The following is a 121,896-nucleotide window of genomic DNA, read 5'->3' on the forward strand; positions in this document are numbered from 1 at the left end:
GAGTGTCACCACTCTATGAATTTTACTAAGTATGAAAAAATAAAGACTAAAGAGAGAGAGACTGATGAAAGAGCCAGATGCTTTGTTGCTGGAGAGGCTAGAACCCAGGGTCCAAATTGCAGCATTTTGATTTGGGCCCTTTATAGAGCATGAGTGAGTTGTGAACATCAATAGCTGTGAACTTTGAAAACACAGTGAGATGTTTTGGACTGGAAAACTGTGATAGGCAGCATATTAGTCATTTCCCTAGGAAAGCATATGAATGTTGTATTTGTTCATGATAAACTTCGAATGTCTGAGCTTGAAATCAGTCTGCACCCCAGATGTGCTAATGCCTTATCTGCAATATAGCTTTCACTCATCCCATAAAACATACAGTATTGTAAGAATTTCAGACCCATAACTGCTAAATGAACCACTTAGTCTGTGAAGCTAAAATCCTTTTCCTTTCCCTGTATTTGCCACATTACTACAGATTTCTTTTGGTAGAAAAATGGGTAAGAGAGAACATGGCAGGTTACTTTTGCAGTGTGGCCCTTCTGCTTCACTGTGTTTGCCTTTTACCTTCCCACTGTTTCTGACATACGCATTGTGATATGGAAGTGAGGACCTGTGTGTGTCACACACACACACATGTGCAGGTGGTCAAACAGTTTTATGTACGATATCCATAAGTGACCATGCATCATTAGAGTATTCACATCCTTCATTCAGTGCCTAGGCTAGCTGATAAAAATCCAACGGATAACACAGTGACCTCTGGAAATTTCTGTGCTGAGAATGTAAAAACAGAGGCTTGTCTTTCCTGCCAAGCTGGAATGCTTGAATTCTTTTCACAGCCCCTATCAGTTAAGAAACTGCAACTGTACTGGCTGGTTTACCTGGGGCTTGAAGGCACTTTGGGGAACTGGTCACTTTAAAAGTTCCTTGTTTCATATACAAAGGAATCCAAACTGCTGTAGGTTGTTGTCTTTTTATTATAATACTTGGTGGATATTGCCATTCTTATCTTCTTCATTGTCTTCATTCTCTGAAGTTACAGGGAAAGCATAACATGAATGCTTTCTAGCTGTGTCTTAAAAGAAACCTTGTTTGAGAGTGTATGTTGGTTCTGGATGAAGGGATTTACACAAAGTGCCTTCTGAGCATCACTTCTGGAACTCATAATAGCTCACTTCTGGAACTTATAATAGCTCAGGGGTACTTGAACTCCAGCTCACATAGCTGCCCACTGCTTTTCTCTGGCTTGTCTTACAGATGCGTAATACATGTGCCTTAACCCTGTTAAGGAGTGTGTACTTTCTCTGTACTTTCCTTTGTTTGAAACTGCAATTCATTTACTTAGACTTGCACAGTAATGGTTTCTAACTCATTAGCATATTTACTTTGAGGATTGCAAAGCACTTTCCAGGACAATGAGAAAAGGACCAGAGAGGTCCAGATTTTCTCTGCAGAGCTTTAACAACGAGGGCAGCTATGGCAGAACCAGAAGTGGAGTGCTGGGGACAGTGTAGGCGTCAGCAAGGTATACTGCAACTGAAGAAACATGTCACTGGGAACGTGGCAAGGAAAGCCCTAAAACATGCTGACTGAGACAATTAAAAGATACTATGCTTCTCATCCTGAAAAAAATGTTTTACACATTCTACACTGGTGATTAATGCTATTTATGTAGTTTAGAATGTTTCCATGTTTTTAAGTTAAAGATAGTATGACAGCTTGCAAACTCAGAACCTAAGAGTCAATGCTACTTGTCAGAATGATCATGTAGAATTTGCTCAGGTTTCATTCATAAAAATCATTTTTAGGTACCTAATGAAAATGGACTGATTTTCTTCTGTGCTGAGTACTTCCAAATCTGCCATTCGCCCTCCTCCTTTTTCAGTGTACGCTCTCCATTAATCCTAAAAAACATACAGTTGTATTCTCTTCATGCCTGGACAGGAGTTTGGATCCCTAACTTGGAAACTGCTCTTGAAAATTTTTGTCTTTTGCCAGTGAAGTTTCTGGAAGGGCAGTAAATTCCCCACTGAGGGGGAAAGGCAGTGCTTTCAGACCTTCTTTATGTCTCCAGGAAGTGAAGCTCATTATGTTTCCCCTGGACCACGCAAAGCAGAATAATAATCTTGTTTTGTAAAGTATGTTTTGTGTCAGGTTAACATTACTGAACTTCTGGGATGGCTGAAAACATACAAAGAATATACAAACGAAAGACTTCCAGTTCCAGAAGCTTCTCCATTCAAATCTCTGAATGCACATAACCTAATTAGGGCTATTATAAAGAAATAAAAATTAATGAGCCACTATTACATGATCCTTACTGCATTTATATCACGGTTTGTTCATAAAGGAAACAGTCTGCTGAAGACCTGAGCCTTTACAGCATCTGGCAGTCAGCAGCGGCTGCTGAGCAGATGTGTAGCTCAGCCAAGGAGACACTCTGACCTGTGGGTATAGTTTCAGTAGAGCCTGAGTCAAGACCACAGCAAGAAAGCACACCAAGACTTTCTGCTGTGTCTTTAACAATCGAGAGAAGCATCTTCCCCTCCAAGAAGTACTGATAGGCGGCCTTAGCCAGTTTTGGGTGTAGCTGCTGGATGCTGAGTTGAAGCATTTCAGAACAACAGTTCACGCAAAGGATTGCACGTTCTCCAAGCAAGGCGGTTTTCTCTGCAACAGATGTCTTTTGTGGGTGGGTACCAGGCTGCACATTTGCAGTTTAAAGGCATTCTAGAGCAGTTAGATCATCACTGGGTGGCTGACTGCAGGAAGGAAACTGGTGTCTGTAGTGGTCATGAACTCCCTCCCTCTATTGCTGGCTGATTCAAATGTCATCCATAGAGCAGACCACAGCTAATGCACTTCCAGTGCAAAAAGGAGAGAGCAGGCAGGGCTGCGTGTATCACTGGCATAAGACATGGTCTGTCCCATTCGCTGGTGAGACTGCTAATTTTAACTGATGTTTTTGTTTCTTCTGAATGGAGAAGGCTTTCCATTAACTGCTTTTACTACTCACTATGCTGCATTTCTTTATGATATGAATTGAGCTATCTATTTAGACAATTATTAGGAAACCAATTCCAGAACAATTTTTAGTGATTTGTCTTCCAGTTCCCAATCTCATGTCAGATTTCTAGCATTTCAGTCATTTTACAATTGCTAAAGCCAAGCATGGGCAAGTTTTGCCTTTCACGGTTTTGGCAGTTAGTCTTTATATTTCTGCTATAATTTTCATCAAAAAGGTTTTGGTCTGATTTTTATGACAGTAGCTTAAGATTTCTTTGAGTCTTGTGGTCATATTTTAAAAGGGGTATAGGAGGTGAGTATATTTTTCCTGTTCCATTATTGGTCTAAATTTGTAAAATCACAGCTTTCCTGTCACATTTTTTGCACTCAAATACTAAAATGATAGACACAGACACTTCCCATCCAGGCCTTCACTCCCTGGCTTCAGGGGTCTGCAGCACACCACCACAGGGTTCAGGCAGGAATACTTTACTGTCAGTTTTCTACCCACCTTCTCTGGACTCGCAGGCTCGGCTGTTAGCTCTGTTACACCTCTGTAAATCAGGAGCAACAACACTCACCTAAGCTGTTCCTGCTGGTTTAAGCATGATCAAAATACAGTCTTGTTGGTGATTTGTTCCGCACGCTTGCTGAAACCCACCAACGGCAAAGTACTCAGCTGGTATTAGATGTTCAGCTTCAAACAAGCCTAGGGAGAGGTTAATCACCAGATAATATTCTTGTTCTGGGAAATATTCCAGCCTAAGCTGTTGCAAGGGTTTGTGCTGGTCCAGTTATGCCCTACTTGAGTTTATGCTGAAGATTTTCCTTACTCTGCTCACTGTCTGTCTGGCTCTCTAACCGTTCTTGTATTCTCCTGCCCTCCTCAATCCCGCACTTCCTGGCACCTGAAGAGTCAGTGCCCAAGGGCAGCTGAAATTGTCCCAGCCATAACTGGAAGGAGCTCCAGTGCTTTGCTGGGAGGCCTAGGGACGGAGGAATACCCAATAGGAACAAGCCCATTCTCCAAGGTTTGCAAGGCTGTTTGTGGCTGTTGCTGTAGCAACACTGAATGCTAACCCGGGAGCAGTCAGCTGTGTCTCTGGCCTTAATAATATGATTTCATGTAGGACATCAAACAAGAATGCAATAACTCAGCAACTCTGCTTTAGGAGTCTAAAGGAAACCAGATGAAGCTATGCAATTTTTTTACAATACCCAGATTCTTTCTGCAAGTCACCTTGCTTTATAAGTAACCATTCTGCCTGAGTCCTCTGAGGATCAGAATCTAATAAATGTGCATATTTGCATGATTTTTAGTTTAGGCTTGGCTTGAGAGCTCTGGACGCTCTTTATTCGCAAAACAAACACTGTCTTATGAGCCGAGTGAGATTCACTTACTAAGTCTTAGCTTTTAACCCAGCTTGCCAAGATTCTTCCCAGTAGCTACAGCATGCAATAATGTTCACCCATTCAGTGGCACACACACCTCAAATACTGTACTCTTATAGATCCCCATCTCATGATTGCTGGCTTTCACTTCAGCAGATTAGTTACCAGGCCCCGAAAACCTGTTTCATACAGCCAGACAAATGCTGTAATATATTTATTTTAATAATTAAATGCTGATGACTTGCTTTTAATATAAGATGTTCTTTTTTGTTTGATTTTCTCAAAAATTGAGGAGAACGTGTATTAATATACAGTGAATTATAAGCTTGAATGGCCTAAGACTTCCACCTAAAGCATTTTTTGAGTTGATACCTATGTGAGTTTTAATCAGTGGACTGTAAAGTATAACATAACAGTCATATGCACGGTTTGAAATTTGAACTTTCTTTTGGCTTGCTATATGTGTTCCATCTAGATGAAAAATTATATGTGATCTATGTAATAGAATTTATAATTACTACAGAGGTCCAACTTCAATTTTCCATAAATATTTCATGAGTAAGCTCCAGGTCAGGATTATCTGCTGAAGACACTTGTGGAGCTACTGAATAACAAAGACAGGCAGCCACCTGTGGAAAACCCGTCCATAGGAAACACGGTGGCATTTGTCAGTTGAACTGGTATTTATAAATCATTCTGCCACCTGTAGCTAGGTGAGAGTATGGTACATCCTTCCACTGGCCAGATGGTTACTCCACGTGTTATCAGTCAGGATGAGAGCTGCATTAATGTAAGCAGTAAGATTACAATTTTGTGATTCCTCCAGATGAGAGAATATTTTACATGTAAACCACTGCTGCCATATTGCCAGGGCAGAGCTTAGAGCCCTTCTGACACCAGACCCGGTCCGGGTCCAGAGGCAGGATGACCCTTCTCCTCCCAAACCCCTGCGGTATTTAGTGTGAGAGACACGCTCTGGGCGTACCGCCACACACGAGTCGTGCCAGGCCGGTTTTAGCCCAGGGACGGGCCGGCAGCGATGGCGCGTGGGCACGGCACAGCAGCAGAGTCACCCGAGCGCGGCAGGCGGAACCCCCAGGGGTGCTGCGTGTGGCACCCAGGGCCGCACCGGACGGGAGCTGGCGGGTCCCACGTGGCAGTCAGCGTCCGTGAGCTGGGAGCGAGCGACCTCAGAGCGCGCGCACAAACGGGGTTTGGCTGCGCAGGGACCCGGGAACACGGGCTTGCTGCAGGTTGCTGGCGCGGTGGCAGGAGGCCTGGCACGTTCAGGAGCGACTGGCTTCCTAGCAGTCTAGAGCTCATACGGGCAATTAAGTCAGGCCAGTTGTTAAAGGCAGCATTTTTAACCGGAGGCACTGAAAACCTATTTGACGACTGCATCTTGCCAGATCCCGGGGTTTTGTTATTAATCTCTGCAATTGCCTTACATTTACTTCTGTGGGTAAGAGATGCCTCCAAGGCATGAGTATACTGGTGTACTGGAGTACAAAGTCAAAGAGCTTGCATTTCCTGCTCTTGCTAGGCTCTTTTGGCTCAAGCACGGGTGTTTTTCCTGTGTCTGAGGCAGTTGAGGAATTCAGGCAATGTACAGCATTAGGGTCCGGGCTACGGCTGGTGTTCAGTTCAGTGATGGCTGTGGAACTCAGTTAATTTCTGCATTTTACTAGATAGATTGGTATAGGATAAGGCCAGAAGTAAACAAATGAATTTGCATTAATTTGGGTAAAATGGGAAGCAGGGTGGGTGATCGCGTCTCGGTTAGGACTCCGGACTTGAAGCACCGCTGGTTCTAGGTAGGCCCTCCAGTTCCATCTGTGCTGAAGCTGTTTTCTCTCCCAGCCATTATCATGTAGCTAAATCTGGAAATAACAACTGTCACAGGGACAGGCTGACAGCTTGGATTAGGATTGTTCTTAGGGTTAGGGATCCGGATGGAATAAAAGAGTTGATGACCTTAGTTTATAGATGACCTGTGTTTGGCCCATGGTAATGACAACGGCATCACCTGCTTGGTTGCTGATTGCTTTAGTTCTTGTGTCCCAGGGTTCAAAGATATCAGTTAAGTGCATTGCTAGAGTAAATACCAAGGTCCAGTTTTGTGGGATCTGTAGATCTCAGTGTATGATTTGTTGTATGACTGACTGGGATAGAATCAGGCACAAAGTAGCAGGAATAATGAGTTTTCATCTGCTCCAAGGTCAGGAGTTAATAAGATAGGACCATACTGGGATTAGTATTATGGTTAATATCAAGGTTCATATTTGGAGGTGCTGAAGATCTGACTTTTTTATTGGTTCTTACGGGCTCCCCTGTTTAAGTTGAGAAACGTGCGACTGACTGACTGATGGTTGGTTTGCCCTCGAGGAAGTCCCTGTCGCTGAGGAGCCTGCTTGGGTGCCACTGTGGTCCGTGTCTCTGAGCACGCATGCCAGACTCTTCTAGACCTTTTCCAGCACTGCTATCCTCTTTTCAAGATCTGCAGCAGACCAGAACTCCATGCAGCACTCCAAGACACAAATGAGCAAAAGGTTGGTACAGTTAGATTTTCCAGTCTCTGTTCCTTCCCTAGTTATCCCTAACATGGCATTCGGTTGTTGAGCACTGATCTGCAAGATCCCTCCCTTGGCTGGTAGTGCCTCTCAGAAATGGTAAGTGTCAGTTTATAATTAGGGAGTCTGTAATCCATAGATTAGTGGCTCCATGCTCTAAAGTCTCCATCTGTTGTACACACTGAAATCATTATATCTCTAGTCTCAGTTGTGCTCCAGGCTTCTAAAATGGTTTTCACAGGATTTTCTTTGTTGTGCAAAGCAGCTTGTTCATGGCTGTCTCTTGGTGGCCAGGCAGTAGAGCAGACACAGCACAATGGCATCTTGTCAGTGCAGCACAAGTCATGGGATGCTCCTCTGTCCAAGCAGGAACAGGGCTTTGGAATGTATTTTTCTGCTGTGTTCAGGGACTCAGCTCCCCTCAACACAGAGCAGATGGCACATTGCCAGTTATTAGGGCTTTTACTATGTTTAGACAATCTCTCAAACAATGGAAAACTACTGCCATCCAAATAGGCTGCAGAGACAACACAGAAACCTTTTAATATGCAGTCATACTTCCTTTTACACAAGCCATGAGTACTGGCCATGCCTGCCTCTGACAGATGCGTAGTCTGTAACACAGCTCAGTTCTTTACTCACCAAAGCCCTGTTTAAAGACTGAACAAAATGGACATGCCTCAAAGGTAGCCCAAACAGATGCAGGCTGATTCTGGCTACCATCATACTAGGGTACTTTCTACCTGGGCGCAGGTTGAAGTGCTGTCACGTACCAGGGACAGACTTGCACAAGGCTTGCCCTCTCTTGACCATAGTATGGATAGTCTGGGACTCCCTTGCATTGTCCCATCCCTTCTATTTTCTTGTAGCTGGTGACACCTTGCAGCTGTCCCAGAGAAACACGCAGAGAGTTCTGAACCCAAAATCTGGTGTCAGAGTTCCTGTTATTGTCATAAAAATGATCTCTTGGATGGCCATGCTTCCATGCATGCACAGGAGATGGCAAAATCAGACATAACAAGTGTTGACACCTAGGCTTACCATTCTGAGTTGCATCAGTTCAGGATGCTGGTTTCATTGCACCGTACCTGCATTCCTTCAGCAAAGTACTCCTAGTTTACATCAGCAGAAGTTCAGGCTTGGAGTTTACACAGTAGCTTTCCTATACCCCTACTGATCTGGGTCCAATAAGCACCACCCTGCCTGAAATATATTTCTAATTTTATTACAAGTTTTTAAAAGAGTAAATGAATCTCCTAGTCTGATAGCTGTGTAGCTGCACAGCAATAGCCTTGTTGCACTTCATTTGGTAGAGGGGATACTTTCTACTGGCACACACTCCACTGCCTTATCTGGGAAGGATCTGCGAAGTCTTTCTGAGCCGGCCACACTGCTTCTGTCACATAACAGCAGGAGGTTGCTGACAGGCATCTAGGGGGAAATATGGTTTGCAGAATTTCTGCAGCATCCATGGCCAGCTAGCACACTGCTGGTATTTTAAATGAAAAAGTCCAGTGAAGCAAAGCAGCCCTTCTCAGGCAGGCAGGGTCCGATGCTCATGTGGAATCTGTGGAAATTCTGGGGTACAGAGCTACTTTTCTAGCCCTCCGACACCACACTTGTTCCACTAATGAGTTTCAACTGTGAGCTCAAGGGGCCAACTGAAAGTCTTACAAATGAATTCATTTTCTATATAGGTTCAACCGTTAACCTATACACAGTTGTCAGAACTGTAGATAGCGATAGTGGTAGTGATGAGGATATTTGTCATATGCATACATACATTAGGAACAGCAAAGCCCAAGTAGACCATGTGCAGGCAACTAGTTGGAACCCATCTACTCTTGTTGACATCGGAGCAGCTGCCTTCTAGTGGATGAAACAGTTGCCCTTGTGTGTGAGCAGTAGGACATCAAATATGGCCCATTCCTTCCCAAATGCATCACAGTTTGTTTCAGTAATGACATTCTGGGCACAGGAGAGTCTCCAGAAAAGCAATTGCTAGAGCAACACTTACACTGTAGACACAGTTAGCATTTCTCTGACTTCCAGTTCTATGACTTGCAGTACGCCCTCGAGGACTCTCCAGGATCTTACTTCACTAGCTAGAGTAGTGCGCAATAGAACAGTACACCCAGGAAAATGTTTCTAATTTCTAACCAACCACAGATAGTTTGTATGCATTATTTCTTCTGTCAACTTTGTCCTTTAGCTAAGAAGTCCCTCTCTCTGTCAGTGTTTATCTACCTTGATGTATTTACAATGCAGACCCATGCCCTCACCATGTTGGTTTCACTAAACCAAAAAAGCTAAGCTTATTCCACAGGTCCTGTAGCACACATCTATTTTATATGCATACCTGTTCCCTTTGATTTAATCTGAATTAGTGCATTTTAATATTAAATGCCCTTTCCATTTTTTCTAGCCAAAGGAAATGAGACTGCTTGGCTCACGTTCTTTGCTTCATTCATTAATTGAAGATTATTGTGCAAGGGTGTTGGAGATGAACACTTTTGAACTCCATAATAGTAGAGATCTAAATCTAGATCCAAATTTCTGTGTCTTGGACTCATTTAATGTGTTTCAGTCTTCTAAGAACACGTTAAAAATACGAGCTGCAGTGGATCTTGGGAAAGATAATTAATGTGGTTGGTTTTTTTTAAATAAAGAACACATTCATGTACTGGGCTATTCTGTGGCAATATAATATTCTTTAGCTTAGATTTGTTGGGGATTTGCGTGTAAAAAGATGGGCTAGGTGTAAATACCTGGCTACAACTTTGCACTTTCAAAATGTGCTTTCCATTTCCTCTCTAAGACTTTCCTTGGCAATTTCCCTGCAAAAGGACTTTTTTTTTGTAGTGCACACAGCTTCCAAGAACTGTGCTGCCTTTCACCTCTGGGATTATGGGCTTCCTGAGCAGCGCTGCATAATATTTTGTCTCTCTGACAACAAATGCAATAAAAGCACTGCTGTTCACTGCTGCCCCAATTCCAATCATGAAGATTCTTCAAAACGAAAACCTCAGCAGAGATGGGACAAGTCCAGTCTGTTCTCCTGAACAAGAGAAGGCTGTGAAAACCCACGAACATGCTGCACTCAGGATTTATCCTTAAAATTCCTCCCATGAATTCTTGTTCCTGGTGCGTGCTGGCACAGCTGTACTGTGACCAGCTGCAGGATACCTTTGCCACAGGAGTTCAGCCCCTTTATGTGGCTGGTGGGCCATCAACATCTGCAAAAAGAGACATTTCAGAGGAAGCTCACCTTTGACACCTTGGGTGGCTTATTTCAGAGAGGAGCTAGGTGGCTGTATTGATGTGTGGCAATTGGTACGCCTGCTCTAAGGCACTGCATTCTTTACAATGCACATCTCATAAAGTGGACAAGGCTCAAGCAGTGAGGTGAAGTCCCCACATGCTGAAAAGGCAAGAAGCTAGTCGTTCAGAATAGGGATACTGTAAAAGTAGGGACCTGGTAGGGGCTGGGAATGGTGGGTGTTAGAAGGGGCCCTAGTGTGGCAATGTAAACTTGGGGTTCCCAGTGCTTGTTGTACCTTGGGCTTTGACCACTTCTCTTTTTCTTCATGTTCCTGCTGGCAAAGCTGAAGTAAAATTGCCTAGGAAAGATTTTTTTTTTTCCTTGCTGAGGTGTCTGGTCTGATTGTGCAGACTAGGTTTTACAAACAGCAAATGTTTGCTCTGAAGAAGACAACAGAACTTGACCCCAGCACCCCCTGGAAATGTCAGAGGAGACATTTCTTGCTCCTCCTGGATGCTTTGTTGATGTGCAAAAATGGAAGGTAATGTTTCAGAAGCTCCTAAGAGTTCAGCAACTACAGGTCATCCATTTCCTCTGGAAGTAAGTACTCTTGAGAAAGGATAAACCTTTTTTCCCAAATCATAACCCTTAGGAGGGTTAAAATGTAATGGAAGGAAATTTAGTTTTCTACTGTTTCTTCTGTCTCCCAGAGAAGGTCACTTTTCATTAGCTTTGCAGGTACCAACAGAAAACAGCTCAGTATGCATTTTGAGTGGAAGTTTTAATCCACAAAGCAGGAGCAGAAGCCTGAATGTGAGAGTTGTTATCTTTCCTCCTGACAGACCTGGCTCCTATCTTCAGGAGTTTTGCTTACGTGGCTGGTTATCTCCGCTTCACCCAGTGCTTACAGGGGACTGTAACACCAACTTCATTCTCTTTCACATACAGGAGTCATACTGTAATTCATGACCATTTAAAGTTCATTTTAAGATGAGAAATTGAAGATTTGGGGGGAGGGGGAGGATTCCAAAGGGTCTAAAGACTGTCAAAGAGCAGGACCTAAAACGTAAACTATATTTAGTGCTCGGGAATGACAGTGGAAAATATTACCAGCACCCGAGGATGGCAAAGTCTGGCAAAAAAAGAGACACGTTTCTGTTTTTTCCATCACTGCCGTTACTGGTTTGGGTTTTTTACCCCGCTGAGCTTCTACGAAGTGTTTTTCCAAAGCGGGGTGCTTCTACTTTACGCAAGCCGCCCCCCCAGCTCTTGTCTGTGCCAGTCTGCACCGAGCAGCCCGCAGCTCCCTGCCGGTAACGACCGCGGTTCCTGCACGGCCCTCCGCCCGAGCAGCAGCCTCAGCTCCCAGGGACGGCCCCGGCTTCGGCCCGGCCCGGCCCGGCCCGGCGCGGCGCACGCAGCCGCCGGGGCGGCGAAGGGACCGACGGCCGCCAGCTCCAGCCGCCGCCGCCGGCCGGCGCGGGGGCTGCAGCCGAGAAGCCGTCGGTGCGGCACGTGACCGGCGGGCGGAGCCCGCGGCGGCGGCGGCGGCGGCAGAGGGCGACTCTGCCCCCTGGCGGCCGGCGGCCCCGCCGGGCGGAGCGCGGGGAGGCGGGCTCTGCGGGGCCGGGCCCGGCCGGGCCGCGTGCCTGCGGCCCGGAACCGTCGTCGTTCTTCCCGCGCGGAAAAGCGCGTTTGTCGCCGCGGCCTCGGTGGAACGGGCGGCTCCAGCTCTAGCTGCGGCCCCGGGGGTAAAGGCGGAGCTGCCGCCGTGAGCGCAGGCCGGCCCCGCAGCGGCCCTGGCCGTGCGGCGGGGCTCTCCTCACCAGGCCGCAGCCGCCCGTGGCCTCTGAGGGGCGCGCGGCCGGCGCTGACCTCGGCTCCTCGAGCGTCCCGGGGGGGCGGGACCTGCGGGTGAGTGACAGCTGTCGGGGCGCCCGGCGGGTCCCGCCCTCCCAATTCACACCGCAGGCGCCCCTCGGTGACGCAGGGAGCGCAGCGCTTTGGGGGGGAGGGAGCGTGAACCCGCGTGGCGGGCAGTTGCTTGTGGCTGCGCTTGTGCAGCTTCTCTGCAGCGAACGGCTCGCTGAGCCTGATCCTTGTTTCACGGGGAGAGATGCGCAAAGGCAGGTATCGGCACTGCAGAGCATCGCGAGACTGTGAGCAGAGAACGGGAGATTCTGAGGCCTTTCCTTTTTTTTCTTTTTTTTTTTCGAACTGGGCCAAGAGTCGAATAAGGGTCCCCCCATACACTCTTCTTTCTCCCCAAACTCTAGCAAAAAGAAGGCAGCTGCTTTTTTTTTTTTTTTTTTTTCTGCACAGGCCTAGCAAAAAACCCAGTAAATTCCAACTTGGGCCCATGCTGAGAAAGCTGCCTGCCTTCCCCTTATCAACAAAGTACTTCAGGATGTCCACTAAAGCTTTTTAATAGATTTACGTTCCAGAGTGTGCTGTGTTATGGCCCAACCTCTCCAGCCGTCCTCTCCTTGGGTGGCAGGCACGTCGGAGGGAGAGAGCAGGCAAGGAAGGTGTGTGTCTGTTGCTCAGCTTTAACATGATTCCTCCAAACAGATTCCAGACAGACACCAAATATATCCATGAATGTAAAGTGAGATTTTTTTTTTTAAAAAATGCTGCTGTTTTATTTTTTATACAAACTAAAACACCAGAGGTCATTGAATCCTATATTAAATACATAAATTAAAAAATAACCATTCATAAAACTTTACATACAATAAGGATTCTCTTCTACACGTTAATACATATAGTACAGATACATGTCCAGTGTTTATCAAAGGGTCATTCTGCCAAGTCATGTACAATTCTGTTCTGGAATAGACATCAAAAAAATTGGGAACAAAAAGTATATATAAAAACACACAGGTGCTGATGTGAGGGTGGGCAGGGGAAAAGAAAAAACCCTTTGAATCCCCAGCGACTGTGTGGCTGTTCATTGAACCTTGCCCTAGTGAGAAGGAGAGCCTGGCTTATTCAGTCTTCATGGCATGCCATGGAATGGAAAGCTTCGGGGGTTTAGAGGATGTTTCCCACCGAGATGAGGGCAGGGAGTTGGAAAATGAAGCATGTCTACAAAAAAGTCTCCATGGTCCTCCAGGCACATCAACAAGGGAGGATGGAGCTGTGAGCCAGGCTGATAATACTGCAAGAAGCCCTATTTCCTTGCACAACCCCAACTGCCTAAGTTCATCTCACCTAACTTGGCCCCCATCTTAAGTGCTTAAACTGAAAGAATAGTCTTCAAAATCTCCTGACTTGGGTCAGTGGAGAAAAAGCAGCAAGTCAGATTTTGGTCAAGCTGACTTGCACTATGTTATGTGGCTCGTCTACTGCTTTGATGGTATGGATAGCCTGGAGTGCTGGTACTCCTGCTTTGGCCTAGGACGGAATGGATGGGAGGAATCCAGGGTTACATTTGCTGTCCTCAAAGGCTGCAATAAATTGATTTTTATTTTGCTGGTTGGTTTGAGGGGGGGGGGGGGGGGGGGGGGGAGATTGGCTGCAGTGACTAATTTGAGAGAGGATTCTCAATACTTTGCCTCAATGAATGTCAGGAACAGCAGAAAGCCTGGATAAACAGCTTCAGGACAGAGAAGGGGGGAGAACCCAGAAAAACAGATCCAAAAACTAGTTGCCCATGAGATGTAAAACTAAATCACAAGGAGTGTACCAGCTGTGGCAGCTAAAAAAGTCTAGATTCAGTTCGCCATACCTAGATTGGAAGTATACTTTCATAAGCTATAGCAACGATTTACTATATACAATAGGGAATATATATATGTGTATATATGTATATATATGTACATATACATATATAGATACATGTGTATTTATATATACACACAAACATCAAACTTATTTTGATCTAGCTGACAGCAGAAAGTTTGTATTACGTCAGCAAGTGTGTTTTAGGCATGGCTTATGCTGCAAGGGGAGTAAAGCAGCTGTTGTTCAGCTCTCTGCAATCTTTTAAAGTTTGCAGACCAAGATGAGTTGTGGACTGTCTACCACCCTCCACCCCACCCTGAGCCTTGGAAATGGAGCACCTGCACGTGTATGTATTCAGTAAGAGTAAAGGAGGAGAAAATGAGGCAAAACCGACAAATAAGATATGCATACCATGGCTCAGGGAGCCTAAATGATGAAGCCTGCCACAAGATCAGTCAGGTACGTTCTGAAACTAGGTATTTCTATCTGTCTGTGAACCTTCCCTATGATTGCCCAAAACAAACATTTCTAATCCTCTTTTTTTTTTTAACCAAAGCAGAGGCAGAAGTTACTGCACCATCACAGAAAACAGGTGCTGCTCATTCTTTTGCAAGAAGAGCTCAATATTTTAATAGCTCGCCCTAATGCTAGGGAAAAGTTTCCAGCCTGTATTTACTTGCAGGACACTGCAGCCAAGTGGTATGAAATGAAGTGGTGCTGTAACAGGGGAAAAAACAGTGAGAGGAGGAAGAGGGAATAACCAGGGAGGAAAACCCCCTTTTTGTAGCTAACAAGATGTTGTAAAGTTGCTTAGTGATCTACAGATGTCACAGGTGTGGGACGAGACTCTCAAAGGGCCTGACTCCAGAGCTTCAGGACTGAACTGCTAGCAGCACTCTTGGAAAGCACACGTAGGTTTGGGCCACCCTTATCCACAGATTCTTCTGCAGGGGAATAAGAATTTGAACAAAGAGCATGCAACGTACCTGCATTCATTTAATATATCTGCCTACAAACCTGTTTTTTAAAAAATGAACCAACAAACATACAGTTGGTGCAGAATTCAGTAAACCCCTTGACTGAAACAGACTGCTTCAAGAAGATGTGGTCATTCTGTAATTTAAATTAATTTTAAGGAGCAGGAAAAAAAAAAATCACTTGCTAATAGCTTCTAACCTTTGATGGAAGGCTTAACACAATCTCAGGACATGCAAGAAATGAGGATATTAGGAGCCTTTGTGGAGAAATGGAGCCCAGCATTGCAATCCAGTTGGGTGAATGGACATTAATGACTAAAAGCTATTCTGGCCAAAAAATTATCTGTGAGGGGCAGGCATCCTTGATACTTGAGGAACTTCATCTCTGCTATGGCCGAGGAACTGCTTTTGACCTGCTGAGTTGCTGTGGCAAGTTACTTCATTGCTTTGTGCCTCAGTTGCTTCATCTGTAAAAATAAACAAGCAAACAAAGGAAAGACTCTTTGTAAAGCACTTTTAAAGCTTCTGATCGGCAGAGTCTGTGTGCGTAAGATGTTGGTACACAAGCCCTGTTTTGAAGGTTTAAGTAATGCACAGGCTGTATTCTGGCCCTTAGTTTTCTATTTTGTAATACAGACATCCATTTCTCCCAGTTAAAACTAAGGCTCCATTGGGGAAGACACAGCTCAAATAAGGAGCCTTGCCACAGGAACCTGAAGTCTAAACAGGCATGACTTTATTTCCAGGGAAATGAAAACAGAGGCACGGAGAAGTGCATTGTCATGCCCAGCTCGTACAGCACATTGGTGAGAAAAGGGAAGATGGGTGCAGCTGGGCTGCTTTGCCCCCAGCAGGCACAGGACATTCACAATGTTCGCTGCAGGTGTGGCACTCCTCAGGATTCTTACTGACTTACTATAGTCTTACTGACTACAGGGGGCATGGACCTGTGATGCCTCAGAGAGGCACCAGGACTGGGTTCCAGGCTTGGTGATTAGAGGTAAGTAATGCTTTGAAATGCAAACTACTTCTAGTTATTCTTAAGTGTGGAAAAATCTAAACAGGCTAACAATACTTCTTACTTCTAATAAGGATGTGTTCACACAGCTTTTCCCCATTTTTGGTTTATGTGTCATTGATCAGGAAGCCAGCTAACAAAGTCAGTTTGACAAGCCAAACCAAAACATTTGTTCCAAGCTGGGACAAAACAGTTGGAAGCTGATGCTTTGTGGAACATACCACGTGGACAAGGGGGTTGGCTTTTCCCCCCTCTGTCCTCCAACATCTTTCTTTTCTTTCTCAGAAACTACTCTGTAGGTCCAATCCAGTGATCCTCAGTGTATTATTCAAATAGTAAAACCAAGTATAGTCATTATTATCTCAATGGCAGTCTTTAAAGAGTATGAAAAGTATCTGACAATAGACAGGCTGTTCTTCATGGAGGGAGGGTGAAGAGAGATAAGGCTACAAGTGTCAAATCTTCCTTACGCCCGACACCCTCTTCTCCCCTTCCTTTGCCGAGTAGGGTGATGCTTTGTTACGATCTGAAGAGCAAAACATGGTGCCCTGTCTTGCCCATCCTGCAATAAACCAGAACGTGTTTTTCCTTTCTTCCTCCCACATTGCAGCTGTCATTTGTTCCTGAGGTTAAAACCAAAGCGGGAGAGGAGGAGTCCCTGCAGTGAGAAAGCCAGACAGTTCAAACTGAATGCTTTGTTGTCAGCATCTCTCCACGGCTTGTAAGTGTTTCTCCTGCTCTGTCCTGTTAACTTTTGATCGATTTGTGGGATGACAGTGTCACATTTAAACGATTGCCCTGCACAGCAGGGATAGATTTTTCTGTTGTAACTTTGGTTCCATGCCCAAGACACACTGACTTGATCAGCTGAAAGTGGTTCCTTCCCTTTAAGTTCTTCCTAAGTGATGTAGGTTCACAGTTTATTTTTCTTCCCCTTTTGTAATTTCAACATATAGAATTTCGTTAGATGCAGCATATATCATAGCTTGAGACAGGAACTGTCAAGTAACAAATCTTGAATGATGGCTTTAAAATACAAGGTGGTTGCAGTCTTGGCTACAGGTTGTTCATTTTTATACTTTTTAAAATAGGTGTAAACAAGGTTCTCCTCATCGGTGGGGTGGAAGCATTTGCCTTTATAAAGACTTATCTGTGTGGTCGGGCACTCTAAAGATAAAAGAAAAAAAGAACATCTGTATCAGATAAGTGAGAAGTTCCTCTACCTACGTATCCCAGCTGACAAGATGCAGTCTATCAATCAGAAAGTTGAAAAGATCTGTTCTTACAGTTATCAGCATTAAACTGTTTCTGTTTGTCCGTATGAAAGGCATTTGTGAAAATTCTGGGTATTTTGCCAAGCCTCTCCATTTAACCCTATGAAGAACAGCCCTCTGGTCCACAAAAGTCCCCATAGGCATCTTCAGATGAATAGTTACACATCCGTTTCAGTAACTCTTGAACCAAAACTGCAGCAATGAGGCAAACACAGACTGCTCTTGTTCCGAGGAAGCCTACCCTACCTATGGAAAAAGACTGCAGTTCCCAGGTTCAAAACCAGGGGAAAAAAGGGCATATTTTGTCTTTGTTCTCTCAGCATTCAAGCCTATGTGGTAAAATTCACTGAGTGCAAAATCCACGTAGGCCAGACTTCCTTATGTGAGCACAAATAAGTGAATGTGTATATTCACAAGCACAGAAAAAATGCAGGTAGGAAAATCCCACATCAACAGGAACTAGAGAGCTTCTGGTCTGGATACTATATATTGCTGCCCATGGTTTCATTCATGCTTGTCCTTCCTTATCTGAAAAGTACAGCAGTGACTGCTGTGCTTACTTCGAGAAAGAAACCAGAAAGTATAATCTGCAATTGCATTGTGGTTTGCTCTCATCCAGTTAAAAGGTTGGTTAAAGGATAAACGACAGCAAGGCACAAATGAAACCAAAGACCTTCCATCATCACATGGCTTCCTAGGTACATTTCAAGGACGCATTGTACTTTTTGTTTGTTTGTTTTATCAAGGATCTGTTTGAAGTCTCTTATGATACGGTTAACAAAGTTAACTTGTACCCAGTGGAAGTAAAGCAATTTTGGAAAGATCCCCCTGATGATAAATATCTCAGTAGTTCTAAGAACCAGAAATCCTGATAGCACACTCCCCATACCATGCTCACCCTGGCTGAGTTAATTCAAATGTCAAAGTCACCTGGGTAGGCAGGCGGTTTTTAAAGTGAGTGGGAAACACATATCAATGTTAGTGATTCTCACTAATTCCATGTATTCCAGCCTGAGAAAATATGACCTTGCTAAAATCCCGCTCAATCTTGCCAACACCATTCCCAAATTGCTTGTGTCTCAAGATTTCCCCTCAGGCATTGAAGGGTGAGGATCCCACGGAGGGATCTAACAGCTGCTTACCACTGCCCTGTGTTTGAGGAATTGCTACAAGACTTGATGCTTTGCACTTGTAGAGTGACTTGCCTTGGTAAAACACTCTAGATATCATGCTTGCTGTGATGCTGGGCCTGCTGCAGCTGTCTTTACAGTTCAAGGGAGTTGACAGCAACACAGATCCTCTGAAAAAGCATCGAGTTTATATATCCCCCCCACACACACCTCACCCTTCAAGATTTTTCCATTTTCATAGTCCATCTCCCATTCCCTACATCACTATATCTCCACCACTATCGTGGCTACTTCCTCTGCCATTCAGCTCACAGTAATCCATCTTCTTGTTCCCTACCTGACATTCATAGCCAAAGATGCAAAAGCAGGATGGGAAAGGCAAAAGAACCATTCATCTCCTGGGTGGTCCTAGGAGTGGCACAACAGACCAGCAGGCTCTCTGGGGCTGTAAACCACATTTCAGCTATCTCTGATGCTTCTTGTCCTCTCTAATGGGAGCAGAGACATAAGTCATTCGAACTAGACCCTTGTGCACTCCCAGGGCCAGCCTCTATGGAGCAACAGTGAATCCAGCAAATGAAACTCTTCTCATGTTGGAGCTGTAGTTAGAGCAGCCTTCCTGAGCTCAGTGAAGTTACACCAAAGGGATTTACACCTGCTAAGCCTTAGATGTTGTTTAAAACAAGCAGAAAACCTACTGAAGGAGATTGGACCAGGGAGAGGGTTGGGGGTGGAAATGAAGTCTTGACATGATCCCTAAGGGATCTATGTAAAACCCCAGCAATTAAATCGGCCTCAACGCTGCTCTGGTTCTGTTGCAGCTGTGACAGTCCTGCTAGTCCTAAAAGGGGCAGAAAAATGCTTACACTTCTTTTGACTATTAGTCCTACTCAGTGAATGTGCCAGTGAAGAGCGCATCAAATTAGCAGATAGCTTGTGCTAGATGTCACCCAGCAGCCACATGCAGGTAGAACAATGACTGCAAGTGAATAATAATAAATCTGCTAGAATTTTAGAAGGAATGTAGAGTTCTGATCAAACACCTCATTAACTTTTCTAACCAGCCAATACCTGCTCTCAAATTAGGCCAAAAGGGCATAAGTGTTATCAGCAAATGTGGAGGTTTTGTTGTATTTTTTTGATGGTCCTGATTATTCTCCTTCTATATATGCGGTTCTCCCTGTCCTGCTTTGAGAAGAGGGAAGGAATGGCTCTTCTGAAAAATTCAGTCTGCCTTTGAATACATTACAGAGTTAATTGTGAGGCTGTTAAAACACATTTTTTCTTAGCATGCAGAGACTGAAATGTTACAGGGCACTTGAGATATTTTCACAGGCTCCAAGACAAAGAGTTAATCAGCACTGCTGGAATTCCAATGTAACAGAATCATGGGGGGGGGGGGGAGGGGGGGGGGCGTGGGGGGGTGTCTATTTTGGGAAATGCTTATTTCAAAAGATACAGGTATATACCTGCAATTCCTGAAAAGCCAAGAAGTGACTCATCCATGTTATGTCTCTAATTCGTAGTTCATCTTCCTTTCTCTTCTGTGCTGGCATACCAAAACCATGCATACAGCCTCAGGAAGCGTACACTGACATTTTTGTCCCGGGACTGAGGATTTCCTACTCTAAGTTCGATTACAGGTGGATTAAATTTTTCATGTGAATCATCTTTTTCTTTTCTAAGGAAAAACATCATATCTATAAACAAAAGTAACTGTTATGCATTTTTGTGGATCTTCTTGGCATTTGCATCTACTACTGAGGAGTTTTTTTAAACTTCTGAAAAAAATAATTTCAAAACTAAAAACAATTAAAAAGATCAGGAAGGTGAGTTCTAATATTAATGAAAATTTTATTTTTTATTTCTCAGGATGTATGCTCTACTTCAAAGACTTTATTGGGTGCTCCATCTTAAGAGACAGGATTAGAAAAAAATGTTCAGTAGTTTAATGGAATGAATGCATTTTTAATCAAGGCGACCTAAACTGAGCAAGGGATATCTTTTGAGGCACATTTTCAAAGAAATAAGAACCCCTTCCCCATTTCCTATTTTTCTTCCATCATAGCAGATACCAGCATTAGTAAAACTAGGATGTATAAACTTCTTACTAATTCTGTAGCTGTACCAGAAGAGGCAAATACTCAGTAGAAAACCAATTCCATACCCATACAGGTGGAAAATATAGGTGCAAACTGTACATACAGAAAATTCTCAACCTCTTATTGCCCCAGTTTTTTCTCATATGCTTCACAAGGACTTTATTGTAGCTGTGATAGAAACTGAAAAAAGGACAACAGTATAGGCAAATGGGAAAAACTCATGCAGACAGGTTTTTGCAAATGTCACTATCAGTTCCCTGTGAGTTTTCAATGTGCATCTTAAATCCAAGATTTTTTTTTTTTTTTTTTTTTTTTTTTTTTGACTCTCCCTCTAGGTTGGCTGCTTGTTCTGGACTCATGATTCTGTGGTACAGCAAAAGACAGAGTCATATAAAATTATTTGCTACTACTGTGTACTGTGAATATTTTGGTTTCTTAAAATTAGCCTATATGTAATTTGGCTGTTTTAGAAGACTTCCTGATTTTTTTTCCCCCACTATGAATAAGCAAGAAACTGTAAAATCAAATTTTCACCTGTCATGGCCACTCAAAACATCTCACAGCTGCTGTGCTGTGTCATGGTTCTCCAAAATCCTATGGCAGGAGCATTAGTACGTATGCAGTCATAGCTTAATCTGTTTAATGTTCAGTGGATCAAGGCAGTATGTTTTAAATAGCAGCAACTCTATAATGATATTGGCCATTGTTTACAGAAGCTGTTATCACTGATCTGTCTACATTCCTCTGATTCTTTCTTATGGTTCATTCCCTATTCAGCCCAACCTCCATATATATTGCTGCCTCAGCCCATAAAAACATTCATTTTAGGTCTGGCCAGCCAAAGAAGCAGTGGATTCCAGCTGATGCGGCTAATTCTGAGAGCTCTCTCTGCATCAGCATGAAACTGCAAAAGAAATCCTTGATCTAGCTGAAATGAAGCTTCCCTTAGAAGGAAAAGGAAAACCCACCAAACTGGACCCATACCACTTGGTTATAATCAATACCTTGAATTGCACCTGGAAACAAAGGCTGAGCTAATACAAATGGTGGAAGGGCATGACGAAACATCTTTCACACACAACTGTATTCTCAGCTTGCCTCAAGTGCAGGGCAGAAGAATTTACTCATTGACATAGCTCAAGCTAGAGCTAAGACATACAGTGAGAAATTTAATGGTATGGGCCTGTCCCCAAATCAGAAAATTTTGATCTGTCATTACATGTTCTTGAGTCTTTAACATAACATTATCTAGGCTGTGTTCTACTTCTGTTACCTTGGATCCAAAGAAAGATCCTCCTAGCCCAGCATCCTGGTTCTGAAAGTGGCTAGACACAGAGGGAAAGATGTGAAGGCCATGCACATTATAGTTCCCTGATTTATTTCCCCATCTGCACATTGCTTTATGAGCTCTGAACTTTCAGCTGCTAAGCATGCTGTGGCAAAGACTTCTTTACATCCTACATCGTTAACTATCAATTTTTGTTTACTTTAAACTTATTACATTATAATTGCTTGTACTGGAGGAGACAGCGAATGATAGCAATCTATCCATCCATCCATTCTATCACAAATTTTCTAGACCTCTCTCATACCTCCTTTTAACAGTCTCTCGCTTTCTGAGCAAGAGAAATCCTTCCATCTCGGTCTCCCTCTTCCTGTCTCTCAGCAGCTGATCAGTCTTCCTTGCCTTCCTCTGTATCCTCCTATTTCTGGGCACTAAGCTCTACCTGTTATAATCTCCTGATCTATTTCCTGAATGTCAGTTCAGAGCCCATCATAGTGTGTATATGGTTGAGATTTATAACTGTTTTCCTTCTGCATCACTTTGCAAACATCACCATTGAGTTTCACCTGTAATTCTCTTGGCTATTTGATACTGTGAAATTCTTGTTAGCTTTTATTTTTACAATTCCGAATAGCACAGTATCACCAGCAAGCTTTGACAATTCACTTACAAGTACGTTGGATAGTGTTGGTCTGACTGCAACTCCCTGCGGCAACTCACTAGTGTGATGACCCTTTGTTGTGAACTATTACAAACTGACAACGACCTGCTGAATTCTCTGACTCCAGACATACACAAGAACACACAAGGATGTGATCCTCAGCTCTGTGCAAGAAGTGCTAGATTTGAGGAAAGAAATAAAATAGTCTTACCTTTCCAAGAGGCACATTGACATCAAGGCCAAAGAATAAAGGCAAGAGAGAAGAACAAGAATAGAAATAGAAACTGCAGAAGAAAAAGAAGATTGCATAAAAACTAAAGGTCATGGCATTGTAAGCATCAGGATTATTTTTGCACTCTGTAGGACAATTAGAATAACTATGTGCATTCAGAAAACACTGTATTTCCCTAGTTATTTCTGTAAGTACCATACTACCTCCTAGGCTTAGAAAACAGATCTCATTAATTTTGGTGATGAATTACAATTGGCACCATATTGAAAGCCTGAGGTATAACTGTCACTATGAACCACCACGGGTTGACTGAAGTCACAAAGCTGGTTATCAAAACCAGCATGGGTAATATTTTTAAGTGCGTTAAAAAACAGTGCCTGCAATCCATGCTGGAAATAGCCTGGAAATATATATACACACACACACGCACACACTCATTAATATCAAACCCTAACCATTAAATGTTTAAGAATCTATTTTTGGATGTCTCATTTGAATCATGAATGTGTTGTCTTTGTTGTTGTCATTCACATCTAAGAGATGAGAATTTTTGTGAGTCAAAAGCTCTTTTGAGAATTGACACTAAAAAGTCTCCTACTCAAGGTCTTCATTTGACCATGGCATAAGTTTTGCTTTGTTTTTTTTTTTATTTTATTTTCACCACAGATTATCATCTGTTATTTTTCCAAGTTATATATATTAGAAAGAAAGACACTGAGTCCCTGTAGCACAAAAATATCGAAAGAAAAATGGAAAGAATTATGTGTATCAAGTTTTGCATTATGTCCACTTGTTTCACTTCAGGAACATACGTACAAACTGAAAGGGCTCATTAGCACTACTGTCACTGTACTAATATAGCCATTATTTCATGTTACAATTTACATATGGACATTGATATTTACTAACGTAAGTACACTGGCAAGGCTACCACTAGAGATGCATCTTACACCAGTCTGGCACTTCTAGAAAAGACATTATTGGTGGCAGTACACCACGCCGATGCTATGATCTTTTTTCAGCTATCCTATCTAACCTAGGTACAAGTAGCAAAACTCAATGTGACAGTTGGCCTTATTCACCTAAAAAATGCAGTGCATATTTTGAGAGGGAGAGAGGGAGGGAGGGAGAGAGGGAGGGAGGGAGGGAGAGTGGAAGGGAGGGAGAATGGGTGTGTGTGTATATATATAGTATATATAAAGAATGTGCATATATAGTTCTTTGACAGTTCAGTTTAAGGGCAAGATTCTGGTACCGTATTTGTACTGCATAGTCAATTACAAGCTTCAATAAAGATTATAGCATGAGAACCTGAGTTCCCTAGTCCTTCCAGATAAGGACAATCTTCAAATCTTCACTCAGTCCTTCCTGCTTGCTAGCCTCATCTTGCCTTTAGTGGAAGTATTGCCTGTCTACCAACACAGCATTTAACAGTCAAGTAAAGGCTTCTTCCTTTGGTACAGTATCATCCACCATAATTAAAAGTGTTTGGCATTTATTTCCTAAAATGAAATGTTGTGGAGGAGACTTAAGATTAAAGTCTGTATATACTGAAACACAAATTGAAAAGAAAGCATAGTAGACCACCAACAACAGGTCCACCTGATTCAGCTAAACAAAAAGGTCATGTAGTTCAAGAGAGCTAGGTCGTTACTTTCAAAAAAGTTGATCGGTGTGCTTCAGAAGCATAACAGAACCAACCTTTTCCTCCAGATCCTTAATTTGTCTCTTTTGGATGTCAGTTTTATCTTCTAAATCTCGGATCCTCTGGAAATCAGAAAAGAAAGCATCTAGACTAAATTCTCAGTAAATTTCCTCTGCTGAACAAGTAACTTAATGTTCCAAGTGCCAAAAGCCTACAAATTAACAAATCCATTTCTTTGGCAGGGATAGTCTTGTGTAATACCATGACTCCATCCACTAACCTGACCTAACCCCAGCTTTACCATGTGTACAACTGCTCAAAATATGCTACTGCATATATCTGACTGTATTGTCAGATGCTGGACGTTAATATCAATAGTGGATCTGTTTCATATTATCTATTTTATATTAATCCTGTGTTAAATAGATGGTAAGTGTTAAGATCATGGTTATACTCTTAAGAATTATATTATGATTCATTAAGATTTCTCACAGTTTGATGTGTTGAAAGAGGATTAAAGTGTTATTCTTAGATCTGAAATGATAAATGTATACAATACTATGGAAACATTGATTTTGTAGTGAGCGGGATATATGTAACTTATAGACAAGGTGTATTTTTTTTTAGCAGAGCTAGGTACTTCTAGAAAAATTACATAACATGAGATAAACTTTTGGCCCCTTGGGAGGAGAGGTCCCACAGAACGGGTAACAGAAAATGAGGCCTTGAATCTCGGTATCTTTTCTCTGTTTAGTCAGGGCATAAGACAGCTGGCTAGCAAGCAGCAGAGATCCAGCAAGGCAAACCAGGAGACACCTGGAGGCCCTGGCACCTGGAGAGCAGACAGTGCCCCTGTGACCATCTTCCTAATTGTCTGGAGATGAGACAACTAGCTTATGGCAGCTTTCAAACACTATCTCTTCCTTTCCTTGCCTCTCAGCCTTTCCCAAGCCCATCTGCAACTGAGGCTGGCTAAGCGTTGTTCAAAGAAGCCAGAACTGCTGTGGCAGTGTTAATCAGGGCAGCGGTCATGGCTGAAATCAAGAAGCTCCTCACACTGCAAAGGCCTGGTAAGAAGAAATAAGGGTGGACCACTCTCAAGTCTCTAACTCGGGATCAAGCAGGACTGTGAAAATAAGTCTGTGAAGCAGAAACCCCAACCACTGGGCATATGCTTTCTGTCTTTTTCCCATAAACATTTGAGTAAGTTTTGTTTCATTGTGCACCTGTCACATTAATCAGCATGCTGTGACTGTTTACCATTTTGCTCTAGGACCTCACAGCTTGCAGAGCAGCAAACTTGGTCTTTGAATGCAAAATGTAGTACAATATCTCAGCAGTGAAATGTAACAACTGCTCACTTGGGGAGTGGGGTGGGGTGGGCAGAGCAGAAGTGTCTGGAAAAACAGCTAACTCTCCTGTGTAACACCAGCCAGAAGCATTCATACAGTTCCTCTTGTGCCCAGTCCAATAACCAAGGATGATCATTTTTATTACAAAGCTAGATTCATGTGTACAGAATTCTGGATGAAAACTTTTGATTGGAATTTTAAGGCTCAAAACATGCCAAAACAATCCTCCACAAAGTAGTATCACGTGTTTGTGCACGCAGTAAAGACGCAAAGTATGAAGCAACTCAAAAAACTATATGCCAGGCTCTCTCATGACCTGGAGCTTGCCTACATTTGACCTCAGCTTATGTTCTTATACAGCAAAGCTGAGTAGATACGGATGTGCATGGCTCCTTTTTCTTACCTGATGAGCCTGCTGGAGCAGCTCCATCCTCTCCTGAAGAATCTGGCAATCATATTCTCTGCTTTTCCTCAGCATCTGACGTCTTAGCTTTTCTACTGCTGTCCTTAGCTCTTCCTGCTGTTTTTCAGTGAGTAGTTCCCCAAACTTTATCACCGTTTCTTGCTGCAAAGCATTGTACAAGGTGGCTTCAAGTTCCTGGATCCTCTGGTTGATGCAATACCAAAAGCCAATTAGAGATGAAACATTGTTTAAAACACAGTGGGAGCTGGGGGGTCGGTGGCAGATTCAGGCACCTGCATGAGAGGTGGTCCCTGTGCTCAAGTGCGCAAAAATGTGAAAAACAGAACTCATAAAATGGTTCAGTGTTTTGACAAAAGGATATGAACTTTCATTTTTAAAATATTTTAATCTTAATTTTCACTGCAATCCCTCACTTCAACTTTTTAAGCAGTTACAGACATGATTAGGAGTTGGATAAAATTTTCATACCTATTTTGTAAGTGTAAAGATGAATATTTCACCAATTCTAAAATTTTGACCCCTTGTGCTAAAAACAAAAGAGGAAAGATTGGAGGCCACTGGCAGACTACTTTGCTCTTAATCCTGCTAATCAATGAGCATTCTCATTAACTTGACAAAACAAACATGATGAACTTGCACAGCCAGTTATCAGACCTATGTATCAGAATTTGATATAGCAGCGTTTAGAGCAGGAACTCTTGCTTTTTGTGGCATATTGTCTTCTTGCTATGACATGTGCAAAATGGCCAAGATTCCAGATCTGAGTTCCAGTTGGTTGCACTGACTCCAGTTGGACAAGCCAACATTAATGAGCAGTATCTGCCTTTAACTGACAAAAAGAGTTTCAGACTTCAGGAGATCTGCCTTTTTGTGACATGAAAAACCTAGGTGTCATGTTGAAGCTTTGCAGAGTGCATGGTAGTACATTAGAAGAATGGGAAAAAAAACAAAGAAATAAAAAAAGATACTAAGAAAAAAGCAAAAACCTCTCTTCCTGATCCAACAAGGGTCTGTGTCCTGTGACAGTGCTGGCCAATATGTGCTGTAGAATTTCCTTTGTACATACCATGTATGCTTGGTCAAGAGCTTGCTTCCTGTAGTCTAATTCTTCCTCCAAATAACCTTTTATCTTGCAAAATTGCTCCTACAATGAAGGATCATTTGGACAGAAAAATGAATTAGCTACTCAAAGTACTTTGGGAAGTTGTATTAAATCAACTACAGATATCTGACTCAGGCAGGACTATGAGACTGGTCTTAAACTGGCTCTCTGCAGAGTTATTAATATCTGACTCAGCTAGAAAAGAAGGAAGGGAAAATAGCTGTGGATTGCTTTTGTATTATAATACATCAGATCTACATGGAACTAAATCCATCATCTCTTTGTTGACTTCAGCAATACCACTTGGCATTTCAGTAGCGTAGTTTAGGGGTTCCTGTGTGATTTTTCTCAAGTTACCTCGTCTGGCATCATGGACAACTACTTTTCTGCTTTCTCTTGTTTTGGAAGAAGTGTGAAAGTGCAATAAACTAAACAGAAACTAAACAGGCATATTCATATTCACATTATTTGTGGGAAGCTGCTGTGCCTTAACTTCTTAGCCTGCCTTAAGCTGTATTGACTCAAGTACAGACATACCATAGGAACAGAATGTAAACCACTACAGCTATCCAACTCTTGTAGTTATGCTTGTTCATCTTGTACGTTACTTCCATTAACTAGAATAAGAACAGAGTAAGGTACTAACTTTACTGGTGCTACAGGAACTTCAGCTGTGAATGTTTTGCCTTTAGGATGGTATGCGCTTAAAATGTAATGAAACAAAAGCGCGTGATAATTCTTTAGTTTCCCACAGAGTGGTATTGAATACAATGTAATACAACAGCTAATGTTTAGACTGTGAATCTTATGAGACAAAGAGTGTGGTTATTTACATCTCTGAAAAACACCGAGCAACCTTTGGGCCCTCCATAGTTATTAATAAACAGTCATCCTCACAGAAAGAGAGGGAAAGTTTTCACTATTTCTGTTTCTGTTATGCTGCTGTTGCACATGAACCAGAGTAGTAAAAATTTTATGGATTCACCAATAATCAGAGAAAGCCTGCATACTTAATTTGCCAAAAGACCCTTTTAGTTATCTTTTGGCACACCAAGTAAATGTGACACATGCAGTGTCTTGTCCCTAAAATGTGTACTAAAGAAAGTTTGCTTACCATATCACTTTCCAGTTCCATCATCTTCTGATGCAAAGCAGCTTCAGCTCCCTCAATCTGCTGGATCCACTGGAGGGAAGACAATGACAGCTGTAACCTGCTGTGTTTTCTAGGCACACGGGCAGTGACATATGGGACATCTACAGAATCTTGTTCGTCTATTTTTTAAGTTCTGGGCCCATCTTGAGGCTGTTCTCCTGTGACAGGGCAGCCACAATGTCTGTAGGTAGCACTTGACAGAGAAGCAGCAAGAGGACCACCATTACCGCATCACTGGAAGATGGAAAAGCACACTTCCTTGGATGGACAGGGAACCCATTTCATCCCATGGACAAGGGCCTACAATGGGGCTCTAGCATCTCAAAAATAGCTTAGCTGGATAGACAGCAATTCTCTTTACAGAGGAGGAATTGTTGAGTAGAATCCTTGGAAGCTGTCATGTTGACAAAATTGTGTGCTGCATTTGAGCCACAGAAAGCAATTTTAACCAACCCTCACTTTCTTTTTAATTTCTAAAACAAGGAACTTAAGACACATACTTTCATTGGCAATTTTGCATACAGATCCCTTCAGAAGCTTTGGAAATCTCAGGAATATACATATATATATATATAATCCCATGCTATAGCTAATTATGGCTTAAATGTCTGATGGTTTCTCATTCAGTTTACAGTTGCAAGTTTCATTTGACAGTTGTTTTGACTTCACAGCTTGGGCCAGCTGTGTTTAGTATTTTTCCTGCTTTAGCAAGGTGTTTGGGACTGTGCTGGCACAGTTTACTTTACCTGGGGGATCACTTCCTACACTAGAAAGTTTGACAATATTAACAACAACAGAGCAGAAAATTTCCAGCGTTAGATGAGGCCTTAGATAACACATGAGAAAAGCAAATTTACCTTTTCTGCCAAGGACAATACAGTGGAAGCCTGAATTATGGCCACTTGTTCTTCATTTCTTAAATTCTGAGAAGAAAAAGAAAGGGAAGAAAAAAATCGGCAGCAATTTCCTGCATGAATAAAGATAGTCCAGGCTACAGACTAGGTCTATAGTTTTCAGGGGTTCCCTGTAGTACTGGGTATCCTATTCCCATCAAAACATTCAGAGTCTGTTGACATATTAAAAAGAACACTGCTTTTGCCTTTCTGCATGATATGGACTAACTATGTTTTCATTCCATTACACCTTATGAGAAATGTAAACTGAGACCCATTTGTCTTCATGCTAGTTTTAGAAAGCTGAATTTCCATTAAAGCTTTTGTAAAAATAATGCTCATTTACACCAGCATGTGAATTGACAATAATGATCCTTCATTTTTATTTCTTATACACTTTCTTAAAACATATCTAAACTTGGCCAGAGATAGGGGATGATCTCTATTACACATGTGACTAAAGTGGGCAGCAATGCCCACTTAGCAAGGCTCAAGGGATTTAATTCTTGCACGTTTATGAAACTGTTTGCAGAGGAATCCCAGTCCTGATGAAGATGTGGTTGGCTCAGACTGCCAAACTAATTCACGTGCTTTCCTGAATGACTGGAGTGCAGTCAGGCCCAGTTCCAAGTATCAGTGGCCTTGGACATTCTTCCCAGTCTGCTAAACCGGATGTTAAAGCTGCTACTTCATTACTAGTTCTCAGACTATTGAAGTCTCACAAATCCTTAACTTACAGACATAAACACTCCTTAAATGAAATGTTCTGATATTACATAATTTAACAAGCATCTTAGAAAATAGTCATGATAATTATAGATTTCACTTACTCTACTGAACAAAGTGCAGCTTGTAAAGAGAAAATATCTCCCACTTTAACTTACCCCATTATCACCTAGGATGTCTAACTGCTTTATGAGGTCTGGGATGCTGACATCCTGCAAAGAGAGAATAAGGTAAAGGCATGACATGCACATTTTATCACAGGCTGCAATATTCGTCTCATCCTATAAACCATGCTGAAATTGACTGTTTTGTTTTATCCCATGGAAATGCATCACACACTGATTTCAGTTGCCTTTGAGCCAGGTTTTATCATTATGGTGAAAATTATGAGTCCAATTCAATTGCGTCAGTCATCGCACACTCTTACATTAGACTGAGTTTAAATGCTTAAAGTTTAGTGGAGTTATTAGCAGAGGTGAATGTAATGGGTTATATGGGCAGCACCGACCACTCCTGTAGTTAGAAGTGCTGCCTTATAAAACTGACCTACCTTAACCCCTTCCTTCATGCAGTAGATCTGTAGAGCACTCACACCATCTGAGAATGGGTGAATCTGGAGATTAAATGGTGGGGACCGTCTCTCTCTTTCCTGAAAATAATTGAAAAGATACCAGAGAACATATTAGAATGAAGGAGATGCACACACAACTCATTAAAATGCCACAGCTACTGTTTGTATCATGCTTTACAAAGCCAGGCTCTTCAGTTTACAAGTCAAAGAAACCTTTAGACCTAGTCTGAAAAACAGTGTGCCAAGTGGGATAGGATCCTAAACCCAAGCTAATTATTTTACAGGAGATTATTTATTTGATTAATTATGTAAATTCACAAATTGTCTGTGGAAAGGCTGTCACCTGGCTAAGACTCAAGTGATTTGCTTAATGAAGTGTCTAGCAACTATGTATTGTTGTAAATACTGCCTTTAGAAACAGGTATTTGACTTAAGACTACAAGGATACTCAGATTACACATTTGCTCATCCTAGTATAGTATGTTGTATGTTCTAATATCTGTGGAAAGTAGTAAGTTCCAAAAAGTTGATCAATTTAGCTATCTATACACCTTCATTGCATAGAATCTACAAATATTAGTCCAGTTTTAAAGGACCAAAGACCAAAAAAAATTTGAAGATGTTATTTCTCATCCCTTTCAGGTATTCAGGCAAGCACAGAAATTAAGATCAAATTTCACTTTCAAATACATTTTTGGTTTATGAACACATAATTCACTTGATCAGTCCAGTTCCATGTCATATGGAGACACAGCTGTCAGGTAAAACTGTGGGAAATTTCTGTAAATAAGGGACAAATCTGTCACAGCACTGATTCATGAGAGCCAGGAAAGGCTCTGTGTTACCTACAAGCTCTGAATGTCAAATATATAAGGCCTTGGACAGCAACTGAAAAAACCAACTGAGAAATAAACCAGCTTATGCTGGACCAAAGACCAGGTGGAAGTTCTTGTCAGTTGGTGCTCATAACAAGAATCTGGAACCAGGAGCAGTCTGGGAAGAGGGAGATCGAGGTCTGACCCAGTCCTCTGGCCACCTGCAGAGGCTTCTGGAGCTCTTCCGTCAATCTCCAGTGTTGCCTGTGGGGTCTTTCTTACTTAACACAGGTCATGAGGAGAGCTGCTCAACAGGGAACATGTACAGTGCCTGCAAAAGTGACAGTGCTCACAAGTGGGCAGATAGTCTGTTGCTATTCATTGTGCTAGGGCCCACAGCCTCAAGACACAAATTAGGACAACTCCAGGCCAAGCACTATACGCACATAGGCAGGCACTGTTGGCTTTTCACATGTGCCAGCATTGGCAAGAATGATGATAAAGGCTATAGGAGGAAGACCACATTCACCTGTATGAAATGTCTCTTATCCCCACCACAGTAGCAGGAAACTGAGGTCCAGTGAAATTAAAGGTGCCTCAGGAATCAACAGCACAGAAGCTGTTGCAAACTTGTATCCAGGGAGCCTGTGCTCTTGGGCACCTTGGCCCTGTACCCTAGCTGTCTTCAGATACTCACAGCAGGGTGGCAGCACTGGCATCACCAAGCCCCGAGCACAGCCCAGCCCACACCAGCAGCCCTGGGGATCCACAGGCATCTCCCAGCAGAGACGGAGTGCCCCGCAGGCTGTCGTGGACCTGGCTTCAGCTCCCTCTGCCGCAGGAGCCAATGTGCACATTTCTCCTCTGTAACGAAGAGTGCTCTAATCACCCAGTACAGATTGGTTTGGGTAGGACAGCCCCCCTCTCCTCTCACAGCCAAGTCCCCACAGAGAAAAGAATTCAAGATTTGCTGGGTCAGAAGGCACAAGGTACACCCTTTCAGCCCCATAGGTGTGGTACTGGAAGACAACAGCCCTGGGTCTGATACTTTCTCTTACAACTGCTTATGCAATTTCATCGATCATTGCTGAATTAAACTTCAAATAATTCCAGTCCTTCAAGCACAGGGCTAGAGAGGTGCACTTCTCCTCACGGCAGCACTCTCAATGAAACTTGAACTCTTGTCTCATCACCCTTGCTGGAAGATGGGAAAACAACAAAGCCAGTATAATTTATAGATCAGCAGTAAGATTTTCATAGGGGGAAACAGGGCTTTGAAGACCTCGAAGAGGGAACTGTACATGCGTCTCTGACTTCTTAGAGGAACACTCTACTCTTCAGCTATTAAAGATAAAAGTACGCTCAACATTTCTTTCTTCTCCTGCTCAGGTTCATGAAAAAAAATGAAAAACAAACAAAAAAAACCCTGGATGCCTACTCTCAGGAGGGATCTTAGCTGTGAACCAGGATGCAGCCCTGAGCAAAGTACATGAGGATGGGGTTTAAGCCTTGCTTATTTGGTTAATTTAAATGTAATTAAGTTCTGTTGATTTTAGTAGACTCTAGGCCAGCAATAAGAACAAAGCAAGTTGACAACAGACTGCTCCAAAGTACTAGAAAAACCATATCCGCAGGTGTGGTAACTAAAAGCCATACTGACATTAATCAGCTAAGCTTATCTATGCACACTGGGCACCTAGCTCAGAGAGAGGTGAACCAGTGACGTATGGAGCTTACTATTTCCAGGATATTAGAGCTGACATACTTCAGCTCACAATTAAAAATGCTGGGCTTGATTTGTTACTCTGTTATATCACAATGCTTGTGTAAACACCTGATTAAAGTTGGTGTCCAGTGCAAGTGCATTGGTTTAATTTGCTACCAACTCTACTATAACAAGCTCATCCATCACCTCCAGCTCAAGGTTGCGGAACTCCAGCAGCTCATTCTGGTCTCGGGCATCCTGCAGCTCCTGTTGCAGACGGTTGTTTTCTGCTTCCAGTTTCTCTATCTAAAAGAAATATGTAAATTCAGGATCTGTGCGACTGTTAGAAGAAACACTGAATATTTGGTGAGCAGTAGTTGAGGTAGCACAGGCAGTGCAAAATCCAAACTCTAGAGATGATTCACTACTTGCTGTTTTACCTCAGTGAGTCTTTAGTTTACAAGTGAACTTCTGCTTATCAATTTCCTAAACATCATAAAATGCTTAGGCTGGAGGTTTTCCTAAAAGAATCCAATCCTAGTGAAGATCAGCAGGGAAGTTAACTCTACAGAGGTGTCAGGTTAGCTATTAGATTAGTCTGCATTAGCTATTAAACATACTGCTCTCATGATAAAGCACTGGAATAGATTGTCTGGGGAGGGATGTGGAGACATTATTGTTGGATGACTCTGGGAACAAGTTGGATAAGCATCTATCAGGAATGACACAGAAACAGCTGCACCTGCCTTTGAGAAGAGCTTGGTCTAGACCAGAGATTCCCAGTGTGCAGAACATGAAGCACAAATGGCACACAGGGAGAGCTGTCTTTGTGGAGGCAGTTGACTGAGCAGCCATCCCAGCCATGCAAGCACTTGTGTGAACTGCATGGCAAGCATCTCCACACAAGTAGCTCTGTCAATTAGCAGATAGACTTAAATACCACCCATTGCTTGCTTGTTCTCGACAACTCCACCACTAGCTCCTCAGCCTGCTCTCTTCTGCAAGTCTCCAGCCAGTGCCTGGACATGTATTTTGCAGTCAGGTTGTCTCAGTAGTGCCCAGACAAAGACAGCTAGGGAGCATGGTGAGACTTAGGTCAAACAAGCTCCCATGGGTCAGTTTGTCTGGATGGCAAAGGATGGCACAGGGCCAGAGATTTATTAGGTGTGTTTATGGAAGGGGAGGAACACAGGCTAAAAGTCCTCATGTGGGGAGGTTAAAGACAGCAGGAGAGCTGGAGTTATGGCCTCTTGCTGATGGCAGTCATATGTACGGCCACTGCCGTTACTGTTGGTGATATGCAAGCAACGTTGAGGTCATTTGTATCCTTATATTCCACGGTTAAAAATATATATACATACATACAAATATATATACACACACAAACAGGTGCTATTCCTAAATCTACCAAAGGACTGAGCAGTACAAGTTCCACTGGACCTAGGGATGACTTTAAGCCCTTAAAAATATACAGAACACACAAGGACTAGGGAGTATGAAAGGGTCCTAGCATCAGAGGGTGACTGCATTTCTACTGCTGTTTCACACATAAAAGCTAAGCTCAAAACATCCTGCCAGTACAGCAGAAGCAGTAGACTTCACTGCAATGCTACTGGAACACAAAGGTCTGCATGTCAGAGCCAGAACGATGAGTAGAGCTTCCAGCTCTCAGGCTGGAGCTTACCAGCAGAGCTGGTGCATCAGCAACTGCCAGCAACAACGGTGCCTACGCAGAGCTGGAGAAGGCTTGTCTTTCCATATGTTATCCTGTCCATATTAATCTATGCTGTTCTATCCTTATACTACACCTATAAGCACCAAACTGCATGTCCAAAAAGTGTATTGTAGGATCCAGATTACCATTCGGAGTGAACACACAAAACTTGGGAACATACCTTGTCTAAAAGCTCTTGGTTCCTCTTAATGAAAAGCTGTTTGTCTTCCACCCAGTGCGAGTCCTGTTGGATGAAGCAGTACTATTACAGAATAATCAAACTCCATGAAGTTGGGCATGTTTATTGAAAATTGGAGCCACAATATTCAGGCTTTAAAATCCTATAGGAACGAACTGTCATTTACAGAGTAACAACATATTAGTCTATCAAGCTGTAGCACGGCTTCTGAACTTGCTAGACCTGCCTGTTTACTGAACAGCCACATTATATCTCATGGAAGTCTATACTGAAATTGTGCTACATATTTTGTAAGCAGAGCAGGTAAGATCCAAAATAGGAAAAGAAAATACACAAGAAGTGCTTACCTGCCCTTTCTGTGCTAAAGTTTTCTCCAGATCTTCTATTTTGGCTTTATATCTCTGGACTTCAGCTTGGAGTTGCTCCTGAGCCTGTTGAAGTCAAGCACACCGTTAAACGGTAACAAACACAGCAATGTGACTGGTATTAAAAGGAAACCAAACACAGCAGAGTCTAGGTTTATGCTGTTGCTTCTACTGAGTAAGTAATCATTACAAAGATTCTGGCGCAGCAATGTTTTGTGCCATTGACATACAGATGACACAAGAGAACAGAGTGGTAGATCAGCCCCGTCTCCCCACCCAAGACTGTTATTACTGTTCATTGCATTAGAGTAGTGAAACACAAGCTCAGGTATTTGGGGTGACAGGCTTTGCTGGAAGACCCTAGTAAGGGGCAGTCCCTGAACTGAAGAAAAGTGCTTAGTAGATGAAAGTGGCAAAAGGTAGTGAAAAGAAGCAATTATAACTGCCTAGGGGGTCTTCAAGAGCTGACTCAATAAAGTGCTAAACAACCCATCTCAGAGCTGACACTGCTTTGAGCAGGAATTTGGGCTGGAGACCACCCAAGGTCCCTTCCAGCCTGAATGATTCTATGATTTTATTAGAGGGACAACATTTTTAGCCTTGGAAGGTTTACTGTAGTCTGCATCACGTTCAAATTTGAATGTAATTTGCATTTCTCCATTAGAAACATTGAGGTGAATATTCTTAAAATTGGTGCAATGTGTGCCTTTGTGAAAGACCACAGGCCTCCACTTACCTTTAAAACCCAACCTCTTCACACCCGGGCAAAAGATGAGAAAACCCTTGTGATTCTGTGCCAAACTCCAGAATTGCCTAACTACAGAGTTTTCAGGTTCAGGTGGAGGACAACCCCTTGTAAACTGAGTGATTGCGTCCATTCTTCATTGTCACTCTCTTTAAATGTACTCAGCAAATGAGTGAAATGGATGACTCTCAGTTGTATGGATGTTGTATGTAACTCCATTCCCTTGTATGTCACTTTGAGGGGTTTGCATGTCCTGATAGCAATGAAATGCTTTTACCCTCAAACAACTACTGACCTTGGCTTCTCTTTCAGCATCTATGATGCCTCCCGTCTGCTCCTGCAGTAGTGCATACGCTCTCTGCAGGGCCTGGTATTCCTTTGTCAGCTGTCGAAACCGCAGCTCTGATTCTTCCGCTGCTAAACCCTGAGGTATAAGAAAGGACATGTCTAAGCCCCAGACAGTAAAGCACTGCCAAAGCAAAGAATCCAAGTGTGATTTGTTAAGCACAATAGCTGGTTTACAGGTCTTGATTCAAATAGCTTTTTTGGTGAGCTTGGTGTACTATGAAGTAATAAGAATGTGGAATTTATACAGTGTTTATATGTCTTTAAGCTAGAAGAAATGTGCTAGGTTTATTTCCTTGAAGGGGAGAGGAAAAAAAATCATCTCAGATTGCAACGAAGTCATAGCTGTAGACTCTACGGACTAGATTTTGAAAGAACCTCTCAGCATTTCAGTGTATCAGTAACCAAACTTGAGGCCAAACTTAACGAAGAACTTATCACTCAATATGCACTATAAAAACCTAAATGGTTTTGAGAGCCTGGCCATTTGTTTTGCAAGTCAGTCTCTTGAAAACCTGTCCTTGCCTATGGAAAGAGTCAGATCTTACCTCATCTAGATCATCATCTGGGGTTGCTGGTGTTCTATCTGTTCTATATGAGGCCACAGAGGATGTTTCAGAGTCCATAGAATCATCATCGTACCCAAAAACTGTATCTACCACATGTCTCTAAAGAAGGGAAAATATGATATCTGAATCTCCTTGGAAACAGGTAGCATGAGTTTCTGATGGGGAGGGAAAGGTTAGTTCAAAAATCACATTGCTAGTTACTTAAAAAAGGCAGCACATGAAAAAAGAGCAATGGGCTACCCCTGGAATTACCATCTCCAAACAAAACTGAAGGGAACCATATTAAAGATTAGGTCTTGTGCTGGTGGAGAATGAGTTTGCTGATTAATTTTTCTAAGCTGAGGATCTGGCTCAGTCTAAGACTTGGAAAACATAATGGAAGAAGCAACACGCCAAACGAAAAGTCTCTGTCCTTGCAGGAAGGCAGGAGAATTGTTAATCCCAAAGCTGTTCAGAAGACATCTGTCAACATGCAGACTGGTGTGCAAAGATAACACCATACAGAGCTGGAAACGTGTGCAGAATAGGGAACCCTCCTTGTCTCATGGATACTACCGAAATTTTTAATATCTCAGTGCTTCTCTCACTGATATTGATGTTGGAGTGAGTGAAAGCTATGCTAATAAAAAACTAGTGTGAAGGAACTTTTATCTCACACATCTTTCCAGTACTACAGTAACTGCCACATGTTGTAAGAGATTGCTCACACTACACGGTTTGTTTGTTTGTCTGACACCTCACTATCTCCAATCTCAGTAACTGAATTAATCAAGTTAAAACTGTGAGTCCTGTCCTATGAAGGTATAGATGCTTGACCCTGCAGGCTTAGTTTCAGGGTACATATCTAAGCATTTAAATACTTGGCTTATGAATAATTCTGCAGAGAAACTGATCAATGAGCATTTAAGATGTGCTTCTGCTTTGCAACATTTTTCACTTTTGCTGACAGGTTACAATCTTCTAAACCTGGAATCTGAATCACACGAAAAACACGTACCAAAGATGCCAATAACCTTTTGCATATATTATCTTTTTTTGTTCCTTATATTTCCAAGTGAAGACAATAGCCATATTGTCCCATGTTATAATCTCTGGCTTAGAAATTAAGTTAACTGATAAAAATACTTTTTCGTCCTTGTCTCCCAGTTACACCTGCTGTGTATTGCTTCAGAACCCATATAGAAACAACGTGATGACACATCTAGGATTTACTGGTCTGAAATTCTCTGTGTGTAGGAGAGAGTTGCATTACTTTTTCTGAACATGACTGACATACTAAGGGATGTCCTTGGAGGACAAAGAGCAACCAAGCTCTGTTTCCTACACAGTATTTCTGCTTTCTGGAGGTGGGACATGGCTGTTGCAAAGTCATTCTTCACATCTAGCTGATAAAGGAGACATTTGAACCACTACTGACTACTCAGCTCTAAAATTGTTGTAAAATACACCAACTTTGGACTTGACCCAACTCAGGGTAATACAAGGGGCAGCCAAAGGCCTGTGGAACTGAGCAGGAGAGACTGACAATTTCTCAGGCAGAAACTTCCACCTGAAGAATAAAGATGTACAAGGATTTTGTTTTAGCCTGTATGTGCTGTGAAAAAATAAATAGCAGAAGATAGATGGGAAGGTCTCTGGAAATGTAAATACATCTCAGCATAACAGACCTTGAGACCAATATTTACAGAAACCAGATGGAAAGGAGATTATTACTATTTCAGAGAGGGGGCGATAAGTCCCATTTTGCTGAAAATAAAATAGTTACACCCCCTTAACTAAATTTCAAAGTAGACTTAGAAAGCTCTCCCAAAGTAACTAAGGTGTTTATAAACCTGATCACTAAAGCAGATTGTTATAATCCACAAAGCTCTCTTTAATCAGATTGCAAAGTGTGTTTTCCTACAGAGCCTACTAGTATTTTTATAAGCTGAAAACAATTTTTCCTCTTACCTTAATTGGCTTTGAGCTCCTTTTATGCTTTCTGCGACGAATAAGTTTCTCCCTGTCCTGAAAAATAAGATTAAAAAGTTACTCTCTCTTCTCTTTTGCAGCTGTAGAAGGCCAAATCCACAGAGAAAATAAATCATTGGGCTTCCACTGACTCTCTGTTCATTCATTGAAACAGGAATCTGATTCCAGGTGGAAGGGATGACTCATATCCAAATCTGTACATGTGTCAGCTGAAAACCACTTGAAGAAGGGAAGATGGGATACCTGAACCCCTCGCCCCCCAGCCTTGTTGTGCAGTTGCCTTGACAGGCTGTCAAATGACATGCACTGATGGATTTCCTGTTAAAATGCGAGGCTTGTTGCAGGGGACTAGTCTGGGCTTTGTATGAGAGGCTGTCTGCCTTCCCTGCAAAGGAGATGCTGCCTCTGTCTCAAGTCATTAAATGACGGTAGTGTTGATCTCACCACTCCTAGCAATGATGTCTTAGAAGAGGCAACAGCCTGTTTTGGAGTCTCTTTCTCCTTCCCCTCAACATCATAATGCAAAGTCAGCTGAAAAAGGGATTGTCAGTATTAAATGACAGAAGAACTAGTGAACCACTGTCCAGCAGCACGCACTTTCCCAGCACATGATACTGCACTGTGTGCCTGCCTCTTGTTAAGGAAACTTTGAATGGTGGCTTAGATATAATGGTAAACCAGCGTGGCACAGCCTTGTGAACATGCAGATATTTTCCCAAGTTCCATGGTTCTTAGTCTGCGTTCATTTCTAGAGCTCAATTCACACACAAGAGTTATGCTTTTGGGTTGTAGTAGCTGATGCCCTGCTAGAAATTCAGTTAAACTGCACCCTTGCATACCTACACCTAAAAATTTGCAGGTGTTAAAATTAAAATCAGATATTAACCCTCAGACCTCTAGTTATAAGAAGAAATACTATCAGTGGTGAACCGTACACAGGAATCATTCCTAATTTCCTGGTGCTCTGGACATACCCTTGTTAACTCATCAATTATGTTCTGTTGTTCTATGACCTGAAGCTTTAAGAATTCAGTTTCTTGCTCCTCATTAGCCTGATCCAGATCATTGAGAGATCTTAATTTCTTTAGAGGAGGATGTGATGTCATCTTTTCTCTCTACGGTAAGAAGAAGAAACAGACAAAATAAGATCCAGCAATTAAAAGACAAAAGACCACCTTTCAGTTAAAAATCAGACTTTATCTTTCATTTAAGCTGTACAGCCCTTTAAATATGCTTCAGCTACACCATTTTTATAACTTTATTAATAGCCATCAGCACTTCTTAACAATAAAGCACAGCAAGGCCGAGTTCTTCAACCAGAATGACAAAGCTTTATCTGTTTACTTATTGTGTGGCAATACAGCCTCTACAGCAGCTCTTAAAGGTCATATATGGTAGCTTTTCCTTTGCCATGCATCAAGATGCCCCAACATGTGGCAAATATAGTTCAGGCTATACCCACCTGTCCAGTGGGTATGCAAATAGCATCTATCCCTAAAACCCCATGCCCTTACTGATACCGATCATATGACCATATACAGTGAGGAAATGGACATGCTTTAGTCATGTGAAAGACATACATCTAGTCAGAAGAGGAGGAAAGACAAAAAAAGTGGTACCAGATCTATTTCAAGTAGAAGTCCACATTCTGCCTGCTCCTGAGCATATGTGGGAGAAGAGATGGCTACGGCCCATGAGAATTACTCTAGCCACCCACAGCTTGCTAACTTCCATAATTTGGAAGTAATATATAATGTAAAAAAATCTATAATGTAAAAATCAGATGTGAGGGAGCCAAGTTAGAACATATGTGCTGTGTGTGCATATATGCACCAGTGGTGCTGCCCACTAACGTCTAATGCATGCAGATTCCCCAGTCCCTTCTCTTTGCTGTGGCAGATCCTAAGGGGCTGTGATCTGTACTACCACAGCTGTGGAAGAAGAATTCTGATCTGCAACACCTGCAATAAGTTTATCTGTCTTCAGGGCATGGGTGAATTGCAGAGTCTTAAAGTGGATTAACCTTGTAACACTAAAGTCTTTTTTCTACAAGACAAGAAAGTGAATCTGATCATCTCATCCTAATCGGCAAGAAAGCCGCATCCATTGCAGAACAGTCAGCCTGCTCAAGATGAGGACAGTGGCTATTGCAAGCCAGAGACAAGACACACAAACACAGTTAGCAGAGGAAGTCTTCTCAGCCTGCCAGCTTACATCTGGCAACCCAAAACTTCCACCTCCTTTTTTTATGAATGCCAAAGCAACATCAGTGCATATGTAGGGACTGGATTCTGACTGATTCTCAGTGCAATTCCATTTGAATGATACACAGACATAACTGCTTTGACCCTGCTTCATGTACCCCTGATATGTGAAATTTCTAACCCTAGCCAAATTTACAACACCACTATTCTCCCTTTCCCATATCCTTCTACTACGTGTATGTTTTATGGAAAGATTGTATGTGCTCAGTGGCAGACCAGAACTTTACTTTGCCATCATCAGCTCTAAGAAGAACATGTACATTCAAAAATGAACATCATGCTGGCTGAAAACATTGCTCTTAGCCTCCTTTTTGAGTTCCAGATGCAAAATAGCACAGTGGAATATGACTCAATGATACAACATTTTTTTTCTTTTTTAAAAACAACTGAAACTCAATATTCTAATTTTGGGGATAGTATTAAAGACTGAGATTATGCATTCACTTAAATATATTGCACATGTATGCATAATACACAATGTTATATTATGTAAGTCTATTATATACAGACCTAGGCATGGCTATATATTATCAATAGTATTACAAGCTATATACAACACATTTTCTCCAAGTATATACATGCATACACTATGCACATGTGGCCACCATAACAGACATAGATCATATAGTAATCCTCATTTTGCTCTTCAGTACCAACCATTTCTATATTTTCTTTAGTGACTGCTTTGAGTTTATCTTCCATGCGCTGCAAAGACTGCATAAGTTCATCATTCCTCTTCGTGAGGCACTTGTTCTTTTCCAGAAGAGGTTTACATTGTTTCTCAGCTTCTCGGACACGCTTCAACTGGATTGATAATAGCAATTAATAATTGTAAATAATCCAAATAAAAGATATTTTTTCTCCCTCCTTTGTTAGAAGTATTTTTACTTCCCTGTTGGACTACTGTCCCAGTAAAATGCCAGACAAAGTGATCTAATGGAACTGATGATTACTTCTGTAACTTTTTCCATACATCTCAAAGCATAATTCTGCATATCTGTTTCTGAAAGATCTCTTTATCTATGGGAAAACGCAGACATAGAGATGAAGCAACCCAACACACACACAGGCAACTGCAAAGCTGCTAAAAAAGCCCAAAACGACCTGTGCTTTATCTGCAAGAAACCCACTGATTTTCTCATTGAAAGACAGATTTGCATACTCAGTCTGGATCACAGCAATAACAACATAGTTGTAAGTCTGGTCTTTAATGCCACAAAGTGAAATACTTGTGCATATGCACAATGAACTTTGTTTTAATCAACAAATCACATAACATTTAAACAACAAATCCCGTAAGATAGGAAGGTATCTTAGGGCATGCTTGTAAGTTACAGTATTGGTACAACTAGAGTTTTAACCAAGATCTCTTCCTCTGAAAAATTAGCTCCATCCAGTAATACTGAGTGTTTTATAGATATAATTTCTTTTCCTAAGGGAGGACAAAGAAGATGGCTTGTGGCTGTGGAAAGACATCATCTTTGTGCCTGGATGATCTACGTAACAAAGGCACTGTCCCAGTTCTGTATTACTATTTGTCACTGGGAGGTTCCTGCCCTCTGCAGTTCTGCTGAGGAAAGGACTGCAAGAGTTTTCTGTAGCTATTAAGAACAGTTAACCACATCCGCTTACATCATCACATCATCTTACTAGGCTATTTAAACTAACCCAGTGATTTTGTCTGAAACAGGTTAGCAAGTACCTGAAGATCCCTTCTGCTAACAGAAAAGGCGGGAGCAGCTAGGAAGCAGTTACATCTTTGATCAGCACAGTTGTGGGCAAAACAACCATTTGTCCTACCCTAAGAATGAAGCTGGTCGTTGCTAGTCCGAATGTATCTTAAAGTGTATGGTATTTCCAGCAGTACTCCTGGTCACATTTAACAAAATGTGTTCATTGTAGTCACATCGTGCAAGACACAGCTTAGAAGCCTTTTAAAATGTTTTTTTTGGGGTTTTTTTTCCTGGTGAAGAAGTAGGCTGAATATTTAATGACATGGAACAGCTAATAAAGCTGACTCTTCAGACTCCAAGCTACTCAGTATCACAGAAACTTGGGGGTTGAGAGCTTTTCGTATCTGAAGACAGACACATGAACATATTTGTAATTTGCAATCTTGAAAAGACATTATTTTGCAAATATTACATTAAGAACATTGAGGAGACCCAAGCCAGCTAAATTTATACGAAAGGAGTGCATTAGGTCTCCTAGCTCAGGAACAAAAATAAAAAATATCAAGAGTTGAATTTCACCACCCTCATCCTTAATCAAAGAAGTAGAAATATGGACAAGTTAAAAAGCCAGGGTGCTGACTTCAACACACAGGTACCACCACCTAGGAGTAAATCAGATAAAGGGATCAATTCACCATTGTCCATTCTCCCTAGATCCAATATTTAACTATTCTCAACCTGGTCAAATACTGGACTACACACATTATTTCATTTACAAGGTAAGTCTCACCATACACTGTTGTATGCTCTAAAGGTCAGGGAGGGAACACAAGCATTTATATAGAAACCTACAAGCCTCTCTGCCTCAACTTTCATTGTGATTTTGTACTCATATAACTTCAATGAAATTACTGTTTAATTCTAGGATTAAAAAAAATCATCCTCAGCCTCCTCAGTGACTAGCCTGATGGATGGAAAAGGCACGTTCATCACTGGCTACCATCCTTGGATCCTTCTCTTTGCCTTTCCCTATGGGTCCCAACCTCCTGTGTCAGATAGCACAAAGCTCACACACCAGTTCGTTTCGTTCATCAACAAGCAACGTGTTCCTGTCTTCCAGCTTCCGGATTGTGGCATTCAGCTCTGCTATCCTCTTCTGGTTTCTGCGCAAGTCCTGTTCATTGGCAACAACATAATACAGTTACTGATTCTTTTCAAAATATGTGCTTGGGAATAGAATCCTCAAAAACCACACACCAGTCAACTTAGGCTGTCATCATCAACAAATTATATTTACGGATTTTTATAGTATTGAACATGCTGGCAAATATACATTTTTGGAAGAAAGTATCTGGTTTGGGGGATACTTTAATTGAAAATTTTCAACTGTTTAAAAAAATAAAGAGAAAACAACCAAAACAGATGTCGATATTTTTTTATGATGGGAAAGAAAAAGCAAAAAGCTAAGAGATTCTAATTTTAATTGCCTTTTCCTATACATTGCTTCTATTTGCTGAGCCACTATGTCAGGCGAAAAAGTAAGGACAACCCTTTCAGTATCAATTGCAATTACTTTCTTATTCCTCATTTGTATATGTGTAGATATGTATATATATACACATTTGTTTTACAAACATCATATATTTAGTCACACAACCAGTGAGTTGCATGCTTTGTGAATGACAGCAAGGGCTATATATGTGGAGAATAAGACAGAGAAAGAGGAGGATCTCCTAAGAATCTCCCAGATTGCCCATCCCAGCCTTCTCTCTGCCCATCTTCCCAATTCTATCTGTTTTTTGAGGATGCATGCTATCCAGGTAGTTATATTCATGGAATGATTCTTTCAAAGGGGCACTAATTATTTAAGAACTTTTATATTTGTAAATAGAGCAACTGAGGAAACAGCCTTACAAAAGTCTGTCCCACTAGCATTCTCACTGAAGAATCTATGGACATAGCTTCTCTGTAGTGAATAAGAGTGCAAATGTTTCCCCAGGGCCTGAGAAAATATTTAAGCAAGAGAAACACTGCCACGTTTCTGTTTTGCAGGGACCAGTAAAACCTGCGTACAGGGCTGCTGCAGTGCTCTGAACCATCTCCAGCCCTTCCTGGGATCTCTCTCTTGGGACTGCTCATGTTACACTCTGCCTCCTTCACCAAGAAGAGCTGTTCATCCAGAGCTTCCTTCTGCAGCTGCAGCTTCTGCACATAGCCTGTCTGTGTCTCCAGTTCTTTCTCCAAGGAAAATATGATCCTGTCTTTAGCCTTGATCTCGTCCATCTGAAATGAGAGAAATACCAGAACAACAATATTACTGTGTAAACAGCATTTCAGCCTTCTCCAATCTAGTAGTATACGACTTACTTAATAGCAGTGTTCACCACTTAAATCTACTATATCATACTGCATCCGGCTTGTAAAATGATACACTTTGAGGTTTCAGCCATAACCGTACATTGGTTCATATTCACCAGCTTTACACAGAGTGAAGCCCAGGAACTGAGCACAGTATGATGTGTTAACAGATAATTGGATGAAGAGTTCAGGCTTTCACACTGCATTTTGTTCAGTTACTTTTACTAGTGAAAAATAAGTATAAACTCTGACAACCCCCAAAAAGTTGACACTAGCTCCTGCTTGTGTAAATGGAGCTACATTAGCTGAGACAGTAGAAGTGACAGTCCAGTTCTCACAAACAGAAGATCTGTGCAGACCCAGTATTTCTTAAAGCTGATTGCCATGTTACTAATCTGCTGAGTGCAAACTCAAGGCTATTCATTGTATTATCACCACATCTCTGCCCAGGACTATACAAGACAAAAAGAACTGCCTCTTATTTCACCTCACAGCAACTTCAAGAATGACAGCTGAGAGGAAAATTTTGGATTAAAACTTAGAATAATATCAGCCCATACAAGCCCTGCAACCATAAAAATTGATACAAAGCTGCTAACATCATTGACCTCAAGAAAACTTGGTGAACCAGAATTTGCAAATCACTCTGACAAAATAAAAATACTATTATCTGGGAACGATACAAATCATTCCCTGAAAACAAGAATATCTACGCTAAATTTTGCCTGAAGCTTCCAGAGATACTTTCTGGTCTTGCAGCTTCTTAGGCTTGCTAAAATCCTCCCCAAAGTATTTTTCAAATGAGTAAGGCTAGATTCTGATCTCCATTAACTAGATGTCACTCTGATGTAACTTCCTCCACTCTGATAGCAATACACAAGTGGTTTCCAAATTCATTTTAAGTCAGATAAAAATAACTCTGGACTTGTTCAAGGTTCTTATGTGAGTAAATAGCCTTAAAAAAGCCTTTCAATAATTGCTAAAGATAAAATCATACAACACATAGGTGGAACCCGAGTTGATCTTAATGTTACTAAATGGCTCAGTTTTATCCTGAATTTCATTATAGTTCCTTTTTATATTAAAACCCTGAAAACAGATCCTCAATTTCAGATGAGAAAAAAAAATAAAAGTAGTTTGTCCTCATGGCTACACAGAACTGCAAATGAGGATCAAAGTAACAAGAAAGGTCAAAATTTGGAAGAATCCACCACTACTAGTCTGTGCTATATTGAGCATTTTGGCAACACAAGAGTACACCTCCAGTACACAGACTTTGAATTGGGGGAGGGGAGACAAAAAAAAAATAATCATTCTTGACAGTTTAAATTACTATTTCTTTTACTTAACTGTTGAATCTTGAATTCCAGTTTTCAAGTCAAACCTTTCACTGTTGCAAGCAGGTCCAGCTCCCCGGATGATAGGGAAATGTGACAACTTGCACCACTGCTGATGTGGGCCTCATTTTGTTCTCACTTTCCCCAGTAATTACTGAAGGTTATGGCAAGACCAAACCAAAAGATACCCTGCCATGGTTTAATGCATTTAGGATACCATCACAAGGGCTAGAGAAACTAACAAACTGCCAAGTGCAGATGCAAACGCTCTTTTTCTAATACTTTGCATTGCGCATGTACTAGCATCTCAGCAAGCCAAATCCTTATGGATTAAGCCAATCACTCTTTAAGGTGTTAGCTGCCATCACAGTGGTAGCTCTAGCTGACTCACCATGATCTATTTACTGCTGAGAAACGACAGTGAGAAGTTTGCAATACTTTTGCAAACTGAAGTACATTGCAGAGTTCTGTTATTCACAAAAGCTAAGAGGCACAAGACGCAAACTCAGTACAGTGTAAGAGATCACACAAACTGTTTTGGTTACTGACCAGGCGGCGAATATCTCTTTCACTCTCCCATTTGATCTTGGAAATAGCTTCCTGGTGGGACTGATGCTCACTCCGAAGATCTCCTGCCTTGATCTTATCGGCTTGGATCATATTATTCAGGGCCTCATCTACCTGCTTTTTGGCAGACTTCAGTTCAGTAATTTCCTGCAGAAGCTTAAGGCGCTCAGAGTCAAACTGTTTTCTGGCCTCTTCACGAGCCTCAATAGTTAGCGCTGTCCTTACTTTATCACTGCTCCCATCCCGCAGCGCACACAGCGCTGATTTGAGGCGCTGGATTTCGCTGTCTCGGACTTTCACCATCCGCGTCATCTCCTGCTCATGCTGTTTGATGAGATTCTCCCTCACGGCCTGCAGCTCCTTCATTTTCTCCTCATGGAGTTTGGCTTTTAGCTCCGTGATCTGCACAGTCTGCTTGCGTTGCTCCACCTCGCGGATACGCTTAGTTTCTTGAGTCTTCTCTCTTTCAAGTTTAGCAACCTACATTGAGATAAAATGAAAGTCACCTGCTACCAACATGTTCTCAAAACAAGCCCACCAGACACACAGCCACGTCAAAGTGAGGAAGACCCTGCTGCAGACCCTAGATGATCCTCCACACTCCTACAACAAAATATGGGCCAACTCCTGGAGCATTCACATAGATTTTACACTGTCTTTACTCAAGCCAAAACATCCCTGTCTTCTTCAGGTGTCTTGCCTCATGCAGTGACACTACATGTACTTTCAATACTTCCTTAGGAAATAAGACTCTGTGTATATGCATGCATTTCTCTAATAACTTTTTAACCCATCTGTCAATGTCAGTCAAATTCACCAGAAAATTAGAGGGCTCAGAAATAGCAGGGTTCCCACAACTTCCATGACCATGGGCAGTCAGTCAGATGAGAGACAAGTGCTTGCCTCTGTATGATCCCAACGGAGGTAAGGTGTAAGTCTGAAAGTCCAGAAGACATTTCACCTTTTACAGATGTTGTTACCCATACATAGAGCTCTAACGGGCATTAACAGTCACTTCTTCGACGCATATCTACAGAAAAGGATGCTTCACTGGTTATTATGCTTATAGAACAGCTAGCTTTCCTTAAAATACATCCTTTGCTACTCTTCATTAACAACAGTGTTTAAAGTCCTTTGTTCATAGCTTTGGAACCAAAGTTACAGAGCAACCCACCAGTCCTCAGCACGCTTACACTAATGTATCTCTAGGTGCAACTTCATACCCCTGAGCGATTCCACAATAGAAACCTGTGTGAACCTACACCAAAGGAAAGCAACGGATAAGGAATGGTTTCAGTTCAAAGCAAACTCAGTAGTTTTGTTATTCACAGTGAAAAAGAATGTGGTTTCAAAGACTGTAAGAATTTCCTTGTTAATTCCTTTTTAAGTAAAGATGACAAAGAATGAGGAAGAGTGAGAAAACCTTTCAGAAAGAAAAACCAGGGGAAAAAACAGTCAATATGAAGAAGCATAGTAGTAGGTCATTCCCAAAATAAGCCATCAGAAGAGTTTGAAACCATACTTTTACTTTGGTTTCAATCACCCAAGTCATTCTGACAAGTTACAAAACTCTATAAAATGAGAGGCATCTTCCTTGGAAGGCTCCACGGAAAACAAATCTGAAAGATTCTCCTAGAACTCCCTCCATGGGGTGCTAGGATGCACAAAAACTTTTCAAAGCAAAGTATTCAATACACATGTTTTTTAAAGGTGGTCTGCACTTGCAACTGCCACCAACTTCTCTGGAGGATTTCAGAGGCTACTGATGCAGTAACTATGTGTAATAATACACATCATATGCAACAAGATGATTTTGTAGCCAGGGACTAAAAAGCAGTCTCTTTTAATCACCTCTGTACGATTCATATGAGATGTTAAAATGCCTTTACTATATAGATCACTTCTGAGAAGAAAGGCACACATCACCTTAGCCCCTCAACCCCCAAGTCCTTAGGACAGGTTTTTGGTTTGCCTTCACTCCTTTTTCATTCTAGGTTCATCTTTGATTTTGAATACTCAGGACTAAAAATGAGCCTGAAGTCCTCTTTCTTTCTTGTAACACATCTCTTCCTGTTTATTAAAAAGGAAATGGAATGCACTGCAAAACAAGGTGCAATTATTGGAAGTGATCCATTCTGGCATGACATAGAAAGATACATCTAAGCTCTCAACAAAGTAGTTTGGGTATGCACAATGGCACAATGCAGACCCAGCAAGGGCCTGAGTACAACCCCAGCTAACCTCTGGCATGCCTGGTTTTATGGCTATTAGTTTCCAGGCTGCCTCGCTGATTAAACTGAAACACCATCAGATGTTAGGATGACTTGTAGATGTACCATTCTGATCAGAAAACAGAGAAAGTGAATGAGGGCCTTGTAGGAAAAAGATTATTACATCTGAAGTAATGGAAAAGAGACCTGTTCAATAAAAACCACAATGGCCCAGAGGTTTCTACCCTCTTTGGATTCATTGGCAGAGTGAACTTATGGCTAGCAGAGACGGGAAAAGTTCAAAGATCCTATTTGTTTGACCCCTTTGTGGGATGAGCACTTTCTTAAAGCTCTTTCTGACATTGTGGGTGACTTCAGTTTGGCATCCTATTTCTAACCCGATTTTACAAATGAGGTTGTGCCAAGTTGTCCAATCTGAACCTACTTATATCTAGGGAAAAAGGAGGAAAGAGCTAAAATGTGAATTCCAGATAAAAATAAAGTTTGCAATGGTGTCTGCTCCTCTCAATCCAAACCACAGAACAATTCAGAAGTGCGATCTACTTCCTGAGACTGTAGTTTTTAGCCCCCTACTGCTTCATGATGACAATTCCTTTAATACCCTGAGCACTCAGTCCCATTTAGTCACAGGAATGGATGAGAGCACCTAAGGATGGGCATCCCGAGAGGTACTGAAGCGTGCCAGCAATTTCATTATTTTCTTCATGTTCTGCTCCCCTCCTTTCCAGCATTACTCAAGCACATTTAAATATATTTCAGATAAGCTTTTTTTGGTTTTGTTTGCAAGACTTTCCTGCTCTTGTAACTCTCATTATTTTGTGCCATCCTTGAAGTGATGTCCAGTAACAAAAAAACAGCAACGTACACTGGCAACTTCCATATTGGAATTCCAAGGCTGCAGTGATAACAAAAGCAGCAAGACTCAGAATATAGTGGAAAGCATTAGAGAAGCTCCCTGAGCCATCAGTTTTCTGGCCGCCAGCCTGTGGCTTAAGAGAATACTGAGCCTTGCCTGTGTGCAACACATGAATGCCAAAGCTTGTAGGCAAAACAAAAGAATCAAAAAACATTTTTGCTTTCCAACACTGTCATCAACCATCTATGAAAGAAAAGGATGCAGAATGAGTCTGAAAGAACAATGATGTCTGCTTTGTTGTGGCTTGCAAGTCTTCCCTATTTTAAAAGGTTGCAAATTAATGGCTAATAAATCTTACTGGTAGGTGAAGGGAGAATGCCCCCAGAGATTCTCAGAACATCAGATAACACCTAACTGGCTATTCTTGCTTTCATTTAGCTTCTCCTAAATTATACAAATGAGCATCCATAGTGGAAGCTAATATTTGTCTGAGATTGCCGGTATGATTAACCTTGATATATTGGCACGAGCATCTGTCCCTATGTCCTGGCTTCGGCTGGGATAGAGTCAAGTTTCCTCCTAGTAGCTAGTATAGTGCTATGTTTTGGATTTAGTATGAGAATAATGTTGATAACACACTGATGTTTTCAGTTGTTGCTAAGTAGTATTTAGACTAAAAGTGAAAGTGAAGGATTTTTCAGCTTTTCATGCCCAGCCAGCAAGAAGGCTGGAGGGGCACAAGAAGTTGGGAGGGGACACAGCCAGGGCAGTTGACCCAAACTGGCCAAAGGGGTATTCCATACCATGTGACGTCACTCCCAGTATATAAACTGGGGGGAGTGGGACTGGGGGGGATCACTGCTTAGGAACTAACTGGGCATTGGTCAGCAAGTGGTGAGCAATTGCATTGTGCATCACTTGTTTTGTACATTCCAATCCTTTTATTATAATTATTGTAATTTTATTATTGTTATTATAATTTTTTTTTTTTCCTTTCTACCCTATTAAACTGTTCTTATCTCAACCCATGAGTTTTACTTCCGCCCCCGCCCCCCCCCCATTTTCTCCCCCATCCCACTGGGTGGCGGGGGAAGCAAGTGAGTGGCTGCATGGAGCTTAGTTGCTGGCTGGGGTTAAATCACGACACCCTAAAAGGAAGAAATTATGAAAAAGACCTCTTAGACGCTGAAGCATTTCTGGTTATTCAGGTTTGGAAGCTAAAGGCAAGTCATTCTGAGTTTATTTGCCCAGGATATATGCTTATCTGCAAAGGAATCAAAGACCCAGTTGATAACTTCAATTATATTCCAGTTAGAAAAAGAATGTATCATTAGGCATCATCCTTTGAAAATGTGGCTGCCACCAGACTGCAGGTTGGGGATGCCTGGCTGCAGTTAGCACTGCCTCCAGTCCACCTCAGAAGAATTCACCAGGAGTTATTAAACAGACATTTGTTATCTTCACAGCTCATAACGAACACATTACTAAACCTGAAGACTGCCTTAATCTCACCCATGCTCAGGGAACTTTAGCACTTACCATTTAAGGGTTTATTGCACAAAAGCTTTACTCTGACTATAAAACACAGATGTATTGTGCTTGCCGCTAGAAGCTTCTCTAAATGAAGAGGGAACAACACTGTGGAGAGCAAAAAGTACACTACTTTGCAAAGTCACTTCAGCGTCACCTGTGGGAACATTGATGCTACTTGCAAGGATTTTAACAGAATGCGGGCAGAGTATGCGCAGAGTAGGTGTAAAACAACAGCCAGTATTTTATACTTGGATAACATGCAGATCATTACCTTTTTATAGGTTACAAAAGCTGTAGTAGTGTAAAGAGATATTATGTGTTTCACAAGGGCTGCCCTAGCCATAGACAGTGCAGGAAAGGCTGAAAAGTTCAGCAGAAGATGGAGGCAAGAGCTGAAGCTGCAGCACAACAGCCCTGAGGTTGTACCAAAGGCTTCTAAAGTATACGGGAGGCACCTCAAACCTTCACAGGTACATCTATACTATAGGATGATGGCTATACCCTGTGGGCATGATACTCAGTTGGCTTTAGACTAACTTTACATATCTGAGACTGTAACTCTGGCAGACCATTGATACCTGAAAAAGCTTTAAACAATGCATACATACCCTAGTGTATACAATACAGTTCAGCTACACTGCAGACTGATTACAAGGGCTGAAATGTATTGTCATGCTATACATTTAAGGAATACTCGCTCAACTTTGAAATAAGGGTATGTCTTGCTGAAATATCAGCCACTCAAAAAACGGCAACACTACAAAATTTCTAAACACTGAGTGGATAGGATGAAACCCACTAACTGGAATATGACCAAAGATGTTGCAAAAGACATATTGCTCCATTTGAGGGCCAGAGGCTTCTTAAACTTGTACCTCAGTAAAAAGGAGTCTTTTCCACAGAAGCAACAGGACATCCACAGTAAGAAAATGTTGCGTGTGGGTAAAGAACCTGACCACTGCTCTAGGAAAGAGTTGCGTTGCATCTGTTGATTTCTGTGATACTATTTTTACCACGTTTTTCTCCTTCAGTGTAGACACTTATTTAAAATCAAACCCTCACTCACCTTAGATTTCTCCTGATGCAGCTCAATTTGAATGTCTGTTAGCTTGGTCCTGAGTTCCTCATTGGCAGCCTGTAGGGCAACAATCAGTGCCTCAGGCTTTTCGCCCTTGCTACGTCCTTTTTTTGACATGGTTTCTTATCAGCGAGAGTCCACGTGCTTAATTATTTCAAATATGGGCTGCCATCTTTTTCTGTTCCTTTCAGTGCCAGTTAGTTCAGCACCTACTGCGTGGCATTCCTTAAGGTCCTGGACTCAGCTGCTTTGGAAGCCCTGTGAGAAATAAGACATACTATTATTTGTCAGTGGACACTGCAGCATGACAGCTCACATGGTTACAGAGCACAAGAGATAGCTCACTTCTCCAAACACTGCAATCTTTGTCTGAAAACCTGCAAGGGAGATCCCAGCACAATCAGGCTTCTGTATGCAAGTTTGGCATACTACTGGACATTCCATATATGCCCTTTTTCTGGTCTCAGAAAGGCGCACCATGCAATGAAGATAGGAGCTTACCATAAGGATCAGTGCTGTTGAGAGTACAGGACTAGAAAGGACAGGTCATTTAATCCAAGCCTTGCAGTCTGAGGTAACCACAAAGCAGGCAGTTTAGTCTCAAGGATCTACCAACAATATCTTCCTCTTACCCTTCCAAAACCTTGATCCCCCCCAAGATCCTATGGCAAACTCAGAAACTTTCCACAACACACCTACAATCTGCCACAGGAGGAAAGGGGAAGTGCTGAAGTCCTCACCAGCATTCTGGGTCTCTGTAGAAGCAGAGAACTAACGACACACAAAAGCCTGTATCAGACTAGAAATTGTTCCCTTTGCCATTTCGAAGGGAATGCAAAAAAATTCCACCAATAGTTTCCATCAACTGAATTTTTTGGGGGAAAATTCTGTCCTAAGCCAAAGTGATGTGGTAAGCTTAAACTCAAGCACATCAGCAAGGTATGCAGATCAGGAAGCCAAGGGGGTTTTCCATACCCCTCTGTCTCTATTGGTTTGGGTTTTCTGGGGACAGTGTGGTGGTGGGGTTTTTTAGCATTTGTCTTGGTTATTGGCACTGACTGACAGCCTTGGATAAAGGGGTATTCTGTGTACCCGCACAATAAATGCGGATTTAATAAGCTCCTTAGAAATTTCTGTGTCCACGTGTCCCAGCATTGAGCAGGGATTGAGCTGGTGCCATGTTCATGTTCACACAGTCACTCTGACATTCCTATCACATCCACGAAACCTGCAGAAATGACACACATCCTTTGAGATGATAGCAGAATCCTCAGTAAAGAACGTCACTGTAAACTGAACAAAGCAAACTCACTTCTTGCCATACTGATCCTCCTATCCTGAAAACACTCCTGTATCACCCAGGGCTTCCTACACTGCTCCCAGTTACAATAGCTCTGAAATCTTGGCATTGCATTGTATACCTATAGCTACAAATGAAAGCAAGATCTGATCTGTATTTCCCACAGTGCTTCATATTCAGTACTGGTAACATAGGATCTAATCATGCTAGCTACATGAAGACTTTTTCACCAGGAGGGCTGAAACAGTACATTATCAGAGCTAAGCCTGCTGTAGGTGCAGATGACTGAGAAAGAAAATGGGCTTTGGAAAACAGTTAATAAAAATGGCTTGTTCTTGTCATGTGTCATGTGACACAGCACATACAGATCTGATTTAGCGCTGGCTTGGAAAAAAATCAGGCCAAATGGGACAGAAATGGTCAAGAAAGCAGAATCATTGGCTGTCAATGCCAAATGACTACTAATATATAACTTGTTGGGTTTGAGCGAAGGATGACACTTTTATCAGATTAACCATGCAAAGGATGGCTTTTGAGAAAGAAAATAGGACATACTCAAAGCAGTAAAGACAATGGATTAAAAAATAATCACAGAATATTATCTCCTGCATAGGGGAGACGCTGTTTTGCTGTGTTGCTTAAGACCCTCAACCACCCTGAAAGCAGAAAGCACTTTCAGAGACTCCTCTGGCCCAGAGGCCTGCGAGCAGGAGAGCCTTTGAGCACACATGGCAGCCCTCACAACCGGCCACTGCAGCTGGCAAGGCAGCACCAAGGGCAGCCCTACAGTCACAGACACCACATCGCGTCACATCACGCAACAAGCTGCTGTCAGGTCAACCTCCCAGAGGCTAGTGGCAGTTCATTATAAGTGATTGTGTTCTCATTCAGGAATGAGATACCTTGGATGTTTAGGCTTGAAAGAATAAAGGCAGATAACTACAGATATCATCACCCTGCAGATGGAACGTGGTGGTGCTACCCAAATGGCCACTGCCTGTGGACAGTACAGACTGGAACAGAAGCAAAAAAGTTCATGTCAAATGGCAACAGAGCATGCACACTTAGTTAGGAAAAGAACACAGTAAAGGGAAAATCCAGAATGAGGTGCAAAAAACACATTCTCAGACTTCTACAAAAGGGTAATTTATTCCCTAACAGCTAATCAAACAGACATTTATATTTTTTTTCTCTGCAGATATAAAACACAGGTTTAGCATTTGTATACATTCTAGAGGCAGCGATGATCTGCTGTAGAGCTGAGATAATAGAAACTTCTACTAATGCACCAGGGCCATATAGCCCAAATGTGACTTGGATGCTATTTACTGGGGAGTTCGTGAGATTACTTCTGCTGCCTCTTTCCAGACACAGAGTCAGCAGTCAGCCACAGCTCTAGTGTTGCCAGGCTTTCCCAGTTTTCCCTGAGAGAAATTTAGGAAGGTCATCAAGTAGGGATGGATTAGGGGAAAAATATCCAATGAAAAAAGAAAAAGGAACTGAGGCAAAATTTCTGTTACCTGCAAGATGGGCTCCAGGAAACATTCTGGACAGTGGGAGATGATTTAACAGCAACAGAGAAGTATTTCTGAGCCTAGGAAAGGCACAGTACCACAGAGGAAAAAGAAGTGAGGGGGGCCTAATTGGTCACTTCAATCTTTTAGCGCTATTTTTCTTTGATTACTGAAATAAAGTAACTACGTCCCAGGATGCCAGGGGGATGATATTAGGACTGGAATACATTAATAGAGCTGATGTTACAGCAGATACAACATATATGAAGCTACACACACGCACATACCTACTCCATTGAGCAGGCTGCTTCATTTTTATCTCCTCTTCCAGAATAACCCCCAGAAGAGGTAACCCTGCAGTTACTTGGAAAAAACCCACTATTTGCAGAGCTTTACCCTGTCAGCAATGAATGTGGGAACTGCAGCCTCCAGCATTGACCAAAACATATCTTTAAGACTTAGAATGCTGTCAGTTAACTTCATCTTCATTTTGCTTCCTTATCTATATTTCCCTTCTGAGAAGGGTTTTGCAATTCTGTGTTAAATTCCCTCAACTTCTCCAGCTTTCACCTCTCCAAAGACGTTTCTGAAGATCAGTGTCCTACAGGGCTTCTCTCGTCAAAGGGCCGAGATGCCCTCACTGGGCACTAAGGGCATAGCCCTGCTCTCATTTGAGCTCTTGGATGTTCTATCACTTATAAAGCCTGCACATCAATATTATGCACACTGTGGTCAAACAGAGGACCACAGTGTACCTCTAGGATTGCCTTACTGTCACTAGAGTGACCGACCAGCTTATCTAACAGCCATTCCTGCCTTTCTCTGTGCATGCACTGAAGGCGACCAACTGATAAACCTCCCACACACAGCTGGAAGCCTCAAGGATAGAGAATGAAGATTCATTACAGGAAGTATGGGTTGCATCCAGAAAAGATAAGGAAAAGAAAGTGGAAAGAAAGGAAAGAAAGTGGGTATATTTGCTATTTTAAAACGTAGGGACAGTTGAACAACAACAAAATGCCCTGCAACTTCTCCCCACTGGAAGAATATCCTGAAGTTGTGAATGTCGGATTTTAAAATCAGAAGCTGAGGAATAAACCCACAAGCATGAAGCTGGGAGCATTCCATAAACCTGCCTTTACAGTGCACTGTGTTCCGAATTAAACATAGACTTGTTGCTGCATAAACAGTAACAAGTATCCTTCTTATTTGTAATTCAAGCACCTAATGGCCAAATATGAAGGTTTAGATAGTCTTTGCCTTTGTTCTCATTGCTCTCTGCTCTCCCCCTCCTCAGCTCTCTCTGGATCCCAGTGCCCATCCCATTCCCTTCTTTTCCAAACCATTTGAGGAGTCTTCCAGGCAATCCTTGAGACCACTGAGTGTGGGACCCAGGGACTAACAACAATCAGGGCATTGCTGAGCTGCTGATCATGAGCTCAGCAAACAAGGCTTCAAGGAAAGTAGGAAAGGACAAACAAAGCAGAACATTTTCTACTCCTGTGAAAGGAAAAGCGGGATATAAAGCATGAAATTACTCTCATTCTCCTGTGACAAAACACCAGCAACTCAATGGTTTAGAAACTGAAGGTGGGTTTTTGTGCTTATGACTCCCCTTCCTTCCTTACTGCAAGCCTACATGGTTCATTGCTTCCACTAGCACTGACAGGTTTAGTATTACCCTGCAGGCTCTTCCAGCAAAGTCCAGCTCCCACAGACATGCTGCTAACAGTAAATAAATAAAAACTTCAAGAGTTCTGTTACTTTGCATGCAGTTTGCCCTTTGATACAACTGATATTTGATCAAAATATATAGATTTGCTCTGGAAAGCAAAAGGCATCATTTAATAACTAAAGCTGGCATGATAGTCTTTTGACATGCAAAATACTGAGAACCAGGAGGCACCAGAACCATAAGTCAATGACAAGTATAGGTATGCACTCTACCTGGCCTGCAAAGAATGAATGTGATAGAGCTGGGAATAATGTCACCAGGAGTTCAGTGTTGTGTGCAACTTTGCTGGTGAATGAAAAGAAAATCTGTATGGCATAAGGATGAAGCAGATGTCAAGGATGGCAGAATGATTGATGAATGTACAACTGCTCTTCAGCAGCCAGTGTAAACAGTGCATCCTAAAGGACCATAATCTTATTCCTGCTGAAATCACTGCAGACTGCCATCTGCCTTTTCTGAACTATCTCTGAGAAACAAAGAAAACCTTTCCTTTTGTCCAAGTTAAATGGAGCTCGGAAACAGGAATAAGCCCAGGAACAGTACTGTCCCCCTCAATCTTCCGATAGCTTCTTAAATTGAAACTACAAGCAGATGACTCCCTGAGTCTTGAACACCTCCAAAGCTCCTGCACACCTTGGAAGATAGCAGATGGCAAATCCTTCAGATACAGCACATCCACCACCCCGTATAAGTTTACTTAGCAGTGGAGAATTTGATTTTACCAGAGCCGAACAACGCACTTCAGGTATTAATGGCAATTAATTTCAAGAAGTCCCAGCTCATGGGACTGACTGCAGTTCTGTTCAGGAATTATCTAGTAATGGGAATGACTGCACAGGAAGTATAACAGCCACAGGTCACATTATCACTTCCTCAACTTAGCTTCCATTGGAAGGAAACGTGCATAGTTTGGAAGAGAACAACAGCACATTCCTACTGTGTCTCTTGATCTGGACATCAGGCTGGAAACAGCAAGCTATGGGGCACATTTGCTCTGCAGTCCAAATGTGGTTTTCAGTGCCCAATAGCAGAGCTTTAAGATTTTTTCCAATTTTTGCTTTAATAAAAGCATTTGGCAGCTATCTCAAAATGCCTCTGATAATGCCAAGATGATTTGCACTGGTGTAGCTACAGAATAATTGCCCTGAAGTCATGGGAGAGATGCCAGTTATATCATAGAAATTAGAGAAAAAAAAATTACGCCCTACATTAAAATTTTACCCTTAGATCCAACGAGAGATTTACTCTGTGATTTAGGGTACTGCTCCACAACCAAACCAAGAAGTACAATGGTGATGGTGATTTTCAGCCATTTTCTTACACCACCCAGTTTAAGTGATGTGTGGAACAAGTTTTACTGATGGAAAATCTTGGGACAGGTGCACAGTACACAAAAACAATTACATTGCTAAATTTTCACCTCTGTCTGGTAGGTAGACAAACCTTCTCTCTTTCCCAAATCGCAGTAAAATAGGGTTTGGTTAGACCAGTTACAATTGGACCAAGGATTGACACTGGTTTTAATGCAAAAAGGATAGGAGATGAGTCACAGAGGCATAAGCTTTTCCTGCTTCTCTTGAAAACTGTTGAAATACTGCTCCCAGGAATTCACCTGTCTTACATCAACACAATGGTACCCATATCCACAGCAAGAGACCAAACAAAGCTGCATCAGGGAAGTTCAGACTAGACATTAGGAAGCATTTGTCTAGAAAGAAGGTGGTCAAACACTGGAACAGACCTCCTAAGAAGGTGGTCGATGCCCCATGCCTGTCAGTGTTTAAGAAGCATTTGGATAGTACCCTTAATAACATGCTTTAACTTTTGGTCAGCCCTGAAGTGGTCAGGCAGTTGGACTAGATGATCACTGTAGGTCCCTTCCAACTGAAATAGTCTATTTAACACAAAGGATAACAGACTAGACCAACCTTGCAAATTTAGTCTATTGATTTGAATGAGTATTCCACTGAGACATGGGGACATATGTAATTGTAAAGATATGTTATTACTCTATTTTATGTAGAGCAGCTCTAAATAGGTAGAGTGAGGTCAGTCAAAAAATGTACCTTGAAACTGCATTTTCACTGGAACTTCCATTTAATTTGAGTAAATTGATATTTTAGGCAATTACCTTCTTTCTGTGGAATCCTTTTTCACTGAAAGACCGTTGCAATATTCAGATGCCCAAAGTTGCATCTTTTCACCTGTCAAGGCAGCCTACCATTCTTTCAGAGGGAAGGGCCCTGTGAGTTTATCAGTTCTCCATCATACCGCTTTTAATGCATAAAGCTTGAATTTTATGCCAAAGCATTTCTAAATATCTGCTTTAGCAATGCTTCCTTGCAGACCACAGTGGGGGAATAACCTTTCATAAAAATCCCTGGTATCTTGCAGTACCACACGCTCCCCACAAGGTGCTAATTATATTACTGAAGAACACTGTCCCTGCAGTCTGCTGTGGAAATCTAGGCAAGTTAGGAAGCTAATTTCACCGGCTGCCATGTCCTTACTACACTGAGCACTCTCAATTTGAAAGGAGGGAAGGGAGCCAACGAGATGTACTGGTACTCAGCAGTACACATGATCAAATCCTAGATTTTAAGTCTGAGAAGAAGCAGTTTAGTTCCCTAGATAAATAAGTTCCCTTGATTTCAGTGGGATGTAGCCTTCAGTATATAGACCTCTCTATGAAGTACATAGGGCACAGTGCTGATGCCATTAGACATACCAACTCAAGGAAATTAAAAACACCATAGCATTCCCAGATTGTGGGAATAACACAACCCTAATAACTGTTTCAAAACTTGGTAGTCTATTTGGCAATTCAACTATTTAGAGATTGCAAGAAGCATCTGTCAGATGTCTGTAAGCAAAAAGACCGGCAGAATTATTTACGATGAATGACTGCCAAGTACAATAGCAGCTGGAGTGTCTCCTATCAGCTTTGCCCTCTACCAGCACGTGTCAGTATCATCTATAGTCACTATATGTTGGAGCCCTTGAAGCCACGAAAACCTCTGGTTAAGCAAAAAAGGGCTTCAAAAAATTTTTTAAAAATCCCATGTGCAGATTTCCATCCAAGATGGCAGGATTAAACCCATTCCTAACGCATAATAAATTCAGCCTGGAGCTCATAAAAATTCTATTTTGCCCCTCTCCCCAGAAAATCCATCCAGTAAATTCTGAACTAACAGCTGCACACATTTCTTTTGAGATGCATCTTGAATGAAAAATCTAAATTAATTCACTGAAGAATTTGTCACACTTTTTATGAGAAGTAGTAACACGTTGCTATAGGCTGTGGACTATCAGCAAGAGATCATGGCTACACTTGAACTTAATTAGAACTGCTACTGTATGAAAAGGCACATTTGAATCTCAAGGTTTGTTTGTTAGTTTGCTTTTTGTTTTGTTTGTTTTGTTTTTAAGATCAATTCAAGCTTAGCTGCATGATATAAGCAGGTAGAAGTTTATTTATATTCACACTCCCAGAGGTCTGAAGCAAATATTAGTCTCATAGCATGACAATCATTGAGTGTGGGGATAACAGTGTGCTGCTTCCCATGGCAGAACAAGCCACAAACCCCATAAATGCCTCAAGGAAAGCACTCTGTAATCTTTAAGACTGAATGTAAAAAGACAAGTACAACTGGATGCGCAATCCCACTAGAAGCTTCTTCCTACCTAGTCTCTTTCATCTTCTGTCTTCCTTCCTTCCTACAAATTTCACCCATTGCTATTACTTTTCTTTCGGCTTCCATGCTTTCCTTTTTAAAATTCTTTTTTTCTTTTATTTGCTGTTTGCTCTAGTTCTTTCTTTTCCATGGCATTCTAGGTTACCTTCTTATTAATACCTGGGTTTGGTAGTATGCTAGCAAAAGTATAGAGGAAAAGTATACCTACACGTGCTCCCATATAATACTGTTATCCTTTATCTGAAGTGGCAAAGGAATCTGCTCTGAACATTGCTCCCAATGATAATCATGGCTAGTCCATTTTTATACCTTTCTCCTGGCTGCTTTGTTTTCTTCAAGCCAGCTAACAGTTTATTTACAAAAAAAGACTTTGCATATTATAGAAGTGGAAAAATACCTTTCTCTGTCTTTACAAGAGACCTAGCAATAGAAACACCTCAGAAAGAAGAAACAAGCGCTTCACCACCACAGCCTCTACCCTATTGAATCACAGTGTTTTGGGCCCTCAGGTAAGTGGAGATACCAAAGCATTACAAAGCCCTGTGCCTCTGCTTCAGGGATGTTCAAGATCAGTTAACCATTTTCATCACTAGCTTTCACACTTTTTTTCTCTGCTAAATTGTCCCTGCACAATATTGTCCAGAGCAACAGTCAAGGATGTCTAGCACCTTCACTATAAAGTATATGGGTCTCTGTACGGAGACACAAAGCCTCCACAGGTTACACCTAGGTCTCAGAAGCAAAGAATACAAAGGACAGTTCAATCCCTCTTCTATCACTCATTTCCCTGTTGATTACACCCTAAAACCGAATTTCAGGCTGAAGGTGAAAAAACAGGGGAACACGGCTGGCTTCAAACACTCTTTTTTCTCCCTCTTGTAGTGTGTATCCTGCCGCTGAGGCCTTGGGAATGACTGCTCCATTTCAAGCTTCTTCTTAAGCCAGGCATCCCTTTCCCAGGAAAGCCCAGTTAACCGCCCTCGGAGTGAGCAATTCCTTAATACAAGACACAGACATGCCCTGTCAGCACATGGGTAGTCAACCAGAATTCTTGGCAGGTGAAGAGGTGGCACTGGTACGGCTGCTGAGACCTGAACTCTGCCGAGTTTGGCCAAGAGAACCCAAATCCACCTCAGGCAGCCAGCCATGCTCATGGCCGCTGTCAGACCCCAGACTTGCCTCTGCTACTCCAAGTCTGAGCCGGACCTGGACATACCGCAGGCTGCTTCCCCCAGGCTCACACTAAAAGGTTAGCATGATCTTCAGCTAAACAGTCTTCAGCCTCTGAGGGAGCAAGGCCAACCAGGACGGATTAGTAGGGGCAGGATTCATCTGGTAACACAGGTTTCCCACCTGGGCTTGTCCCCTGAAGCTGCCTTTGCAGTCAGTTCAGACACACACTTGCTTGTTCACATCAGAATAAGGTAAGTCACAGCCTTCATCTAAAAGGATCCAGGACAAAACAATCTCACTAAAGATATCTGGAAGTTTGGGGCAGGGTGGAGTTTAACAGCCTGTATGAAAGCCTTCCCCTGTACTTTTCAAGGCTAGAAGCTCATGCAAACTGCACTCAGACACGTTTCAGTGGACACCCTTCAGCATTACCACCAGGCAGGCTCAGCCCCAAACAGGGGCATTGAACAAGAATCTTATATCCAAGGCAGTCCAGAGGTGAATCTGGGGGAGATGCTCTATGTTTGAGCTGTGGTTTCTATAGTTATGTGGAAGATGCTTTCTAAAAAAGTATCAGTAGAAAGCCTTCTTTCTGCCTTCCCCTGTAAACACGTAAAAATCACTATTATCATACTGAATGTTAATTTGACAAGTTGGGGTCAGGCTATTTCAAAACAATCTATCTTTAGGGAAGGCCTTTGTCATGAGAGTCGAAGGCTCAAAATTGGCTCCTTTCTCTGTTTTGGTTTGCAATGAATGAGACAAGTTGCAGAAAATGCCTTCCCAGTCTCACTGGAATAACAGCACAAACACAGGAGAAACACACTATTTGCAGGGGAAGCTCAGCAGAGTATGAAGAGGCATGAGCATATCAATCAAACAGCCATAGGCATAGATGCTCCAGTTTGCACATGTGACAGGCGAACCTGTATTTATATTACAGAAATTGCCTCGGGCTTTGTCAGGAAAATAGCCGAGACCATCGTTCTCTTACAGCACTGCAACAGTTCCCCGCTTGACTCTCCCTATTTGTAGTAAGAATCTTAGCCATTTTACCTTGGTTTACTGTAATAAAGTACATCAGAGGAATCTAGCCAGACCACTTCTGTCTTCTGAACCATGGGTTTGCTTTTTCCATGAATTGTGTACAAGATCCCCTTGAAATGGGATGTCCAAACTGAGCATTCAAAATTAATTTCATGTAGGGGACAAACATACTACACATGGTGGACATAAGTTGGCTGTGGGTGCAAAGAGGGTCAAGGTCACACACTTAGAAAATACGCATAATGTAAATTTTGCTCCTGCCCCAGTAAACACACCAGGTTACACACCTTTTATGTGTGGCTAGACATACAGACCTACGTTTCAGTGTACACATCTAATGACATAACTTCAGACTATGCCTTTTCCACGTAGTAATTACTTGGTAGTTTTTGTCTATGTATTTCAAAACGTTGTCAACAGTGCAACCTACATCAACTCAAAGAAGCCTTTAAAACAGTAGTCTCAAGCTCCTTCTAGGTCCACGGAAATACTCGTGGGCACCTTATCCTCTGTGGGACTAGGACGTACTTTAGTCTCTCTGTTGACCTCAGGTTTAAACCATCACACAGCCACAGGCAACACAGGAGGTCTTCACTGGCAACTTGTGACTCAGAAGAATTGGACCAGCCTAACAAGCCATTAAAAAAAAAAAGTTGCACTCCCATCACTCTTGCGTACAAGTGTTCTGAAAACCAAGAGAAACAATCCACAAAACATGATCTCAGAGAAGCCGAAAATCACAACAATGGAAGAATATAACCAATCCCATTTTTAATCTATCAGTACAAAGCTAAGCTTCCACTTGTACAAAATGAAACAAAAAAAATGAGACTAACAAATAAGGTAGCTCTGGGACTTAGTTTCCTCCTCATCTCACTTGAAGACCTGCTGCTATATTTTGGGAATTCCTCGGGCTTCCCAGAAAAACCTGTTTCTTTATGGGGAATCAGTTTCACATAAAGAGACACCAAGCCCAGCAGTGCCTCTGCCCCAACCACTTCTACAGCCTCATGTGCTCTTCCTCCTCCTCCGTGCCCCAAGGGAGCTGGTTTAGGATGGAGGGAGACACGCAGATAGTTAACTGTTAATCACGTACACCCAGGCATCCAGCTATGAGAACATGGGCTCCGGCATTCAGCATTTCCAAACGAAGAAAGTTCACACTTGGGAGCACTGCAGCCTTCCCACCAGGCCAAAGGAAAGAACTATCCACAAGCCCGTACAGACACACCTCTGCACATCTAGGCCCCCTTGTCTCCTGCCTCTTTCTCAGCTGCCTTCTCTCAGCCATCCACCTCACTATCTTCTTTAATCGACTCTCCAAAATGCTGGGCCTACCTGACAACCTCTGCAGTTTCTCATGCTGACAGAGCCCTACCTTCTGCCACGAGAGCCCAGCTCACTGCTAAGTGTGAGAGAGGCTGCCAGCCATGGCTGTACCACAGGCTACCAACAGTGCAGGGCTGCTGCATGCACTCACAAGCGACTGTGGCAATACTCTGACCGCAGGGGCCAGGTTTCAAAAATTGCTTATTTCCAGACATCTTTCCTGTATCAGAAGTAGATGATTCTCAAAATAGCAGGTGATTTTGTCTAAAACTTTTGTCACCTCTTAAGGTAAGCATGCTGGAACATGAAGAATCACAGGCAACAGCCTCCTTGTGGCACAGCAGGTTCACACCACCAGCAGAGCTGAGGCAAGTTGGTTTTTTTGCAGCTGTGTGCACTTTCTAGGTCATCTCCACACAGCACAGCCAGAGGAGAAATAAGGCCTCAGCATACTTAGAAAAAATGCAGCAAATTGGAATTGATCTGGGTGATATGGGAACAAGAACAATTGAAGACTCTGGATCCAAGAGAGCCCAGAGGAGGCCCTGCAAAGCGTGTTCCTCAGGCACATTTTAGCACTGGAAGCCATGTCTTTGTTTTGGTCACTCTGAAGTTTCTGTTTAGATCTAGGGCTGTAGCCGTGATCTCCCTTGAAACCCAGCTGGAATTCTTACTCAAAGGTCAAAGAACACTGGGGTTTATGCCTGTATTTAGCAAGCAGGTTCACATGCAAGCCTGAACAGTAGTTTTTCAGAAAAGCAGTAACATGGCAGTTTCCAAAGAATTTAGAGAATCAAAATCCCTTTAAAACATATCCTAAAGCATCACCCTTCCTTACAGCAAAGCAAAGCGTCTCATGAGCTAAATGTGTATCACTCCTGAATAAGTACTGGGCTGTTGTGCCTCCACACACAAAATCCATAAATTTCTACACAGGAATAACCTTGACTATGAGTGAACAAAAACACACACTGCACCTCTTGAGGAACAAGGAAACCTACATTCCTTCAAAGTGGTAGAGATCACAGTGCAGGCATCTAACAAAAGGCTAAACTAAAAGCAAACACATGCTCATAATAGCCTCTTGCAAGGGCAGAGAAATCAGCTCATCCCAATGACTCTTTCATCATCTGGCCTTCAAACACACAATAGAAATGGACCAAAAAAAATAGACCAAGAATGCCTCCTCCTTCATATTTTTGTGCCCAAATATTCAGTGGAGTTTGGGCCTATAACTCTTCTAGCATTTTCTGAAAATTCCAGCTGTAATATTTTCCATTAAACAAAATCATCATTGGTTGAAAAAACTTTTGTCTCAGCAGTGGTGGGAAAATAGAAAGCATTTAGATTCCCATCCATCAGCGCGCTGCTTGCTCTGACAGGCGGCAACAGAGTATAACCCACTGTTCAGTATATATTTTGTTTTCCGCTCTGTGCCTGATCCACAGAGAACAGAAGTCTCCCAAAGCTACCATCCGTGGGAATGCATGACCAGATTTATAAAGATAATAGTGTGCCAAAACATTCACAAGGGGTTCTCAGCAGTGCTTGGGCTCTAACTCCCATGTGAAGTGGGGACACTTACCTCACGTTTTTAAAAAAATAGCACCAGTCCTGTCTTCACTCTAAATGGTCTAAATAGCTTTAAAATAAATAGTTAGGTCCTACATCCCTGGGTTTACACTTTAATGTCTCAAGTTTAAGAACTAGAAACCTCCAGTTGAGGTCCTAGAAATAACTAGGCAGCAACAGATTACCACTACATCCTCTTGTTTGGTGGCTTCTTTTCCAGTCCACATCTGAGAAGAGTTTTAGTAGCTGATGTCTCAGTAATGGGACAGATGCTCAAGGAACAAAAATGCATTGCTTTTGACAATCTAGTTCTATCTGTCCTGCCAGATTCTGCACTGGGGATGGAGTAATGCTGGACACAGGTACAAACTGGGAGAGGAGTAGCTGGAGAGCAGCCCTGCAGAAAGGGGTCTGGGGTGCTGGTTGGCAGCAGGCTCCGTAGGAGCCAGCAGCGTGCCCTGGCACCCAAGAGGACAAACTGCATCGGGGGGGGGACATCAAACACGGCATGACCAGCTGGTCAAGAGAGGGGACTGTCCCGCTGTATTCAGCGTTGGTGCAGCCTCACCTCAAGTACTGTGTGCAGTGCTGGGGCCCTCAATTTGAGAAGAATGTGGAGGCCCTCGAATGTGTGCAGAGGAGGGCAACCAAGCTGGTGACAGGGCTGGAAGGCATGCCCTCTGAGGAGCAGCCGAGGACTCTGGGTTTGTCTCGTTTGGAGAAAAGGAGGCTGAGGGGCGACCGCATCGCCCTCTACAGCTTCCTGAGGAGGGGACGTGGAGAGGGAGGTGCTGATCTCTTCTCCCTGGGATCCTGGGACGGGACGCATGGGAATGGTTCAAAGGTGCATCAGGGGAGGTTCAGACTGGACATTAGGAAGCATTTCTTTAGAAAGAAGGTGGTCAAACACTGGAACAGACTTCCTAAAGAGGTGGTTGATGCCCCATGCCTGTCAGTGTTTAAGAGGCATTTGGACAGCACCCTTAATAACATGCTTTAACTTTTGGTCAGCCCTGAAGTGGTCAGGCAGTTGGACTAGATGATCATTGTAGGTCCCTTCCAACTGAAATAGTCTATTTTATTTATAATTCCAGAAAGCCTCCAAGGCTATCAAGCTTCCAAATAAATTCTGCTTTCTACCTACAGAATAAGGCAAGATACTGGCCTCTAAATCTAAGGACCAGGCAATGCAAGATGTTAATCACAAGGATTTATTTTTAGGGTGTAGCATCTTACAGTCTGCCACAGGGCGAGAACTGAGTGCCTATGCCTTTAGGGGCATAAGATCCTAGTTTACAAATGCCACAAGGAATGGCAATATCACACAATAGTATAACGACTGGGGTATTAACATCTGGTTGTTAACCATACAAGATAAAATTCTGTATTCACCTTCATTTGATAGCATTATTATTCCCACTTGTGGCTGCTAGCAGAGAGAATATTTGAAGATCTGGTTTCAATGTTGGAAAAGATCTAGTTTATCTTTCTGGAGATGGGCAAAGTGCTGAAAAATGAAGACTGTAAAGAAGGGGGTAGTCCATACTGCAGCAGCAGTGGTGAAGCTCTGCAGGAACAACAATCAGTGCTCTGATGCTAGATTGCAGGCAAGCTTTCCTGTATTATTGTCAGGCTGCACATTAATTTTAATTTTCTACTTACTTCAACTACGAAACAAACAGAATCTATCTCCTGTGCTCAAATAGAAGTAAATAGACCTCCAAATATAAAAGTCTGTTTAACTCAACAAAAACTTGCATGCATCAGTAGGAAGAAGGGAAAGAAAGGAACTTCATTTCCCTGTGCTTTAACCCAAGAGGGAATTTCAAGGCTGTTTCAGTGAACCTGACCAAACCCTCATTTGAAGGTACAGCATTTCTTGTGGTCTTTTACTCATCCCTGTTCTTCTCTAGAGTGCTACAATGACAGCATCAGGACATTATGACAGCAGCTTAATACTAAGGCTGACAGAGAAAGGTCACCTGCAAACTGTAGACCACATTCCCTGGCATGCTCCAGCTGAGGAGTGCTGTTTGTATAACCTGAGAGCAACCACAGACCTTGTTTAGCCAGAAAATCAAGCGGGACTTACATCAATATCACAGAGCAAAGCAGGCAAACTACAGTAACAAATCTCCTTTTAATGGATGGAGATGGATATGACCTACAGAATTCAAACATGTGTTTCAGAACAAAAGGTCCTATTTCAGAAATAATACTTCAGTTCAAATCCAGAGCAGCAATCTCACACACTAATGAATCCTCAGAATTAAGGCTTTCTCACTTAGTTATTACGTAGCATAGGGATAAGACAGAGGAAAAATTAAGATGTAGTCTGTGCCTCAACGATCTTACAACTTGTTCAAAAATCCTACTGCAATTACTGTGTACAAAGTACTTTTCAAAAGACAGAAAAGAATACCCCTTTTCTAACCCCAGATGCTGCTGTCCACTTTGACTGTACAGCACGCATCTGTACAACAGTCATCATGGCCACTTAGTCTGTCATTAATGCATCTCCCAGCAGGCCTCATTACAGAAGAATATATGTATAGCTGTACATTTATAGCAAGAAGAAAGACTCTGCTAATTATGCGACAGCTGCCTAATATGAGGGCCACCAAATACAAGAGGTATCTGAAATAGCAAAACTCTGAGAAACACCTGTGTGAAATAACTTTACAGAGAACCATTGAAAAACTGTTGGACTGAGCTCTCCATTTTCTCTCCCTATAACAAGAAGTTCCGATCAAATAGTTACCCACTTGTCTACGAAACTGCAGTTAAAAAATCTTGCCTGAAATATGAAAAAGCACCTTCAGTTTAAAACTGCTTTACCAGTACATATGTACAGTGCTAAAGTAAAAGGGAACTTTGCCATTGACTGCAACAGAAGCAGAAAGTAGACCAGTATGTCTGCCAGGGTAAATGAATTCATAAGACGCACTTACAGCTGAGCCTCGGGACTTAGGAAAAAATAATGAAACCGGATTCTATTTACTCTTAGAATCTTAATCAGCCATACCGCCTTTCATCTTGACAAATGAATAAATTAATGTACTGATGTTTTTCCTTGCTCTTTGAACAATGCCACACGCATACTAGAATGCTGTAGTGATGGATAGGTAATGAGAGGCTGAGAATTCATAGCTCTGCTTTGACTAAGAACACTTCAGCAGTGTTAACCAGCATTCAGATTATTAATAATAGCATATCTTAATTTCCTCTCCTAAGAGAGATCCAGAGAAGCATCATTTAGACCAATTAGAGTTTAAACATGAAACTGGGTTTAAGGTAAAACATAACTGAACAGCGCCCTTTGCTATATAGGTATTGTCTGGTCTAGATGTATATTGAAGATGGGCACAAGTACCCAACTCATCTCTGCTGAGTAACCTCTCCAATGGACGCTTGGGCTCTTTTCAGTATCACTGCAACTTTCTTTACCACAGACTTGAATGCTAGACAACATATACTGTAATCATAGATGTGTTTGGCATACTAGATTGGGATTCAAATTAAAATAACTTGGAACAAAGTAAAGAAAACTGCAGGGCAAGCTGGAGAGAAGAATAGAAAATATTCACTAACATGTGCTGCATTCTTTTAAGGGATATGAATACACAATTCAAAGTGGTGATTTATCAGACCCAGCCATAAGAGTCCTAAACCACCTTGGGTTATTGTGAAAAGCAAGAACAGACTCAGCAGTCTCCTCTCAAAATAGAAATTCCTCATTCCAGATAGGAAAAAGGTATCTGAGCTAAGAGATCTATGAAGTATCTTTGGATTGAAAGCAAAAAAAGTGAAACAAATGCTGCCCTACGAAGTTAAGTGTAGCTTTGGGTGAATTGCTAGTGTAGGCTATAGCTGGTACACAGTGGCTGAACTTTGCTGTTGAGAAATCCTATGTTTCTATTTGTGTGATAGAAGTTTATCGAGGGAAAAAAAATGAAAACCAATCATGATTACAATTTACATTTAAAAGAAATATTTGTTTTAAATAAAAGCCTATATCTACACATAAAATATATAGTCAAGTATTTTGGATAATTGTATCACCCCAGGTTTCTGTTTTATGAGGCACATCAAGCTACTGTAGGCATATTGTACAGATTTCTGGAATTAAACATGGTATGCGCAACACTGCTTTATCAAGAAGCAGCAAGTCAAAACATTGCAGAATAAACTGTGCTCAGGCACAGTTTTATGATCTCATTCCACATGGTGGAATTTCAAATACTTAATACGTTTTCTGCCTTTCCAATGCAGGAAGTAAAGCATGTCAATTATTTCACCACTTCTGTAGTAAAATAAAGCGCGGGGTGCGTGTGTGTGTGTGTGTGTGTGAAGTGTTAGCCATATTGCTAGCTATTATATTTGCTCCCAGTTACTAACAGGATAAAATGAAGTGTATGCATAATTGTGAGGAAGTGGTATTCATGGACTTTGAGCCCCACACAGGGATGTGCCCCATGTAATTTTATCATATCCCACAATGCTAAGATGCAACTGCAGTAATAAGATAGGAAAGGTGTATGGTTTTAAAGTGAAAGAGGGTTGGTTTAGATTGGACATAAGGAAGAATTATTTTATTTTTTTTTTTTTTTTTTTTTTTTTTTTACAATGAGAGTGGTGAGACTCTGGAACAGGTTGGCCAGAGAAGCTGTGGATGCCTCATCATCAGAATTGTTTAAGGTCAGGAGCTTTAAGTAACCTGACCTAGTTAAAGATGTCCCTGCCCATGGCAGGCAGGTTGGACCTAGATGATCTTTAAAGGTCCCCTACAACCCAAACCATTCTATGATTCTATGACCTGAAGATGGTGGCTTTTTCCTAGGTAGATGTTAAAAGATTCCCTGAAGTTTCCATGTTTCCTAGATCACTCTTTGGTAGTGCTGCATTTTTCACTAGTAGAATCACTGAGTTTGCAGAATTCTAATTTGGGCAATAGTTTGGCACTTCCCATATATACATAGGGGATTTGATATCATTTTCTTTAGCACTACAGAGATTATTTCTGTCAAGTCTTAAGCGACAGAGGACAATGCTTTACTAGAACTGGATGAAATGTTTCAGTTATTTGTTAATACCTTGACTGTTCCCTGCCATCCATACCTCCTTTTTCCAGGTCCTTGAAAAAAGATATTTTAATAATGAACACATTAAAAACTATTATTTTACTTTCTGTCTCTCCTACCTGCAAAGGATGTCACAGAAGATTTTTTTTTTTTCCCCAAATGGCATCTTCACCTTAAGCCTATGCACATCCCTAACGAATTATTCTAGTTAAGATTTTAAGTTCTTTTAAGTGATCAGAATCTTCACTAAGAAATATAAAATTGCACTTCATGGAGGAAATTTTCATTATTAGCCATATAAGAGACTTATTTGACATCTCATATGTACTGTTTATACAGTTGTGAAATAGATGGCCTCCATTTGCCAGTAAATATTCTCTTCAGGCACCCACGTTTAAAGACCCAAAGGAAAATTTATTGTGCTTTTGGCAAGCTGTGTCCTCCAGGAGCTCTAAGTGCATATCCTGTTTTTAAAAACACATGTGCCTGTAGAGAAATCAAAAATAAGTAGCTTCAGCAGCCACTAACCATGCTTCCTTGGCATCTCTCAACGGTTAATATATCACAAATACAAGCATAACATAAGTGACTTGATGGCAAATGCCCTTCTCCTAAGACTTCTCAGAGGGCTGTGTGTTCATGGGAAATAGAAATGTATTCCCAATTGATGAGAAAGTGCACCCAGCTACCATGAGGGCAAAAGAGGATTAGACATCTGTGTACTTTTGCACATGTCAGAAAAATTGAGCAGTTCTTCAACGTATGATAGCTCCTTTTAGATAGGAGGTATTCTTAGTCACTTTTAGAAGCAATAGTTTAGATATGGGCAATTGCATTGGTACAATAAACAAAGAGACAAGCCATCCTAAGCATAGATTAGGCTAGAATTAGGAATACAAAATGTTGACCAAGAGACAAGCATGTATTTATGCATTAAAGCGCCACATGGAAGTCCACCGTCATAAGAATATTTACTGACATGCAATAGAAAAAGTATAATATTTTGTCGTATTGCTAAAAGTAATGAGAAACACTAGGCTTGTATTTTTGTTTCCAAACCTAAGCACTGTGCTTTATTTTCTTGGTAAACATTATTTACTTATTTGTCCCCCCGAAAACCCCAGCATCATCAATAAAGAAAATACAATTATCTGCACAATAGATCGAGATCTTCAGAGCCCCATAAGTTCACAATACGACCCTATTAACCAAAGGGCTGCATCTGTCCCTAAAATTGTACTGACCCTATTGAGTCTGAAGGCATGAAATTCTAGACCAGATCATGATTAATACTGTAAGACAAATCCGCTCTGTGTAATTTCTAAATCCTTCCCCTTCTCAGCATTAAAAAAATTAGAAAGTCCTGCAGGATGGGGGAGGGAAGAAAAGGGGTCAAATCTAAGTAGATTTCAATATAGTCTCAAAATCTATAGCTGGTTTAAAACAAATTCATAGTTTATGTAGTATGGAAAATCCTGAAAAATTAAGAATTTCCCTGCCTAACAGAAAAGAAATGGAAACTTTGATACTTCTCTCTTGGAAATACTGAAACTGTCTTATTAAATTGCCCTGCTATTGTGAAATCAATGCATCATTGTTGAGAATACTATTTTGATCTATATACTGTCACACTTAAAAATGAAACAGCTGTGTCAAAATCAAGCAACTCCATCAAACCAAGTTGCTTCAGTTTAGAATACCTGTGAGTTTTGTGAATATTTAGTAAATAAATCTGCCATCAACTAGTTGTTTGGCAGAACAGCTTTTACAGCATAATGAAAAAAATCCTAACAGAGAACAGCCACTCTTCCCCAACTTACATTCTCAAGCTGATCTAGAGAGTTGCAAGAAAGACTTGCTTCTTCCATCACACATTAAGGAAAGCAGACTGAAGAAGCTGCAAACACTTGTCAGATTGGATTCTAATGTGCAGTATCACCAAACACTTTTGATAACCAAATCATCATCGCATGCTAATTCTGGAAAGGACTCTGCCTCAATAAGTTATTGTCAGGCCAGTCTCTTGACAAGTTTGGATTTTGTGGTCTCACTGAATCTAGGCTGCGCTCAAGAACCTCAGTGGCATTTGTCTAAGTGCTGATGTTCTCCTCGTAGCAACAGTAAGGTGCTTAATGCAAATCTGCTCACTATTCATACTAGCATACTTGATTCTGTGAGGTGTATCAAAAAGGAAGACGTGTCAATGGACTCAGGATTTCCAGCACGGGGGGGGGGGGGGAGGGGTCAGTTTCAGCTCCTCTGTGCATGAGAGAACAACAGAAACATGAGCAAACACTGCGCAGTTCAGCACAACCGACAATCACTACTCAACCGTATTTAGAAGTTAATAGCTCAGTGAACTGTCAATACTAACCTGTTCCATCAACAATGAGAAACAGGGCATATGCGACCAAGTATGCTTACTTACTCCCCCTATTTCAGAGTGATATTCACCTTTCTCAGAAGTCCCTACCACAAAGGAAGAAAATACTCCAGCAAGGATGCTGGTACAAGCACTAGCTCATATCTTCTGTCCATTTCAAGGGATCAACTAATCATCTGTAACAAAGCAGATCAATCCACTTTCCATTCTCTGACTGAATCCTCCGAAATCTGCAAAGTCTCAGGAGAAAGTTTCTGGGGATAACGTAGTACCTATAATATCAGGGAGGGACTATCAGGAATTCTTGAACTGTCTCATTTGTGTAATCATCTATGTTCTACTAAAGAGGAATTTGTCACATGGGCAAGTTATTTTGTCACTACTGAGCAAGTCACTTATATCTGAAATTGCAATTAAAAGAAAGGGGCTTTTATTTTTCTTGCCCATAGGAAGGGTCTAACCCCACCTGAGCTCGCTCTAAGGGTCATATTTCAATTTCAGTTATACTTTAATTTTCTGCTTTCTGAGCATAAGAGCAGATAGGGACCACAAGTCATATACATGCTCCTCCCAAAGCCCTGCTATCAGACACTTGGCTCTGCTCAAGGAGAAGGTGACACTGGTTCCACTGTGAAGTGGATTTAGCTATGCGAACAAGCAGAAACTCTACTCTAAACTTGTTTTCTTTGGGGCCCAGAGCCAGCATTTCAGCTCTTGCCAAGATAATGATTAACATGCTAATTCGGAACTCTGCTGACCCAACTCTCCACCAGAAAAGGGTGCTGGGATTCACATTAGGTAAACCCTGATTTTTCCAATCAAGAGTGCTGATCCAAGCACCCTGGCTCTAGATCCCAGTGCTGACTCTAGAACCAGAGCTTCAGAACACGGCAAGTCAAAATCCCAAATCAAGCCGTTATGCCTTTCAATTAGAGAAGTTTGATGGCAGTTCAGGAATACAAACTGATATCCACCCCATGTCAGACAAAAAGACAACTTCTTCTGCATGTTTTCATCAAACAAAACTCTGTGGCCTTTAGTAGTTCTTCCCTGGGTTTGCAGGTTCTTAATGCAAATTAAGAAAACTAATGCAAATACCACTGTGAAGGTTTTTCATCCTCAGCAAGTCCTTGTGGCCTTTATTTGCTTCACCATCTCTGCCAACAATCTGCAACAATTTTGAGATAGACATTTTCTACTCCCACAAAATGGTGACACTCCCTTGGAAATAGAGGAGTACTTCCAGTGCTTACCTGCTGGAAATTTCATCCCAGTAACTAGACTGGATTCATGCTTGTTCACTGATCTGGTCTTAAGCAATATTTTAAGGAAATAACATTTCCACATAAGCCAATTCCCATCACTGCAACAATTCTGTTAGCTACAAGGGGAACACTGGCCATACAAAATTCCCTGTCTCTCCAAAGCCATGTCATGATTCATGAAAACTGTGATTAAAGCATGATGTACACGATTTTAGTATGATGTCATAATTCAGCATCCCAAGATGAACCCAAAAACTCAGCTCAGACTTGCTGCAAATAATCTGCAGCATTTATACAAGTCTGATCCATATTTCTTTTGATAGTGAGAACATGGCAGATGTCACATGCCAGTAGTTTATGTGTTTTATTCCCCCAAATGGTGATAAACAGCTCTTCAGAACAAATCCTAACAACCCCCTGCTTTTGACTGCACAAAAATCATAGTATTGTAGTCAGATTTTTAATCAATACCACAATAATTTTCAGGAATATTAAAAACCTTTGGAACCAACTCACAATATCCCTTGGATTCGGGGCTCCGCACAAGGAATACAGGATGAATCTGGTGCTGCTAGGCCGCTCATGCTAAAATTACCATTGGCCCTTGCTCTAAAACATGCACCAAAAAACTCTATCCAAGTTGCTGGCAACTCCATGGAAACAGTCAAAAGGGGACAGAAGCATTATTGTTAGCTGCAGCGAAGCTGAGGAGATTTGTTAAACCAATATTCTAGTATTCTCTGGCTAAAATACCATCCGTCTCTTTTTCATACAATTATTTCCCTAGAAGTTGCCATAACACAATGCACACTGAGAATAACACTACCAGTGAAAACATGAAATCCTGCACTAACCTGAAAGGAAACAGAATTTTTTTGGAATCAGTATTTTTCAGCATGAGATTTACATGGACACAGATTAGACACACTATTTAAGAATGGCAGGAATGTCAGGAAAAGGATGAACTCTATCAACCTGCCCAGCTCATTGCACGATGGGGGTCTAAGAAAACATTTCACTGGTTTTGTACTCTGAGCATTATTCAAGCCCCATTTTTAGTTTACTAAAAAGATGGTTTTGTAAATGTATTTCACACAAGTAGGGCCACACTCAACCATTGCCAGAGACAACATGTACAGCCTGAAAGAGAAACACTGCAGTTCCCAGAGTTTATAGTATCATGCTCTCCTTTCTTTGATTTAGATTTTAACAAGATAGCAAAACCATCTTTTATTTAGTTGAAATGCATATAAGCAAGAAAACAACAAAGTGAGGGCAAGTTCATGCCCCATATCTTTCTTATGGAAACCCTTCCTTTTCTTTCTTTTAAGGCCATAACCGTGATTATCTATTGTCTTACAGATATCAGAGGATATCTGTATTCACTACTAAAGATTGTCAGATATTTAAGTAATTTTTCTATTTAAAGTAACAGGGTTAATTTATGAAAGTTTATCCCATTTTTAGCTCAGCTCTTGCTACAGCCAATAAAGGTAGATAGTGATGTCAGAACGAATAAGAAAAATCTGCATTCTGACCTCCCACATTCACTTTTAACAATGTAGATCTCCACAATGAATTGTTTTCTTTTCTGGACACCTTACTTACAACCAGATTACTACCTTTGTGCAGTTTCTTATCAGTTTGCAGTACAATATCACTTCAAAACATGTATTTTCTTCTCCCACCCTGCCTTGCAGAACTTCATGCACACATTGCTCTGATTTCCCATGTCCTGTATTGCTCTTACCCTTTCCTTCTGTCACCTGGGAAAAGAATCTGAACATTCCTTTTACCAGGGAAGCTCAGCAAAAACTAAGCCAACATGAATTACAGCTTGTCTCTTCACATCAGCTTTTCAGCAGAAATGGAAACATGTATATGAATATCCCATCAGCCATTTCTATCCCTCTTTTAGAGTCAAAAAATACCTTTAAAAATACCTTTACAAATAAAAACTTTACAAGCAACATTAACTAGAAACACTCAAGATTATTCACTTCCAAATACACTGTGACCAGAGTTGGTCGTCTTCCTTTCTGAATTGTTGTGATTCTTACCCTTCTATCATATGTTGAAAGATGGGTTCCTTCAACATCCTGAGAGTCTGTGAGCTCTTTAACAATGGTCCAAAACAGGACTTTCACCGGATAACACTAGAAATAATCTTTTCCATCAATGGCATTGATCAGCTGAGGGACAAGTAACTGTCATTCCCTGTCCTCGCAACAAAACAAATCAAATGAAAACATACCCCATAACACCATACATGCTGACTTGGGTAGTTCTACTCATAATGGAAAGAATAGGACTCGACAAATAAACAACCAGGATAAAGTGAAACTCATGTTAAATGTAGAATTTATTCTTACAGCTTACTACTATAAAACTACCCCTGAAATCTACAGGATAATTTTTAGCTGAACTGTGCTGCTTTAAAAATGGAAGCATCATCTAGTATTGATCAGGGGAGCAGCATTCTCCTCCCACGTAAGCAGGTGATGGGTCATGTATGAACCACCATCTCAGCTGGCAAAGATGTAAGCATGAAATACCACCCATTAAACCCAGCTGAAATGCTGGTTCATACATGACATGGCAAAGTACAAAAATATTAAAAGGTTTCACTTATAAGACATTCAGGATGCTCTCTTGAACACACAGATTTCCATTAAGGCTGCATCTGAAACCAGAAAAATATCTTACGGTTATTTTAGAGAGATTTTACTAGGCAATAAGCAATTGTATATAATTTCAAATCAATTTCCAAGGACAATGCTTACATCTTCATTGAGTTCACCTAACACAGGCTACCACAGAGGTCACCAACACTGACTGCACATTCCAAGAAAACAGCAACATGTAGGTCATGCTGTGACCTACAAAAATACGTGATGCAATTCAAAAAGGATCTGCTAACACAGAACCTTACAAACACAGGCTGAATACCACTAGGTCAGTAATACCACTGTATATGCATGTATGTTTATTAGGTATCAGTTGTGCCTCTGAAACACTTACTGCACACACTCTAAACTTACAGGTTCATTCTTAAAAGCATTTCCAAATTAATTAATGCAACCTTTTGCTTAGTTATAAGCTACCACATAGTAACCAACACAATTATGCTTTCGGCTGTAAATTACTCAATGTTCTTCAAGTGCAACAGTCCCCGTATACTCTTTGTTTGTGTAAGACTGATTATAACTGATTATAATTTCCCATCAGAAAGGGGAGATGAGAAGGGGATATTACTATGGGTTGTATTAAATTAAAGCAGATTCTGCTAGCTGATTCCCAAAAATGACTGCATCTTGTTTTGTTTCTCACCAACGTACAGAGACAGAATAGAACAGCTTGCAGAACCTTAACTATTAAGTACAAATAAACACAGCGTAAAAACCCCCATGGACTCATCTACAGATAACAGAACTTCAAGAACAAAAATAACATTCATGTTCATGAAAAAATATAAGTGTATAATATGTATTTGTACAATTTTAAGTCTTTCTAAAATTAATTACTAAAATATCTGTATACCAAGCCTACCCCAAATACATGCAAAACAGTAATTTCTATCACCTGTAACATTAAGACTTCTAAGGCTTTTGCATACACCATAGAAATGAATAATGAAAAATATTTCTGCATCCATTTTAAAAGAAAATTAACTTAGTAAATTTTTGCAAACCAGCACACATGCAGCAAAAAGAAAAAAAAAAAAATCCAGAAACCCTGACTCCCCCATTTCTCCCAACTTTATTTGCTCACTCATTATTGATTACCCTAAACCACCTGGGACCGCAATGCAATTTTCAACAGCTGTTTCTTCTTCTTTTCAGTTTTAATTTCCATGTTATACCTTTTGTTTATAGTTCATGCAATGTAAGGTTTAACAAGTCTTTCCCCTAAACACTTAAAAGAATATTATAATAAACAATTTCAACAAAATTTAACAAATAGCTTGACAAATGGAGCACAGCTGTTAAATGGTAACTGTGAGAGCTTTTCTCCTAGGTGGAGATGAGAGGAATGCATAAAGTGACAATGGGAGACAACATGCATTTTAGCATCAGCTGTTCTCAATTAAAATAATTAATTTTGTTATTTTCGATAACATAATCTGAGATAATGTTATACTTTGCATTATCATTTTTAACATAAAAGAAGACCTGGCATACCATAGCAGCTCTTCTATCTAAACAATTTTCTTAGGTACATCAGTCTATTATTCATCACAAAGTTACATTTCATCTAAAGTTAGAAATGCAATTGTGGTCTATCCAGTCTTCATTTGTATTCCTTATTTACTGGTGTTTGTTAAACTGTTAACTAAGAGGATTTCATTACACAGCTGTGTAGTGCATTCATTTGCCTCTTTCTTGTTTAACTATGTGATGTGGATGGTCACATATACCAGTTCACTTTGCTTCTCTTCTGACAATAGCTGGTTCATACTATTTAACGTAGGGAACTGGCTGTGATATCTACATGTGATCTTCCAGATAAAACACAGGTCAAAGTTTCCAGGATGTGTGACAGTTTCTCAGCTACCCACCAGTGATCCAAATGCATGGCAAGCAAATCATAGAGCACCATAAATTTTAGTGAGATAAACTGAAAGTGCTTGCATGTCATTATTTTTCCTTTAAAGTTCATTGGATGTTTTAGAATCGAAACTGCAGACTGTGATCCACACTGTTTTTCTGTCATTTACAAAGAAGCTATATTTATGCTCATTTAACCTGACAGCATTCAGTATGGCTAGACCATAGAGCCTTTTCATGACTCTTCCAACTTGCTGTTGAATTTTCTATCTAGAGCCCCACCTCCTGAAGCAAAGATTTCTAGTCCTCATATTTTAAAGGAGAAATTCAAATAGACCTTAAAAGATACAGAAACTAGAAGTACTACAAAAAATTACATTTTTCTACCTTCATGGATTCTGGATATTGAGAGCTGATGACACAGAGAATTGCACAGATGCTTTGCACAGATATAGATGATTACTAAAGAGAAGGCAGCAGAGAATCCATCTCTGAGGATGGGAAGATAAATTTGTTACAATCTGGTAAGGACCAGATCTTCAAGTAATATAGATTTATAGAGGAACTTCGAAGAGGTTACCTGCTGGGAATTTGAGCAAGCTATTGATCTAGAAACACATAATACAAAGATGCTATTGTAAATTCAAGTAAAATAGTAGGTTTTTAAAGCAAAAACATTTGTTTTGCAGTCTTGTAACCCAAATATTGCATTGCCATGCTCAAAGATTAAAGAGAAATCTGATGCAACCCAGAAGATACAAAGAATGACTGACTAGAAAGTGATCCAAAATTCAGGTATCTGGTAAGGTATATTTTGCTGCCTCACAACTTCACAAAGCAAATAGAAAGCACAAATATGGACCACAATGAAGCATAACCATGACTCACTAATGAAAGCCAAGTTGTAAGCATCTTCAGCCTCCCATAGTTTGGTTAAAAAGAAGAGGGGGAAAAAAAAAAAAGAAGTTATAATTAACAAACTACTTGGATTTCAACTGCTCGAATTACACCTGAGTTATACCAGCCTTATGATAGTAGAATCTATCACCATACCTTTTTTTACAGTTGGAAGGCTATTTTTATACACTTTTTAACCACAGTATCAACTGTCTATCAAATGGATGAACAGAAACAAAAATTGAAAATTATTCTGGGCATCATTTTGCCAGTTATGTTTCACAGCATTTTCCTGACTTGAATACCCTAAGGTCACTTATCCTTTGTAACAACAGAGAAATTATGCAGCACCTTTCCAGCTACATTAAGGTCTTGATAATAAAAGGTCTACCAGAGCCCAGCATACATTTACAAATTACAATAGCCAATCACCTCCTTACCACACAACCATGTTTTAGCTGTACCTTATGTTCAATTGCTAATAAGTAGGATACAGAAGTCCTTATTCAGAAGATTATTTAGCTGGGAATGGCCTCTGGAAACAGAGGGATTATCAGAAGCCACTGAAGGTGACAGGGACAAGATTATCAGACGGGAGGCTGAGGCAATGCATTAGCGTTTGCAGTTATCACAGAGCCTGAAGTTAAGCTTGGGGTGGACACTGTGGAAATACCTGGCTCGAATTCATCTCCAAGGTGAGGACCACGTTTCTCTACCTTAGGCACTAAGAGAACAGTCAGTCCAAGATCAGCAAGTCAGAAAGGTTGCAGCATCTGTCACTGGCAGCCTGGTCCTTTCAGCTAGGAGCTCTGCTGACAACCAGAGAATCCCAGCAGTCGACCACATCGCCACAGTTCTGGGAAAGGGACATGGCCAAAGGTGCAATTACATCAACAGCTCCTAGTAGCCACCTCCACCAGGCAAATCCTATGGAAATCCCATCAGAAACTTTCCTCCCTGAGGCTCCTGCTTGGGATTTTGCTCACTGTGGAAGCAAAGGTGGAACTGGCTGCAACCCCGTTAACCTGATTAGAATCACAGAATATCTCAAGTTGGAAGGCACCCATAAGGATCATGGAGTTCAACTCCCTGCTCCTCACAGGACTAGCTAAAACTAAACCATACGACTAAGACCATCGTCCAGACGCTCCTTGAACTCTGACCGGCTTGGTGCTGTGACCACTTCCCTGGGGAGCCTGTTCCAGTGACCGACCACCTTCTCGGTGAAAAACCTTTTCCTAACGTCCAACCTGAACTTGACCTGACGCCGCTTCATCCCATTCCCTCGTGTCCTGTCACTGGTCACCAGAGAGGGGAAACCAGCACCTTCCCCTCCGCTGCCCACCTTGAGGAAGGTGCAGACTGCGATGAGGTCCCCCTTCAACCTTCTATTCTCCAAGCTGAACAAGTCAAGTGACCTCAGCTGCTCCTCAAAAGTCTTGTTCTCAAGACCTTTCACCATCTTGGTCACCCTGTTCTAGACACACTCTAATAGTTTGATGTCCTCCTTGTATTGAGGTACCTATGGTGGCTTTTGATTGCTATAGAACTACTTATAGGGCACTTGTGTCTTACACCCTCTTCAACAATTACCAGCTAACCACTCTCAGACGTCACCAATATCATAACCATTCCCGGAGAACCTCTTAGAATCACCAGATATTTACCTCACTCAAGCACCAATCTGAACCTGGTCAAGTGCCAGCAATGCTAGCATTTACAGCACAGCAGGCCTGGATTTGAAATTCGTATGTAGAGCAGCAGGCCAGATCAATAGAAACAAAACCTGAGTCAGAGCAGAACCAATAAACCTCACGTTACTGCCTGAAAAAGAGACAAAACATTCTCCTGATGAGCCACCCAGACTGCTAGACCAGGCATGATATGTGCACCAGTGCAGAATTTGACCCAGCAAATAAGAGACATTGAGAATGGGAGACTCCAACATGTCACCTTACAGTGATGCATAGGACAGTATCAGAATGCAAATGTTTAAAACAAATACATCTCATTCATTTTTTTTCCTTACAACAGTTCAAATTAAACTTGTTAAATACATATTTCTCTATGTTCCCAGCCTATAAGGTATACTTAGCATCTTTCATATATTTGCATTCACAGCAAAAAATAGAAACCAACTACAAATGAGTATTCAGTGCCATAAGATATCCCAAATGCATGATCTAGATCTGTCCTAAGTAGCCATAATGAAATTGAGGGACGGCAATCCACTACTTTAAGAATAAATTGCACATCAGTCCAAGTGGCATGTTTCATCAGTTAACGGCTGTGAAAAAAAAGCATGTGTTGCACGTACAAAGAGATGCATCTTGCAGGGTCTGCGTTTGCAAGAGAGAACGTCTTCACACGCACAGCCACAAATACACCAACCCTGACACCCCAAGACGCACACAGGAGCGTTTCTAAAAAGACATGCTCGGCAGGAAACCCTGTGAAATGCTGTGCGGATCATGGAACGGGCAAAGACGCACCGCGAGTAAAAATAAAGCAGGGGAGCGCCTTCACAGCTGCTCTCCGCTCAGCTGCGCTGACTACCCCCCCAGATGCCATCTCACCGAGGCCCAGCCCGGCTCCGCCGGCTGCAGCCTCCGCACAGCGCGCTCAGCCCTGGAAAAGCCCCTTCCTTTGTAACCAGCAATCGCACCCAGTGCACGGCGCTCAGCGCGGGGAAGGCAGGATAATGACCAACCTGGAACACAATAGTGCGGGACCGGAGAGAGCCGAGGTAGCTGCGGGCACGGCGCTGCAGGCTGCGCCCTGCCACACCTCTGGCTCCATCACCAGCTCCATCACCTCCGCCTCCTGCCCACCTCCATCGCTCCCTCTCCCCCGCCACGCCGCCGCCGCCGCCCCGGCCCCTCACCCCGCGCCGCCGCCCTCGCCCCGGCCCCCCCACAGCCGGCCGAGGTCATTGTTCCGCCGCGGCCGCCGCCGCCGCGGGGACCGGGCGACCCCCCTCCGCCTACCGCCGCCGCTGCTCACCGTGCCGCGGCCAGGAGAGGATGCCGAGCGGCGAGGGACGAGCACGGCGCATCCATATTCCCGCCGCCGCGGCGGCTCCAGCACCGGCCCCGCCGGCCTCCTGCGCGCCGACGCTGTGGGCGGGCGCCCGCCCCGCCGCCTCCCCGCGGCGGAGGCCTGCGCTGCCGGGCCGGGGTCTGCGGCAGGCCCCGCCCCACCTGCCGCCGCAGCGCCGCGCGACCGGCCGCCATGGCAACGCCGCGGCGGAGCGGCGGCGGCGAGGGGACCCGCGGGGCGAGTCTGGCCGGCGGGAGGCGGCGGCAGCGCCCGCGGAGGGGCTCCGGCGACACCGCCGGCCGCCCCCGCGACCACCGGCGGGGGAGGGGGGGGGTGTCTGTCAGGGCGCCGAGCGCGCCTCAGCCCCGGCGGGGCGGTGTGGGACCCGCTCGGGGCGGGCCCGGCGACGCCGGCCGGGCGGGCGGTCGCTGAGGCTGAGGGGCCTTCGCCCTCCGGCTAAGAGCTGGGGCGGCACGAAGCGGCCGGAGCCTGGGGCGGGGGGGGGGGGCCCACGGCGCTCGGGAGCTCCCCCGAAGTAGAAATCTGGCGTAGGCCGGGGGCGAGAGAGGGCCTAACGTCCCCGCAGCCGGAGTCGCACCTCGGGCCCAAAAAGCGCCTTCCCGAAGGAGGGAGCTGCCAGCGAGGCAGGTGTCAGGCCGGTGTTCCCATCACGTTCTGGGGAGTGAGCTCCAGCCCAGGCTGAGTCGATCAGGACTGTTCATGTATGCCCATGAACTGCAGAAGCAGTCATGCTCCTGCGTAGCCCAGATGTCAGTGAGGCACTCGTGCAAACAATGACCGCAGAAGCCCCTGCTCTTCAGGTTCTTCAGAAGCTTCCTCATCTCCATCCTTCTGGAGACTGACAGAGAGGTCCCTGGAAGAAGTCGGTAGACTGACAATAAAAAACACACCAAGAATTCCAATCGTTATCCTTCTGGCACTTTACAGAGAAGGTACGTATCGCTGTTAGACCTAGTCAGAGAAGGTGTTCGTTTTTCTGCAAAGGTAGACTCCTTTTTGTAGGCAAAGTGAAGACAACTGTTGCATTTTTGGGGTCTTTTTTCTAATCACAGCAAAGTGCAGGAAAAAACATTCATGGAAGCAAAAAGATAGTTTAGTTGGGTACTGGATTTGCAGGTTATCTCCGTTCTGTAAAGTGGTTCCCTAGTCAGTGGCAATATCAGAACAAAACTAGTGACAAAGGCTGAATTTTGAGTCCTCCAGCCTGAACACCAAATTCTGTCAGAGTCCTCCTTAATATCTAGTTCTTAGGCCTCACATTAAGTGCCAGTGTTTCAAACTTTTACCATGAAATCTTCCAGAAAACAAGAAGGAAACCTGGCACTAGCAGCAGAGGTCTCAGAGTAAAGAGTCTGGCACCGTATACCTGACTCATGGCTGACCAGTTTGTCCTGGCTTCAGCTTTCTCACCTGGAAAGCGGGGGCATTTAGTTTTTCTCAGAGTTGTGTAAGAGATTCAGTTAATTTTTTATTTTTTTTTTCATTTTGTTTGGCAGGATCTCTAATATAATGCCAAGGGATCCACTTGAGCATTAGATGCATATAATACAGCCTAACACTTACCAAAGAGTGCAATAGTTCCTCTGTTCAACCCCATGTGTACTCTGTCCTTATGCACCTGAACCCACCTCAAAAGGAAAAGCACTTGCCATTTACATGGCAAGCTCGAAGAGCCTGAAGTGGTAGATGCTATAAGTGGGCTTTATAGAATTACAGTGTTTTCATAAAAAATATGCCATGGGCAGTTAACACAGTCAGTGATTGAAAAAAGCTGCAATGCCCAAAATAAAGCCAAGTTCTGTTTTTTAAAAGCTGCTGTCTGTATATGCCTAGCCTAAATGTTTTATTTTTCATGTCATGGTTACTGACTGAATAGCTCTGGAAATGGCCTTCTGAAAGACCAGTACAGTGGCTGCACAAGATAAATGGAAGATCTGAAGTATATAAAAAAGGGAAAAAACAACTGTGAAGAATACTAAGGCATATTACATAGCATGACTTCTCTCGGACTGCAGGCACTGTAAACTGTAAAATTAACCTAACAGGTTCTGGCAGGGTCAGTTCAGTGTCCTGATGACGGAAGGATCCTGTGGCAAAGAGTCAGCAAAATAGCTTGTAGGCCCCTTCTGCTGTCGGCAAGCTCCCTGGGAGGCAAGGCTGTGGTGTCACAGAATTGTAGAATGGTTTGGGTTGGAAGGGACCTTACAGATCATCTCGTTCCAACCCCCCCTGCCATGGGCAGGGGCACCTTCCACTAGACCAGATTGCTCAAAGCCCCATCCAACCTGGCCTTGAACACTTCCAGGGATGGGGCTCTCTGGGCAACCTGTTCTAGTGTCTCACCACCCTCACAGTAAAGAACTTCTTCCTAATATCTAAATCTACCCTCTTTCAGTTTAAAACCATTACCCCTCATCCTATCAGTACATGCCCTGATAAAGAGTCCCTCCCCATCTTTCCTGCAGGCCCCCTTTAAGCACTGGAAGGCTGCTATAAGGTGTCCCTGAAGCCGTCTTTTCTTTAGGCTAAACAACCTCAACTCTGTCAGTCTGTCCTCATAGGGGAGACGCTCCAGCCCCCTGATCATTGTTGTGGCCCTCCTCTGGACCCACTCAAGCAGGTCTATGTCTTTGTTATGCTGGGGGCCCCAGAGCTGGACGCAGTACTGCAGGTGCGGTCTCACCCAAGCAGAGCAGATGGGCAGAATCCCCTCCCTCGACCTGCTGGCCACACTGTTTTTGATGCAGCCCAGGATGCAATTGGCTTTCTGGGCTGAAAGCACACATTGCTGGCTCATATTCAGTTTTTCATACCTCAGTACCCCCAAGTCTTTATCTGCAGGGCTTGTTTCAATCTGCTTATTGCCCAGCCTGTATTTGTGCTTGGGGTTGCCCCGAACCATGTGCAGGACCTTGCACTTGGCCTTGTTGAACTTCATGAGGTTTGCATGGGCCCACCTCTCAAGCCTGTCAAGGTCCTTCTGGATGGCATCCCTTCCCTCTAGACTATCAACCACCCCACTCAGCTTGTTGTCATCTGCAAAATTGCTGCACTCAATCAATCCCACTGTCCATGTCCCTGACAAAGATGTTAAATAATACTGGTCCCAATATGGACCCCTGAGGGACACCACTCATCACTGGGCTCCACCTGGATATTGAGCCATTGACTGCAATGCTTTGAGTGCAACCATCCAGCCAATTCCTTATCCACCAAGTGGGCCACCCATCAAATCCACGTCTCTCCATTTTAGAGACAAGGATGCTGTGCAGGACAGTATCAAATGCTTTGCACAAGTCCAGGTAGATGATGTCAGTCACTCTTCCCTTATCCACCAATGCTGTAACCCCATCGTAGAAGGCCACCAAGTTCATCAGACACAATTTGCCCTTAGTGAAGCCATGTTGGCTGTCACCAATCACCTCTCTCTTTTCCATGTGCCTTAGCACTGTTCCCGGGAGGCTCTGCTCTATGATCTTGCTGGGCACAGAGGTGAGACTGACCTGTTCCCCAGGTCTTCCTTTTTTCCCTGTTTAAAAATGGGGGTTATGTTTCCCCTTTTCCAGTCAGTGGGAACTTCACCAGTCTGCCACAACTTTTCAAATATGATGGGTAGTGGCCTAGCAACTTTCATCTGCCAGTTTCCTCAGAACCCTCAGATGCATCTCATCAGGTCCCACAGACTTGTGCACATTCAGGTTCCCTAGATGGTCTCAAACCTGATCTTCTCTAATGGTGGGAGGTTCTTCATTCTCCCAGTCCCTGTCTTTGGATTCTGTGAATTCAGCAGCTTGGCTATGGGACTTGCCAGAGAAGACCAAGGCAAAGAAGTTGTTGAGTACCTGTCGTGGTTCAATCCCAGCCAGCAACTAAGCACCATGCAGCTGCTCGCTCACTCCCCCCACCCCCAGTGGGATGGGGGAGAGAATCGGGGTAAAAAAAAAAAGTAAAACTTGTGGGTTGAGATAAAGACAGTTTAATAGGACAGAAAGGAAGAAAATTAATAATAACAATAATAATAGGATTGGAATGTACAAAACAAGTGATGCACAATGCAATTGCTCACCACTTGCTGACTGATGCCCAGTTAGTTCCTGAGCAGCAACCCCCCCTCCACCCCCCCCTCCAGCCTTCTTGCTGGCTGGGCATGAAAAGCTGAAAAATCCTTCACTTTTAGTCTAAACACTACTTAGCAACAATTGAAAACATCAGTGTGTCATCAACATTATTCTCATACTAAATCCAAAACATAGCACTATACCAGCTACTAGGAAGACAATTAACTCTATCCCAGCCAAAACCAAGACAGTACCTCAGCCTTCTCCATGTCAGTTGTAGCCAGATTTGTACAGTTGTAGTTTCTTTCATCTTCCTTTATTGTCATGTGCACCTGAAGAAACCCTTCTTGTTATTTTTTACGTCTCTAGCCAAGTTCAGCTCTAGCTGTGCCTTGCCGTTCCTGATCCCCTCCCTGCACTCCCAGGCCACATCCCTATAATCTCCTCAGGATGTGCATCCCTGCCTCCAATGCCTATGCATTGTATGTCCTCTAATTCCTAGGATTTTTAATTGGGACTTAAAAAAAAATTATTGGCAGTCAACCTTCTTGAGGTCTTTTCTGTTTATCACTCATTTTCCCGTATTTCCACCCGTTAGAATTCTTTGTTGAATCACAGTTCCCTTGTCCCAATAAAGACCTTGATTTTGGTAGTTAAGCCATTGGACGCTTTGTTCTCACTAAGTATATTTGAGCTGCTGCTTCCAACTCACCTTTTGCCATCTCTACCTGCAGCACTTGCAGCCTCTTGTAAGAGGAACAAAACTGCATGGTGTCTGTAGTGACGGAATTATCCGGTTAGTTAACCAGAGTGCTTCAGGGAGCAGCAAGGGCTTGCTGCTGCGCAAGGGAAGGCAAGCTAGCAGCAAAGGGTAACAAAAATTTTACAAATAGTCTCGTTCATATCCTCAGGCTTGCATGCAGTAATTATGGGAGTGCTTGCAAAAAACGTCAAGATCCAATTTTGCTGCTTAAACCCATCTGCTGTAGAAATGCTGGTTCAATAGGTGCTAGAAAGCATAAAGCAAGACACAGAAATTTCTAGAGGTGCCCAGAATTAGGAAAATGGGATCCCTCTGCTATATGTACACAGTGCAAATGCATTGTACAGAGGGCCAAGTGCTGTGATGGTACTGCCTTGCCTTGCCTGCAGGTTTCCTGGTGTGCCCACCTGTGTCATCAGTCTCACAAAGCACAGGAAGCTACAGATAAATGGAAAGGGCTTTTAAAATGCTTTTTCCTTAATTAAAATCATGCCACAGACATAGGGATAAGGCTGTAATAAATTTGTAGGGGTGAATAAGGACACTAATTCTAAAACAAAGGCATAGTTATCTTTTTGCCTCTACTGTTGAGTTTTAATTGCAATACTGACACCAGTGATACCTCAACTAGTACTTCCTGCCCTCTCTCCCCTGATAAGGAGTCATTGTCACCATCTTACAGCAGCCGCGGGAGCACGATGGGTAGCACTGGTGCAAGAGGGACCGCGCTAGGCAGCACCTGCATACATGCAGCCTTCAACCACCTCTCGTCCTTCATCATACTATTGCATGGCCCTCTGCTCACCACTGTAGTAACACTTTCACTATTCAGCAACCTCAGACGTAAGGTGCCTACAAGCTCTCTGCCAACAGCAAGGCTGATAGGAGTGGTCTCCCAGGAGGCAGGTCATGTAATGAGATGGACAAATAGACCAGCACACTCCTTCCTCTGACCCGCATTAGCAGATGTGCGCAGGAGTCCTGGTGGAAGAATGCCTCCCCCCCTGAGAAATACCACAGTATTTCCAAAGAAGGAATGTTTATGATACTCAGCACAGGTGATTTTTTTTTCCTCATTGCTTCCAGTCAGTTTCAAAGAAAATCCAGCATGTCTTTATTAAGATGCAAATACCACTGTTCGTTTACCGCATGAAGCTCAGCAGCAGCAGAATCATAAAAATACCTCAAGTGGATATGGGGTTTTCCCTCCATTATTTTTAAAGATGAAAAGAAATACATAGGAACCACAGTAACACACACCATATTACACCAAATGGCTAAACACAGAGATCTTATACAGTCCCATTACAAGACAGGAGTCACAGTTAACATACTGTATAGCTGGACACTAGCCATACATAAAGATAGGTTTAGACAGGCCACAAGCCAGATTCCAGCTACATTATGACATTTTTTGACCTACTTACACAACACAGCTGAGTAAATTATCATGATGGAAAAAGTCAGCAAAATCATTCAAGCAGGACAGACTTGCACAGTACAGATGTATAGGGAAAGATTCACAGTGAAGAGAAAGGAAGAAGGAAGTCTGTGAACCAGGCCAAGCAATCACATTTGCTAGTAACAGGCCAGCTGCCTGGAATAAATAGGATAACTGAGGGAAGCCTCTATCTCAAGATAAAGGAAAAGGCAAGAGGTTTCTTGGATGAAATAGATCAGGCAAGCAATAATCTAAGAACCAGAATCTAATTTTAAATTGGCTGAAGAGCAGAAAACATGAATGCCTGAAATGGAGCACACACTAACGCCCTTTAAGAACAACTACTAACAGCAGCAGTCAAATGAAAGGGGAGCAGGGACTGTTTCAGGCAGATACATGTTTGAGTCTGCAGAACGGGCATGCCCAACTGTAACAAACTCCTGGGCTATCGATTAGGCTGGTTTCCAATTTCTGGGGGTGATCAATAATTAGAGCTTTAGTTGGGGATTCACATTGCCCCAAAATGGTTATTGACACAAGAGCCTCAACTAGTTTACTGCAAGAACCCTGGGCCCTGGAGGGGAACTCCAGAATCACCGAACAAATACAGCCTGCATCATATACCTGGCATAAAGAAGAAAAAGATTTTAGAACTACTCTTTATTCAGACAGTACAATTGGTAACTCCTGAGATTTACTGTGTTCAATAAGCACAGAATTCTGAACAAGAGAAAGGCATTTCAAGAAAAATAAGTTTCACTCTGGATTCAGCAAATGGTTATATTTGGCAGCAGCCTGGATGTACAGGAGAGAAACAGATGGTTCCAGCAATACACTTCTGCTGCAGGTGTCTAAGCACCACTGAAGCAACATCTGGAGGATACAGACAGGCAGATTCCAAACTGAAATGTTGAGAAAAGATGAATCAGAATATGGACAAATTCATGTTCACATCACTGGAACAGGTCTATGTCTACAACCAAAAAAGACAATAAGTACCCAGAAGTAGCAAAAAAGGTGCACTGGCTTACAACCAAGAGTATTAAAATGTAGGAAAAAATGCCTAAATAACAGTCAAGCTTTGGCTACTCAGTACTCAAGCAGAACATTCAAAAGTTATGACAGCTGAAAGATCTTGCCTCAGCTCCTGTGTATCCCGAGGTCATTCTCTGTTCTGTTCCTTCATTGCAGATTGGGTCCTCACATGATACTAATCACTGACTGAGAAACAAGAACACTTCAGCAATGGTGTTCTGACAGCTGAATGGTAGTGAAAAATATTAACTGATCACTGGCTACATATGCTAATAAAATAAGTGTCAGAAGACATGGCTATCCACCTAGGCCACAACTTCAAAACAGTAGATTCAGAAAGCTCCTAAACTGCAAAGAATGGAATGCAGAAAGTGACATAACATGCCAAGATTATCAGTGAAACCCCATGTAGCTAGCCCAGGAAATGGAAAGGGCCAGCTGTGATTCTGGAAACAGCAAGTCCCGCAGTGTATCAGGTTGAAATACTAAGACTAAAACAATCTCAGAATAAGCAGTTTCACTAATAGCAGTTCAAACTTTGGAAAAGAGTTCCAAAAAAATGTAACAACCGAATAGGTCTTCTTGGTTTGTTTTATAGGATGATCCTCCAAAGGATGATAGCTTGAAGAGAAGTAGCTAGACTTATTAATAGTATTGTTCATTTCAGTAACGTCCTTTCAAGAAAGCGTGTTAAGTACAGAAAGACTCTAGGAGAGGTGAATAATGAACAGTGGAGTACTATGACTGAACCAAGATAAAAATAGACAGAACCAGGATAGAAGGAAGACTGTTATTCAGTACTGGAGGACACATATGTCTAGAAATCAATTTGTTTCCAAAATTTAACCCCATTATGCACAATGTTAATTGCTAAGTGTGACTGATGTGAAATCCAGTATCTGCTTTGAAGAGATCTGTCAATATAGTAACAAAATAGAACATTAGAATGATTCCCCCCCCCCCCAAACTCTCACAAAGTATTAAGAAGCTAATCTTAATAGTTCTCTGTAAGACTGACTGTTCCTAGAACACACAAAGAGTTTGAAAGTTTTTCTTCAATGCCTCAGGTATTAGAATGCTCTCATAGGTTTAATGATTATTTATCCTAAATATAACGCTTATTTGTTTTACCAGAAGGCAAAGACAGAACTAGATTTGTTTTGCTGCACAAATTGTTTAATTTACATTATAAGAACTTGCTGTTTATGTGGCATAAGAATTGATCATCAATTGTCATTACTAACTACTGATTTTTATAGGTCACTGGTGTTTGTAACAAGATGTGACACATTATTTATGTATTATAAGATACTAGAAAGCTAGTAGACTAGCTTGTAATTAAATATAGTAATAGACCATATTAAAAAAAAGGAGGAGGTCCCATTACATCTTCAGTTTTAAGACAGTAGGTAACCTCTACTTACGTGTCATTTTCTCCTTATTCTTAACAAATCACTCCCACCTTGTGCAATAGATATCATTACCAATAGGGACTGTCACACTTGCACTGGCATAACATAGCAGACGTGTCAATCAGCACACTTTCATCAAACACAACTTTCTGAAATTGGTATTAAGTGCCATTATCTAAGCTAGGGGTAGGGGAGACAAAATGATGAACTCACAACCCAACTTAGACATAATTGCTCAACCCTCCTGCATCTTTTACAGATCAGTATTTAAAGTAGGTGTATCTGGAAGAAGTATCCTCCACATCAAGGGAAACCATTTCACTGATCATCCCGATAGAAGCCTCTTCAAAACACAGCAGGCAAGGTGCATCGTATCAGATCAATGCCATTCTGCTGTTTAGATCTGGTGAATACAGTTAATCCTTACAGCTAACCTCCCACAATGACATCTGGATACTGGATTTAATGCAGGACCTTCATAAGCACCACAGTTGGGACAATCTTAATTAAAAAACATTCAGTTGAAACTTGGACTATTTCCTCCTAAGGAAATCTTCAGACAATTACAAAACTCAATGCGAGATTCCACTATTGGATAGCCCTGAGGAAGCTGGAGCTTGCTTAGCATGAACATCTGCAGATTATTCGTAACTGCATCTTGTTGATAATACATGAATATATTCATAGTTGGTTATTCCTAATTCATAACCCAAAACTTATACAAACCTCAAGTACTTTTTAAAAGACCTCCAGGTTGTATCGAGCTTACAGGTTGTAACTGAGTAGCACCAAGACATTTGGCTGGAGTTGTCTGAGATCACAGGTCAAACAGATACCGCAAACTGTTGGTCGTTCTTCACACGTCAGGAGAGGGGGGAGTGTTGAGTGGCAGGGCTAGGCAGAAGAGCTACCAACTGCACACAAGCAGGCTGGTCAGTAACCTTTGTCTGAGACTTACAACTCATCACTATAGTGTGTTCTACACTTATTAATTAAACACTATTGCTGCCTGTTTTCTGTATCATCGTGCTCCTTACTCTGTTTGTGTACATACATGTGCCTTCCAACAGCAACCCTAACTGGGACTAGCCAGCGAATGGGAAAAAACACATAATCTGTGGATACCCTAGGTCCAGGGTTGAGACTGAACAAGATACCCAACATCTAAACATGGATACTGAAGAGACTGGAGAGACCAGAGAATGTGACCATGTACTTGAGTTAAGTCACTGAAAGCATATACCTATGTTCCACTAGCAAACTTTAAGCAAGTAAGAACAGGATCAGACCACTTCTACGGTTTCTGTTTTAAGTGCACCTAAGGGCAATGTTCTCTTCTTTATGTTAATCTGTTCATTTATGGTGACATACTGTGGTGACATTTCCATACTAGGAAGATGATTATCTATCACAGCTGAAACCAGGACAATGGTCATGGCTGTAGTAAGGGGGCATATGCATGCATCTTGGAAATTTACACTTAAACCTTACTATGAGCAGCCCTGCAGGGGAGGAATCCCCTGCACCATACTGTCCACAAGATGTGGCAATCCTTAACAAAATGATCCATTTCAGTTCATCCCATTTCATTTGCTACAGTACACGCGAAAGCTGCACTGTAAAAGAAGCTGAAGGACAGTAACTTAATCATCAGTTTTTTAATTGTGCTATCCCACTGGCTGCTTTTCTACTGAAAGCCAAAGTATCTGTCAGATCCACTGACAGAATGGCAAACAGGTGTTACATATGGCTACTTGGAACGCCTCTGACACTTCTCAGTCCTTCAATATAGATATGGCACCTATATCTAAGTGCCTATATCTACTGCTTTTGTGGAACATCTTTGTAGTTCAAGACAAGCAGAAGTCCTTCAGCAGCCAGGCAGGTAACAGTTTCTGATGTAGACAGCAATGGTACCACTAAGAGGTCATCCAAAGAAGTTCAGTAAAGACCAGAGGTAACAGGGCAGAATCAAACTTCAAACACATTTTAACTCAAGCAGACAAGCTCTTCCCCATCCCTCAGTTAGGAGTAGTCCTGCATATTGGAACACATCTGCCCTCCGACTGGAATGACTTAGTGAGAAGTACAAGCAGGTTCTCACATCTCAGCATAGGCACTTTCATATAGGCTGCACCTTTGCCTGTTGGGGCACATCCTACTTCAGCTATGGGCTCTAATAACTCCTACCCTTCACGTGAAGGCAACAACGAATGTAGAAATTTCACTGTAAAGAAGTGGTTGCAAGCCCCATCTGCAATGTCACATCCAATGCACAGGTTAGAAGTATCAGCATTGTTCATGGTGTTACAGAAGACAGATTGAGTGGAGAGACACGACGTGTGGGAGTGTTGTTGGCTGACAATGACGCAGGGAGGAAAAAGGGAGCAGCAATATCTGTGGATGATGTTTCTCCTTGGTTGCGAAGCTGTAAGATCTGCCGCAGCAGGGCCTTTCCTTCTTCTCTAGTCTGAAAGAGCAATTTGTAAAAAACAAAACAATACACCTATGGATGGGTGGTTTCTGGATCAAATTCAGTTTGTAAGCAGTATAAATTGTAGTAGTTTGTCATTCTGTGAGGCTGCAAGCTATAAAAACCATCCCCACTTCTTTTTTCTCCTGCTACTTAAAAATGTTAAGGTATGTCACTTTTCTTTTAGTCTTTCCACCTTTAACTCACCTGATTTGCATGTTACTTTGGGTATTTCAGACAGCGGTACCATCGACCACTGAAGCTGTCTAAATATTCCAGCAAAATTCAGGTTCTCCAGAGTTCCAAACAGCTTTATTAAGGATAGGCCAAATACCCTGCACTCATGGGTAGTGTCTACCACTAGTCTGAAGTTAAAAATTAAAATTGTCCACTTACAAAACATCTCAGAATACAGAGTCACATATAAAACCCAAGTACTGTTACATCCTCTGCCCTATCTACACACAGATGAGGGGAAAAAAAAATAATGAAGTTATACGAGTACCATCATTACATAATGTGGGGGAGTCTGTGACCATTTAGCCACTTCCTCAGCCCCAAGATTTTCAGCAGTCTTAAGACTGCCATGTGGAGCCTCAAATTCTTTTACTTAATGAGACCACCAATGAGACATGGTTCAATTTTACTATCTAAACCATATTCCATTATTTTAGTCAATCATAAGCAGCCTTAGTGATCAGGTATACAATACCACCATTTGGGATGTGACCTGCATGGCAGACAGCCCTCATTCCTTCAATAAAGGATTCCTTCTACTCTGAGGGGAAGCGAGAACAAGGTCATAGATCCCCTAAGAAAGAACACCGAAGACTGCACAACTACTCACATCATTGAATGCACAGCATTTCTGAGCACATGCTGAGGCTTCATCCCAGAGCTTACACTTGAAGTAGTATTGGGCCAGGTAACGGAAGGCAGTGCTGACCTCCAGGTGCTCCACTATCTCCTACAGTGAGGGGGGTAAAAACCATCATCTGTTGGTTCCAAGGTAGTTCTACACCATGTTTACTTCTCCTTTTATTCCCAAGATATCATCTTACCCCACAGGAATAGATATCCTGGATGTATTTGATATAGCACTGAGCTGCCTGTTCAGATTCATTCAGCTGTTCGTGCAGCCTAGAAAAGGAGAAAAATGGGCCACTGGAATAAGACTACACTGTTGGAGACATTCTTGGCCTATGAAAAAATACCTACTCAACCTGACCTGGACTAAAGCCAGATCTTTTCCTTCAGAATTTGCAAGACATGCACCATGTACTGCCCTTCATGGAAAGAGATGATCCAGCTTGAGAACATTTACATTACCAGGAAGGGAGCCAGTCAGATACTAACTGCTAGAGGCTGCAACAACCAAAGCAGGGCCTTATTCTGTTAAATTTAAAGCTTTTAACAGACCTTTGCCATCCTATTCTAACTGGCTATTTCCTCCAGCACTCCTTCTTCCCCCACTACATTCCAAAAGTCTTTGTACAGCAGCTTCACCTTTTACTTGTCCTTTTCTTTCCCTTTCACTTTTTCCACTTTGTATTACTTTATCCTCACCAAAAATTAGTGCTGGTGTCAGAGTGTTCACATTTATTTCACATTAGACCCTTTCCCAATGTCACAACCATGTACTGGGGAAATATAAAAATAATAACAATAAAAAAATAAATCAATCTACAATTTTGTAGATACCATCCTGGATTGCTTTAAGTTTCAGTACAACAAATACAGTTGCTAGCACTGTCTGCTCAAATCACCTCAGGGTTCAGAGGTCTCTTGCAACCCACATTATGTTACGATTCCCTCTAGTTATCCTGAGGGAAACAAAGCTAAAGCTGGACACCAGAATTTGCAGTCACTACAGACCTAAAGATAACAGTTATTACATAGCTCCCAAAGTAATACTGCCTAACAGCAATTCCACTTGATTTAAATTTAGTATTTTATCATTAGGCATCAAAGTGCTAGTTGCATTTAACATAGTATTGACAGTTCAGTGATAACACATACTCACTTTGCTAGTTTCACCAGTGCCATTTTCTCCACATCTCCCACAGCATAAGCTCTCCAATAGCACTGTCAAGGAAGGAAAGTCAGCCAAACATACCACAAAAATTACTCCAGCTCATCAATCACGCAAGTTAGAAACAGAAAACTACGTGGCTTTCCAGCAAAGGGACATGTATCATCTGTAGATGACTTTTTATTTATCAGCTGGCCTAATTACACTGCAGCAGAACTTCCCCAATGGTAACCGCCACAGAAATGGTTTCCATAAGCTTCTAACAACATGCCATAGGCATTTCTGGTAGCACTGGATACACAATTTTGCTGCGACTCCACCTAGTGTCCTGGGAGACATCCAAATGTCTCACTCCACACATCAGTTCTCACTTACCTTTTTAGCTTCCACCAACTGATTGAGTTTCTCATAGCATTCTCCTAGAGCAACCAGCATACGAGAATCATTTGGTCTGTAAAAGAGCAATTCCTAAATGTAGTTTAACAGACAGCCTGCTGATCTCAGAGTGGGGTGGGGAGGATGAGGGGGGGGGGAAAATCTACACCTGGCAGCGTCCGTCATCCTCTCTTGCATAAAACATCACTTACACTCCTGACCAGTGTTCCTGGGCATTTGACTGACAAAGCCTTTGTTAACTAATACAACTAAAAGGATCTGGAGTAGTGAGACTACGCAAATCACATAGCATTGATGTTGTTCTCCCTTCTCCAGCTTAGTTCCTGTGTGTATATTCCTTAGCTAGTAGCGACCACGTCAGAATGAACACCAATAAACATGGCTTTGTTCTCAACTATACCTGAGCTGGTGGGCCCGTCGGTAGTAATACAGACAGTAAAATGGCATTTTGAGGATTTCATAGGTTTGCCCCAAGCCATACCATGCTCTGTAGTCCCTTTTGTTCACCTCTATTGCATGTCTGTCAAAGAAAAGGAGATGAACTAGTCAGAAAGCAGTCAAGATTAAAACCAAGACAGAGTTCAGCAAAAAACTAACAAAATAGAGAAGATACTACTTCAATCCTTATGTATGCAGACTCAAACATCATTTTGTGCAGTACGTGAGTGATACCTATAAGCCTGGATAGCTGCAGATGTGTTCTTCATTTCCATATATTCATGTCCCATAAGTGTCCAGGCTCCCAAATAACGAGGATTCAGTTTCAAGGCCCTCTGGAAATACAGTGCTGCTTTTTCATGCTGGGATCGCAAACTATAATAATTCCCTAAAGCAAAAGTCACAATATTTAAATAAATAAATAAATAAAAACCAACAAAAAACCACACAAACAAAAAACAGCAGAGAAGCAGAAAAAAGGTGGAAGAGGTATTATCTACTACCTCCTAACTTAAATTACAAAAAGAAAGAGTCCTATTAAAGGGAGATCTGAATCAAACTTCAAGAGACATAATAGCAGTCTGTTCTCCAGTGTTCTGGTCAATCCTTTTCCAGTTGTACCAATCAATTAAGATCCCATCCCCTTGGCCTTAGAACTTATGTCATGATCTAATAAATTAATTTCCTGGTCCTGACACACAATTATTTCCACTGGAATTTCAAGACTATAAAGGGATTATCAGCTACATGGATCTTCATAATGATTTCTTCAATTCCTTTCTGCACTGATAATATTACAGCAGCTCTTTCAGAAAGAAATGAGTGAAAAGGGTACTTGGTCATTTGGTCTGCTTTTTAACCTGCCTGAATCCACATTCACCAAGTGGTTTTGATAGCCTTGCTGGTTGATCATTTTCACAAGTGTTTCTAAGATTTCATCGCACAGCCTGCGGACAGCATAATAAGAACATGGAAAAGAGCTGGCTCTCACCAATTACACAGCAGGTCTCAACACGATACTTGTCTATCTCACAGAGATTGTGAGCCAGGTAGCTCAACTCAGGCTTCATGCTCTAGTGAAACAAAGAAATGAAAATGAAGAGAAAAAGGAGCGTGTTACAGTTTCAAAGAAAACCCAGGCATTTAGCAATGCATACATTGTATCTATTTCATGGAGTTGTGAAGCAGAAAGAAGCTGAAAACCTATATTCAGAGAGGCTAGACAGTATCAGCTGCTTGGCTATTGTTTAACGTACCTCTGATAGATACCATCATTATGGACAGGCAATAGAAAGAGCGCTTACCCTTACATACAGCAAATTGGAGAAAGTGTCCATGTTTTCTATCCTGTAAGGATCTTGTTTCCTTAGCTCGTTAAAGATGGATAAAGCTTTGTCAATATCTGAAGAAAGAACGGCAGATGGGAGAACAAGAACTATAAAAGCCAAGTTGGCGTTAAGAGGCTCGTTCCTGCTAGTTCGTAAGTGTCACTGACCTCGGATATTGTGGTAGGCAACTGCAATCTGAGAGATGATGTAAGTGCTTTTGGAAAATCCTGCATCAATGAGACTCTGATACTTCTGCAGAGCCTCCTCTATCAGCTGCAGCTCTGTATAAATGTGTGCAAGAAAGAACTCTTTCATCCATGTATCTGGCAAGGACAGGAACTTCAACTAGCAAGAACCAAAGAAGAGGAGGAAGAGATGACAATCAGTAGTATTCTAAGAGCCACCTGTGGCAAAGAATCCATTATCTTCCCTCCCATGATTTAGCAGATGGTCTCGAGGTAGGAGGTTTTCCTGCAATCGCTTTCTTAAACCATAACACCAGCTACAAAAGATCAGCATTAGGACCAAGAATTAATATCAGGTTCTTCCACAGAAGAGACTAAATAACGCCTATAAATTGAGAATATTGAAACAGGAAAGGAGCATTAAGACATCCAGTCTAAAAAGCAGTACAATATGGACCACATAATTCTATTTAGTCACTCCCAATCCATTTCCACAACTACTGAAATTGCAGAATTGAAGCCATTTCATTTGGTCAATCAGTGAAGAAATTGTCTTCAAATCTGACAGCACGTGGCTTCTGCTTCAGCCGCTGGCCTTATTTTTCCATTAAATTCAGAAGTCCTTTGAAAGACTGTACTTTCTTCCTATGTTTGAACATCAATATGATATCACTATTTTTAATAAGATAAGTGAACAGACTCCAATAACATCATCAAAACTGCATTTCCCTTTTTCCACAATACAGTAAGGCTCTCTCCTGTGCCACCTCTACTTTTTTAAATATTCCACCAGCCAGAATTGACTGAAGAATTCCAGGAGTGGTGTCATAAAATCCCATGCATAAAGAAAAATAATCTATTTTGGTTTTATATCTAAGCTCAGTTCTTTGATACAGTTCATCCCCTATGTGCAGCTTTGTATTTGACAAAGGCAACACCTACATTATTGCTTTAGGTTTAAAGGCTGTGATTCTATATATCCTTTAAAGCCACCAAAAGTGCTCAATAACTGTGGAACTAGAACTAGATTAAGGAAAAAAAAAAATCTTAGGAGAATCTCCATCATGTGACAAGGCAATAACCCTGCTGACAACTACTTCAGAATATATGAATTAGCCATTTCTTAAACCACTTTGTGGGTGAATGGTAACGAGTTGGCCCTGCTGGTATAAAGATTCTCAAGCTACAGCATGCCAAGCAATTGAAGAAAAGAGGCTTTAACAACATAGTTTACAATCTTGTATTGCCTTGCCTGATAGTGAGTCTCACAGAATAAAGCAGTGGGTGACATCAATCTTGTGGCAACTGAATCATTGGTTACTAAATCAGGTTAAACTCTGGAATTTGTTACCACATTTTGATATCTCCCAAGTTTTACCATCTCTTTATCCGTAATCAAGTTGCAAAGTTCCAGCCAGGCTCCCCAGTGCAAAGGTAAGACATGGGCAGCTTCAACAAACACATCTATTGCTTCTTTCACCAGATCCAGCTTCCGCAGCACGACACCATACCTGTAAAGAAAGTTATCAAGTTAATCAGAATCATAAAACTCTGCATATCCACATGAATACATTAGAGATACCTGCAGACACTTACAGATAAAGGCCAAATCCGTCCAGTTCCCGTGCCTTGTGTTTCTTGCTGAGCTCAACTCTCAATTCTCGTAGAGCTTCATTTTTCACCTGTCCTTTTTCCAGAGGTCCTGCATGATGAGAAAGTCAAACAGCTAGTTTTCCATCAAGAGTCCACACAATTACAAAGCCCAAGGTATATTCAGAATCATCACTGACATGACCTGAAGGCTTCCCAGCCTGTGATTATTTTCCTCTTTTTAAAAGACAATCACTTAGCCTGATCACCTGCTTTAACAGAAGAACTAATAGATGAAAATCTCTAATCTGTATTAAGCCAATGAATTGAGAGAGAATGAAGGAAATCATGTTACAGCACACTATTATCCAAAAATAGAGGGGAAAGCCATAAAACCAAGATGATTTACATGAAAACGCATTACTGGAAGCTTGTGTTTTTTGACACCAGAGACTTACCCAAACTATCCACTGTCTCATCGTCCTTCTTCTTTTCCCCTGACTGTGGGAAAAAAGAGAAGAAAACCAAGATTACACTACAATAGCATATGCCTTATGTTTGCTGCAATACCAGCAGCAGCATGTAAACCAAGTTTTCACAAACATCACAGTTCTAAAAAGAACACCCTTACCTCCCTTCCCCCCCAAACATATCATTTGGGCTTCCGGCTGGTCATTCAGAACAGAAAAGGCAGAAAATAAGGTAGCCAGGGAGGGGAGGGAAGCAGAGGAGTTCAGTGCTAAAATGCAACTTTTCCTTCTATCTTACCAGGTATCTAGAGTACATATACAAGAAGTAAGCTTTCTGACTCTTGCAGCCCCGTAGAAAATAGGCAGCCCTGTCATATTCCTTTAGATCAAAGTAAGATTTGGCTAATGTATAGGCATCCAGATCACGAGCATCCTCCTGCAGGGACAAAGAAGAGTTTTAAGACCTTAGAAGCTCTGCCATGCTTTAAGAAAACCATCTAGTTACAAACATGTCAATAAAATTGCTCTGAAATATAAAAATAGAGTTTAGCCATCCTCAGAGATGGTTTGAGTACAATCAGACAAGTCTCTCCATTCCCTCACATGATCAGGTCCCTAGTTCTCAAATAATGAGTACAGACTAGTTAGAAACATTTAAAATACACAGAGAGATTCCAGAAAACAAATTGTGGCAAGCTGCTGGAGGCATGAATTAGCTGTTCAATGAGTAGGAATGACCACAAATAAGAAACTTACTCAGGAGTTCCATATCAAACAATATTAACCTGCTAACTTAAATGCAAACATTTCCACGGTAACTATGCCTTGAAATGCACTTATGTTACGCCGCTGTAATTTAACAAAACAGGCATATACCTAAAAGTCCTAATGTATACCTATGGAGGTGGGGATGGAGCTATGACTTGTTTCTCTTGTGTCCCAAGGAGCACAAGTTTAATGGCACAACATAATTTGCATGATAATAAATTCTAGCTTTAGAAAAGATGAACAAAACCAAAAATTGAGCAGCATGATTTCAAATTTTGCTTACAGAGTATCTCATTCAGGGCACAGCAATGCATGAAATGGAATGCTTTCCTCTGGGAAAACATATTCAGCTCTGTCTGCCCCATTAAATATATAAGGGAAGGGAACTTCACAGCATCATAAAACAATCAGCCCTCGGAGCAGCCTCCTGCACATGTTTTCAGATGCACCGCTACCACATTTTTTTCCTCAACAGCTGTGGACGGGATTAAAAAGCAGCCGGCAGTCCCCGCCAGCAGGCAGAACTGCAGCACTTGCTCCTGGAGCTCACAACCACGTCCACAAGCACAGAACGGCCCCAGGCCCACCCGGGTGCCCGTTCCCGGCGCGGCAGCAGGCCCCGAGCGGGCCCCGGCGCCAGAGCCGCGCTCGGCCGGGCCTTCCCCCTTCCCAGGCCGTACCTCCGTGAGCGCAGGGGGCGGCGGCAGCTCACTCAGCGGCAGCGGGTCCAAGGCAAAAGCTAGCTCAGAGGCCCTGCGCGGAGATAGACCCGTTAGCACAAGGCCGGCCGGCCGGTCGGTCGGTCGGTCGGTCCGCCCGCTCGCTCGCCGGTCCGGGACCCGCCCGCCCGCCGCGCTCACCACTTCCCGCTGTGCTGCAGGCCGCGCTCGCGGCTCCGCTCCGCCACGCTCAGCAGCTGCTTCTTGATCTCTCGCAGGTCCGAGAAGTCGCCGCTCCCCAGCCCCGCCGCCACCCCCGCGGCCGCCATCCCGCCGGCGGCGCCTGCCAGCCAATCACAGCCCCCCACACTGAGCCCACTTCCGCTCCGTAGACGCAGCCTTCTCCTTGGGTGAGCTGGAGAAGCCTCGCTCCCAATCAGAGGAGGCGCGCTGAGGCCTTGACGCCCGATTGGCCAGTTGTCGCCAGGTCGCGTTCTCACCGCGTAGCGCTGAGCAGCGGCCGCCACAGCGGGAGCTGGGACGGGGGGGGGGGCGGGGCCGGGACGGGCCGGGCCCCTGCCCCTGCCCCTGCCCCTGCCCCTGCCCCTGCCCCTGCCCCGCGGAGCGGGCCCTCGTCCCTCCTCCCCGCCCGGTTGCCTGGGGCCTGGGCCGAGGAGCGGCCCCTCGTCCCTCCTCCCCCTCCGGTTGCCTGGGGCCGGGGCCCTTCGTGGGAAGTGTCTCCTTTTGGAGCGGGGAGGGGGAATTACAGCAAAAGCAGATGCTGTGGCAAAGACTAAACGTAAGGGTTCTGAACGCGCCTTTACTTTCTGGAGGAGCAGGCCTGTTTACGGCAGTGCCGTTCTTCCCTCCCCCCTTCCGGAGCTTTGCCTTTTTTTATGCCTAAGTGGTTTGCACCCGCTTTTTGCATGCGCTCAGAATGTTGTCAACGGTTTGGGCTTTGTGCCTTTCCACTAAGGTAGATAATGATCTTTCTTTAACAGATGTCTGCACTGAGGTGCAGAAGCTATTGTTTTTTGAGGCTACAGAGTGACGAGGAACAAGGACTAGAGAAGTCTGGAAGGCCTTCCTTTCAGAGAAATCTGAGAAAGTACTGTAAGGAGACTTTTTGGAGAGCCTTCCCCCAGTTAGCAGCACATGAAGATCTCATTCACTGCCAACTTAAGTGTTCACTTATTTTGAGTTTTCCCTCTCCTTTATGTAATTAAAATTTGAATCTTACTGGCAGTGCCTGCTGTTGGATGGAAGCTGGGGACACAAGTCCAGTAACACTGAAGCATCATAATCATTCTGAGATCAAGAAACACCAGTCTTTCTTGTTTGTAGTTGATTAGTTCCTAGCTGATAGCAGAAATACTCGTTATGTAGTGTCTGTGTACTATCTTGCCCTCGGGTTCTAGTCTTCAAGGTCATCTGATTGTTTCTTAATGAGGTATTTCAATTTGCCTTTGTATTGATAACATGGCCTAACAGTATCAATAGAAAATTTTCACTCACATACTCCTACTTCCTGTGCTAAAAATCGTAATTTAAAAACATGAAGTAGAATCAGTCCTAATACTGGTGTCTCAAGCCTGTGCTTTTAACCCAATATTTTCTTCTTCCTTTCAGCCTGTTTATTTTCCTGTTGCACTCTTCCTGTGATGCTCTGGGAAATTCATTGGAATTACACTAGAATGTAGTTTAACTCTGTATCTTTTTTTATGGTGTTTGGTTCTAACAGTACAGAAATTTAAGCACTTGTTTTAGGATCATTGTGCTCCACAACTTTTTAAGCTTTTCCAGAAACGTAATAATACACCTTTGTGCTCATTCCAGTATAAGAATGTCAGCTTTAACTCTCTTTTAAAAGAGACATTAAGAAAGAATACTGTGAAAATTCATTTTGTATGTAATTTGCAGGTTATACTTTTTTTTTTTTATGGCAAGGGCAGTCTATACTCTGTATCATGAAAGTGTCCTTCATAATCACTTCTTTTATTACAGAAGTGACTTGAATCAGAGGTCCCAGTGTTTGAATTGGCCGCAAGTTCACTGCTAATGGAGTATAATTGATTAGCATGATCTCACCATACTTGGTTCATTATTATCATAAGGAAAGGGGGTTTTTTTGTTTGTTTTTGGTTTTTTTTTTTGGTGAGCCACTGAATGTCACTGTTTCTTCTTACACTGAATCCAGCTTACATTCTAAAGCCTTCAGTTTCACCAGCTTTCAGTTTGTTGATGATTACTATGACAATTTCTAGGTTGTGATTATGTTGATCCAGAACCATTTAACCTGGAGCAGCCTGCTGAAATCAAGGTTGTTCTACAAAGGTTGACAGAAATAGGAATAGCCCAATTTATTGTTTAAGCGGGAAATGATGGATTATTTATAGTCCTTCTTGGTCTTTCAAATAGACAAAGCAAATTAGTCCATTGTTTGAAGTCTGATTTTAGTGTTACATGGGGTTTTTTTCCTCTCTTAATTTTAGCCAAGTATGTTGCAAGTTCAGTTGTAGCTTTGACAGAAAATACTTCTGTCACTCTGCCAGCCCATATATCCAACATGTAAATAAAAACATCTTTGTTATTCTTATTTTTTCAAAGATGGGTCTAGTCAACGTACAAAATGCCTGATCATTTCTCATACCCTTTCTCCTTGCCCTGCCCCAAAACACAGATGAAAAGAGACTTTTTTTTTTCCCCTGAAGATAAATTTTTGTTGTCCTTATATTATAGTCTCTTTTGTGTTCTCCATACTTGGGGATCAGCTGTTTGAGTGGGCTGTTCTGTTTCTCCTAAATTTTGTATTTGATATGTGTTTGATAATTACATTGCTTTAATTTAAGGATGTACAGTTTTTACAAGAATCCAATGAGTAATTTTGTGCCTGTGTGAGGTCTGTGAAATAATTTTGTCAAAGTCTGTTTATCTTCAGTTTTGGGCCCACTGGGTGTTGCTTGCTGTTTTCCTGGCTGGAAACTGTGACAATATGGTTGAAGTGCTCTATGAGATTTCAATAAGAAATACAGAACCTTCTGCAAAAATGCACAAAGTGCTACTTACTTGGATGCTTGGTGAAATCCGGCCAAAATACCCTTTATGTCAGGTTCCTGATGTGTGCCATTGGGCAGCTATGCTCTACCTGTTGATATGATTGCTCTTCTAGAAGAACAGCAGTTCTGACAGCTATGACATACTGAGCTGTTTAGTGAGAAAACATGTTTAATTTTTGGAACCCAACCAGATGGGTTTGAGTGTGTGAATAGCTGTCACTGCAATAGTTCACCAGCTGCTGAAATTGTGGTTCCAACTATTCAGCAAAAGGTGGCGCTTTGGGCTCGCTCTTGAAACAGCAAGAAAAGGTTGAAAGGGTACTTAGTGGTGACTGAGAGTTCAATAATTCAATTGCTCAAGTCTTGCATCATAATAAGAACTCATAATTCTTCCTGTCATTCCATTGTGTAATTGATGCATCTTTTAAGTGACACCTAGGGCTGGCTTTTAGAGCAGGGGACTAATTAAATCTGTGCATGAAAACTGATAATATCTTAGGGAGATACAGATTAATTTAGCTGTACTAACTGGGTGCTGCTGGAAGAGCAGGAGTTTGTTCACCATATCATTGCACAGCTACCTGGATGAGACCCTCTCTAGTCCCTCGCAGAAACATGGTAACAAAACCAATTAAGGTCAGGGAAGTCCATCATACAACTGGGTTTTGTAGATAGTTACTTTAAAGGGATTTTTTTTCCCCCAAAGTTAAAATCTTCAAATGTACACCTGATGCTCAGTGAAATCCAATGTAAGTGGCCTTTACCAAGTCAAGCGTCTTGCCAATACAGGACATTTCATCTCTTGACAGGGTTAGAGAAAATCCAGACTTCTCTATTATCTGAATTCAACTTCTTTATTATGATGCTACCAAACTGTGCTTTTTAACTTGTTTAAAAATCAGCTATGATTACAGGTTCTTGTATAATTTTACACTGAGAAATTTGATGTAATAAGAACTTCTTTTCTACTATTGGTTGTATTCTCTATTTAGCACAGTTACTGCAACTCTTACTTTTCCTTGTTGTACAGTCTGCCAGGACATCATTAAGGTTAGAGCTTGGAAACCATGTGACCCTAAGATGTGAGGGAAACCATTTATAATTGATTTACATCAAGACTGAAGATTAAATTCTCATAAACTGTGGATAGTTTCAAAAGGCAGGGCATTGCCTGTCAGAAGTGAAAAAGGTTAACCAGAAATTTGTATCAGCTCTGTGACACAGTTACTGAGTTCCTGAGTGTGCAGTTACTTTTATTTGTTTAAGGGGACTTTTGTCAAATTTTTAATTCCATGGAGACAAGCTTTTCTTTCCAATATCCTTTCTATTTCTTCATTTTAACAGTGGTGTTACTTCCAGAAATGAGAGTTATATTTCTGTCTGGACTGTATGTGTGTGCTATGTTAGATGTCTTTAAATGAGCTTTGGTTTAAAAAAAAAAAAAAAAAAAGGAAACAAGTAGTCTGAATCTTCTTAAACTGGCTATCCTATCCTATAATTTATTTTTGTATACATGAATTGTACTATTTCAAGTGAAATTTGAAGGTAGCTTCTTTAGAGCTAAAAACTTTGGCATATATGCATACATATATATCTATATAAATATTCTGTCCATGTAGCAGTCAAGATGTTTCTCATTCTTCAAGACCAGGGCATAGGTTACCAAGTGATACCATTTCAAAGACTGTCACTAATACTGATGGAAGATCTTTGAACAATTGCTGCCTCTTGAAAAATTATACCTCAGAAGGTCTTAGTGTGACAACAGCATGTTTTTAAAGAAAATTTGTTCTCTGCTAGAAAATGAAAACCTGGTAGGTACTTGCCCTACTTTTGTAACTGTTTTAGCAGAGTTTAGAAAGAGTTTGTTTGATCTGACTTTCTAGGATGAATTCTAAACAGCTTGTTCAACGAACTGTTTAAACTGTATCATCCCCATGTGAGATGGCACAATAGGTACAGTCTGTAGATGTAGACTAGAATCAGCTAGTCAGAGCAATAAAATGAAATGTGTACGTAGCTTCATTAGAAAGTGACCGAAATATCTATTTACATTCTGACTTTCACTCTTTGCATTTGTAAAACGTTCTTAATTGCAGATACACTCCTGGCCTGTAGAGTAGATGTATATAACCTTTGGTGTTAGTGGGAGGCCTTTTATTGTGATTTAACTGTAGTCAGATTATCAGTTACAAACCTGCCAAATACTTGTCCCAAAACTGTATTTTATTTTTCCTTTGTGGTTTTTCTAAATTGCAAGACTTAAGTCCACAAGTAGGCAACCAAACATTTATTCCTTTATAAAGTTGGGGGTTTTCCCCCTAATCAAAGAAAGAGTAAGATGGGAATATCTAAGACCAAAGTAAATTCACTGGGAATAAAATTTGGTCTGTTTTTCTTTTTTTTTTTCTTCTTTTTTTTTCAAAACAGCCTTATTGGGCATGTAGTACAGCTTGAGAAGCAGAAGTGTTTTAAATTCTGTGTATCAAAGTCAAAGCTGTTACCAAATAAAACTGTGGTTCAGTTCCAAAATGATCATGTAATCGCACAGCTGATAACAATCAGCCCTCTTGCTTGCTCTTCTTATTAAGGAAATCAAAGATGCAATAGATGTATGTTTAAACAGGTAATCTGCTTATTCTGCAGAAGTGTGTCAAATGGATGTATAAAAAAAATCTCACTTTAGAGGTCAGGTACCACACAGGTGCAGCATCAGCTCTGCTAACAAAAATGGCATTAATTCTATGAGCTTCTCTGATCTGTGTTAAATTATCTGTCCTTGATTTTAGGGACTTTTATATAACTTCAGTATGCTCTAGCTTCATGGTTTTGTTCTTAGCATACTAGTATTCGTAGAACTTAGTGAATGGAAATCCTAGAGCAAAATGGGGAATATATGGAAAAAATGAGTGCATATCAACTGAGAATGAGGGGCTTTTAAACCTGTTACTGATAGAGGACATTGCTAAACTGGGGGATAAATATTTGTAAGCAAGCAGGAAGAGAGGACAGGCATCCAAGAATCATAACATAATTTGTTGAAGAGATTTGTGTCCCAAATATGTTAGACTTTTCTTAAATTAAATGTTGAAATACTAAGAAAAAAAAAAAAAGAAATGTAATAATGTACAAATTTTTAAGAAGGGCAAGCAGGAGAACTTCCCTAGCTGACAGCTGTCTTAGGCTTGCAGTAGTTTCCAGATTACATAAAGAAAATCCATTGTAGGATCCCTGCATTATAATTCTGTGCTTTAATGATATATTTTTTTTTAAGGCAGTTGTTATCAAACTGTTTCATTCTTTGAAATTACAGATTTAGTCAATAAAATCATCTTTAGAGAAGTGATATGCTTAGAATTCTGAAAGGTGTGTGAATTTAGGATTAGGTTAAACATGAAATTTAACCACCTTTCTTTAGCCACCTTCTGTGGTTAAAGAAACCCCAAGTGGTCAGGCCTGTTTCATAGCTGTTGAAGGGCATTAGTTATTCAAGAGGATGGTTTAAAGTACATCTTTACTGGGTTTAGCAGCCTAATGCAGTTCACCATTTTTATTGACAGTATAAGGTAAGCCAATGATGCATAGTTCGCCAACCTGTAGTACTGAGGACAGGGTAATCTGAACGGTACCTGGCTTGCTTGGTAGGCTGAGCTCATTCAAATGAAATGTTTTAACATGGCCAAATGTAAAATGGTATGTCCAAATACATGTATCCCATACCTGTAAAATGGGAAGGTATTCTGGAAAGCAGTGACATTGAAAAGGATTTGGGAGGTATGCATACCAGTGAAAGTGAGTTTCTTCCCTGAGGCTGTAGCAAAACCAGGTAACATCATCTTTGGTATGTTTAACCACAAGTAAAGCACATGGAAGCAATTTTACTTCTGTCCAGAATCAGGAAGTTGTCTCAAAGCCTGGGATACAATCCCTATTCTGAGAACTTTAACCTTTAAGCTCCATGTTTCCTTTGCATAAAATTGTAGTAATTTACATTGGAAGAGATTGTTTTTCATCAGGTTTAACTCCCTGCAGAAAGTAGAACCACCTGTAAAGCAAGATCCAACTTCAAATTTATCTGTACACCTTCTTCATTTAACAAGGTGTGATTTCCACCCCCCCCACCCCCCCACCCCCCTCCCACTTTCCTGTCCTCCCCCACCCTCCCAACTCAGACTTAGTTCTGGGATGAAGAAATGCAGCATGGAGCCTCTCTGGCAAGAGTGGGTCTGCCGTGGTGTAGGCTAGAAGTTATCAATAGTCAGTGTAGAAAGAGGAAACTTTAGCCCATCTCTAGTTCCTCTATGCAGTACATTATTTCTTCATGCATATACCAGTTGTTAATTCTGTAAATCATATATGCTGCATAACAAAAACAGGGAACCATTTATTAATTATGGGGTATTTCCCGCAGGATATCTTGTGTGACAAAGTTGCATTATAGTCCACAGTCAGCACTGACCAGTACAATCTAAAATGTCTGATGTCCAGAGAGCGTGTTAACATGAGTAATGGAGCACAGAATATGATCATTTTTCCCAGCTGTTTGATGCAGTGCTATCTACCCTTCGCCTTTAGGTGACAAACAGTGATAGAATACACTGCAGAAGTTTATAACTGCCTTGATGGAAAACAGACATGTCTTCATTACAGGCATGATGGAAGAATATCATTCACTGCAACAGTTGTTTACTCTTTTTCATCAGAATTTAAATGACAGGTACAGTGCAGATAGTCCTGGAAAGCACATAGTCCTTGTCCACAAGATTATAGCATGCATAGCAAGGTAAAAAGCTTTCATACCTCACTTGTACATCCATGTTTTGCGTTACAGGGATTACCTTTGTGTCCCAGAGGAGAACTTGGGACTGTGATAGCCAACGGGTTTAATGTGGCTGTCTGCCAAATCTGCTCTGCCCTCTTCAGGCACTTCCATTGGTGGTAGACCAAGCAGCTAGATTTCATATGGCAAAGATGAGTTGTGGGTGTGTGTTCTTTTCTTCCTTGTCTGCTCTGCAAGGGCAAAATGGGTAGTTGAGGTACAGTACTTTCTTAAACTGTCATTGGGCAAAAATCTTGAAATGAAATCTTAAAAATGTCTGAACACCTTTTGCTTTGCCACATTGCTCAGACTGCAGTTTCCTGATCCTTCTTCACCTACTCTAGGCTGCTTTATCCTAATGCCTCTGTCATGCTAGTGGTAGCAATTATGCAGTCATAGAATTGGCTGGATTAGAAAACTGATCTGGCTTTAAACAAATTTTGGGTGAAACAGTGCTTCAGCTTTCAGCTGAATTGCCTTGTCCAGCTTGCGGGGAGACGATAGGACTGCTCACTTGGATGGCGAAAAGGCTACAAGAGTGTATGGGAAGGATGGGACTGTCCTTTGCAGCAGCAGTTTGGGCTTAGTTTGCATTCACGTGGTCTGGAATCTATATGTTTCATCTGCTAGTGAGAAGGCAGCGCTAGTTGTGAAGAGAGTTTTGTAGTGTGGAAATCTCTGTGCTGGGGGCTTGGACAAAAAGAGGTACCAGATGGCAGTCAAGCTGAAACAGCTCCCTGCTGGAGTTGACGCAGTGGTTTGGTATGAAAAACTGTATTTTTCCTCCTACAATTATTATTTGTAAAGTTCTGCATAAGAACTGCAGAAATGTATGTGCTCTTGTATCCTGATCACATCAGGATTATTTTAATTTTATTTGAAAGCACTGGTGCTATAATGCTGGATTGCTATAGACATTTTGAGTATCTGGTCCAAACGCCATTAAAGCCTGGTTTTGTTAAGGTTACTCATTTTATCATTCATTTTATGTTTAAGGTAGTCTGTCTACTGATAGGAATTTCTCAGTGTTTCTAGAACCCTACAGGCCTTTGCGTGTAGTGAGTTGTCCTTTTGATCCCTTATCATGTTACCGTAAGTCAGCACTGCAGAAACTCTCTAATACTCAATTTTGGAGTTTTAGAAAGCAGGCATTCTTTATTGCAGCGCTGGGTACATGGGGGATCGCTCCACCTATCATGTACACCAATTCTTTCAACAGTTGAGATTATATACAAAATGGATATACATATTCATGATTTTTCCTGGAAAGAATTAACATATTCATCTAAATTCTGGGAACTCATTAGTATATGTAAATGTCCTTGGTGCAGGCACACTTGAGATCTTTGGTGGTCTTCAGGAGTCCTCTGGTGGTCTTTGATAGTCTTCCTCACTTGTCCACTAGTTCACCCTCTTGTAGTGATTCTGCGCAGTGGGACCCTTTATAAGGTTTGATACAACTTATGCTAAAGAATATTCATTAGTAACTCTAATACTTATCTTTTCTTGATTTTCATTCTTTTAACACAAGCCACATTGACACTTTTAAGCTAAATTATCTAAAAAGGCCTAAGGCTCTCATCTTCCCAGGGAATTGCAAGGTCAACCAAAAGCAATTTCATCTGGTATCTTATACATTTTGCAACATAGAGGTTTTCTTATCCACCACCAGTCAGCATAACAAGGCCACTCTGTTCTCACAACACACAACACAAGATGTAAAGCATCTTGTATCAATTACAGACCGGTGACTTCATGCAACCCAAAAGTATTCCTGCTCCAAAGGAAGTACTGAATTTTCTTGTGTGGAATGCAGTGTAGCATAAAGAAAAAAGTGTCTTAAAATAATGTAACAGAGTACTGATGGTTATTTCTGTCAGTGCTGCTACGTAAAGGGTGGTGCTGGAACAACAATGTCAGAACAGGTAATGGCAGCTATGAGTTTACAGTAAATTGTCTTTTTTGGAAGTAAGGAGCTAGAAAACCATCTTGTGACCTAGAAGCTACTGTGAGAGAGTTAGAACTATTGTATTCTTCATTTGTAGTATGTGCAAAATTGAGATGGGGAACATTTCAAAACTGAGTAATGTGTTAAGGTCCAGTTTGGAAAGCTTCTTTAACTTTCAGCAATAATAACAACTTCATCAGCATCTGAAATAATTTCTCCTCTGATTCACAGCAGGTAGCTGTTCTTCTTTCTATACTCTTTATTGCCTGCTTTCCTGCTTCAAAACTGAATTCCAGGAAATCTGCCTATGACTCAAGTAATACAGCATTATGACATCAGAGTAGGCTTTTGTGTGTTGTCAGTAATGTCTTTTTTTCCTCTCTCTTGCTCAGATCTGAATTGCTTTCTTGGAAGGTTAATTGAGATGAAGTGACATAAAATGCCTCTGAGGACCCTGGAGTCATGCAGCAAAAGTGTTTACTGTGCCTGAATCACTTCTTTATATCTGAGAAATCCATTGACTCATGCCATGTATTTTCTGTTCTGAAGAGATTTCATTTAGTTGCAGCTTCTGATGAGCTTGAAGGTAGTATCAGCTATGAATGCATAACTAGCCCAAGTGTTCTGAGGAAGCCAGCATGCACCATTTGCTTAGAATATTGCCCACTAAGACCCCTAGATATCACAGTGAAACTGTAAAGAACCATGCAGGTTCTTAAGGATTCTGCTATTCAAGAGCCTTCATGTTGCTAAATTGCAGTTCCTGACTTAATGGAGAATAGACTTGCTCCCTTTTCAAGAGACCAAGACAATTTTTTTACCCAGTCTTCAAAAATGATGGTTAGTCTGAATTGTAAGAACTAGATTAGTTTGATTGGATTGCATTTACTGAGCTGCTATGCATCTCCTGGAAGTCACTGAGGAGAAGAGAGACTGGAGACAATATCTTGAGTGGTGGACTTCATCTTGCAGGTGAGCAGTAGGAATCTGTGCCTGATGAGCAGTCCAATCAGTATTGAGATACTGCAGCCTGTGGTTCCACCAGCACTGCCATCTGATGTTAGTCTGTGCTAAGTCTGTGCTGGATGCCGAAAAGGTTAGTCCTATACCTTCCATCCTCATTTTGATGCTAATGATTGTACACCGAGATGGTAATGAAAGAACTAGTTGGCTGAAAATCCATTGCTGTTTTTTCATGGGGCCACTGGAGTCAACGTAAGAGCGAGCAAAGTGAATGTGGGAAGGCAGAACTGCCGCTTTCATTATTGGTGAAAGTTTATGCTGGAAGAAGTAGAAGCTATTGATATGCAATGATTTTTTTTCTCCCCTCCCTGTTGGAACCGAGCATGAAAGTAAAATAGTGGTGGTCAAAGCTGCTGGTAGATCCCCTATGTGTCAGAGCTTTGTTACTAAGCAAGTCTGTGCAGATTTCTAATGTCAGGAAACTTTTAATCTGCAAATCCTTATTTATATTTGGTCTGTCCAGGCTTTTTTTTTTTTTTTTTTTTTCTTCTTTTTCACTATACTTACTCTCCATTTGAGAAAAGAGGAGGGTGTTTTATGGTCATCAACAATCCATTACTATGTTTTAAGGCAGCAGCATTTTATACAAATTGGAGCAGTAATTTTGACCTTACAAAATAAATAAATGACCGGTATCCACAGCTCCTCCTGATCATAAGAGGGACTTGTGGTTGGTCAGTACATCACAAAATCAGAATGCTTAGTGGCATTTCCATTCTGCACTGTGTTACTGAGAGGATATATTTAATAGGAAGGAAGCCATCATCAACTTGGATCTTTCTAAATAAAACACAGTATTTTTCTAATATTCTTTTGAACCTTAGTGTTGATTAATGTTTTCTGCATACTTCATTAAGAAAAAAACAGTTCTTTAAATAGCTGCTGTAAAACCAACTTGTCTCCAGCAAAAGAATGTTGTGACTGTTTTCTGCATAACAGTTTTGGCAGGGCTAGTGAAGGCATAGTGCAAAGTAGAGTGTATGTATTAGAGAACAGAACAGAGGTGGATAGATGTCAAAAGGGTGTGATAGTTCCTAAGATGCTAATACTCCGGATACCCTTGTATAATTTACCTTGAAAAAATAACTTGTCTTGGCAGCTATGGACAGCTTGTGAGAGTTGATGAGCATCATTACTGCTCAGGAGCAGAAGTCTTAACTATAGTGTCCGAGCAAGACAATAGAATGAAACGACTCATCTAGGTTAGTTTTAGGGTTGGATTTGGTTTTGGGGTTTTTTTTCTGGCTGGTTGGTTTTGTTTTGTTTTAATAGCCAGAGTAAATAAAAGTTCAGCAGGTAAGAAAATGGAGAGTAGTTGAGGAGTTTGTAAAGTGGACTTTTGGGTTGTGTGTTGTCCTCTACCCCTACAGGAAAAAAATAGAGAAAATGTGACAGGAATAAACTTGGGTAAAAAATGGTACCTTAGAAGGCTGTTCAGACTACTAGGAAAACCTTGATTTGTGAAATAATTCTGGTTCAGAAAAAGTCAAATAACAGGCTTGATGAGCAAAGCAGGAGTTGTGCAAGACATGTCATGGTGTGGTATTTTAGTAGTTTGGGACTTTTTTCTAGTAGACAAGTCTTTGTAGTTGGAAGCAGTAAAGCTGTGTGATCCTTCTTGTGGCTCAGGCACTGGACTGGAACACAGAACATGAGTTTAGGTACTGATTCTGTGCATCGTCTTGTTTGGATTTGGGTAAGTTGCTTAATTTATGCTGCGGTTATAGATACGCAAAATTCAGAGAATCACACAGACTGGTTGAGGTTGGAAGAGACTTTGGGAGGTCATCTGGTCCAACCTCCCTGCTTAAGCAGGTCCATCCACCTACAGCCACTTTCCCAGGATTGTGTCCTGATGGCTTTTGAGTATCTCCAAGGTGGGAGACTCCATCACTTCTCTGGGCAACCTGTGCCAGTGCTCAGTCACGCTAACAGTGAAAAAGTGTTTCCTGGATATTCAGAGGGAACCTCCTGTGTTTCTGTTTGTGCCCACTGCCTCTTGTCCTGTCACTGGGCACCACTGAGAAGAGTCTGGATCCATCCTCTTTGCACCCTCCCTTCGGGTATTTGTACACATTGATAAGATCCCCATTCTTGCCTTCTCTTCTCCACGCTAAACAGTCCCACTTCTTTCAGCCTTTCCTCATAGGAGAGGTGCTCTATTCCCTTCATCATCTTCGTGGCCCTTTGTGGGACTCTCTCCAGTATGTCCATGTCTTTCCTGTACTGAGGAGCCCAGAACTGGACACAGCACTCCAGGTGTGGCTTTACCAGTGCTGAGCAGAGGGGAAGGATCACCTCCCTTGACCTGCTGACAGTGCTCTTCCTAATGCAGCCCAGGATACCATTAGCCTTCTGTGCGGCAAGGGCACACTGTTGGCTCATGTTCAGCTTGGTGTCCACCAGGACCTCCAGGTCCTTTTCTGTAAAAGAAGCCTTCCAGCTGGGGTGCCCCAGCATATATTGGTGCGTGCATTAAGAAAGTATTTTTCTTTCTGCTTCATAGGCCTGGTTTTAGAATGAAATTGAAAATGTTTTTTAGCAGGTTAGGTTCCACTGTGGTGGTGATAAAACAAATTTTAACTTTTCAGTATAGTGATGACTCCTCAAATTTCACCAGTTCTTTTGGAACTTAATGATTTGTAAGCCTTGCTCAAGTGAAGAATTTCTGAGGACATTGTGAATATTCAGGTAAATAGCAACACTAGATTGCAGGGCTTTTATTACCCATACTAATTAGATTAAAATTCCTAGCTTGTTTACTGAGTGTTTTGGGTTTGTGTGGTGGGGTTTTTTGGTAGCAGGGGAGGGGCTGCAGGGGTGGCTCCTGTGAGAAGCTGCTGGAAGCTTCCCCGGCTCCAAGTCGGACCCTCCTCTGGCCCAGGCCGAGCTCCTCAGCGACAGTGGTAACACCTGCGGGAGACCAGATTTAAGGGGAAACCCGCAGTGGGGGAGGAGATGGGAATGTGAAACCCCCGTGCGGATACCGAGGCTGGTGAAGAAGGAGGGGAGGAGGCGCGCCGGAGGAGGGGAGGCCCCCCAAGATGGCCGGGGCTCCCCGGGAAAGCCCGCGCTGGAGCAGTCTGTGACTGAAGGACTGCAGCCTGTGGGAAGGGCCCATGCTGGAGAAGTTCATGGAGAACTGTCTCCTGTGGAGGAGCCCATGCCGGAGCAGAGGATGAGTGAGGAGTCCTCCTCCTGAGAGGGAAGGAACGGCAGAGACAAGGTGGGATGAACGGACCCCAACCCCCATTCCGTGTCCCCTTGCGCCACCGGGGAGAGAAGGTGGAGAGAAACCGGGAGTGGGGCTGAGGCGGGAAAGCGGGAGGGCTGGGGGGAAGCTGTTCTCAGGTTGGGTTTTACTTCCTAATATCCTTGTTTTGGTTTGATTGGTAGTCAATTAAATTGATTTTGTTTCTTCCCCAAGTTGAGCCTGTCTTCTGCCCGTGACCATAAGTGGGGAGTGATCCCTCCCTGTCCTTCTCTTGACCCACGAGCGTTTCTTTATATTTTCTCCTCATCCTGCCATGGCGGGGGGAGTGGTGGTGGGGAGTGAGTGAGCAGCTTTGTGGTGCTTTTTTGCTGGCTGGGCTTAAACCACAACATGGAGCTGTACTGATTTGGATGGAAGATAAAGTAGTGCACATGTTGAATCCTACCATCTTGATGAATTGGTGCAAAAGTGGTTTCTGCTGTCACTGGATCTGATACAAATGCAAAATTTATTTCCTTGATGTAACAATGTATCATATTAGACATCCTGAGGAAAATGAAGTTAAATATTACTGAAGTATGTTCTGCACGCAATTTATTTTATTTTCTTTAATTGAAGGTGATGCTGTTCTGAAACAGAATTTAGTACATCTAAATTGTCTGGTGCTAGCTGCATTATGATGGATTAGAAAGTCCAAGAAAACCAATAGTGACTTTTATGACAATGCATGTTTCCAATTAATTTTCCACAGATCAGCAGAAATTGGGGTATTAATGACCTTCTGTTTAACTGGTGGTTTAACTCCAACACTGATATGTTGAGTGTTAACTTGAGCCACTGAAATATTTAGTTTAATAATTTCTGTAATCCATGCTTTAAAACTGCTTCTGAGAGAGTTTTGTGAATTTCATCTAGATGCCCAGGTTGTTAAAGTATTTTAAACATATACACAGAATATGTCTCTTCTCCCTTTTAAGAGCAAGAAATATAAAGATCCCACGAACCCCACTAGATTAATATAATGGAGATGCAACATAAGGGAATTTGTAGGGACTTTTTTAATGAAAGTAGATTACTTTGTTTTTCTTATCATCATGAAAAGTTAGGATGACTCGTGATCATCATGGAGTGCATATTAAAAGACAACATTACAAAAATTCCTGGTAACAGTCTTGGTTCAGGAAAAGAAAATATCACTTTATATTGATAAAGTGCCAGTGGTATGTGATTTACTGTTTATTCTCATTCTGTTTTATTAGGTGCTGACACGATCTGGAAGAACTTTTATGGCACTTGATGCCTTCTCTTCCCGGGTTGCATCGAGACATTTGGTCAGATGACTGTTAATGGTTAAGTTAATAGTGATTTAAACTATTACTGTATCTGCTCTGAAGGTTATCCCTTCATCTGCTGAAGGATTACAGTTGAACATTCATTCTCCTCTTGTCTGTTCTAACTAAAACAGGTTAGCTTAAATCATCATGTTGTTTCAGTGGATGAGAAATGTGTAGCCATTTGAAGGATGCTCATGTTTTATAATTGCTCTAACTTGTCTGAAGTCATCTTCCCATACTGCTATTATGCTGTCAGGGTAGATAAGTAAGAAGAGTCTATATTCAAAGGCAAAGAGGAGGCTTTTCATGCTCCCTGAACCAATGCTTTCTGCCTAATTGAAAACTGAAACTAAATTAAGTGCATGTATTCCTGCTTAGTAAATTGAATTTTTTCTAGTAGTTTCACTTCAAGGAATGTTGGTGTCCTGTCCTCCTTCAACCTCTTGGCCACTCTAAATAAGTGAGCTAAAAGAGGTCTGTTGGTACCTAGGTCGTATAATTAATTCAGTTCTACAGACATATCAAATTAATAACTAGCAAAGAAGGACCTAAAGAGGACTGATTCTAAGAGTCTGGAGTTTTCTGTGAGTGACAGGTACAATAAGCAGGGATGATTGGACTGAATCCAGTCAGTTTATAAATGGAGAAGTCAGCGCTGGTAGCATGTCACAAGAGTGTAAGCACAAGATTTATTCAAGGAACATTTAATTAAACTGGAAGGTAATGGAAGATACAGCGTGTAGCTCTTCCATTATAGAAAGTACTACATTGCTTAGATGATTTATTACTGGGGAGAAATAATGGCTTCATGTTTTTCCAGGACACAGTATGGAAGTGCTATATAACATTTGAAAGCTACACAGATTACATTGATATAACCTTCAGAATTTTTATTATGCTGAGTTGGTTTTTGGACTGTACATCCAAAAGCAATAAATTCTAGTGGCCCGTGTGAAGAGTTTGGGGTACTGTTATTTAAGAAGGGCATTTGACAAATACTATAAAAGTCAGTAGTGGAGCAATAGGTTGTAATCTGATTCCCTGTGTCAATATGTTTGGGAATTGATAACCAGTTCTTGATAGGTGTGATACTTCCTTGATATACTCTGTTCTGTCATAGTATGTTGTCTGTTAAAATACTTTTATGGTTCCTTAGAAAGAATTGTCTTTTTTTTTTTTTTTTTTTCCCCTTTTTCTCCCCCCCCCCCCGCCACGTAATTGGGGGGGTTTTGGGTGAATGTGCTGCGTATTTATCTTGTTGGGCAATTATGCATTTTGTATTCTATAGAAATTGCATAAGGGGAAGCTGATCTTTGCAATGCATTATTCAGGGGCATAATTTTTAAAAACAGCACTAGCTGGGGGTTAATTGAGCAACACCTTCAAGTTTACACACAACAGGGTGCTGTTCAGTGAGTGAATGTCAGTTTTCTTCCCAGACTAGCCTGTAATTTTTTTCCAGCTGAAACCTCCTTCTCCTGAGAGTCACATTATGCAGTGAGCACTGCTGATCCTTTACTTTAGGAACATTTTGCTTATTTAAAGAGATGCTGTTCTGTACACTGACTTCAAAAAGTGCAATAGAAAACAGCTCTTTCTATTTTATGTTACATAGTAATTCATATATTCTCTCCAGACCTTGAATGACCCTTCATATTTTCCATTTTCCAGTATGCAGGCTTTCCTCATGAAACCTTTCTGCTGTTTTTTGACCATGAAGTCACTCTTTCCATTTACTATGGTAACCCCACACATAAAATTAAGGCTAATGAAAGATGATACTTTGTGAAAGAGCATGTATTTTGAGATAACAGCCTTTTACAAATAAAGTTATTAAGAACTGTATAGGGGTGGGGCAATAGGACAGATTTTAGTGAAGTTTGGATAGACTGCAGTATCCAAAAATTTTGAGTGCAGTATATTAAACCAACTGAAAGTGTGTCATAGTAGTTGTAATCCAAAGTTAAAACTTACCACGTGCAGATACTTAGCCATGCTGTAGTGTGAATACTTTTGCACAAGCAGATACCAGTTTCAAGAAGGCTTTTGGTTGAAGACACTGAAAAAATAGAGTCAAACTTTGTGTCCTATTTTAGGCACGAAAGAATGTAGACTTAGTATGAGAAAAGGGGAGGGAGAGTTGAACTTCTTGCAGATGCATCCATTGATGTCAATTATCATCCTCCTTTTTATGCTTAAGTGAAACATGAGAAAATATACAATAAGGTCCTACAATAGGGGTTTGTACGAGAAGTAAGAAGAGGCATATATTTTAAGAATATTGGTCTTGAAACAACCTTTAAACAATAAAATGTTAAATAAAGCACTAAGGTTTAAAGAGTTCATAGAAGGAGGGTGTTTTGAAGGGGAGGATATGAAGCCTTTTAATTAATTCAGGCTGTCTTTTTTTTAATACTGTGACATGCAGTATTTGTACAAAAGACATCATGTTCAAATAATTTGTCATGTTTGCTTGCTTACATTTATTCTTAAGTCCTTTGCAGGACTGTCTGCTGTCAAGAATCCATTTCCTTTGTGACACTTGAGCTTCTCAAGGTACACAAAATGGAGCAAAGAAACTTTCGTCCAGACAGAAGGAAAATTTCAGTCAGGGGACAGATTATTATTTAGTTCTAGAGCATGAGAAAGTTTTTTGATCACTTCTTTTGACAAAATGGTAGTGTGTGGGTGGGCTGCCCCACTGGAATCTCTTACAATCAGACCTGCGGTATCCAAATGACTGAGAAAAAGCAGTGTACTCTAAGCTGTCCTCAAGTTGTGCAGTGTCATGGACAGAAGGGAGATAGAGCGCCAGAACTGTGTTCATGTCTTTGTCTCCCCAAGAACTTTTAGAATTGGGTTGGAGAAGCCATAGCGTCAAAACAGTTTTACCCTTTATAGTGAAAGGGGCATCGATCAGGACTCCCTCCTTTCTGAAGGAATCTCTGCTTCTGAGATGATTGGAAGTTGAGCGGGACATTGGGTACTTCTGCTTTGAATGCACTTGCTATTTCTCGTGCGTAGTTAAAATTCCTGAGTTCACTTTTATTTCTGGGTTTTGGATTCTGTAATATCTCTGATAATGTGTTTCTCAGTCTGCTATAATGTTCCATGCTGTCATGCTTACCCATCTAAACAGGAGTAATGAAAATTCCATGTTACCGCTGTTTTCTGCCTTACAGATATTAGTCTCCCTTAGCGCATTTTGGATGTTGTAATCACTCTTGTCAGATTATAGTGCCAGTCAGTACTAGCCACAGTACTGCCTGTTCCTAGTCAGTTATGGAATTTAAATTTCTGTCAGAAAATATTTAAACTAAATATTCTGCATCATTTTGGATAAAGTTAATGTTTGCTTCTATTCTGTTTGAAATGTCAAAGCCCTAGGTTTTACACATCTGTGTAATGTGAACATGATCCTTGTTTCTTTTAATACTGTCCTCTTATAGATCTACTTTTTTCTGACCTTGTTAGATAAAACATTTCAGAGGAAAGATTTGGCTTTGTCTTGTAGCATCCACTCTGTTGAGCAGGAAATTTGTAATGTAGCTGCTGTGTGCTACCTTTAAAACAAAGGTAAAATTCAATACAGTAAAAATAGCTTCCTGCTTAGGTGATAAGATGATACTGCAGTTTTACTTAGGGAATATACAGAATGGAAAGTGTTTTAAGTTTTTGTCATGAAAAGTGTATGCTGCTACATAAATGTCACTGCTACATAAAATATTGCCATGTTAAATTTCATACCAGTTATGGGAGTTGTCAGTTGAGTATTTTACACTTGCCAATTTCAATATCGATTTGTATTCTCTGCAGAGGTTATAAATTCAGGGTAAAAACTGTCAGTCTAGTGTGACTGACAGGTGCTTGATTAACGAAGCCTAGGACTGAAATTGCAAAAAGGGGTGGATCTGCTGTTGCTAGTATGGAGGTGGCTGAGTTTTACAGGATGGAGCATCTGTATGTAAAGATGCTTTTCAGCCACTCTTTCTTAAGGTAACTGTGAAAATAGTGCTATTAATACATGTTG

General features: G+C 41.8%; 2 protein-coding genes across 8 annotated transcripts; both read right to left on the reverse strand.

The window, feature by feature from the left end:
- Positions 1-14,969: 14,969 nt before the first annotated feature.
- On the reverse strand, positions 14,970-83,509 carry JAKMIP2 (janus kinase and microtubule interacting protein 2). Of its 6 annotated transcripts, XR_007509718.1 has the most exons (23): positions 81,081-81,202; positions 52,815-53,084; positions 47,111-47,608; positions 44,940-45,149; positions 43,942-44,040; positions 41,851-41,997; positions 39,904-40,044; positions 38,909-38,965; positions 36,938-37,057; positions 36,340-36,468; positions 35,282-35,365; positions 34,917-34,979; positions 33,229-33,327; positions 30,481-30,579; positions 30,089-30,142; positions 29,169-29,234; positions 28,273-28,341; positions 27,123-27,200; positions 26,036-26,239; positions 24,337-24,402; positions 22,615-22,687; positions 16,016-17,118; positions 14,970-15,400 (listed from the first exon to the last, which is right to left on the reverse strand). XR_007509718.1 is itself a non-coding variant. In XM_049829853.1 (22 exons), the coding sequence occupies exons 2-21, from the start codon at positions 52,941-52,943 to the stop codon at positions 22,637-22,639; spliced, it is 2,463 nt and encodes an 820-aa protein (XP_049685810.1). In that variant the 5' UTR covers positions 52,944-53,084; positions 83,368-83,477; the 3' UTR covers positions 14,970-17,118; positions 22,615-22,636. The 6 variants fall into 6 exon arrangements, 5 of the variants coding, with proteins under 5 accessions (XP_049685810.1, XP_049685811.1, XP_049685809.1 ...); XM_049829853.1 differs by lacking the exon at positions 81,081-81,202 and adding an exon at positions 83,368-83,477 and having other exon boundaries at positions 14,970-17,118; XM_049829854.1 differs by having other exon boundaries at positions 14,970-17,118; positions 26,036-26,197.
- An 8,366-nt stretch (positions 83,510-91,875) lies between these two features.
- CDC23 (cell division cycle 23) lies at positions 91,876-102,826 on the reverse strand. Of its 2 annotated transcripts, XM_049829859.1 has the most exons (16): positions 102,674-102,826; positions 102,494-102,566; positions 101,344-101,481; positions 101,034-101,076; positions 100,582-100,687; positions 100,364-100,496; positions 98,968-99,145; positions 98,777-98,874; positions 98,464-98,545; positions 97,707-97,860; positions 97,435-97,554; positions 97,014-97,089; positions 96,630-96,691; positions 95,668-95,746; positions 95,454-95,573; positions 91,876-94,603 (listed from the first exon to the last, which is right to left on the reverse strand). In XM_049829859.1, exons 1-16 carry the CDS (start codon positions 102,799-102,801, stop codon positions 94,433-94,435), a joined length of 1,761 nt encoding a protein of 586 aa, XP_049685816.1. In that variant the 5' UTR covers positions 102,802-102,826; the 3' UTR covers positions 91,876-94,432. The 2 variants fall into 2 exon arrangements, with proteins under 2 accessions (XP_049685816.1, XP_049685818.1); XM_049829861.1 differs by lacking the exons at positions 102,494-102,566; positions 102,674-102,826 and adding an exon at positions 102,097-102,368.
- Between the last annotated feature and the right edge of the window lie 19,070 nt (positions 102,827-121,896).

Source organism: Accipiter gentilis, chromosome 26 (assembly GCF_929443795.1).
Source record: "Accipiter gentilis chromosome 26, bAccGen1.1, whole genome shotgun sequence".
Taxonomy (NCBI): domain Eukaryota; kingdom Metazoa; phylum Chordata; class Aves; order Accipitriformes; family Accipitridae; genus Astur; species Astur gentilis.

Coding starts and splice junctions, on each gene's coding strand:
- JAKMIP2 (XM_049829853.1), bottom strand. CDS start 52,943: ATGTCAAAAAAAGGACGTAGCAAGGGCGAAAAGCCTGAGGCACTGATT. Junction 40,045..41,850: donor CTAAAGAAAATATAGAAATG/GTTGGTACTGAA, acceptor TTCTTACCGTAG/AGAGAAAAGATGACATCACA. Junction 38,966..39,903: donor TAATTGATGAGTTAACAAGG/GTATGTCCAGAG, acceptor CTTATTTTTCAG/GACAGGGAGAAACTTATTCG.
- CDC23 (XM_049829859.1), bottom strand. CDS start 102,801: ATGGCGGCCGCGGGGGTGGCGGCGGGGCTGGGGAGCGGCGACTTCTCG. Junction 100,497..100,581: donor GACGGATTTGGCCTTTATCT/GTAAGTGTCTGC, acceptor CTTTCTTTACAG/GTATGGTGTCGTGCTGCGGA. Junction 99,146..100,363: donor TGATTACGGATAAAGAGATG/GTAAAACTTGGG, acceptor GGTTCTTGCTAG/TTGAAGTTCCTGTCCTTGCC.